The 142,741-nt window shown below is 50.3% G+C and overlaps 1 protein-coding gene and 1 pseudogene across 2 annotated transcripts; one reads left to right on the top strand and one right to left on the bottom strand.

The window, feature by feature from the left end:
• Positions 1-56,218: 56,218 nt before the first annotated feature.
• On the bottom strand, positions 56,219-120,362 carry SBK1 (SH3 domain binding kinase 1). Of its 2 annotated transcripts, none has more exons than XM_054454391.2 (4): positions 86,819-87,659; positions 62,452-62,684; positions 60,874-61,076; positions 56,219-59,988 (listed from the first exon to the last, which is right to left on the bottom strand). In XM_054454391.2, the coding sequence occupies exons 2-4, from the start codon at positions 62,675-62,677 to the stop codon at positions 59,137-59,139; spliced, it is 1,281 nt and encodes a 426-aa protein (XP_054310366.1). In that variant the 5' UTR covers positions 62,678-62,684; positions 86,819-87,659; the 3' UTR covers positions 56,219-59,136. The 2 variants fall into 2 exon arrangements, with proteins under 2 accessions (XP_054310366.1, XP_054310365.1); XM_054454390.2 differs by lacking the exon at positions 86,819-87,659 and adding an exon at positions 120,311-120,362 and having other exon boundaries at positions 56,232-59,988.
• LOC129015553 (glyceraldehyde-3-phosphate dehydrogenase-like) lies at positions 115,295-140,863 on the top strand (annotated as a pseudogene).
• The last annotated feature ends 1,878 nt before the right edge of the window (positions 140,864-142,741 follow it).

Genomic DNA, 142,741 nt, shown 5'->3' with positions numbered 1-142,741 from the left:
AGAATTGCTTGAACCTGGGAGGCGGAGGTTGTAGTGAGCCAAGACTCTGCCTTTGCACTCCAGCCTGGGTGACAAGAGGGAAACTCCATCTCAAAAAAAAAAAAAAAAAAAAAAAAATCGCAGTGCAGTCAGATGACAGCTGCTCAGCAGCCGATAAAATGAGGGAACTGCGGGCCAGGCACAGTGGCTCATGCCTGTAATCCCAGCACTTTGGGAGGCCGAGGCAGGCGGATCACCTGAGGTCATGAGTTCAAGACCAGCCTGGCTAACATGGCGAAACCCCGTCTCTACTAAAATTACAAAAATTAGCTGGACGTGATGGTGCACGCCTGTAATCCTAGCCACTTGGGTGACTGAGGCCGAAGAATCGCTTAAACCTGGGAGGCGAAGGTTGCAGTGAGCTGAGATTGTGCCACTGCACTCCAGCCTGGGTGACAGAGACTCTGTCTCAAAAAAAAAAAAAGAAAAAGAAAATGAAGGAACTGCAGCCAGGCCCATCACCACTGATGGATATCACCAACAGATTGTGGTGATGTCACACACAGCAAACAAAACACACAAAGCAAGTCATGCATGTAAAGTTAAAAACATGTACATGAGGCTGGGCGTGGTGGCTCATGCCTGTAATCCCAGCACTTTGAGAGGCCAAGGTGAGAGGATCATTTGGGTCCAGTAGTTCAAGACCAGTCTGGGCAACATAGTGAAACCCTATATATATATATATATATATAAAAATATATATGGTTGAACCCAGGAGGCGGAGATTGCAGTAAGCCAAGATTGCACCACTGCACTCCAGCCTGGGCAACAGGGTGAGACTCCATCTCAAAAAAAAAAAAAATCCTGTTTATAAACCTTTACCAACTCCAGCACATGGGCCAAAGTGGCAGGTACAAGCAGACTCCGGCAGGGCAGCATTGTAATGACTGCAGCTGGAGACAGCTTAGACACCCACCACTTAAGAGAAGACAGAGAAGTCGCAGTGTGGCCAGGCACGGTGGCTCATGCCTGTAATCCCAGCACTTTGGGAGGCCGAGGTGGGCTGTATATATATGTGTGTATATATATGTATATGTATATGTGCATATATATGTATATATACGTGTGTGTGTGTGTATATATATATACACACACACTGCACTCCAGCCTGGGCTGGAGTGTATATATACATACACATATATACATGTATATATACATACACATATATATGTATATATACATACACATATATATGTATATATACACACACATATATACGTATATATCTACTTATAGATACACACACATATACGTACATATACGTATATATACACACATATATACGTACATATACGTATATATACACACACATATATACGTACATATACGTATATATACACACACATATATACGTACATATACGTATATATACACACACATATATACGTACATATACGTATATATACACACACATATATACGTACATATACGTATATATACACACACATATATACGTATATATACGTATATATACACATATATACACATATACGTATATACACATATATACACATACATATATACACACATACACATATACATATATACACATATACACATATACATATATACACATATATACACACACATATATACATATATACACATATATACATATATACGTATATATACATATATACACATATATACATATATACACATATACATATATACGCATATATACATATATACACATATATACATATATACATATATACACATATATACATATATACACATATATACACATATACATATATACACATATATACATATATACACATATATACACATATATACATATATACACATATATACATATATACATATATACACATATATACATATATACATATATACACACACACACATATACATATATATACACACACACACACATATATATATATACACACACACAACCATGTACATGATTATGCCACTGCAGTGCAGCCTGGGTGACCGAGACCTGTCTCAAAACAAAACAAAAAAAAACAAACCTCGTACAAATGCTGTATATTGGTCAGGCATGTGAATCTATGTAAAAGTATCAAGACAGTGCCAGGCGCAGTGGCTCACACCTGTAATCCTAGCACTTTGGGAGGCCGAGGCAGGTGGATCACCTAGGGTCGGGAGTTCGAGACCAGCCTGACCAACATGGAGAAACCCGTCTCTACTAAAAATACAAAATTAGCCAGGTGTGGTGGTGCACGCCTGTAATCCCAGCTACTCAGGAGGCCAAGGCAGGAGAATTGCTTGAACCCGGGAGGCAGAGGTTGCAGTGAGCTGAGATGGCGCCATTGCACTCCAGCCTGGGCAACAAGAGTGAAACTCTGTCTCAAAAAAAGAAAAAAGTATCAAGACAGGCGTAGGAGTGAGGAATTCCAAATTCAGGACAGTGGTCACCCTGGGTGGAGGCGGAGGCAGGAGACTGGGGAGGAGTTCAAGGAAGGCTTCAGTGAGGTGTGCAATGTCCTATTTTTTTTTTTTTGAGACAGAGTCTCACTCTGTCGTCCAGGCTGGAGTGCAGTGGTGCGATCTCGGCTCACTGCAACCTCTGCCTCCTGGGTTCAAACGATTCTCATGCCTCAGCCTCCCGAGTAGCTGGGATCACAGGTGTGCACCACCATGCCAGGTTAATTTTTGCATTTTTAGTAGAGATGAGGTTTTGCCATGTTGGCCATGCTGGTCTCGAACTCCTGGCCTCCAGTGATCCGCCAGCTTCAGCCTTCCAAAGTGCTGGGATTACAGGCATAAGCCACCGTGCCCGGTCGCATTATTATTATGATTATGATGATGATGATGATTATTATTATTATTTTGAGACAGGGTCTCACTCTGTAGCCCAGGCTGGAGTGCAGTGGCACAATCTCAGTTCACTGCAACCTCCACCTCAGCCCAAGTAACGGGGACTACAGGCATGCAACATCATGCCCACTTAATTGTTTGTATTTTCTGTACAAACAGTTTTCTGTGAAACCCCGTCTCTATTAAAAATACAAAAAGTAACCGGGCATGGTTTCACGGGCCTATAGTCCTAGCTACTTGGGAGGCTGAGGTAGAAGGATCGCTTGAACCTGGGAGGCAGAGGAACCTGAGATTGCGCCACTGCACTCCAGCCTGGGTGACACAGTGAGACTCAAAAAAAAAAAAACAAACAAAACAAAAACAAAAAAAAATTAGTCCAGGCACTGGCTCACGCCTGTAATCTCACCACTTTGGGAAACTGAGGCGGGAGGATCTCTTGAGCCTGAGAGTTGAAGGCTGCAGTGAGCTATGATTGTGCCATTGCACCCAAGCCTGGGTGAAAGAGTGACTCTGTCTCAAAAAAAACAAAAAACAAAAAACAAACTCTATCCCGAGTCCCATGAGCTGCCCTGGAGGCTTTGGAGCAAAGGATAACATGAGACTTGGGTCTAGTAAATATCCCTGGCTTGGTTCATGTGGAGGATGGATGGCAAGGGCGGTTAGACTACAGTCAGGGAGACTGTGGAATAATCCATGCTGGAATAATCTGAGTGAGACAAGGTGGTGGGCTGGCTAATGAAGGGGCAGGGGCCATGGAGAGGAGTGGGAGAATCAGGAGATGTTTGGGAGGTGGCGTCATCGGAGCATGGTGGCCTTGCCACAGGGGGAGGGCCCACGCGACTCTGATTGTTGCCTTGGTGGAGGGGTGTGGGGGCCTTCTTCGAGGTGCTAAGCAGCTTCCCAACTGTGTTTCTTGGACCCAGCCAGGGAATGTGGCTTTCATCAGCCAATGAACTAGGCGGGACAAACAGAGCAGCCACTGCAATGAGATCTCCGGGACTGGGGCTGGGATTTCTTGGCGCATTGGGGTGGTCAGTGGGGAGACTCCCTACAGATGGAAGCTGGAGAGCAGAAAGAGATCTCCCTTCCCTTCCCTTTTCCTTTCCCTTTCTCCCTTTCTCCCTTTTTTTCTCCCTTTCTTCTCTCTTTCTCCCTCCCTTCCTCCCTCCCTCCCTCCTTCCCTTCCTTCCTTCCTTCTTTTTTTTTTTTTTTTTTTTGAGACAGGGTCGTCCTCTGTCACCCAGGCTGGAGTGCAGTGGCAAGATCACAGTTTCCTGCAGCCTTGAACTCCTGAGCTCAAGTGATCTTCCCGCCTCAGCCTCCTGAGTAGCTGGGACTAGAGGTGAGCACCACCACACTTGGATAATTTTAAATGTTTTTAATAGAGACGGGTGCTCACTATGTTGCACAGGCTGGTCTTGAACTCTTGGGCTAGGTGATCCTCTTGCCTCAGTTTCCCAAAGTGCTGGGATTACAGGTGTGAGCCATTGTGCACAGCCCAGATATAGATTTTTCTTTAACTCTGGTGTTATATAGAAAATGTAGCTTTAGTGATGAGAGAGAAAGCGTTTTCCTGGAATTGCTTTGGGGAGACATCTGTATGCTGGTAAAAACTATTAAGCAGTAACAGCTATCTTGATTTGTCAGTCTCCCAGAAGCAGACCTTGAGATGAGGGTCCGAGTGCAAGTGGTTTATTTGGGAGGTGGTCCCAGAAAACACTGGTAGGGGGTGGGGAACTGAAACAGGAAATAGAAGGCCACCAACAAAGAGTGCATTATAAAGCCAGATATTACTGTGGGCAACTAGAGCCCAGGGCTGCAGGGAACACTGGGGGCTGGTGTGGAGTCCTCCTGCTTGGAGAAGGGAGCTGGGGTATTTATACTTCCTTTCCCAGAAGTCACTAGTTGAGGGCTGCTCCTGGGGTTGGGTGGGGGGTGTTAATTCTTCAAACTTCTGGCCTGCCACTCACATGGGCATAGTGGGCTCTAGTGGCCAGGGCAAGCTCTCAGGCAAAGGAAGGCAGAGGATGGCAGCTGGGGCTCTGACATGGTGAGGAGGGCAGCTGCCAACAAGGCGGCCACAGTGACTTCAATAGCTCTGGCTCACTGTAGTGTTGAGGGCAGTTTTTCCCAAAATGCATTGTGTGGCCCATGAGTCCCGTGGGAAGCTTCTCAAGAAAGCCTTCAGGGTCAGAAGAGTTTGAGAAAAGCAGCATTCTTTATTTATTTATTTTTAAATTTTTTATTCAGATGGGGTCTTGCTATGTTGCCCAGGCTGGTCTTTAATGCCTAGGCTCAAGCAATCTTCCTGTCTCAGCCTCCCAAAGTGCTGGGATTACAGATATGAGCCACTGCACCTGGGCATAATACTCCCTTGCAGAGTCAACAGCATTGAGGAATCCTGTGATGTATGTCTTTATTTCTTTTTGCCTAATCTGGTATTCCCCATATTTATCTGACTTCAGAATCTTTTTTTTAAGTTATTTTTTATTTTTTATTTTTTTGAGATGGAGTTTCACTCTTGTTGCCCAGGCTGGAGTCAATGGTGTGCTCTTGGCTCATGGCTCATGGCAACCTCCACCTCCCAGGTTCAATCGATTCTCCTGCCTCAGCCTCCCGAGTAGCTGGGACTACAGGGATGCGCCACCACGCCTGGCTAATTTTTGTAAAGTTTTTTTTTTTAGTAGAGATGGGGTTTCACCATATTGGCCAGGCTGGTCTTGAACTCTTGAGCTCGTGATCCGCCCGCCTCGGCCTCCCAAAGTGCTGGGATTACAGGTGAGAGCCACTGCACCTGGCCCACCAGGAGCCATTTCTCTTTGATGAAGCAATCAAAGGTCCCTCTCGGTGCCCAGACCAATTTCAGCCAGATTTTCTGTCACTTGTAGAAAAATATTCCTAAATGATAACCATAGATACTCTTATTTCCACCACATTCCAACCACTATCAGGGCATCTTGGGCTGCTGATGTAATCCCTGGGGGCCCAGGGATTCTAGTTAAAAAAAAAAATTTCAGGCCAGGCGCAGTGGCTCATGCCTGTCATCTCAGCACTTTGGGAGGCCAATGTGGGTGTATCATCTGAGGTCAGGAATTCGAGACCAGCCTGGCCAACATAGTGAAACCCCATCTTTACTAAAAATAAAAAAATCAGCTGCATGTGGCGGCGGGTGCCTGTAATCCCAGCTACTCAGGAGGCTGAGGCAGGAGAATTACTTGAACCCGGGAGGCAGAGGTTGCAGTGAGCCAAGATCGCGCCATTGCACTCCAGCCTGGGCGACAAGGGCAATATACTGTCTCAAAAAAAAAAAAAAAAAAAAAAGAAAGAAAGAAAGAAAAGAAAAGGAAAAAAGAAAAAAAAAAAAATTCAGTCCGGGCGTGGTGACTCACACCTGTAATCCCAGCACTTTGGGAGGCCGAGGTGGGCAGATCAGCTGAGGTCAGGAGTTCGAGACAAGCCTGGCAGACATGGTAAGACCCCATCTCTACTAAAAATACAAAAATTAGCTGGGTGTGGTGGCAGACGCCTGTAATTCCAGCTACTCAGGAGGCTGAGGCAAGAGAATCCCCGAACCCGGGAGCTGGAGGTTGCAGTGAGCTGAGATCACGCCTCTGCATTCCAGCCTGGGTGACAGATCGAGGCTCTGTCTCAAAATAAATAAATAAATAAATAAATAAATAAATAAATAAATAAATATAAATAAAATAAAGTAAAACAAAAAAATATATATATCGTCTTGCCCTGTCACCCAGGCTGGAGTGCAGTGGCATGATCATAGCTCACTGCAGCCTTGAACTCCTGGGCTCAAGCAATCCTCCCACCCCAGCTTCCCAAATAGCTGGACTACAGGTGTGTGCCACGATGCCCAGCTAATTTTTAATTTTTTTTTGTAGAGATGGGGACTCACTATGTTGCCCAGGCTGGTCTCAAACTCCTGGCCTCAATCGAGCCTCCTGTCTTGGCTTCCCAAAGTGCTGGGATTACAGGCATGAGCTACCGTGCCCAGCCTCACACTTACTGTTTCATTGAGTCTCACAACACCCTTGTCTATAAGGTGTGAGGAGCCCCATTATGTGGAAAATGAAACAGGCTCAGAGAGGTTAATTTTTTTTTTTTTTTTTTGAGACAGAGTCTCACTCTGTTGCCCAGGCTGGAGTGCAGTGGCATGATCTCAGCTTACTGCAACCTCCGCCTCCTGGGTTCAAGTGAGTAGCTGGGACTACAAGTGTGCTCCACCACACCCAGCTAATTTTTTGTATTTTTAGTAGAGACAGGGTTTCACCATGTTGGCCAGGCTGGTCTCGAAATCCTGCCTCAGGTCATCCACCTGCCTTGGCCTCCCAAACTGCTGGGATTACAGGTGTGAGCTACTGTCCCCAGCCTCACACTTATTATTTCATTGAGTCTCCCAACATCCTTGTCTATAAGGTATGAGGAGCCCCATCATGTGGAAAATGATTCAGGCTTACAGAGGTTAAATTACTTGCTTAAGGTCACACAGCCAATTCCAAAGTTACTTATAGAAGTGTAGCCTACCTTGGTAGAAGGAAGGATGCTGTCTGCTAGCTAGAAGTTGGTGGAAAAGGAGAGAACAAAAGGCAAACCAAAAGAGAAATTCCAGGCAGAATAACTTCTGCTTTTCACAGGAACTTTTGCTAGAACTCTTGGGAATGAGTCTCTCTTTTTCTGCGGGGACCACTCAGCAGGGAGGACACAGCCTGGAGCTGCCTGCCTGAGAGAGAAGGCTGTGTGGAGTCGGCAGCATCAAGACGGGAAGGGAGCCATGGTCCTAAGAATGCAGATTTATTTAATTTGTATAAGAAGAAAACTTCCAGATCGAGTAGACAAAAGACTAATTTGAATTATAAGAACAGAATCAGGCTGGGCGCTGTGGCTCACGCCTGTAATCACAGCATTTTGGGAGGCTGAGACAGGAGGATCGCCTGAGGCCAGGAGTTTGAGACCATCCTGGGTAACATAGTGAGACCCCCATCTCTACAAAAACATACAAAAATTAGCTGGGCATGGTGGTGGGTGCCTGTAATCCCAGCTACTTGGGAGGCTGAGGCATGAGAATCAGTTGAACCTCGGAGGCGGAGGTTGCAATGAGCCGAGATTGCACCACTGCACTCCAGCCTGGGATATGGAGCGAGACTCAGTCTCAAAAAAAAAAAAAAAAAAAAAAAGAGAGAGAGAGAATCACGGCCCCTCAGTCAATTTCCAGACTTGAGCCAGTTTACAGACCCAGAACCCCTTAATGAGGGGAGGCCGTGTCCGCTTGAGTAAGGACCCCACTACACTACCGACAATTTATGCTGTTAATCTTTCTCCCACCCTTCCGTAGAGAGACCTCCGGGCTCTTACCAGGGTAACTGATCTTTCAGGGACTACCGGACACTGGCTCTGAGCTGACATTGATTCCAGGGGTCCCAGAACATCTTTGTGAGCCTGCAGTTAAAGTAGGGTCTAATGGAGGTCAGGTAATTAATGGAGTTTTAGGTTAGGTCTGACTCACAGTGGGTCCAGGGATCCCTGGACTCATCCTGTGGTCATTTCCCCAGTGCCAGAATGCATAATTTGCGCAGACATTATACTTAGCATACTTGCCATACTTAGCAGCTGGCAGAATCACCACACTGGCTCTCTGACTGGTAAGGTAAGTACTATTATGGTGAGAAAGGCCAAAGGGAAGCCATTAGAGCTGCCTCTACCTAGAAAAATAGTAAATCAAAAACAATATCACATCCCTGGAGGGACTGCAGAGATTAGTACCACCATCAGGGACTTGAAAGACGCAGGGGTGGTGATTCCCACCACATCCCCGTTCAACTCTGCTATTTGGCCTGTGCAGAAGACGGATCTTGGAGAATGACAGTGGATCATCGTAAGCTTAAGCAAGTGGTCACTCCAGTTGCGGCTGCTGTACCAGATGTGGTTTCACTGCTTGAGCAAATTAACACATCTCCTGGTACCTGGTATGCAGCCATTGATTTGGCAAATGCCTTTTTCTCCATTCCTGTCCGTAAGGCCCACCAGAAGCAATTTGCCTTCAGCTGGCAAGGCCAGCAATACACCTTTACTGTCATACATCAGGGGTTATCAACTCTCTGGCTTTGTGTCTTAATCTTATTCGGAGAGAACTTGATCGCTTTTCCCTTCCACATTATATCACACTGCTCCATTATATTGATGACATTACGTTGATTGGATCCAGTGAGCAAGAAGTAGCAAACACACTGAACTTATTGGTGAGAATTTGTGTGCCAGGGGATGGAAAATAAATCTGACTAAAATTCACGGAACTTCTACCTCAGTAAAATATCTAAGGGTTCAGAGGTGTGGGGCCTGCCGAGATATTCCTTCTAAGGTGAAGGATAAGTTGCTGCATTTGGCCCCTCCTACAATCAAGAAAGAGGCGCAATGGCTAGTTGGCCTATTTGGATTTTGGAGGCGACACATTCCTCATCTGGGTGTGTTACTCTGGCCCATTTATCAAGTGACCTGAAAGGCTGCCACTTTTGAGTGGGGTCCAGAACAGGAGAAGGCTCTGCAACAGGTCCAGGTTGCTGTGCAAGCTGCTCTGCCACTTGGGCCATATGACCCAGCAGATCCAATGGTGCTTGAGGTGTCAGTGGCAGATAGGGATGCTGTTTGGAGCTTTTGGCAGGCCCCCATAGGTGAATCACAGCAGAGGCCTCTAGGATTTTGGAGCAAGGCCCTGCCATCTTCTGCAGATAACGACTCTCCTTTTGAGAGACAGCTCTTGGCCTGTTACAGAGTTCTGGTGGAAACTGAATGTTTGACTATGGGTCGTCAATTCACCACGCAGCCTGAACTGCCTGTCATGAACTGGGTGTTTTCTGACCCATCTAGCCATAAAATGGGTCATGCACAGCAGCATTCCTTCATCAAATGGAAGTGGGATTTACGTGATCGGGCTCGAGCCGGTCCTGAAGGCACAAGTAAGTTACATGAGGAAGTGGCTCAAATGCCCATGGTCTCCATTCCTGCCACTCTGCCTTCCCTTCCCCAGCCTGCACCGATGGCCTCATGAGGAGTTCCCTATGATCAGTTGACAGAGGAAGAGAAGACTAGGGCCTGGTTCACAGATGGTTCTGCATGATATGCAGGCACCACTCGAAAGTGGACAGCAGAAGCACTACAGCCCCTTTCGAGGACATCCCTGGAGGACAGCGGTGAAGGGAAATCTTCCCAGTGGGCAGAACTTTGAGCAGTGCACGCGGTTGTGCACTTTTCATGGAAGGAGAAATGGCCAGATGTGCAATTATATACTGATTCATGGGCTGTAGCCAGTGGTTTGACTGGATGGTCAGGGACTTGGAAGAAGCATAATTAGAAAGTTGGTAATAAAGAAATTTGGGGAAGAGGTATGTGGATGGACCTCTCTGAGGGGTCAAAAACTGTGAAGATATTTGTAACCCTCCTGCTCAGCAGGGGAGGATTTTAATAATCAGGTGAATAGGATGACTTGTTCTGTGAATACCACTCTGTGTCTTTCCCGAGCCACCCCTGTCATCTCCCAACGGGCGCATAAACAAAATGACCACGGTGGCAGGGATGGAGGTTACTCATGGGCTCAGCAACAGGGACTTCCACTCCCCAAGACTGACCTGGCTGCGGCCACTGCCCAGTGCCCAATTTGCCAGCAGCAGAGACCAACACTGAGCCCTCGATAGGCACCATTCCTCGGGGAGACCAGTCAGCTACTTGGTGGCAGGTTGATTATATTGGGGTTCTTCCATCATGGAAAAGGCAGAGGTTTGTCTTCACTGGAATAGACACTTACTCTGGATATTGGTTTGCCTATCCTGCATGTGATGCTTCTGCTAAGACTACCATCTGTGGACTCATGGAATGCCTCATCCACCATCATGCTATTCCACACAGCATTGCCTCAGACCAAGGCACTCACTTTAGGGCTAAAGAATTACAGCGGTGGGCTCCTGCTCATGGAATTCACTGGTCTTACCATGTTCCCCATTATCCTGAAGTAGCTGGATTGATAGAACTGTGGAATGGCCTTTGAAGTCACAATTACAATGCCAACTAAGTGACAATACTTTGCAGGCCTGGGGCAAATTTCTCCAGAAGGCCGCATATGCTCTGAATCAGCATCCAATATATGGTACTGTTTCTCCCATTGCCAGGATTCACCAGTCCAGGAATCCAGGGGTGGAAGTGGAAGTGGCACCACTCACCATCAAACCTAGTGATCCACGAGCAACATTTTTGCTTCCTGTTCCCACGACATTATGTTCTGCTGGCCTAGAGGTCTTAGTTCCAGAGGGAGGAACACTGCCACCAGGAGACACAACGATTCCATTAAACTGAAAGTTAAGATTGCCACCTGGACACTTCAGGCTTCTCCTACCTTTGAGTCAACATGCTAAGAAGAAGGGAGTTACAATATTGGCTGGGGTGATTGACTGGGCTATCAAGATGAAATCAGTCTACTACTCCACAATAGAGGTAAGGAAGAATATGCGTGGAATACAGGAGATCCCGTAGGGCGTCTCTTAACAGTACCATGATCTGTGATTAAATTCAGTGGGAAACTACAATAGCCCAATCCAGGCAGGACTACAAATAGTCCAGACCCTTCAGGAATGAAGGTTTGGGTCACTGCACCAGGTAAAAAAAACCACAACCTGTTGAGGTGCTTGTAAAAGGCAAAGGGAATACAGAATGGGTAGTAGAAGAAGGTAGTCATCAATACCAGCTATGACCACATGACCAGTCGCAGAAATGAGGACTGTAATTGTCACGAGTATTTCCTCGTTATTTTGTTAAGAATATGTTTGTGCATGTATACACTAAGAAAATATCTTCATTTTATTTCCTTTATCATGTGACATAAGATTTATTGACCTCATATCAGCATTTATATGCTGTTAACTTTATGTAATAGCATTTAGGTTAAGGATTGGTGTGCTTCCGGTTGTATGAAGGATAGCTGTATTATGTTAGGTATAATTATAAACTTTTTTTTTTTTGGAGACAGAGCCTCGTTCTATCCCCCAGGCTGGAGTGCAGTGGTGTGATCTCGGCTCACTGCAACCTCCGCCTTCTGGGTTCAAGCCATTCTCCTGCCTCAGCCTCCCGAGTAGCTGGGATTACAGGCACACGCCACCATGCCCAGGAAATTTTTGTATTTTTAGTAGAGACGGGATTTCGCCATGTTGGCCACGCTGGTCTAGAACTCCTGACCTCAGGTGATCTACCCGCCTCAACCTCCCAAAGTGCTGGGATTACAGGCCTGGGCCACTGCGCCCTGCCTATTATTGTCTTTATTTGAAAATTATGTATGATTTCAGGAGATGTATATGGATTCAAATTGACAAGGAGTGGACTTGTGATGGTTAATATTGAGTGTCAACTTGATTGGATTGAAGGATGCAAAGTATTGATCCTGGGTTTGTCTGTGAGGGTGTTGCCAAAGGAGATTAATATTTGAGTCAGTGGACTGAGAGAGACAGACCCACCCTCAATCTGGGTAGGCACCATCTAATTAGCTGCCAGTGTGGCTAGGATAAAGTAGGCAGGGCTGGGTGCATGCCTGCAATCCCAGCACTTTGGGAGGCAGAGGTGGGTGGGATCACCTGAGGTCAGGAGTTTGAGACCAGCCTGGCCAACATGGTGAAACCTGGTCTCTACTAACAAAAATCAGCTGGGTGTGGTGGTGGACGCCTGCAATCTCAGCTACTCGGGGGGCTGAGGCAGGATAATCACTTGAACCTGGGAGGCGGAGCCTAGATGGCGGCATTGCACTCCAGCCTGGGTGACAGGGAGAGACTCTGTCTCAAAATAAATAAATAAATAAATAAATAAATAAAAGCAGGCAGAAGAAGTTGGAAAGAGCAGACTTGCTGAGTCTTTTGGCCTTCGTCTTTCCCCTGTGCTTCCTGCCCCCAAATATCTAACTCCAAGTTCTTCTGCTTTTGGACTCTTGGACTTACACCAGTAGTTTGCCAGGGGTTCTTGGGCCTTCAGCCACAGACTGAAGGCTGCACTGTCAGCTTCCCTAATTTTGAGGTTTTGGGGCTTGGACTGGCTTCCCGGCTCCTCAGCTTGCAGATGGCCTATTGTGGGACTTCACTTGTTATTGTGTGAGTCAATTCTCCTAATAAACTCCCCGTCAAATATTTATCTATCCTATTAGTCCTGTCTTGCTAGTGAACTCTAATACAGAGGTCCTGGATCCACTTGTTCCTGAAGCTGGATCCACCCATGAAATGTTCAGCTGCAGGAGTTAATGAGCATGCTTCTTTGGCTTGGCTCAGCTTCATCTGGGTTTCTGTCGTTTGCAGATGAAAGCATCCTGACTCATCTAGACAGGATGCTGTGGGAGCACCAGCCTTCATCAACAAGGCCCCATCTCCAGGCACCTACCATCTGCTGGGCAAGGTGCCATTGCTGTAGAGACACTCGGTTCTTACTGTGACCCTTGTGGGAGTTCTTCTCCTTATCACCCTTTCATAAACAAGGAGCGTGGTGGGCAGCGGCAGCCCTTCTGAGCACACCCTGCTGCTGGGATTTTCCCTGGGGCTGTGGGCTCTGGGGCTGTCGGGGGGCTCCAGGGCTGGGCCTAAGCCAAGGGTTATATAAGCCTGATGGGTGGACGCTTGGAGTATCTGTGGCCCTGAGAGGGCTGGGAGGGTCCTTGGATCCCTGAGAAAGACAGGGAGGGAGGCCGGGCGTGGGTGGCTCACGCCTGTAATCCCAGCACTTTGAGAGGCCTAGGTGGGCAGAACACCTGAGGTCAAGAGTTTGAGACCAGCCTGGCCAACATGGTGAAACCCTGTCTCTGCTAAAAATACAAAAATTAGCCGGGTTTGGTGGCTGGCACTCGGGCCACCCCGAGTAATCCCAGCTACTCGGGAGGCTGAGGCAGAAGAATCACTTGAACCTGGCAGGCGGAGGTTGCAGTGAGCCCAGATCGCGCCATTGCACTCCAGCCTGGGTGACAGAGCGAGACTCCATCTCAAAAAAAAAAAGAAACAAAGACAGGGATGGGGTCTCTGGCCTCCTACCTACATGCTGGGGGTCTCTGTCCCTGCCTCCCTCCCTCTCGCCCCCCCTCGTGTACCTGGGAGGCCCCTGTGCATGTCTCCCTGTCACCCGTCTGGCTCTCGAGCTCACCAACCTACTTTCTGTTTCCGGGTCCCCCCAACATCTCTCACCCCAAGCCTCCCCTCTCCCTATTCCATCTCCACTTTTGTGTCTCCCTGGGCCTCAGTCTCTCCACCTCTGCCCCTGTCTCCCTGTGTCTTTGTCGCTGTGTGTCTCGGGGTCACCGCGCCTCTTTGGCTCTGACTCTGTCTCTAGTCTGTTCATGTCTCTCCAGCTCTCTTCCTCTGTCTGTCTCTCTCTCTCTCTTTTTCTCGCTCTTTGGGAACTGCTCTGTCTCTCTCATCTGTCTCTGCGTCTCTGCCCTAGTTTTGGTCTCTGTCTTGGAGATTCTCCTTCTGGTCTCTGTGTGACTCACTGTCTCTTGCTGCAATCTCTCTTCTCTGTCTCCCTCCTCCTCTCCCTGCCCCTCCCTCCCCACATCCTGAGTTGTCTTTGGGGAACCGGAAATTTGGGGGATCAGAGAGATATTGGGAGGCTCAGTGGCTGCTGCTGAGAGATAACACGGGGGTGTGGGGGCTGGGGGTGGGGGTGGGAGCCCAGAATCCACTGCGCCCTCCTCCTGGCCCTGGGACATACAAAGGCAGTGGCGTGGGGGAGGTTCTGTCCCCTCTGTGGGCCTCAGATGTGAACCCGCCTCCCTCACAGGCTTGGGGTGAGGGGCAAATCCAGCAGCCAGGGCAGAGGTGGGGCTTGGGCTAACAAGGGGCGGAGGGAGAGCGCCCTCCAGCAGGTGTCTGAAGGTGAGGCCAGTGGGGGCTGGCAAGGGGCTGAGAGGAGGAGAGGCTCTGGCCTGGCATCAGGGGTCTTCCAAGGACTCTTGAGCCCGTCCCTTCCCTTCCCAGCATCTCAGTGGTTCTATCTGTACTTTGGCGGGCTTATTTATTTAACAGACGCTCTGAGACAGTCTTTAATCTTCACAACAACCCTATGAGTTCGTACTAACTCCATTTTACAGATAGGGAGACTGAGGCACGGAAAGGTTGAGTGACCTGCCCAAGGTCACACAGCTAGGAACCCTCAAAATGACAGAACTCTGATCAAATTAGGTTGGTCATTGTCAAAGTCTGAGCTGGCTGTATGCATGCCCATTTTAAACAGAAGCAGAGGTAATTCACCTTAAATCCTGGAGAGATGCTGGGATTACAGGCAGTGGCTCGGTCCTATAATCCCAGCACTCTCAGAGGCTGAGGCAGGAAGATTGCTTGAGGCTTGGAGTTCTAGACCATCCTGGGCAACATAGTGAGACTCTGTCTCTACAAAAAAAAAAAAAGAAAAAAAATTAAGATGAAAATAACAATAGGCCGGATGTGGTAGCTCATGCCTATAATTCCAGCACTTTGGGAGGCTGAGGCAGGCGGATCTCTTGAGACCAGGAGTTTGAGACCAGCCTGGCCAACATGGTGAAACCCCATCTCTACTAAAAAATACAAAAATTAGCCAGGTGTGATGGCGCATACCTGTAATCCCAACTACTGGGGAGGCTGAGGCAGGAGAATTGCTTGAACCTGGGAGGTGGAAGTTTCAGTGAGCTGAGGTCGTGCCGCTGTACTCCAGCCTAGGCAACAGAGAAAGACTCCTCTCAAAAAAAAAAAAATCATAATAAAATAAAAATTTTAAAAATTAGCTGGGTGTAGTGACTCCAGCCTGTAGTCCCAGCTACTTGGAAAGCTGAGGCAGGAGGGTTTCTTGAGACCAGGAGTTCGAGGCTGCAGTGAGCTATGTTCACGCCACTGCACTCCAGCCTGGGCAATAGAGAGAGATGCTGACTCTAAAAAAATTAAATATAAAAAAATCCTGGGGGCCAGGCGCAGTGGCTCACACCTGTAATCCCAGCACTTTGGGAGGCTGAGGTGGGCAGATCACTTGAGGTCAGGAGTTTGAGACAAGCCTGGTCAACATGGTGAAACCCCATCTCTACTAAAAATACAAAAATTAGCCAGGGGTGGTGGCACGCACTGGTAGTCCCAGCTACTGGGGAGGCTGAGGCGGGAGAATCACTTGAACTTGGGAGGCAGAGGTTGCAGTGAGGCAAGATCTCACCACTGCACTCCAGCCTGGGTGATAGAGTGAGACTCTGTTTCAAAAAAAAAAAAAAAAAAAGTAGAAAACTAATAAGAAAGTGGGAACAGACAGTTATGGATATAGTAAAAGTCACAAATGGTGAATGTAGATTCAGAAGAATGAAATTTTAGGAAACCCAAAGCCCACTGGTAGCTGACAACCCTTTTCTGGCTCTACCATCTCTTAATCACAGCCTGGCAGCACCGTCGATCACCCATCCGAGACCACAAGGCCACTGGGTGGCAGGGCTGGGATCCCAGCAGACGTGGCAGGCTCTGCAGAGGCACCAGAGCCTGAGAGGCACTCTGCATCCTTCAGAGCTCATGGTGGCAAGCAACAGAAACCAACCGGAGCTGTTAAATGCTGGAGATTAATGGGAGGGCCAGCCAGGCACAGGGGATCATTGGAGAGGGGAAGCCGTCCTGGAAAACCAATGGGACGTGGGGGACAGTCGTGCATAGCAGGGACTACTGTTGCACTGCCCAGACACCCCAGCCCTGTGTCGGGCCACTGGCTTGGCCCTAACTGTCCCTCCCTCTCTGTTCACCAGCACCTGTGATTGGCCTAGTCCAGGCTGCACATCCAGGTCCAGGCTGCCTGGAGGTTGGGGAGAGAGTTCTCCCCATAAATGAAGTGGGGCACAGGTCCCTCCAGAATCCACAATTGAGGATTCTCCAATGTAATTAAGGACCATGGTGATGGAACTCTTCTCCCAGGCCTCCTCGCCCTACCTCTAGGCCTGACTCCTGCTCCACCAGCCTTGCTTGGAGCTCCTCCCACCCACCAGCTGCGTGGGGGTGAAGGGAGTTAGATCAAATCCATGGCTTGTAAACCACTCCAAGAAGCTGATTCAGGGATTCAGCAGACATTGAATGTATCGAGGCAAATATGAGGCTTTGAGGGGTTTCTGTTGACCTAGCCTTTCTCTAGGACAAATCAATTTGTTGTTATTATTTATTGATTGATCAATATTTTTAGAGATGGGATCTTGCTCTGTTGCCCAGGCTGGAGTGCAGTGGTGTGATGATGGCTCACTGCAGCCTCAACCTCTTGGGCTCAAGTGATCCTCCTGCCTTGGCCTCCCAAAGTGCTGGATTACAGGTGTGAGGCACCACACCTGGCCATAATTTATTATTTTTTCCATAGAAAATAATGATCCATTTGAATTTGCAAAACAAGTCTATGCTGGTAAAGGTGGCCTTTTTTCCATTTCATGTATATTGGGGCTGCTGGCAGTATTTCAACCACCCACCTCCCCCACTTGCTCCCTGAGTCAGTCATGTGGGCCTTTTTCTTCCTCGACACCCCAAAACCACCAGGCTCTTTTCTTCCTCTGGGTTTTTTGCACTTGCTGTTCCCTCTGCCTGGAGCTCTGCCCCCATGGTCTCATGTGGCCTCCTCTTTCCATCATGTAGATCTGGCTGAAGTTTCCTCTCCTAGGAGGAGCCTTCACCCTCCACCCCATGTAACTGTGTGTGTTCCCATCTCAGTCCCCCTGCATCCCATTACCCTGTTGAATTGGCTTCCTAATGCTGAGCTTTCTTTTTTTTTTTTTGAGATGGAGTCTGTCTGGCCCTGTTGCCCAGGCTGGAGTGCAATGGCATGATATCGGCTCACTGCATGCAACCTCCACCTCCTGGGTTCAAGCAATCAATCCTTCTGCCCTAGCCTCCCAAGTAACTGGGACTACTGGCATGTGCCACCATGCCTGGCTAATTTTTGTATTTTTAGTAGAGATGGGGTTTCACCATGTTGGCCAGGCTGGTCTTGAACTCCTGTCCTCATGTGATCCACCAGCCTTGGCCTCCCAAAGTGCTGGGATTACAGGCTTGAGCCACCACGCCTGGCTATAACGCTGATCTCTTTATACATTTGGTGTTTTTGTCTATCCTCCTTGGGACTGTGAGCTCTCTGTTCATCTCTGTCACTCCAGGGCCCAGCAAAGAGCTTGGCACAGAGTAGCTGTTCGACAATCATGTTGAGCAAATGAGTTAAAAAAGAGCTTAAGACAAACACGTGAGGCCCTTAACAACAAGTTCCTTCCAGCCCTAACACGTGGTACGTTCCCAGCCTTAGAGAAAGCACTGTCTAAAGGAGAGACTGCAAACTGATTGCTCACCGTGTTTAATTTTTTTAGACGCTATGGTTAAAAAAAACCCCACCACATAAGATAACATTTACCATCTTAACCATTTGTAAGTGTGCAGTTCAGTAGTGTTAAGTATATTCACATCGTTGTGCAACAGATCTCTAGAACTTTTTCATCTTGCAAAAGTTTTTTCATCTTTGCAAAACTAAAACTCCCTACCCATTAAACAACAACTCCTGGCAACTGCCAGTCTACTTTCTGTTTCTTGTTTTCGCATGTGTGTGTGACTGGCTTATTTCATTAGCATAATGTCCTCCAGGTTTATCCATGCCATAGCGTGCGATAGGATTTCCTTCCTTTTGAAGGTTGAATAATATTCCATTGCACAGTGCTACAATTAAAAGTCCTCTCCCAAACTCATGTTTAATTGCCATCGTGATGGTATTAAGAGGTGGAATGACTGGGCACAGTGGCTCACGCCTGTAATCCCAACATTTGGGAGGCCAAGATGGGAGGATGGCTTGGGCCCAGAAGTTTGAGACCAGCTTGACTAACATAGAGAGACCCTGTCTCTACAAAAAATTAAAAAATTAGTCAGGTGTGGTGGCACATGCCTATGGTCCCAGCTACTTGGGAGGCTGAGGTGGGAGGATGGCTTGAGCCCAGGAGGTCAAGACTGCAGTGAGCTGACATTGAGCCACTGCCCTCTGGCCAGGGCCACAGAGCAAGACCCTGTCTAAAAAAAAAAAAAAAAAAAAAAAATAGATCATGTTACCAAAGTCCCAGGTTCTTGGTGCTATGAACAAAAAATCGGAGGAAACACAGAGCAAGAAGCCAAAGTTTACTAAGCACAGTAACACACTCTCAGAGAGGGGAGAGCAGACTGACCTCTGCAAAATGAGATCAGCACCAGTTTGGTGTATTTTGAGTCTTTCGATATGTTTTCTTTCCTGAGTTGCCTAATCTTTAGCAAGTAGATGCCTTTTGCCTTTTGATTGATAGATGGGGTTGTTTAATTTCTCGATCTTTGTGAGCTTGTGTGTTTCCTCCATCCCATAATTTTAAGTACATGCACGATATACAGTCCATATGTGTGAGCTTTAATGACCTGATTATCATATGGGGTCCGTGGTTTTTTTTTTTTTTTTTTTTTTTTCTGAAACGGAATCTCGCTCTGTCACCCAGGCAGGAGTGCAGTGGCACAATTTCAGCTCACTGCAACCTCCACCTCCCGAGTTCAAGCAATTCTCCTGCCTCAGCCTCCCGAGTAGCTAGGATTACAGGCGTGCGCCACCACACCCAACTAATTTCTGTATTTTTAGTAGAGACAGGGTTTCACCATGTTGGCCAGGCTGGTCTTAAACTCCTGACCTTGTGATCTGCCTATCTTGGCCTCCCAAAGTGCTGGGATTACAGGTGTGAGCCATCACTCCTGGCCCATATGGGGTCCTTTTAAGGGTACCTTTTCTCTCTTATGCAAATCCCTGAGGGGACTGGTTTGGTCTGGGTCTTGCCAACCAAGGGCTCCTTACTTCTTGATCTCACTTTTGTTTTGGCTCAACTTCTGCTTCTTGCTCACTCACCTCTTTATCCTGCTTCTGCTCCTACTCATTCCACCCTCTATCCAACCTCCAATTCCCCCTGCTATTCTCCAGCCTCAGTTGGACTGTTAAGGTGATTAGGCCCTGAGGACTCTGCCCTCATGCATGGATTAATGTCATTATTGCCGGAGCGGGTTGTTATAACAGCAAGTTCAGCTCTCTCTCTTGCTGTCTCCTGCAAATGCTTTCTTGCCCTTCCGCCTTCCACCATGGGCTGACACAGCAAGAAGGCCCTTGCCAGATGCAGGCCCCCAAGCTTGGACTTCCCAGGCTCCAGAAGTGTATTTTTATCAATTTCTTTTTCTGGCCAGGGACAGTGGCTCATGCCTGTAATCCCAGTACTTTGGGAGCCTGAGGCCGGCAGATCACTTGAGGTCAGGAGTTTGAGACCTGCCTGGACAACATGTTGAAACACTGTCTCTACTGAAAACACGGTGGGCACCTGAAATCCCAGCTACTTAGGAGGCTGAGGCAGGAGAATTGCTTGAAACCAGGAGGTGGAGGTTGCAGTGAGCCAAGCTCACACCACTGCCCTCCAGCCTGGGTGACAGAGCGAGACTCCATCCCCCGCCCTCCAAGTGATCTGCTGGCCTCCATCTAAAAAATAATAATAATAAAATTATCTTTCTTATTAATTACCCAGTCTGTGGAGTTCTGTTATACTGGTACAAGACAGACTAAGACATATGGATATACCATATTTTGTTTATCCCCTCATCCTTCAATGGCCAGTTGGGTTGCTTCCACCCCAGCTACTGTGAGCAATGCTGCTATGAGCATGGGAGTGCAGCTATGGCTTCAAGATCTAGCTTTTAGGCCAGGCACGGTGGCTCACGCGTGTAATCCCAGCACTTTGGGAAGCCAAGGTGGGTGGATCACCTGAGGTCAGGAGTTCAAGACCAGCCTGGCCAACATGGTGAAAACCCGTCTCTACTAAAAATACAAAAATTAGCTGGGTGTGGTGGTGTGCACCTATAATCCCAGCTACTTGGGAGGCTGAGGTAGGAGAATCGCTTGAATCTGGGAGGAGGAAGACTGAGCTCCAGCCTGCTGGCCTGGGCGACAGAGCAAGACTTTGTAAAAAAAAAAAAAATCTAGCTTTTAATTCTTTTAAATATATGCCAGATCATATGGTAGTTCTGTTTTTAACATTTTGGGGAACTGCCATCTTATTTTTCATAGAGGTTGCACCATTTTGCATTCCCACCAACAGAGCACAAGAGCTCAAATTTCTCTATGTCCTTCCCAACACTTGTTATTTTCTGTTTTTTTTTTTTTTTACAGAGTCTCACTCTGTTGTCCAGGCTGGAGTGCAATGATGTGATCTCGGCTCACTGCAACCTCTGCCTCCCGGGTTCAAACAATTCTCCTGCCTCAGCCTCCCAAGTAGCTGAGATTATAGGCACATGCCATCACGCCCAGCTAATTTTTTTTTTCTTGGTATTTTTAGTAGAGATGGGGTTTCACCATGTTGGCCAGGCTGGTCTCGAACTCCTGACTTCAGGTGATCCTCCTGCCTTGGCCTCCCAAAGTGTTGAGATTACAGGCGTGAGTCACTGTACCCAGCCCTATTTTTTGATCATAACCATTCTAGTGGGTATAGAGTGGTATCTCGTGGGTTTGATTTGCATTTTCTTAAGGATTTGTGGTGTTGAGCATCTTTTCATACATTTGTTGGCCATTTGTATATCATCTTTGGAGAAATGCCTATTCAAGTATTTTGCGCATTAAAAATTTATTTTTATTTATTTTTTTAGAGACTAGAGTCTTGCTATGTTGCCCAGGCTGGCCTCAAACTCCTGGGCTCAAGCAATCCTTCTGCTTCTGCCTCCCTAAGTACTGGCATTATGGGCATGAGGCACCATGCCCAGCCTGCCCATTTTTTAAATTGAGTTGTTTTGTTGTTGTTGAGTTGTAGGAGTTTTTTAAAAAAATATTTAGGATATTAACCCCTTATCAGATATATGATTTGCAAATATTTTCTCCCATTCCATAGGTTGCTTTTCACTGGGTTGATTGTGTCCTTTGGTGCACAGAAGTTTTGTTTTGTTTTGTTTTGTTTTTGAGATGGAGTTTCACTCTTGTTGCCCAGGCTGGAGTACAATGGTGCAATCTCAGCTCACTGCAACCTCCGCCTCCCAGGTTCAAGCGATTCTCCTACCTCAGCCCCCCAAGTAGTTGGGACTACAGGCTCTCACCACAATACTCGGCTAATTTTTGTATTATTAGTAGAGACAGGATTTTGTCATGTTGGCCAGGCTGGCCTTGAACTCCTGACCTCAGGTGATCCACCTGCCTCAGCCTCCCCAAATGCTAGGATTACAGGCGTGAGCCACCGCGCTTAGCTGATGCACAGAGGTTTTTAATTTTGAGGTAGTCCTATTTTACCTTTTTGTTGTTGTTTTTGTTGCCTGTGCCTTTCTTTTCTTTCTTTCTTTCTTTTTTTTTTTTTTGAGACAGAGTTTCACTCTTGTTGCCCAGGTTGGATTGCAGTGGCTTGATCTTGGCTCACTGCAACCTCCGCCTCCTGGGTTCAAGTGATCCTTCTGCCTCAGCCTCCCGAGTATCTGGGATTACAGGCATGTGCCACCACGCTCAGCTAATTTTTGTATTTTTAGTGCAGACAGGGTTTTGCCATGTTGGCCAGGCTGGTCTTGGACTCCTCACCTCAAGTGATCTGCCCACCTCGGCTCCTAAAGTGCTGGGAATACAGGCATGAGCCACTGCGCCCGGCTGCCTGTGCCTTTCTTGGTGTCATATCTAATAAATCATTGTCAAGTTCAGTGACACGAAGCTTCTTCCCTGTATTTTTTTCCTAGGCGTTTTATAGTTTTAGGTCTTATATTTAAGTCTTTAAATTTTGAATTAATTTTTGTATATGGCCAGGCATGGTGGCTCATGCCTGTAATCTCAGTACTTTGGGAGGCCGAGGCAGGCAGATCACCTGAGGTCGGGAGTTCGAGACCGGCCTGACCAACATGGAGAAACCCCGTCTCTACTAAAAATACAAAATTAGCCAGGAGTGGTGGTGCGCGCCTGTAATCCCAGCTGCTCAGGAGGCTGAGGCAGGAGAATCACTGGAGCCCAGGAGGTGGAGGTTGTGGTGAGCTGAGATCACACCATTGCACTCCAGCCTGGGCAACAAGAGCAAAATTCCGTCTCAAAAAAATTTTTTTTGTGTGTGTACGGTGTATGATAAGGGTCTAACTGCATTATTTTGTATGTGAATAGCCAGTTTTCCCAACACCATTTGTTGAAGATACTGTTTTTTCTGCCACTGAATGGTCTTGGCACCCTTGCCAAAGATTATTTAACCATAAATGTGAGGGTGGGCCAGGCATGGTGCCTCACGCCTGTAATCCCAGCACTTTGGGAGGCAGAGGTGAGAGGATCCTTTGAGGCCAGGAGTTTGAGACCAGCCTGGGCAATGTAGTGAAACTAGGTCTCTGCCAAAAAAAAAAAAAAAAAAAAAAAAAACCAGACATGGTGACACCCACATCTAGTCTTAGGTACTTGGGAGACTGAGGTGGGAGGATAGCTTGATCACAGGAGTTTGAGGTTTCAGTGAGCTACAATCACACCACTGTGTGCCAGCCTGGGCAACAGAGTGAGATCTTGTAATAAAAAAAAAAAATAATAATAATAATAAATTTAAAAATGTAAAGATGTATTTCCGGGCTCTCTATTCTATTCCATTAGTCTATATCTCTGTCTTTATGCTAAGTACCACATTGTTTTGATTATTGTAGCTTTGTAATACATATTGAAATCAGGAAGTAGTCTTCTTACTTCTTAAGATTTTTTAATCTTAATTTTTATTTCTTGAGACAGGGTCTCACTCTGTCACCCAGGCTAGAGTGCAGTGGTTTGATCTTGGCTCACTGCAACCTCTGCCTCCCGGGTCCAAGCAATTCTCCTGCCTCAGCCTCCTGAGTACCTGGGACTACAGGTGCTCGCCACCACGCCTGGCTAATTTTTGTATTTTTAGTAGTGACGGGGTTTCACCATGTTAGCCAGGCTAGTCTCAAACTCCTGACCTCAAGTGATCCACAAGCCTTGGCTTCCCTAAGTACTGGGGTTACAGGCATGAGCCACCTCACCTGGCCTACGATTTATTTATTTATTTATTTATTTAATTTTTATTTTTTGACACAAAGTTCCTCTCTTGTCCCCCAGGCTGGAGTGTGATGGTGCGATCTCGGCTCACTGCAACCTCTGCCTCCCAGGTTCAAGTGATTCTCCTGCCTCAGCCCCCTGAGTATCTAGGATTACAGGCACCTGCCACCACGCCCGGCTAATTTTTGTATTTTTAGTAGAGACAGAGTTTTACCATGTTGGCCAGGCTGGTCTAGAACTCCTGACCTCAGATAATCCACTCTCCTCGGCTTCCCAAAGCGCTGGGATTACAGGTGTGAGCCACTGTGCTCGGCCTTTTTAATTTATTTTTTAAAAATTTGGTGCAATATCAGAATTAAAAAATTTTTAATTAATATTATTTTGATTGACAAATCATAATTGTTTACATTTATAAGATACAAGGTGATTTTAAATTTTTTTTTAATAGAGATTGGATCTAGCTACGTTACCCAGGCTGGTTTCAAACTCCTGGCCTCAAGGGATCCACCCGGCTCCACTTCTCAAAGTGCTGAGATTACAGGCATGAGCCACTGTGCCCAGCTACACACACACACACACACACACACACACACACACACACTTATATATATTTTTTAATAGGCAGTACTCTGTAATCCCAGCTATTCGGTAGGCTAAGGCAGAAGGATCCCTTCAGCCCAGGAGTTTGAGACCAGCCTAAAAAAAAAAAAAGGCAGTATACTCCTGTGGTTCAAAATTCCAAAGGTACTAAAGATTTTAACAGAAAAATCTCCCTCCCACCTGTTCCCTAACCACCAAGTTCCTGTCCAAAGTCACAGTCATTCTTATCAGTTACCCAAAGATTTTCCACACGTCTATAAGCAAATGCACGTTTAAGCAAATTTGCAGCCACTTTGTTTTTATATAAATGGTCTAATTCCACGCACTGTTTGTATTTTGCTTTTTTGTGTAATGCCATATCTTGGAGATTGTTTGACATCATTACCCTAAAACTTACAACCTTGTGCATTGTTTTTTTTTTTTTTTTTTTTTGAGACAGAGTCTTACTCTGTCACCCAGGCTGGAGTGCATTGGCACAATCTTGGCTCACTGCAACCTCTGCCTCCCGGGTTCAAACCATTCTGCTGCCTCAGCCTTCTGAGTAACTGGGATTACAGGTGCCTGCCACCACACCCAGCTAATTTTTGTATTTTTAGTAGAGGTGGGGTTTTCCTATGTTGGCCAGGCTGGTCTTGAACTCCGTTTCACTCTGTTGCCCAGGCTGGAGTGCAATGGCACGATCTTGGCCTACTACAACCTCCACTGCGGGCTCAGGTGATCCTCCCACCTTAGCCTCTTGAGTAGCTGGGATTACAGGCACCTGCCACCATGCCTGGCTAATTTTTGTATCTTTTGTAGAGGCAGGAGTCTCGCCATGTTTCTCAGGCTGGTCTCGAACTTCTGAGCTCAAGCCATCCTCCTGCCTCAGCCTTCCAAAGTGCTGGAATTACAGGTGTTAGACATCACACCCGGCCAGTGCATTCTTTTTTTATTTTTTGAGATGGAGTCTCACTCTGTTGCCCAGGCTGGAGTGCAGTGGCAGTGATCTTGGCTCACTGCAATCTCCGCCTCTCGGGTTCAAGAGATTTTCTTGCCTCAGCCTCCCAAGTAGCTAGGACGACAGGCACGTGCCACCATGCCCAGCTAATTTTTGTATTTTTTAGTAGAGACGGGACTTCACCATATTGGACAGGTTGGTCTCGAACTCCTGACCTCCTGATCCGCCCGCCTTGGCCTCCCAAAGTGCTGGGATTACAGGCAGGACCACCGCGCCCGGCCCAGTGCATTCTTTTTTAATAGCTGCATGGTTATGCTGTTGTGTGGATGGACTTTGAATAGCTACCTCGTGATGGACATTTAGATTGTTTTAATAATTTACCCCCCAAAAGCTGCAATGAATAATCTTATGTGTAAGTCATTTAGCCCGCGTGGGAGGACTTCTGTATAATGAATCCCTTGAAGAAGAGTCATTTGGTCAAAGTGAATATGCATGTGTGATTTTGCTAGATACTGCCAAATTCCCCTTCGGGGGAAGGGATCTGTTGACACTCCCACAAAAGTGGCCCACAGTGCCTGTTTCCCCACACCCTTGCCAGCTCAGAGTGCTATCAAACTCCTTAATCTTTTGCCAAACTGTTAGGTAAAGATGAGTCTTTTTTTTTTTTTTTTTAATGGAGTCTTGCTCTGTCGCCCAGGCTGGAGTGCAGTGGCACGATCTCGGCTCACTGCAACCTCCATCTCCTGGGTTCAAGCAATTCTCCTGCCTTAGCCTCCCAAGTAGCTGGGATTACAGGTGTGTGCCACCACACCCAGCTAATTTTTGTATTTTTAGTAGAGATGGGGTTTTGTCCTGTTGGCCAGGCTGGTCTTGAACTCCTGACATCAGGTGATCTGCCTGCCTCGGCCTCCCAAAGTGCTGGTATTACAGGCGTGAGCCACCGCACCCAGCCAAGGTTAGAGTCTTATTGTAGTCGTAATTTGCATTTCTTTTATTATGAAAAATAGCGGAGCATCTTTTCATATGTTTGCATTGTTTCTATTTACTCTTCTGTGATCTATCTGTTCACGTCCATTGACATATTTTTGAGTAGTCTTTTTCTTATTTATTTCATGAGAAGCAGCTACATTTTTCCTGTTTGTCACTGATCTTTTTAAAAAACATGTTTCTGAAGTATAACATGCTCCACACAGTGTGAAATCAGAAGCGTGCAGCTTGATGGATCTTCAAAAAGTGGAGCTTCCTGTGACACTTGGCATTTAATATCGTTTATACTCATCAGGGCTTTTGACACGAGACGTTTCTTATTACAGAGTTGAGTTTATCAATCTTTTTTTTTTTTTTTTTTTTGAGACAGAGTTTCGCACTCTTGCCTAGGCTGGAGTGCAGCAGTGGCGTGATCTCGGCACGCTACAACTTCTGCCTCCTGGGTTCAAGTGATTCTCCTGCCTCAGCCTCCCGAGTAGCTGGGACTACAAGCACCCACGACCACGCTCGGCTAAATTTTGTATTTTTAGTAGAGATGGGGTTTCGCCATGTTGGCCAGGCTGGTCTGGAACTCCTGACCTCAGGTGATCTGCCCACCTTGGTCTCCCAAAGTGCTGGGATTACAGGCATGAGCCACTGCATCCGACCGAGTTGATCAATCTTTTGTTTTGTGACATATTGGTTTTGTGTTAGGTTTTCCCATTCTGAGATTAAAAAAAAAATCTGACATGGTTTATTTTGGTATTGTTGCTATTTTATTGCTAATGTTTAAATCTTTTTTTTTTTTTTTTGAGACAGGATCTTGTTCTATCACCCAGGTTGGAGTGCAGTGGCACTATCACAGCTCACTGTAGCCTTGACCTCCCTGGCTTAAGTGATCCTCTCACCTCAGCCTCCCTAGTAGCTGGGACTGCAGTGACACCATGCTCAGCTAATTTAAATTATTTTTTGTAGAAGTGGGGTCTTGATATGTTGCCCAGGCTGGCCTCAAACTCCTGGGCTCAAGTGATCCTCCTGCCTCAGCCTCCTAAAGTGCTGTGGTTACAGGCGTGAGCTACCATGCCTGGCCTCATTTAAACCATGAATGTAATTTATCCTGGTGTAAGGTGTGAACTATGAACCTGCATTATTATTTTTTTCAGATGCCTAAACTTTGTCTCAAAGCCAATTTATTGCATAATCCATATTTTCCCCACTCACCTGAAAAGGTGCCTTATCCTATGCTAAATTCTCTTGGGCTGTTTCTGGCTTTGCTGGTCTATTCTGCTAACTGCTGTCTATTCATGGGGACATTTTAGTTGGCGCCATCAATTTATTGAGCAATTCTGTGCTGTGTGTTCTATATATAAGCTGTGGTAGTTAACACAATTAGAATACTGGGCTGGGCTCCGTGGCTCACGCCGGTAATCCCAGCACTTTGGGAGGCTGAGGCAGGCAGATCACTAGCAGTCAGGAGTTCAAGATCAGCCTGGCCAACATGGAGAAACCCCGTCTCTACTAAAAATACAAAACTTAGCCGGGCATGGTGGTGGGTGCCTGTAACCCCAGCTACTCGGGAAACTGGGGCATGAGAATTGCTTAAGTCGGGATGCGGAGGTTGCAATGAGCCAAGATCGCACCCCTGCACTCCAGTCTGGGTGACAGAGCAAGACTCTGTCTCAAAAAAAAAAAAAAAAAAATTAAAATACTGACTCAGTGGCTGCGTGAACTTTAGCAAGTGACTTCATCCCTCTGCCTCAGTTTCTTCAGTAATAAAGTAGAAATGACAATAGTGCCCACGTCATAGGCTTGTTGGAAAGATTGCATAAAATTTTTTTTTCCAGACAGAGTCTTGTTCACCCTATCCCCCAGGCTGGAGTGCAGTGGTGCAATCTCAGCTCACTGCAACATCTACCTCCTGGGTTCAAGCAATTTTCCTGCCTCAGCCTCCTGAGAAGCTGGGACCACAGTGTGTGCCACCACACCTGGCTAATTTTTGTATTTTTGCCATGTTGGTCAAGCTGGTTTCAAACTCCTAGCTTAAAGTGACTCACCCACCTTGGCCTCCCAAAGTGCTGGGATTACAGGCACGAGTCACCATGCCCAGCCCGGATTCAAGAATTTAATGTACTATGCAAAGTGCCTAGAGCAGTGTCTGACATATAATATACACTAAATAAATGTTAGTCATTTATTTTTATTATTTAGGGTCCTTTTTTTTTTTTTTTTTTTTTTTTTTAATAGAGACGGGGGTCTTGCTATGTTGCCCAGGCTGGTCTTGAACTCCTGGCCTAAAATGGTTCTAGTGCTCTGGCCTCCCAAAGTGCTGGGATTACAGGTGTGGGCCATCACACCTGGCTGTAAGGCCATTTTTAATACTTCCTTCAGCCCTGTGACTGTTGACCCAATTCTTTGGATGAGGAAATTGGGGCTTGAGGCCCTGAGATGAGTTGCCCAGGACCTTGGTGAGTGGCGGCACTGGTTCGGAGAGAGGCTTCCCTTGTTCTTGAGACCTGTGTGCATAAGCCTGGCCACTTTGAGCTGTCAGATCTCTCTGAATTCTCGTGGGGGAGATGGGGCCTTTTCTTCCTTCCTTTCTGTCACCCCAGCACTGCGGTGGCTGATTCCCGAAGAGGAAATGTCACATGAGGCCCCCCCAGTTGAGGGTGGGATGAGGCTTCACCAGGTGGCTGCAGCTCCAGCTTGCATGTTGAAAGATGTCCCGGGTTCAGGCAGCTGGAGCCTCAGTAGCTCAGCCCTTCCCTGCTAGGCCTACAGGGACCCCAAGTCTCTGAAAAGGCGGTGGCCTGCCTGGGGAGCCCTGGGGCCTTGGAAAGAGACCCCCATAGCCCATCCCTCACCAGCAGTGGGACCTGGGACAAAAGCCTTCATCCGTCTGAGGGTCAGTGTCCTCCTCTGTGAAATGGGCAGGTTGTAACAGGGCTCAAAGAAGGTGATGGGTGCCTCGAGGGCTGGTGTGGAGATCTGCAGCGGGCTAGTGATTTAAAATGGCAAACAATGTGCTCTGTTTCCTACCGTCCCCACCCTACAAAAGCAGCTGGGTATGGAGACAGAGGGCCCAAACTGCCAGTTCAAAGGCCTGTGTGCCAGGTATGAGGCAGAGGACCCAGGAGGGGCCAAGCAGGAGAATGAGGTTTCTCCTGCCAGCGAGAGGGAAGATGTAGTGAGCTGGAAAGGGAACCTGAGGGAGGGTCTGGTCGTGGGGGCAGGTGGAACTTTTCCTCCCTATCCCTCCTTGGCGCCAGTCCAGGGGGAAAGAAGGTGGGGTGGGGGAAGGGGTAGATGGAAGGGAAGGAAATACAGGGGAAGGGTGCCCCCGGGGAGTTTGGGGTATTTGAGGGAGAGGCAGATTGGCATCCTCCTCCCTAACTGGAGTTGCTGGGTTGCGTCTTTACAGACAAATCCAGCTCCATGGGTTGGGCAGCCCGATTTGGCAGATAAAAATGCAGGATGCAATTTCTGGGACACACTTATACTAAAACAACATCATTATTACTATTATTATTATTACTATTATTTTAGAGATGGGGTCTTGCTCTGTTGTCCAGGCTGGAGTGAAGTGGCATGAATGTGACTCATTGCAGCCTTGACCTCTTGGGCTTTAGCAATTCTCTTGCCTCAGCCTCTCAAGTAGCTGGGACTACAGATGTGCGCCACCACACCCAGTTACTTTTTAAATTTTTATAGGGACGGTGACGGAGGTCTCACTATGTTGCCCTGGCCGGTCTTGAATACCTGGCCTCAAGGGATCATCCACCTTGGTCTCCCAAAGTGTTGGGGCTACAGGCGTGAGCCACCATGTCCAGTCACTAAAATATTATTTGTTGGTTATCTGAAATTCAAATTTAACTGAATGCCCTGTGTTTTATCTGTCTTACCTACCCAGGGGGCCTGAGGAAGACAGGGCCGGAGGGTGCTGATGAGGTATTGCATGGCCTGTGTATGGTGCAGAAGTGTTCCAGGAGTTTCTGCAGGCTCTGATAGGGATACAGAAGGTAGCTGGGAGGACATGACCTTGTAGCTGACGGCTGGTCCCAAGCAGGCGTCAAGCGGGAGGCTTGAGAAGCCTTAGCAACAGCAAAAACGAAGAGGAAAGCCTCCAAGCTGCAAGAGAAACCGCAGTGCTCCTGCAGGTGGGAGGTGGGGGGAGCAACCCATCAGCCACCCAGCTTTGTCCAAACTCTCTCCCCTCCCCCCGTCACCCAGCCACATTCGCGGGCTCCCACCATGTGGCCTGGGGGCTGAGGCTCTCCCAGGGGCAAGTGAAGCAGAAGAAAGAACACCATGATGGTCCTCAGAGAATGGCTGGGGCTTAGAATCTTCAATGCAACTGAAAAAAAAAAAATCACCAATTTGGACTGAATTTACCCAAATATATCTCAATGAGATTGTCAGAGGTGGTGAAGGTTGGAGTCAAGAAAATGATATCTGGGCTGGGTGCAGTAGCTCACAGCTGTAATCTCAGCACTTTGGAAGGTCAAGCCAGGAAGATCACTTGAGCCCAGGAGTTCAAGACCAGCCTGGGCAACATAGCGAGACCCCATCTCTACAAAAAATAAAGAGATTAGCCGGGTGTGGTGGTGCACACCTGTAGTCCCAGCTACTTGGGGGGCTGAGGTGGGAGGATCGCTTGAGTCTAGGAGGTTGAGGAGGCTACAGTGAACTATGATAGCATCACAGAACTCCAGCCTGGGTGACAGAGGGAGACCCTATCTCAAAAAACAAAAGAAAAGCCTTGGTATGGTGGCTCACGCTTGTAATCTCAGCACTTTGGGAGGCCAAGGCGGGCGGATCACCTGAGGTCAGAAGTTTGAGACCAGCCTGGCCAACATGGTGAAACCCTGTCTCTACTAAAAATATAAACATTAGCTGGGCATGGTGGCGGGCCCCTGTAGTCCCAGCTACTCAGGAGGCTGAGGCAGGAGAATCGCTTGAACCCGGGAGGTGGAGGTTGCAGTGAGCCGAGATTGTGCCACTGCACTCCAGCCTGGGCGACAAGATTGAAACTCCATCTCAAAATAAATAAATAAATAAAAAATAAAATAAAATATAAAATAAGGTTATGCTGTTTTCTTCCACGCCGGTGCCCTGTGCCCCGTCCTATTTGCTCCATGTTGAGTGCCTGGCATGGCTCCTGACACCCAGTCCCTGGACACTGGGGCATGAGCAGGGCATTGAGGAGGACCTGAACACCCGGGGCAGGTACCCAGAAAAGTGCTCCTTGTGATGCAGACTCTGGAGTCACTGTCAGCGGGAGGTGAGAGCTGCTTAAGCGTGGAAAGAAGTGCTGGCACTCAAAGGGGCCACAGTCACGTGTTCCTATTTACCCAACACTTCTCCAGCATTAACTGTGGCCCAGCCCTGTCTCAACTGCTTTATAAATATCACTTTATTTATTTTTTTCCTTTATTTTAAAATTTGTTTTTAAGAGACACAGTCTTACTTCGTCACCCAAGCTGGAGTGCAGTGGTGTGATCATGGCTCACTGCTGCCTTGAACTCTTGGGCTCAAGGGATCCACCTGCCTAAGCCTCTAGAGTAGCTAGGACTACAAGCACGCGCCACCACACCTGGCTAATTTTTTTTTTTTTTGAAACGGAATCTTGCTCTCTTGCCCAGGCTGGAGTGCAGCGGCGTGATCTTGGCTCACTGCAACCTCTGCCTCCCGGGTTCAAGAGATTCTTCTGTCTCAGCCTCCCGAGTAGCTGGGACTACAGGCACACGCCACCACACCTGGATAACTTTTTTTTTTTGAGACAGAATCTCGCTGTCTTGCCCAAGCTGGAGTGCAGTGGCGCCATCTCGGCTCAGTGCAACCTCTGCCTCCTGGGTTCAAGTGATTCTCCTGTCTCAGCCTCCCGAGTAGCTGGGACTACAGGTGTGTGCCACCACGCCCAGCTAATTTTCTGTATTTTTAGTAGGGATGGGGTCTCACTGTGTTAGCAAGGATGGTCTCAATCTCCTGACCTCGAGATCTGCCCGCCTTGGCCTCCCAAAGTGCTGGGATTACAGGCGTGAGGCACTGCGCCCGGCCTACCTGGCTAATTTTTAAAAATTGTTTTGCAGAGATGGGATCTCACTTTCTTGCCAAGGCTTGTCTTGAACTCCTGGGCTCAAGTGATTCTCCTTTCTCAGACTCCCAAAGTGCTAAAATTACAAGTGTGAGCTACTGCGCCTGGCCCTTTTCTTTTGTTTTCATTAAAAAATTATTATTTAGATGGAGTCTCGCTCTGTGGCCTAGGCTGGAGTGCAGTGGTGCGATCTTGGCTTACTGCAACCTCTGCCTCCCGGGTTCAAGCAATTCTCCTGCCTCAGCCTCCCGAGTAGCTGAGATTACAGGCACGCTCCACTACGCTCGGCTAATTTTTTTGTATTTTTAGTAGAGATGGGGTTTCACCATATTGGCCAGGCTGGTCTCGAACTCCTGACCTTGTGATCCGCCCACCTCAGCCTCCCAAAGTGCTGGGATTACAGGCGTGAGCCACCGTGCTCAGCAAAAAATTATTTTTTAGAGACAAGATCTTGCTATGCTGCCCAGGCTGGAGTGCAGTTGCTATTCACAGGTGCAATCCCACTACTGATCAGCACGGGAGTTTTTGTTTGTTTGTGTGTTTGTTTGTTTGAGATGGAGTCTTGCTCTGTCACCCAGGCTGGAGGGCAGTGTCATGATCATGGCTCACTGTAGCCTCAAGCTCCTAGGCTCCAGCCATCCTCCTGCCTCAGCCTCCTTAGTAGGCTGGGACCACAGGTGCATGGCACCACGCTCGGCTCATTTTTAAAACTTTTGTAGAGATGGGGGTCTCGCTCTGTTGCCCAGGCTGGTCTTGAACTTCTGGTTTCAAAGGATCCTCCCACCTCAGCATCCCAAAGAGCTGGGATTACAGGCATGAGCCGCTGCACTCAGCCCCAGGTCTTTCATTCAATGAACAGGATGCATATTGAGTTGGTCTTTGGGGCAGGCCCTGTGGCTGGGTTCTGAGGACAAGCATGGAAATGAGATGCTGGACGGACACTAATAATTACAATCCAACGTGATCAATGGTATAAAGAGCCGAGTTTACTGAGCGTTTACTGTGGGCCAGCCCGTGTTATAAGCACGTTGCCCTGCTCATTTCTTTGTCCTCACAGCAACCCCCTGAGATATTATTGGCCTCATTTTGTAGATCAGTAAACAGAGGCTCAGACAAGTTCAGTCATTTGCCTATGGTCACAGCAAGCAAATGGCAAATTTGGGATTCACACCTGGGAGCTCTAAGTGTAGGTCTATGGGGGCACATCCCAGAGGGCTTCCTGGAGGAGGTGACACTGCCCCCTGGAGTAGTACACAAGGGGTAGTTGAGAGAAGGGGAAGGTGTCCTAAGCAGAGGGAACTGCTGATAAAGTCCGGGAGGTGACCAGCCTGGCACCCTGGAGGGGTTGCAGGTAGTTGCGGGGCTGGAGCTGGTGCAGTGCCTGGTCTAGGCTCCTCGGTGGTGGGTGGAGCTGGTGCCCACCCACTCCTTCCTCAGAGGGTGGTCCCTGCTTACCATTCTCAGGGGCTCTGGCTGGGCTGGGCAGAAGGGGCAGGACAGGACTCAGGGCAGGCAGGAGTCCGAGGCTGTGGAGGAGCCACGAAGACGCCATTGCACTCCAGCCTGGGTCACACAGCAAGAACCCATCTTAAAAAAAAAAAAAGCCCCAGGGCAGGACCCCACCTTGCCTGGCCCTTGGGACAGCATTGAGGCAGGAGCACCAGTCATGGAGGGGCAGGATTGCATGATGAGTCTGTACAGGCTGCCTGAGTTTGCCACCTGCCCTGTCCTTTGCTGGCTCTGTGACCTTGGGCAAGTCACTCTCCCTCTCTGAGTCTCAGTTGCCCCATCTATAAAACAGACAAGAGCAGCTCCTGGGCTTTTGTGAAGATCAGATTTCTTAGCAGATGCAGAGGGCTTAGAGCAGGGCCTGGAAGTAAGTATCTGTGGTGTCAGCTGTTATTAGCACCGAGACAGTGACCGTCAGCAAGTTCTCTGCTTTCCTTAGGGGGAGGGGAGCCCGTGGCAGTTGCAGGGCTAGTGTACCCCCCGGCCACCCTGCAACTCCTTGGGATCAGGCCTCAGCCCTTCCCTAGGGCCCAGCCCCGCCACACACTTGGGTCTGAGCCTACTGGGGGTGTCGCAGGCAGCTCCCTGCAGCCGGGGGAGGGGTGGGAACCAAGAGAAGTGGTGACTAAGACGGGAACCTGAAATGCACTCACGTGGAGGCCTCCCGCAGGGAGGTGGGTTTTCACTCTGCTCTGGTGAGTGACTCATGCGGGGGCAGGTACGGAAGGTGCCAGGACACAGGGGTGATGCGCATCCCTCCCAAGAAGCTGGTGGTGCAGTGGGCTGTGGAGGGCTGGTGGTGTCTCCCAGATTCTGGGGGCGGAGGGATAGACTCTGTGACTGGGAGGCCTGGAGTCAGAAAGATCTGGGTTCCAGTTCCAGCCCTGTTAGCTTTGTGACCTTGGGCAAGCAACTTCCCTTCTCTGTGCCTCAGTTTTCCCATCTGTAACATCAGGTTCATCTCACATCCACATCCCAGCACTGAGTCCATCCTATTGTGCTTTATTAGCTCTTGGCCACTCCCCTCCTCAAGAACCTGCACTGGCTCCACATTGCCCAACAAAATGCAGCCCTTCTTTGTTAGGGGTGGTGAGAAGGGCCAAGGAGGGAACACGTTTATGGAATATCTGCTCTGGGGCCTTGGGCTTATTTATTTATTTTATTTTATTTTTTAGAGTAGACTCTCGCTATGTTGCCCAGGCTGGAGTAGAATGGTGCAATCTCAGCTCACTGCAATCTCCACCCCCTGGGTTCAAGTGATTCTCCTGCCTCAGCCTCCTGAGTATCTGGGATTACAGGTGCCTGCCATCATGCCCGGCTTATTTTTATATTTTTAGTAGAGACAGTGTTTCACCGTGTTGGTCAGGCTGGTCTGGAACTCCTGACCTCAAGTGATGCACACACCTCGGCCTCCCAAGGGAGGGGATTACGGATGTGGGCCACCGCACCTGGCCCTGGGCTTATTTGAACCCCACACAAACCTATTTTACTGCTGAGAAAGCCAGCTCCCTGCAGGTGTCCAAGTCACCCAGGGCCACGCTGGGGGCAAAGCTGGGCTTCAAACCCTTGTCCGTCCCTCTCCATCCCCCAGAGTCCATCTCTTTCCTGCCCACACAGCTTCAAATCCAGTCAATAAAATGGCAGGAGTTTAAATGTGAGCATGTTTTTATTACAAAGAAGAATAAAAGAGAAAAGCAGAGAAAACTACCAATTGCTCTTCAGGGTCTCACCTCCTCGCAGGTAACATATGGTGACGATGTCTGGCCTACTCCTGAGTGCTGACACCAGAAGACAGCTGTTAAGAAGAGGCAGTGGGTGTCCCCTCCCCCTTGCCCTTTTAGCCAAGCTGAACCTTGGTGACACTATGAGTAAGTTATAAATGTGCCTTAACTCGGCTCTGGGGTCTTCATTCTGTGCCTCCTAACTTACATGTATGTTACATGTCATTTTGTATGCACAAAATTGTTTGTAAAGACACCAACCCCTGATGGTTTCAAAGATGAGTCTAGCGGATCATCAGATAAAATGAAATGAATAATGGGAATTCCAATGTTAGCTAAACTATTCTACGTTATAGAAAAAGATAGAAACTATTGGATTTTTTTTATGAAGACAGCATGACCTTCCTAGGAAAATCTCATAAACATAGTAGGCCGGGCACGGTGGCTCATGCTTGTAATCCTAGCCTATGGAAGGCCGAGGCGGATGGATCACCTGAGGTCAGGAGTTCGAGACCAGCCTGGCCAACATGGTGAAACCCTGTCTCTACTAAAAATACAAAAATTAGCCGGGCATGGTGGCAGGTGCCTGTAATTGCAGCTACTTGCTATTCAGGAGGCTAAGGCAGGAGAATCATTTGATCCCGGGAGGTGGAGGTTGCAGTGAGCCAAGGTCGCACCATTGCACTCCAGCCTGGGTGAGAGAGTGAGACTCTCTCTCAAAAAAAAAAAAAAAAAAAGAAAATCTCATAAACATAGTAAACCAACAAGCAAATTACAACAGGAACAAAAAACCAAAAACAAGCCAAGAAGAGGAGGTTGAAGGTTTATTATTTGGGTGTAAAAATTCTAAATAAATTGTTAATAAAATGCAATTATATATCCAAGGAGTAACATATCTTGAGCAGTTTACTTCAGGAATGATCAAGCACAGTAATTGATCAATATAATTGCATAGGGAAAGTACAATGTGATCACATCAATTGGTGTTGAGAAGTCAGCTGGAAAATTCAACAGCTTTTTCTAAAAAAAGAAAAACAAGGCCAGGCGCAGTGGCTCGCGCCTGTAATTCCAGCACTTTGGGAGGCCAAGGTGGGTGGATCACAAGGTCAGGAGATTGAGACCTCAATCTGGCTAGCACGGTGAAACCCCGTCTCTACTAAAAATGCAAAAAATTAGCCGGGTGTGGTGGCGGGCGCCTGTAGTCCCAGCTACTCAGGAGGCTGAGGCAGGAGAACGGTGTGAACCTGGGAGGTGGAGCTTGCAGTGAGCCAAGATAGCACTACTGCACTCCAGCCTGGGCGACAGAACAAGACTCTGTCTCAAAAAAATAAAATAAAATAAAATAAAAAGAAAAACAAAACCCCAAAAACTCAAAAAAGGGAATAAAAATTAACTACCTAGGCTGGGTGAGGCAGCTCATGCCTGTAATCCCAGCATTTTGGGATGATCGTTTGAGCCCAAGAGTTTGAGACCAGCCTGGGAAACATAACGAGTCCCTGTCATTACAAAAAAAAAAAATTAGCTTGGCAGGTGGTGCATGCCTGTGGTCTCAGCTACTCGGGATGCTGAGGTGGGAGGATCACTTGAGCCTGGGTGGTTGGGGCTGCAGCAAGCTGTGATCATGCCACTGTACCACTCCTACCTGGGTGACAGAGCAAGATCCTGTCTTAAAATAAAATAAAAATAAAAACATAAACTACCTAAATAGCATGAAGTTTCTTTGCTAAAACTTAACAGAAAAAATCACTCTAAATACTAAAGCCATTTCCTTTAAAATCACAACAAAATGGTGTTTTGGAGGCTCTATTACATATGCCAGAACAAGAACAAAAAGAAATACTATTGAAATAAAAGAGATAATTTGTGTGTGTGTCTGTGTATGTGTGTGTGTGTTTTGAGATGGAGTCTCACTCTGTCCCCCAGGCTGGAGTGCAGTGGTGCAATTTCGGGTCATTGCAGCCTCCACCTCCTGGGTTCAAGCGATTCTCCTGCCTCAGCTTCCCAAGTAGCTGGGATTACAGGCATGCGCCACCATGGCTGGCTAATTTTTGTATTTTTAGTAGAGATGAGGTTTCACCATGTTGGCCAGGCTGGTCTCAAACTCCTGACCTCAAGTTATCTGTCCGCCTCAGCCTCCAAAGTGCTGCGATTACAGGCATGAGCCACTGCACCCAACTGAAAAGAGATAATTTGATATTGTAAGAATTCATTGGCTAGAAGTAGAAAAAGGAACATATTTCATTCACATATTGCTTAGGGGATGCTTCGAAGTGGGAAGGTGCAGGGCCTCTATGAAGAAAAACATGTCAAGGACAAAGAGTTAGAGACTAACATAAGAAAATGGGAGATTTGCCGGGAGTAGTAGCTCACACCTGTAATCCCAGCACTTTGGGAAGCTAAGGAGGTTGGATCACCTGAGGTCAGGAGTTCGAGACCTGCCTGGACAACATGGTGAAATTCTGTCTCTGCTAAAAGTACAAAAAGTAGCCAGACGTGGTGGGAGGCTGGGGCAGGAGAATCACTTGATCCTGGGAGGTGGAGGCTGCAGTGAGCCGAGACTGCACCACTGCATTCCGGCCTGGGCATGAGAGTGAGACTCCGTCTGAAAAAAAAAAATTCTCAGAAGAAAATTTAAGAAACTATATATATAATGTGGAAATTGTGGAAAACATTTGTTATTTTTGTTTATGAGACAGAGTCTCACCCTGTTGCCCAGGCTGGAGTGCAGTGGCATGATCTTGGCTCGCTGCAACCTCCACCTCCTGGGTTCAAGAGACTCTCCGGCCTCAGCCTCCCGAGTAGCTGGGATTACAGGCATGCGCCACCACGCCTGGCTAATTTTTGTATTTTTAGTAGAGACGGGGTTTTACCATGTTGGCCAGGCTGGTCTTGAACTGGTGACCTCAGGCAGTCTGCCCACCTCGGCCTCCCAGAGTGCTGGGATTACTGGCGTGAGCCACCATGCCCAGCCGGGAAATTTTTAAACCAATAAAAGAAGCCCAGAAATCACCAAGAATCTTTTAGATGAATCTTTGTTAAAATTGGAGGAAAAAATTATGGGAAAATATCATAAGCAAAGTTAAAGGGTGACTTGGATTTGCCAATATGGCAAATGAACAGCCTATATCTGTGGTGCATAGACAGGCCTTGCAGACTGTCAGCAAAAAGACAAACAGTACGAAAGAAAAACGGCCAAGAGGAGGAAGCGCTGGCGATTCACAGAGGAGCAAATTTAAATAGCAAATAAATAAGCAAAAAATGTTCAGCCTCATTAGTAACCAGGGAAACACAAATTGAAGGACCAATGAGGTAGCACTTTATGCCCATCAGGTAAGCAAAAATTAAAGAGCTAATGGAGTTTTAGGGGAAGCATAGTCATATATTGCTGGTGAAAATGCAAACCCCAGTGGGCATTTTAGAAATGAGTCTGATAAGATCCAACAACAAAATTTTTTTTTGCAAGGTCTCAGAAGATACTCCATTTAATTAATTAATTAATTAATTAATTAATTTATAGAGATGGAGTCTCGCCCTGCCACCCAGGCTAAAGTGCAGTGGCATGATCTTGGTTCACTGCAACCTCTGCCTCCCAGGTTCAAGCGATTCTTCTGCCTCAGCCTCCCGAGTAGCTGGGAATACAGGTATGTGCCAACGCACCTGGCTAATTTTTGTATTTTTAATAGAGACGGGGTCTTACCATGCTGACCAGTCTGGTCTTGAACTCCTGACCTCAAGTGATCTGCCTGCCTTGGCCTCCCAAAGTGCTTCGATGACAGGTGTTTTTTTTTTTTTTTTGAAAGCAAGTTTATTAAGAAAGTAAAGAAATAAAAGAATGGCTGCTCCATAGGCAGAGCAGCCAAAAGTTACTTCTGATGCATTCTTTAACCGGGTAACTGTAGGAGAATGCACTCGACCAAAACAAGAAAACAAGCCAAGTAAGAGGAACATAATGGCATCTAGGAACAGGAGATTCAACATACGGAAAAGGGGAAGGGAGGTGGGGCGGGGTGGCTCACGCCTGTAATCCCAGCACTTTGGGAGGCCAAGGTAGGCGGATCACCTGAAGTCAGGGGTTTGGGACCAGCCTGGCCCACGTGGTGTAACCCCGTCTCTACCAAAAATACAAAAATTAGCTGGGCGTGGTGGCACACGCCTGTGATCCCAGCTACTCGGGAGGCTGAGGAAGAATCGCTTGAACCCGGGAGGTGGAGGTGGCAATGAGCCAAGACTGCCCCACTGCACTCCAGCCTGGGTGACAGATTGAGACTCTGTCTCAAAAAAGAGAAAGAAAAAAAAAAAAAAGAGGGGAAGGGTCTCCTTGGGGAAAGGATGAGATGAGAAAGACCCCGCGGTGACACCGTGCAGCAGGCCTGGGCAGGAGTGCGTTCATATTGGAGCATGGCAGGAGGCACCAGCAGAGATTTTTTTCCAAGAAAATGAAACTCACAAACCACTTAATCTAAGTGAACATCTTGAGAAATGATATAAACAACTGATGGAGAGATTTGGGTTGAGTTAATAAGCACATCGAATATGCTAAGCAAATGAAAAAAACAAAAATGACTAACCCTTGGAAAACAAAAATTGTGCAGAAAGGAAAAGTAATAATAATTTTTTACACAGCTTAGCTCTGAGTTGAGTTTACATGTCATAATAATATTTGCTAAGATTTTTGGATGGGTAGTTTAATGTTTTTCATCAAATTTAGGATGCTTTCAGTCATTATGTATTTATTTATTATTATTTTTTGAGACAGAGTCTTGCTCTGTTGCCCAGGCTGGAGTGCAGTGGCACGATCTCGGCTCACTGCAACCTCTGTCTCCCGGGTTCAAGTGATTCTCCTGCCTCAGCCTCCCGACTAGCTGGGATTACAGGTGTGCATACCACCATGCCCTGCTGAATTTTTTCAATTTTTTGTAGAGATGGAATCTCACTATGTTGCCCAGGCTGGTCTCAAACTCCTGGCCTCAAGAGGTCCTCCCACCTCAGCCTCCCAAACTGTTGGGATTACAGGGATGAGCCATGGTGTCTGGCCCCATCAGCTGGGACCAGCTGGGACGGGAGGCTGAGGTGGGAAGATTGTTTGAGCTTGGGAGGTCAAGGCTGCAGTGAGCAGTGATCATGCCACTGCACTCCAGCAGGGGTGACAGAGCAAGACCCTGTCCCAAAACAAAAACAAACAAAAGAAAACAAATAAACAAAAAAGAATAAGCTTGACAGAATGGATTTTTTGTGGCAATAAGATACCAAATTATAACATGCTGAGTAAAGGTTAAGTCATGCAGTTCCACACTTAAAGAATAAACTGGCTGGTCATGGTGGCTCCAACCTGTAATCCCAGCACTTTGGGAGGCTGAGGTGGGTGGATCATGAGGTCAGGAGTTTGAGACCAGCCTGACCAACATGGTGAAACCCCATCTCTACTAAAAATACAAAAATTAGCCGGGCATGGTGGCACACGCCTGTAGTCCCAGCTGCTCGAGAGGCTGAAGCAGGAGAATGGCTTGAACCCAGGAGGCGGAGGTTGCAGTGAGCTGAGATCGTGCCACTGCACTCCAGCCTGGGTGATAGAGCGAAACTCCATCTCAAAAAAAAAAAAAAAGAATAAACTATGCTCTAACTGCCACAAGGGTTTTCTTTTTGTCTAGTAGCTAAACAAGCAGTGGCCTTCTTGCAACTGGACCACCAGACGGTGACTAATAGACACCTTTCCCCATTCCATAAGCCATAGCCACAGCATTGCCTGGACAACAGACTGATTTCAGTAAATTTTTTTTTTTTTGATACAGAGTCTCACTCTGTTGCCCAGGCTGGAGTGCAGCGGCGCGTTCTTGGCTCACTGCAACCTCCATCTCCCGGGTTCAAGAGATTCTCCTGCCTCAGCCTCTTGAATAGCTGGGATTACAGGCGCCAGCCACCATGCCCAGTTAGTTTTTGTAGTTTTAGTAGAGATAGGGTTTCATATTGGCCAGGCTGGTCTCGAAGTCCTGACCTCAGCCTTCCAAAGTGCTGGGATTACAGGTGTGAGCCACCGCACCCAGTCTGATTTCAGTAACTTTCTCCTGACAAGAGGCCACTAACGTGGACTGGTCCTGGAGGGTTTACAGAGGCTGCGTGCTGAATGCTTTTGTGCCCTCTGCTTTACCTACTGTCTGACATCCAGGGCCTCACTGTAATGCACTTACATGTTAAGTCTCCAGCCCAAAGTGAAGGTGGGATGCATGTTTGTTTACTGAGTATGTGTGCGCCCTCTCGTTCATGAATATTTGTAGCTCCTCCTGTAACCTCTTAAATATCTGCTATAGTTTGGATATTTGTCCCTGCCCTAATCTCCTATGGAAATGTAATCCCCAGTGTTGGAGGTGGGGACTGGTGGGAGGTGTTTGGGACATGGGGGTGAATCTGTCATGATGGCTGAGTGCTGTCCTCGGGGTGGTGGGTGAGTTCACACGAGGTCTGGTTGTCGGAAGGTGTGTGGCGCCTTCCCCGCCCCCTTGCTCCTGCTTTCACGATGTGATGTGTCTGCTCCCCCTCTGCCTCCCTTCATGAGTAAAAGCTCTCTGAAGCCTCCCCAGAAGCTAAGCAGATGCCTGCACTGTGCTTGTACAGCCTGCTGAACCGCGAGCCAATTAAACCTCTTTTTTATTTTTATTTTTTATTTTTTTGAGATGGAGTCTCATTCTGTTGCCCAGACCGGAGCACAGTGGTGCGATGTCTGCTCACTGCAACCTCCGCCTCCCGGTTTCAAGTGATTCTCCTGCCTCAGCCTCTAGAGTAGCTGGGATTACAGACACCCACCACCATGCTTGGTTAATTTTTTTTTTTTTTGTATTTTTTTAGTAGAGCCTGGGTATTACCATGTTGGGCCAGGCTGGTCTTGAACTCCTGAGCTCAGGCAATCTGCCCACCTCGGCCTCCCAAAGTGCTGGGATTACAGGCATGAGCCACTGCACCCAGCCTGACCTCTTTTTTTAAAATAAATTACCCAGTCTCAGATATTTCTTTATAGCAATGCAAGAACAGACCAATACAATATGTATATTTAGCCAATCTGTTTGGCATACATTTCTCCTCCAATCTTCCCTCCCTTGAAGTGCCTGCTTTTGGTCTCTACTGGAGGCTATGCTTCCCAGCCTACAGGCTGCAACCTTTTATAAGAAGGAAAATCTCTCAAATGGAGGAAGACTGTATTATTTTTCAGTTGACACTAGGGAAGGATGCAATGGGGGAGAGGGAGGGTGACAAGTAAGTCAAGAGTAGGAAGAAGGCTGCCTGTGATGAATGATGCTCATGTGTATGGCCCGCTTACATACATATCCGTGTGTGTTTGTGGGTGTTTGTTTTCATAAGGAAATGCTTGAAGGGTGGTCATTGAATGAAACAGGGGCTTTTTCAGGGCAATGGGATTCTAGTGACTTTTACTTACCTTCTTGTTTTTTTGTTTTCTTTTTTGAGACGGAGTCTCACTCTGTCACCCAGGCTAAAGTGCAGTGGCAGGATCTCAGCTCACTGCAACCTCCGTGTCCTGGGTTCAAGTGATTCTTCTGCTTCCTCCCGAGTAGCTGGGATTACAGGCGTGTGCCACCATGCCCAGCTAATTTTTGTATTTTTAGTAGAGACTGGGTTTCACCATGTTGCCAGGCTGGTCTCAAACTCCTGACCTCAGGTGATCCACCCACTTTGGCCTCCCAAAGTGCTGGGATTACAGGCGTGAGCCACCGTAACTGGCCTATTTACTTTCTTTCCTGTACTTTTTAAAAAATACTTTTTTTTGGAGGCAGGGTCTCACTGTGTCACTCAGTTTGGAATGCAGTGGCCCGATCACGGCTCACTGCAGCCTCAAACTCCTGGGCTCAAGTGATTCTCCCACCCCAGCCTCCTGAGTAGCTGGGACTACAGGTGCGTGCCACCATGCCTCCTGTTTTGTTTTGTTTTGAGATAGAGTGTTGCTCTGTGGCCCAGGCTGGAGTGCAGTGACGTGATGTCTGTTCACTGCAATCTCTGCATCCCAGACTCAAGCGATCCTCCCACCTCTGCCTCCCAAGTAGCTGGGACTACAGGCATGAGCCACCATGCCCAGCCTAATTTTTTATTTCAGTAGAGACAGGGTCTTGCTATGTTGCCCAGGCTGGTCTTGAACTTCCTGACCTCAAGCAGTCCTCCTGCATCAGCCTCCCAGAGTGTTGGGATTACAAGTATGAGCCACTGTACCAGGCCACTTTTTTTTTTTTTTTTTTTTTGAGACAGAGTTTCACTCTTGTCGCCCAGACTGGAGTGCAATGGCGTGATCTCGGCTCACTGCAGCCTCCACCTCCCAGGTTCAAGCGATTCTCCTGCCTCAGCCTCCTGAGTAGCTGGGATTACAGGCATGTGCCACCACGCCTGGCTAATTTTGTATTTTTAGCAGAGACAAGGTTTCTCCATGTTGGTCAGGCTGGTCTCAAACTCCCAACCTCAAGTGATCCACCTGCCTCAGCCTTCCAAAGTGCTGGGATTACAGGCATGAGTCACCGCGCCTGGCCAACCAGGCCACTTTTATTTTAATTCTTTCCTATGCATATGGATCATTGATATCATCAGAGAAGTCAATTTGTCAAAAGAAAAGGAATAAGAGATCCCCAAGCCTCAAGAGGGCAGGTTTCTTTGACCTGGGTCCTCCAGAGCCAGGGTCTGTCTGTACTCATAAGAGGTCCAGAGTGGGACAACATGGCCTTGCAACCTTGTGCTCAGGGACCCTGGAGCCAGTCCTTCATAGGTCTGCTGGAACTTGCCACCCTGGGACTGCAGGCTCTACCTGGCTGCAATCAAGAATCCCCTGGGGCCAGGTGTGGTGGCTCACGCCTGTAATCCCAGCACTTAGGGAGGCTGAGGTGGGCAGATCACCTGAGACCAGGAGTTCGAGATTAGCCTAGCCAACATGGTAAAACCCCGTCTCTACTAGAAATACAGAATTAGCCGGGCGTGGTGGCGGGTGCCTGTAATCCCAGCTACTCAGGAGGCTGAGGCAGGAGAACTGCTTGAACCCGGAAGCGGAGGTTGCAGTGAGCTGAGATTGCATCACTGCACTCCAGCCTGGGTGACAGAGCAGAATCCGTCTCAAAATAAATAAATAAATAAATAAAGAATCCCCTGGGGATCTTGGATTTGATCCTGGTGCCAAGGGAATTGGGTTTCTTTGGTCTGGGCAGTGCCTTGGCATCTGTATTACGATTATCATTTGCCAATGATTATGAATTTTTAAATTTCACACAGCTTTGGGGAAGCAAAGAATCTGGACTTGTTCAGAACAATCAGCTATTGACACCAGAGGCTGCCTCTGGGTTATAATTGGATAATTATCCCTTCCTGGTGCAGGCATTAGTGGCTCTCTTGTGCTTGGCCATGAACCATTTGCCATGTCCTCCATGTGGCCAAGCATCAAGAGGATAATGTTTTAATTTTTTAATTTTTAATTTTTGTGGGTAGATAGTAGGTGTATATATGTATGGGGTGCATGAGATGTTTTAATACAGGCATGCAATGCATAATAATCACATCAGGGTAAATGTGGATCCATTACATCAAGCATTTATCCTTTGTGTTACAAACAATTCAATTACACTCTTTGAGTTCTTTAAAAATGTACAGTTGGCTGGGCACAGTGGCTCTCACCTGTAATCCCAGCACTTTGGGAAGCTGAGGCGAGCGAATCACTTGAGGTCGGGAGTTTGAGACCAGTCTGGCCAACATGGTGAAACCCCGTCTCTACTAAAAATACAAAAATTAGCTGGGCGTGGTGGCACTTATCTGTAATCTCAGCTACTCGGGAGGCTGGGGCAGGAGAATCACTTGAGCCCAGGAGTTCAAGACTAGCCTGAGCAACTTAGAAAAACCACATCTCAAAAACAAAGCTACAGATTAAAAGAAAATCAGACCATGTCACTCCTGCTTAAGGCCTTCAAGGGTTTCCTCATGCATTCAGGATACACTCCAAAGTCCTTAGAATGACCCAGAGGGACTGACACAGTTGGGTCTGGCCTCATCGCATGGCAGCCTCCTGCTCGTTCAATTAGGCTGCGATGCACTAGTCCCTCCTCCACGCCCTCCCCAGATTTATTTCATTTTATTTTATATTTTTTTGAGACAGGGTCTTGCTTTGCTGCCCAGCCTGGAGTGCAGTGGTGTGATCATAGCTCACTGCAGCCTCGAACTCCTGGTCTCAAGCTATGCTTCCACCTCAGCCCCTCAAAATACTATGATTACAAGCGTGAGCTACTGCACCCAGCCCCTAGCTTTAAATATTTAAAACATCTAAACATAGAAGAGTTGAAGAAGTGGTATGATGGTCACTCATACACCTATCCTGAAATTAAATAATTACCATTTTGTCATATTTTCTTTGTCTGTGTGCATGTGTGTATTTTGCTGAAATGTTAATTAATTTATTTATTTGAGATGGAGTCTCGCTCTAAGCTCAGGCTGGAGTGCAGTGGCGCGATCTCGGCCCACTGCAACCTCCGCCTCCTGGGTTCAAGCGATCCTCCTGCCTCAGCCTCTTGAGTAGCTGGAATTATAGGCACCTGCCACCATGCCCAGCTAATTTTTTGTATTTTTTGTAGAGATGGGGTTTCATCATGTTGGCGAGGCTGGTCTTGAACTCCTGACCTCAAGTGATCCACCTGCCTTGGCCTCCCAAAGTGCTTGGATTTCAGGCATGAGCCACTGCGCCTGGCCAACATTTAAAAGTTAGTTGTAAGCCAAGCATGGTGGTGTGGGCCTGTAGTCCCAGCTACTGGAGAGGTTGAGGCAGGAGGATCGCTTGATCTCAGGAGTTTGAGGCTGCAGTGAGCTACGATGATGCCACTGCACTCCAGCCTGGGTGACAGAGCAAGACCCTGTCTCTAAAATAATAATAATAATAGTAATAATAATAAATAAATGAAATAAAAGTTAGCTGTAGATATCATGCCACTTGACTCCTATAATGACTTCAATGTGAATCTCCTAAAAATAAAGACATCTTCCCTTATAGCCAGCCACATGTCACCACCCTACCCAAGAAAATTAATAGAAATTTTCTAATATTGAGTCCACATTCAAATGAACCCAATTATTCCCTGAATGCATTTTAAAGATGTTTAATTTCCAAATCAGGACCCAATCAGGTTTGTACATTGTGGTTGGCTCCAGTGTCTCTTTGAAGTCTCCTAGTCTGGAATTGGCACTTCACAGCGTGGTTTGGGACCAGCGGCATGAGCATCACCTGGGTATTTGCTAGAAATGCAACATCACAGGCCTCACTCCCGACCTGAATCAAATTCTGGGGTGGGGTCCAGGAATCTATTTTAACAAGCCAGGTAATTTTTTTTTTTCGAGACAGGTTGTCGCTCTGTCACCCAGGCTGGAGTGCAGTGGCATGATCTCAGCTCACTGCATCCTCCGCCTCCCAGGTTCAAGTGATTCTCCTGCCTCAGCTTCCCGAGTAGCTGGGACTACAGGTGCCTGCCACCATGCCCAGCTAATTTTTGTGTTTTTAGTACAGATGGGGTTTTGCTATGTTGGTCAGTCTGGTCTGGAACTTCTGACCTCAAGCAATCTATCCACCTCAACCTCCCAAAGTGTTGGGATTATAGGCATGAACCACTGTACCTGGCCTCAGCTAGTTATCTTTATGGCTGTCTCTTCCTTTTATTTTATTTAGTAATAATAATATTATTATTTTTGTAGAGATAGGGTCCCACTATGTTGCCTAGGCTGCCCTTGAACTCATGGCCTCAAGTAATTCTCCTGTCTTGCCTCCCAAGGCCCTAGAATTACTGATGTGAGCCACTGTGCCTGGGTTTTCTTAGTTCTGTGCTCATTAGTTCTTCTCTCTTTCTCTCCCTCCCTCTCTCTATTTTCCGCCTTTCCCTCTCTTCTGTTCCCTCTCTCCTCTGCAAAGAAACTGATTCCTCCCTTCTTGGGCACGTATTTCCCAGCCTTCATTGCTGTTAGATGTGGTCATGTGACTGGTTCTTGCTGATGGAAGGTGGGTGGAAACGACGCGGTCCCCTGTCTGGGGCTGAGATGGTTAAGATCATGGATCTGTCTTCTTCTGTCTGCATTGTTTGCTATCTACCAGCCGAGGCCCCGAGAGAGAGCAGAGCCACAGGGTAGCGGTCCCTGAATGGCCATGTGGCAGATCTGCCTTAGACTGTTATCTGAGCAGGTAATAAACTTCTGTGACGTTAAGCCACAGAGATTTCGGGGCTTATCTGTTCCAGCAGCCAGCATTACCGTAAGTAACAAACACATGGACTCTCTCTGCTTCTCTAGGCTTTCAACTAAACACAGCTGCCCCACGACTCCTAAGTTCTCATATTTTTAATTATAGCGGATATTGATTGGCTTCTCATCTCAACTGTAACCCTCCAGGAGAGCCTGTAATGGGCCCAGCTTGGGACTCCTTGGAACCACTCCTAAAATGATCAGCTATGGCTGGTGGGGACAGTCCTATGATTTGGAGATGACAGGAGGGCCCTCCACCCTTCCCTGCCGGTGAAAGGTAGGGCCATTCTTTTTTTTTTAATTATTATTATTTTTAATAGAACTGAAATCTCTTTATGTGGCCCAGGCTGGTCTTGAACTCCCTGGCTCAAGAGGCAGGGCCGGGCGTGGTGGCTCATGCCTGTAATCCCAGCACTTTGGGAAGCAAGGCAGGCGAGGAGGATCACCTGAGGTTGCAGTTCAAGACCAGCCTGGCCAACATGGTGAAACACTTTCTCTACTAAAAATACAAAAATTAGCTGGCCCTGGTGGTGCACGCCTGTAGTCCCAGCTACTCAGGAGGCTGAGGCAGGAGAATCGCTTGAACCCAGGAGGCGGAGGTTGCAGTGAGCCGAGATTGCGCCACTGCACTCCAGCCTGGGTGACAGTGCGAGACTCTGTCTCGGAAAAAAAAAAATTTTTTTTTTTTTTTTTTTTTTTGTAGAGACAGGGTTTTGCTATGTTGCCCAGGTTGGTCTCGAACTCCTGGGCTCAAGCAATCTGTCCACCTCAGCCTCCCAAAGTGCTGGAACTACAGGCATGAGCCACTGTGCCTGGCCGACTTTTCCTTTCCAAATGAACCAGTTTGGGTTGGGTTTTCCGTCACTGAGACCAAACTGGTCCCAATGAATACACCAGTAATCTTAGCCTCAGAGGTGTGCATCTAGTCACAGAAGGGCTCAGTGGCTTCCAGTGTTCAAGGCTACCGGATTGCACAGGAGCTGTTATAGGGCAAGCCCCGTGGATACTGGTGGCTCAGGGGTCTTACAGATGAGGTTTCACTGGGAACCAATCAGAACTCCTTTATTTGCAAGTAACAGACACCAAACTCGAATGGACTTGTGAGAATATGTTGGCTCATGTAATTGAAAAAGCCACTTGGGGCCGGGCGCAGTGGTTCACACCTGTAATCCAGCACTTTGGGAGGCCAAGGTGGGGCAGATCACGTGAGGTCAGGAGTGCAAGACCAGCCTGGCCAACATGGTGAAACCCTGTCTTTACTAAAAATACAAAAATTAGTCGGGTGTGTTGGTGCGCGCCTGTAATCTCAGCTACACGGGAGGCTGAGGCAGTAGAATCACTTGAACCCGGGAGGCAGAGGTTGTAGTGAGCTGAGATCGTGCCATCGCACTCCAGCCTGGATGACAGAGTGAGACTCCGTTTGGAAAAAGAAAGAAAAGAAAAGAAAAGAAAAAGCCATTTGGATTTCAGACACAGATCCTAGTACTCATATAACGCAATCAGAATCCATCTCTCCTCATCTCCTGGCCCTGCTTCATTTGCTCTGTGCGGGCTTCATGCCTGGCCAGAATCTCCCTAAGCGGTGGCAAAGGCAGCCACCAGCAAGTCCAGGCTTACATCCCACATGCTTAGCAAGTCCAATGAAAAGAGAACACATTTTCCCCTAATAGGTGCAGAAGGCCAGGAGCAGCCTAGCTTGGGCTAGGGACACACAGCTGCGGCTCAGGGATGGAATGTGCTGATTGGCTAGACCTGGGTCATGTGGCCACCCCACAGAGCGAAGGGGTGGGGTCGGCCTCCGCTGAAGGAAGGGCTCGTTCAAAGGAAGCTTGGGGTGCTATCACACAAAGCAGAACGAGTAGATGCTGAACAGGCAAAAATAGCAGACGTCCGCTACATCTCATTACTCTTAGCATCTTGTGGTCCTTATTACAATTGTAATGAACTATCACTGCAAATCCTCTACCTTCTACAATCACCTCCCATTTTCCTTTTTTAAAAAAAGTATTATTATTATTTTTTGTCTCTGTCAAAAAAAAAATTATTATTATTATATTGTCGCCCAGGCTGGAGTGCAGTGGCGCTATCTTGGCTCACTACAACCTCCGCCTCACGGGTTCAAGCGATTTTCCTGTCTCAGCCTCCTGAGTAGCTGGGATTACAGGCAGCCACCACTGTGCCCGGCTAATTTTTGTAGTTTTAGTACATGTTAGCCAGGCTGGTCTCAAACCCCTGACCTCAAGTGATCCACCCAGCTCGGCCTCCCAAAGTGCTGGGATGACTGGCATGAGCCAACGTGTTCAGCTAATTTTTGTATTTTTAGCAGAGATGGGGTTTTGACATGTTGGCCAAGCTGGTCTTGAATTCCTGACCTCAGGTGATCCGCCCCCCTGGGCCTCCCAAAGTGCTAGGATTACAGGTGTGAGCCATGGTGCCCGGCCCCATTTTCCTTTAACATCAACATTGAATGACTTGAGCCCACGTACTAAGAAAAATCAAGGCCTGGCGTGGTGGTTCATGCCTGTAATCCCAGCACTCTGCGAGGCTGTAGTGGGAAGATGGCTTGAGGCCAGGAGTTTGAGACTAGTCTGGGCAACATAGCAAGACCCTGTCCCTACAAAATAAAAATTAAGACATTAGCCAGGCCTGATGGTGTGTGCCTATAGTCCCAGCTGTCTGAAAGGCTGAGGCAGGAGTGTCAGAGGCATTTGAACCTGAGCGACTCCATCTTGAATAGGGGCTAGGTAAAATAAGGCTGAGACCTGCTTGGCTGCATTCCCAGGAGGTTAAGGCATTCTAAGTCACAGGATGAGACAGGAGGTTGGCACAAGATACAGGTCATAAAGACCTTGCTGATAGAACAGTTTGTAGGCCGGGCACGGTGGCTCACCCCTGTAATCCAAGCACTTTGGGAGGCTGAGGCGGGCAGATCACCTGAGGTCAGGAGTTCGAGACCAGCCTGACAAACATGGAGAAATCCGTCTCTACTACAAAAATACAAAATTAGCCGGGCATGGTGGCACATGCCTGTAATTCCAGCTACTCAAGAGGCTGAGGCAGGAGAATCGCTTGAACCCAAGAGGTGGAGGTTGCGGTGAGCTGAGATTGCGCCATTGCACTCCAACCTGGGCAACAAGAGCGAAACTCTGTCTCAAAGAAAAAAAAAAAGGCCGGGTGTGGTGGCTCATGCCTGTATTCCCAGCACTTTGAGAGGCCGAGGCAAGTGGATCACGAGGTCAGGAGTTCAAGACCGGCCTGGCCAATATGGTGAAACCCCGTCTCTACTAAAAATACAAAAATTAGCTGGGCGTGGTGACGTGCATCTGTAGTCCCAGCTACTCAGGAGGCTGAGGCAGAAGAATCGCTTGAACCTGGGAGTCGGAGGTTGCAGTGAGCCAAGATCACGCCACTGCACTCCAGCCTGGATGACAGAGTGAGACTCCATCTCAAAAAATAATAATAATAAAAATAAAAAATAAATAAATTAATAAATTAATAATAATAATAAAATAAAAATATTTTCAAAAAGGAAAACCAGGCCCCCTCCACGATGTCTCTGAGGCATCCCAAGATGAGGCTCCCCATCTCCTGAATCCACCACGCTCAGCCCACTTCCTGGCTGTCCTTCTCTGCTCTTGGCCTCTGGAGCCACTGTCCCCTTTCTTCGCCTCCAAATCAAAACCTCTGTTTTTGTCCATTGCACCGAAGCTCCACTAAACCAAGGCTGGGTGAGGAACAGTCTCCTCCCCTCAGCTGCCAGTAATTACCTCTAAATTACTTTTCTTACACCCACATTTCCACCCTAAACCAGACACTAGATGGGTGTATAGATGTTGACATTTCTGAGAGAGAGATGCTGTTTGGTGACTGTCCTATGGTGACGTGACCGTTAAGTTGAGTAGTCATCTATGGCTTTGTGTGAAGGGTGTCATGGGGTCTGCAATCACTCCTTCCACTAGCCCTTGCTTTGGCCCGCTTAGCTGTGACTGCTGAGGAGTTGGGAAAATTTGCATAGGCCTCAAGGAGTGTCTTGGGAAAAAAGGAATCAAGGCTACAACTCCCTTTCCTTCTGAAGTTTAATGTATTTTATTATTTTATTTTATTTTATTTTATTTTATTTTTTTGAGATGGAGCTTTGCTCTATCACCCAGGCTGGAATGCAATGGTGTGATCTCGGCTCACTGCAACCTCCACCTCCTGGGTTCAAGTGATTCTCCTGCTTCAGCCTCCCCAGTAGCTGGGATTACAGGTGCCTGCCACTATGCCCGGCTAATTTTGTAGTTTTAGTAGAGATGGGGTTTCACCATGTTGGCCAGGCTGGTCTCAAACTCCTGACCTCAAGTGATCTACCCGCCTCAGCTTCCCGAAGTGCTGGGATTACAGGTGTGAGCCACTGCGCCTGGACTTGAAGTTTAATGTTTTTTTTATTTTTTATTTTTGAGACGGAGTTTCACTCTTGTTGCCCAGGCTGGAGTGCAATGGTGCCATCTCAGCTCACCACAATCTCTGCCTCCCGGGTTCAAGGGATTCTCTTGCCCCAGCCTCCAGAGTAGCTGGGATTACAGGCATGCGCCACCATGCCGGGCTAATTTTGTATTTTTAGTAGAGACGGGGTTTCACCATGTTGGCCAGGCTGCTCTTGAACTCCTGACCTCAAGTGATCTGCCCGCCTTGGCCTCCTGAAGTGCTGGGATGACAGGCGTGAGCCACCGCACCCGGCCGGAAGTTTAATGTTATTGGAACCTTTTTGATGGACTGATTAGTCTGGATGGAAGACTATGGACAGGATACCAGCACCCTCAAGAAGGAATGTGCCATGATCAGGGGAGGCGACCAAGGCTAAATTAAAGGACAGAAGGGGCTACAGGGACAGGGCTAGTTCTCTTGCAGCGTGTGGGTGCGATTAGAAGCCCTTTCAGTCAAGCCATGGGCATGGCAGGGCAAAAGCTTTGTAGCCTGGAGGATGCCTGATATTGCCCAAGTGAATTCAGCAGTGACATGAGTGAATGGCGGAGACAGAAGCCGTGGCTGCTGAAAGCCCGGGCCCCCTAGTGGCGAGTCCCGCCACTCTCTGGCTCAGTGGGGAATCTGAAGAGGTGATGTTTGTCCACCAAGCTGGGGAACCAGTGATGCTCTTTTGCGTTTGTAGATTTCTCCTCTGTCCCTTAACAATCCATTAACGTGGATGACACCCTTATCATGGCAGAGAAGCGGCAGATGTTTTGAAATGACAGAGCTTTTCTTTAACATATACCAAATCAAATACTTGGGTAGGAGTCCTTTGTGCCCGGTAGGGCTTTTTTCTGTTCTTTTTGCCCTCCCTCTCTTTTTCTTTCTGCCCCTACCCCATCATTTCATATATAATTATGTAACTTACAGAATGTCTGTTTTGCTCTTTAGAACAGCAGTCCCCAACCTTTTTGGCACTAGGGACTGGTTTTGTGGAAGACCATTTTTTCACGGACCAGGGGTGGGGTGGGGTGGGGTGAAGCGAGGATGGGGGTGGAGGGATGGTTTCGGGATGATTCAAGCAGGTTACATTTATTGTACACTGTATCTCTTTCTTTTTCTTTCTTTTTTTCTGAGACGGAGTTTCGCTCTTGTAGCCCAGGCTGGAGTGCAATGGCACGATCTTGGCTCACCGCAACCTCCGCCTCCTCGGGTTCAAGCAATTCTTCTGTCTCAGCCTCCTGAGTATCTGGGACTACAGGCTCATGCCACCATGCCTGACTAATTTTTGTATTTTTAGTAGAGATAGGGTTTAGTAGAGATGCCTGTAATCCCAGCTCCTCAGGAGGCTGAGGCAGGAGAATGGCTTGAACCTGGAGGTGGAGGTTACAGTGAGCTGAGATCGCACCACTGCACTCCAGCCTGGGTGACAGAGTGAGACTCCATCTCAAAAAAAAAAAAAAAAAAAGACTGGGCGCGGTGGCTCAAGCCTGTAATCCCAGCACTTTGGGAGGCTGAGGCGGGTGGATCACTTGAGGTCAGGAGTTCAAGACCAGCCTGCCAACATGGTGAAACCTCATCTTTACTAAAAATACAAAAAAATTAGCCGGGCATTGTGGCGTGTGCCTGTAATCCCAGCTACTCAGGAGGTTGAGGCAGGAGAATTGCTTGAACCTGGGAGGTGGAGGTTGCAGTAAGCCAAGATTGCGCCACTGTACGCTATCCTGGGCAACAGAGCAAGACTCCATCTCAAAAAAAAAAAAAGAAAAAAGAAAGAAAGAAAAAAAAAGGAAAAAAAGTAAGTCTCAGGGGATGTGATAGGGATTGTGTGTCTTGTTTATTGCTGTTTCCTTGGCCCCCAAAATAGTAGCGGGCATGCATTCATTCATTTGACAACTTGTTACGGAGTTCCCATCACCGTACCAGGCCCTGTCCCAGGCGTGGGGGCTGGAGGGAAGTAGCAGTTTGCCAAACACTGCCTCTGCTCTTATGGAACTTCCATTCTAGGGGGGAGAGATGGGTAACAAACAAATACATGGTCCTGCAGGTGGTGACGAATGCTCAGTGTGCAGCGAAGCAGGCTAAGGAGGGCTTCTCTCCACCTACGCTGCTCAGGAAGTTTGCTCTGACCCTGAAGGAAGGGCGGGAGGGATCCCTGGGAGAGTACAAGGCAAAGGTGAAGGCTTCCAGGTGAGCATATGCTTGGCAGGCAGTACAGGGGATGGTAGGGATGAGGCTGGAATGTGCTGGGCTTGAAACTTGACCTTGACATAGGCTCTAGACCTCTTGTGACCTCTCAGAGCTCGTGGGACCTTGGAGACCACTCTAAGGACTTCAGCTTTGATTTTGGGTGGAACAGGAAGCCATTGTAGGGTTCTGAACATAGTGACAGATCTTATCAAAAGGATCTGTCTGGCCGGGCATAGTGGCTCATACCTGTAGTTCTAGCACTTTGGGAGGCCAAAGCAGGAGGATCACTTGAGCCCAGGAGTTGGAGATCAGCTTGGGCAACATAGTGAGACCCCGTCTCTGCAAAAAGTAACAATAAAAATAAAATAGCCCAGAGCAATGGCATGTGCCTGTAGTCCTAGCTACTTGGGAAGCTGAGGTGGGAGGATTGTTTGAGCCCAGGAGATCGAGGCTGCAAGTGAGCTATGATTATGCCATTGTACTCCAGCCTGGCCAACAGAGTGAGACCCCAACTCTTGGGAAAAAAAAAAAAAAAGAAGAGCCTGCAGAGGCTCAGGAGAAGAGGCTCCTGCCTTAGGCCAGGGAGGGAGGCTGTGTCCAGAGGCAGCAATGCAGGCGATGGGCAGTTGCTGCTTTGGGATGTGCCCGTATTTGAAGGCAGAGCCAACAGAGCTGCTCTGTTGACATGAGTAGGTAATTAGCAAATATTTGTTTGAATGAGTGTTGAATCATGAAACTCCCTACAGTCCACTGAAGCTCCCCCTCCTTCAGAACATCCACCTTGCCTGTTGCTGGAGTCCACACCCACAACTGGCCCTTTCAGCTTTCTCCTGTCCCCTGCTTTGGCCTCATCTTCAGGGAGAGTCTGCGGGCTCCTCCAAACTCGATGAGTCTCCCAGTTTCATGCTCTCACTGAGCCCAGCCTGCTGTTTGGGCAATGTCTGCCTTCATCATTAGATCACCAGCTGCCTAAGGGCAGGGGCCCTGTCTGTCCTGCTCAGTGTTGTGTCCCCAGCCCCTAGGAGGAATCCTGGTACTCAAAAGGTGCTTGGTAAAAAGGCACTGAGTGGTGAACTGGTCTGTCCTGTCCCTCTGGGCTTTTGCCTCTTTTCTGGCCAGGCTGAAGGGCTACAAGCTGAACTCCAGGCAAGGGACAACTGCCTACCCCTTGTCCCAGAATCTGGGTCCTGTTCCCCTCACGCTCAAGTTCTGAGAGGTCATAGGAGGACTAAAGCCTATGTCAAGGTCAAGTTTTCTTTTTTTTTTTTTTTTTTTGAGATGGAGCTTTGCTCTTGTTGTCCAGGCTGGAGTACAATGGCGCGATCTTGGCTCACTGCAACCTCCACCTACCGGGTTCAAGCAATTCTTCTGCCTCAGCCTCCCAAGTAGCTGGGAGTACAGGCATGCGCCATCGCGCCCAGCTAATTTCGTATTTTTAGTAGAGATGGGGTTTCACCATGTTGGCCAGGCTAGTCTTGAACTCCTGACCTCAGGTGATCTGCCCGCCTCGGCCTCCCAAAGTGCTGGGATTATAGATGTGAGCCACTCCGCCCAGCCCAAGTTTTCTGTTTCTAGAGTACCTGTGTGCCCCCACCCCCACCACCCTCTCCACCCCAAACCTGAGAAAAGACAGCCACCCAGTGGTCATTTTTCTAAACTTTTGTTTATTTTTATAGCAATCGTCATGTTTAGAGAAGTAAATAACACATTTAAAAACCTTCTCAGGGCCAAAGGATGCCAGAGTATTTACAAACACATGGGGGAAGGGCGGCAAGACATGAGGGGCTGGGGCTCTGGGGCTAGGACTCTACCCAGGACCCTGCCCCAGGTCCTGAGCCAAGCATGGACGCTGATGTCAGCCACCAGGACTGTCCCACCGGCCACAGTGTGGGCTCAGGGAACATTTTGGCAGCCGTGGGGTTCTGTTCAGTGGGCCTGGTGGAGACCCTCTAGCCGACCTGAGGCCCCGCCTCCCACCCTGGGGGCTCCCCGCACCCCACAGACCAGCTCAGAGGGGTCTCTGGGAAGCACCGAAGGACGGGGGGCAGTGTGGGGGACACGGGGTCTGGGACAGAGGCCGGGATGCCCTGGCCTGCCCGGCGTGGGACAGAGACACGCACACACACATACACACTGTACCTTCACAGAAGAATCGCAACAGGGGAGATTTTTTTGTGTGTGATTTTTTTTTTTTTTTTGTCTTCTAAGTCTTCATGTCTACAGTGTTATTTTTTGCTATTATTTTTTGTTTCTTCGACAGTGACATAAACTGAGGTAAACATCTGTGACCAACACCTCTCCTAAGGGGCAAAGGGTCCCAGCCCGACCAGCAGAGGTGGCAGCACCAGGGCCCCAACCTGGTGTTCTGGTTCTGCTCTGGGGTGAGGCTGGTGGCTGGCCCTCTGGGTGCCTCTGGGAATGAGGGGGCTGGGCTACATAACTACGATCCCCTCCCAACTCTAACATACTAGATACTACAACGGCTGGGGAAACTCCCGAACAGGATCTTAACAGAGGGGCGGGGGGGGAGAGAGAGAGAGAGAGAGAGAGAGAGAGAGAGAGAGGGAGAGAGAGAGAGAGCACGGCAAGGGACGTCTACTGTGGAATCTCGATTCCTAGTTATTGCAGGAGAGATCAGGATGTCGCGAGGCCTAAGGCAAAAGGAGAAGTCGCGGCTGGGAGAGGCAGCCCCGATGGGCTCCAGGTGGGCCGGGGGCAGTGACCAGGGCCTTCTCTGAGACCTGGTCCTTGGAAGGAGTGGGGGGTTTGCTACTTACCTGGCATGTGGAGGGCCCATACCCACTGGGGAGGTGGAGTCTGGAGAGGAGTGGGCACAGCGGGGAGAGTGGGGCCAGGCCCTGGGGCCACCCCACACTGTTTGTAAACTGGACCCGGGCAGGGCAGGGGACCTATAGCCCTTTTTCAAGGTGGGAATGAGTGGGGAGTGGAGAGGTTGGGGCACCAGCCAGAAAGTGCTCGGAGTTCACTCTGGCCAGCCTGGCCCATCAAAGAGCCCCTCAAATGGCCCAGAACCCCAGGAGGGACCCTGGCAGGGGTGACCTGGGGCGGAGGGCCAGGCACAGGGACAGCCTCACCCATGTGGAGCTTATTGCGGGGGTCCCAGGCCTCCACAGAGAGGGGCAGGGGGTCAGGCGGGGGTCTTGTTGTCTGTTTTGCTGCCTGGGGGCCTGAACCAACCTGCAGGGGCCTCCTTGCCAGATTCCCTGAGGGGTGTGGTGCAAGGCAGGCCTGGGCACCCTGGGACAGCTGCCTGGGAGGACCAGGGTGTGGTGGGGGGGGGCGCTGCTGAGGTGTCTGGACACACAGTCACTGAATGCATAGGATGGCACCCACGCGTCTGCACCCTACGCATGTGCACACACACCTAGTCACACACTCGCCCCCTTGCGTCCACTGCCCCTATTCTCACACCCACACATGCAGGTCCTACGCCCTGCACGTTCCAGTGCCAGAAACGTGGGAGACGTGAGGATGGGGTCTTGGAGGTTGGCATGTTTGACCCCAAGAAACCCAGGAGAAATTTCCAGCACGAACCAGCTCGCCACCTGCTGGAAGCCCAGGCTACTACGTCTAGGCTGTGTGGCAAGGGCTGGGAGGACCTGGCAGAGGTCCCTGGGCCTGGGACAGTGCAGCTGGCAGGGGGAGCTGGGCCCTGCTCTCGGCTCCACACTCACTCCCCTGCCCTAAGGATGCGGGAGCAGCTGAGAGCCCTGCCCTGTGAGCCCTTCTATCCCCACAAGTTGTCAGGACAATCCCTTGTGGTTAGGGGGAGGGGCGGGGAGAGAGCTCTACTTCTCAGCCAGTGCCAAGCTGCCCTCCCTCCTGGGCTGTGATTTCATCTGTGCAATGGGGGTGTGCAGGAGTCACTAGCTTCTCAGGGCCTGTCCCGCACATACACGCACTTATGCGACATCCAGACATTTGCTACATTTTCCAAGGACTTGGCCTCTCCCCTCCAGCCTCCAGAAGGGAGGGCAGGACACAGCTGCCCTCCGCTCACTGCCCTGATCCCAGCCTGTGCCCAGGGGCCTTAAGCCCCCTCTCTGCCCAACACTTCAGTCCCTTTCTGTACCCAGGGTGGGGAGGGGGCAGAGTAGGATGGCGAGGAGGAGGGGATCTGGGGTGGAACCGCAGGGTGATCTGCCAGGGGGTATGGAGGGCCAGGAGCAACGAGTCCGGGTTCCAGGGCTCAGGGAGGCGTCTGGGAGTGTGGCCCGAAAGCTCCCTTGCTCCTGGCGTGTGTGTGTGTGTGTGTGTGTGTGTGTGTGTGTGTGTGTGTGTTGGGGGGGCCTCCGAATTCTCGGGTCTGTGGGGCTTGGCTCCTCTGGGCCAAGCCCCCGGTCACCAGGCCGCACTAGGGGTCTTTGGTGGCCCCCTCACCAGCCCGCCGGGGACGGACCAGGTGCCGGTCCGCGTCCTGCCTAGTCTACCGCTGCGCCCCCTGCCCCGCGGCGAGGTGGCTCCATTCCCCACCGCCGCACCGGGCACCGGCTCGGGGCGGGCCCCGGGCGGCTCCCGGGTCCGAGGGCGGCGGAGGCGACTCAGACGCAGATCTCGATGGCCGTGGCCAGCACCACCTGCCCTTTGCTCTTGTCCGCGCGGCCGTCGGTCCGGCCGGGGGGCCCCGGGGGAGCTAAGCCGGGCTCGGGCACAGGCACCGGCACGGGCACGGGCACCGGCACCGGCACCGGCACGGGCACGGGCACCGACCCGACGGCAGGGGGCGCGGGCCGGGAGCCGCTGCCGCTCTCGGTCAGCACCGTCCGCTTGAGCGGCCCGGGCGCCTCGAGGCGCAGTGGCCCGGCGGCGGGCGGGCGGTCCCCCGGGGGCTTGCGCGCGCGGTGCGAGGGCCGGCGGCGCAGCTCGGACGTGAGCTCGTGCTTGAGGAAGCGGAACACCTCCTTGGCCGGGCCGCGGCGCTCGGGCTCCAGGGCCAGTAGGCGCTGGAACATGCGCAGCGCGGGCTCGGTGAAGCGGCGCCACTGCGAAGGCAGCCCCGGCAGGCGGCCCCGCTGCCAGCGCACGAACTCCTCGAAGAAGGCGTCGGCGCCCGACGCCGCCTCCCACGGGAAGTTGCCGGTGAGCACGCAGAAGATGAGCACGCCGAAGGCCCACACGTCCACGCCCGTGTCCACCGCCAACCCGTCGGCGCGGCCCGCCTGGCACACCTCAGGCGCCGTGTAAGGGATGGTGCCGCTCACGCGCTTGACGCGGCAGCCCACGCGGCGCGTCATGCCGAAGTCGGCCAGCTTTACGCGGCGGCACTCGCGGTCGAACAGCAGCACGTTCTCGGGCTTGATGTCGCGGTGCACCAACTGCCGCCCGTGCATGAAGTCCAGCGCCAGGCCCAGCTGCTGCACGCAGCGCTTCACCGTGTCCTCAGGGAGCCCCACCTGCGGGCGGCCAGGGTAAGCCAAGCTCGGTTTCCAGCTCTCCCGCGCCCGCCCCGCCGCCCTCCCCTCCGGCTCCCTCTCTAGCAAGGCGGTTTTCGCCTCCCACCCTGTCCCCAGTAACTGGGGCGACTGCGCAGACGCGGCCCGGGTGCTGCTGAGCGCCCTTTCCCTCGCTGTCTCATCCAATCCTCATAGTGGCTACCATGCCTGCTTCTCCTATGGGGACATCGGGGCTCCAGGAGGGACACGCGGCTCTCCAGGAGGAGGTTGACGAGGGGGTCCGCGGCGCCCTCCACCTGCTGTCATTTTGCCCTGCCCGCTAGATACTTATCTCGTCGGTCTTCCCCAACTAGACCGGGGCTCCCTGAGCTTCCTGTCTTGTTCCCTGCTGTGTCCGTGCATCTGTGTCTCCAGATTCTGGCATGTAGTAGGTGCTCAGCAAAGAAGCAGGACCTGCTCCGAAGGTCTCATCACTCAGCCAGCAAGTGGCAGAGCAGATTTAAAGCTAGTGCCTGGAACCCTCCCCCACCGTCCCGGTTCCAGGGTCGCTTCCTCTGAGGGCCCCTTCCCAGGTGGATCTGACACCTCTCCTCTTGTGCAGCCCCAGGGGAGGGCGCAGTAAGACTTCATCCCATCATTCTCACTGTCTCCTTTCAGGCGCTCATCTCCATCTGTTATTATCTGGCCCGCTGTGGAGTGTCAGTTTCCCACTAGAACAGGGACGTTTGTCTTCTTTACTGCACATCCCCAGCTCCCCGAATGGTAACTGACATACAGCAGGCGCCCAGTAAATACTTGCTAATTAAATGGTCTGACTCCACTCCCACTCTCACACTCTGGGACCCTGAAGACCCTCTCCCCGCCCTACGCCACCATCCCGAGTACCTGGGGAGGGATGATGTCAAACAGGTCCCCAGCAGGTGCGTACTCCTGGGCAAAGACGTAGCAGTCCTCTGTCTCAAAGACCACGTCAAAGACCTTGATGATGAAGGGGCTGGAGGAGAGGCTGTTGGTGATGCTCACCTCCCGCAGGAAGTTCTTCAGCTTGGTTTTGCTCTTGTTCACAAACTTCAGTGCCATTTTTGTGCCTGATGGGAGCAACAGCAACAGGGTTGAAGCCCCCTCTCCCAGTGCCTCCGCGCTGGATGCACCCATGCCTGTCTCTGGACCCTGGTGCAACAGGGTCCCCAGCAGGCATGACTGTCCTCATCTCACGGATGGGAACAGACCCAGAGAGAGGAAAGGACTTGCCCAAGGCCATGCAGGCAGGGTCAACCTGGGCCTTCTACACCCAGTCTGCAGCCCTCCAGGAGGAGGGGGCGAGGGGGCCTGTGATGCTCTCCACCTCTCTCATTTTGTCCTGCCAGCCATATGCTTATTTATCTTGTCAGCCTACCCCAGCTAGAACGGGTCTCCCTAAGCTTCCTTTCTTGCTAAATGGATGAATGAATAAGAAATGAGACACTGCAAGGCATGTGTCCACAACTCTGTGCCTGGGCAAGCATCTGTGCCCATCTGGTACATAGCTGGGTGGAGCACACATGTGTGTCCACGGAGCATTTACACATCGCAGGCCCTGCCTTCAGCACTGCACATTCACAACTCACACTTCATTATGATCGTATGAGTTGTGCACTAATGTTACCCTATTTTACAGAGAAGCACTCTGAAGCACAGAGAGGTGAAGTCACTTGCTCAAGGTCACACAGCAAGCAAGTAACAAAGCTCAGGCGACCCCATGTTAGGTGCTCCTCCTGCTGCCCTCAGTTAGCACAAAGCCCCTGGACCCAAGCGCGTGCAGCTGTGGGAGCTCACGCAGCCCCAGCCCCTGGCTGGCTGGGTGGCACGGCTGTGACTTACAGTGTGGGGGAGTTATCAAACTCAGTGACGAAGCGACAAGGCTCTGGAGATGACTCCTGGGGTCTCGTTTTGGTTCACAGCCTCTGTAGCTGCAGGGTGTTGGCTATGTGGCTGAATTGGCCTAGGTCTCCCTGTCCTCACCTGAGAGATGGTGATTGCCATACTGACCTCACAGGTCCTTCCACCACCCATTAAGTGTGGCACCCTGTTCCCGAGGAACCGCCCTCACTCTCCGTCCACCTTCCTGGGGTCAGACATCCCTGAGATGCTGGTGATACTCAGACACAGCCAGCAACCCTGCCCTCTCCAGATGCTCCTGGCACAGCCCCTTGGCTGTCTCAGTCACCCCAGATGGCCCCACAGCAGCCCATCCTGTACCCTGGCCACTCTGCCCCGGATTCCTCCCTTGCCCCATCTGCCCAGTTTCCTTCCCTCTGGGTTGCCTCAGGCCTCATCCTCTCCACCTGGCCCCTGACCCTGCCTCCTGGCTTCCACAGAGCACCAGAGAGCCCCGGCCCAGCTGGAAGGTCATGTCCCCCGACCCCGACCTCCCAGCCCTGCCCCACCCCAACCTCTCAGCCCTGCCACCCTGCATTTGGTCACCTGTGCCCTTGTAGACCACCAGGTCAACCTTCCCATAGGTGCCTTTGCCCAGCTCCCGGACTAGTTCGTAGTGCTTGGTGACGTCGCTGGCGGCCAGTGTGCGGAGAGTCAGGGCCTGCATGTCTTCAGTGAGAAGGGGCACACCGGCACCAGGCCCAGGGGCAGTCCCCGGCCCACAGCAGGTCAGGGAGCGGGGCGGCTCAGGCTCTGGGCAGCCCATGCTCATCTTCTCCCTGTTGGGTGGGGGTGGTGAGCATGAAGTGTGACATCAGGCAAGGATCCCCTCCTCCAGCCCCTCCGCCCTCCCCAGAACCCAGAAAACTTGAGGATGGGCCCAGATGCCAGGCCCAAGATAACCACAAGGGGGCGACAAGCATCTTGGTCGCGTCGCCTTCCCCAAAGCCTCAGGGGCCAGGCCTGAGTCAGCTCCCCCAAGACCAGTCACTGCCAGACCCTGCGCTTGGTGGCACCAGCCCCTCTGCCTCATGCTGCCACCCGCACACAGTGTCAGGCAAGGCCCCTGTTTATGTCACACAGACACAGCCAGATACCGAGTTCACACGGGTACTCCCATTCACAAGTGTTAGTTTTGTTTATTTGGATTGTAGAGAGGGGGGTCCCACTATGTGGCCCAGGCTGGTCTCGAAATCCTGGACTCAAGTGATCCCTCTGCCTGGCCCTCCCAAAGCGCTGGGATTACAGGCATGAGCTACTGCACCCAGCTTGTTTTTATTTTTATTTCTGAGACAGGGTCTTGCTCTGTCACCCAGGCTGGAGTGCAGTGGCACAATCACAGCTCACTGCAGCCTCGACCTCCCAGGCTTAAGCTATCCTCCCATCTCAGCCTCCTGAGTAGATTGGATTACAGGCATGCGCCACCACACCTGGCTAATTTTTATTTATTTTAATTTTTAATTTTTAGTTCTGGGGTACATGTGCAAGATGTGCAGGTTTGTTACACAGGTAAATGTGTGCCATGGTAGTTTGCTGCACCTATCATGCCTAATTTTTAATTTTTTTTTGTAGAGTTGGCATCTCACTATGTTGCCCAGGCTGGTCTAGAACTCCTGGCCTCAAGTGATCCTTCCACCTCAGCCTCCCAAAGCACTAGGATTACCAGCATGAGCCACCGTGCCCAGCTTATTCACAAGTACTGACGAAGCACCTGCTGTTCCCCAGGGCTCTCCAAAGCCCGGAGGACACAGCATGGAACAAACACGTAAGATTCCCTGCCCCCATGGGGCTTACACCCCAGGGGGAGAAGGGCAGTAGACACAGTGATCACACCAGTTGTATATTATGATTGAAAGTGGTATGGCTGTCCATAAGGTAGGGGGTGGGGAAGAGGGCTGAAGGCCATGATTGCAGCATCACATAGCTTGGCCACATGGTCTCAGGCCAAACCGGCAGGATGGTATAGATGTGGCCACACCATCCCACCACACACGGCCACACATCAGCACAGCCTGGCAGTGCCTCCCCCACTGCAGATGACCTCACCACCCGACTAATGAACACTGCGCCTGGCCAACCTGACTTTTTAAAAAATTGTATTTAGGCTGGGCACGGTGGCTCACACCTGTAATCCCAGCACTTTGGGAGGCTGAGGCAGGCGGATCACTTGAGGTCAGGAGTTCAAGACCAGACTGGTCAATGTGGCGGAACCCTGTCTCTATTAAAAATACAAAAATTAGCTGGGCATGGTGGTGCACGCCTGTAATCCGAGCTAACGAAAATTAGCTGGGCATGGTGGTGCACACCTGTAATCCTAGCTACTTGGGCGGCTGAGGTAGGAGAACTGCTTGAACCCTGGAGGTGGAGGCTGCAGTGAGCAGAGATCGTGCCACTGCATTCCAGCCTGGGCGACAGAACGAGACTCTGTCTTAAAAAAAAAAACTGTATTTGTATTGAGACAGGGTCTTGCTCTATTGCCCAGGCTGGAGGGCAGTAGGGTGATCATATCTCACTGCAGCCTCGAACTCCTGGGCTCAAGGGATCCTCCTGCCTCAGCCTCCTGAGTAGCTGGGACTGCAAGCATGCACCACCACATCTGGCTGATGTTTAAATTTTTTGGAGAGATGGGGTCTTGCTATGTTTTCCAGGCTGGTCTCGAACTCCTGAGATCAAGCGATCCTTCCACCTTAGCCTCCCAAAGTGCTGGGACCACAGCGTGAGCCACCACGTGGGCTGAGACCTGACTTGTCACGTGGGTGACAGTGAACTAACTCTCCATCCGTGGCCTTCATTTCTTTATTTCCCCTTATTTTCCCTTACCTCATGTCATTTTTCTAGTTTTATTGAGGTATATTTGGTGTTCAAAAAACTACATATATTTGAAGTGTACAGTGTGATGATTCTGACATATGTATACATCCCTGCCGTTGAGACCACGAACACATCCATTACCCCAAAGTTTCCTTTTGCCCCTTTCTAAAACCCCATCCCTCCCCACCCCTGCCTTCCAGGCAACCATTCTGGGCGTTCACTTCTCATCTGTAAATGGAGAGGGGTAGACTAGGGGAGACGAGCCTTTCCCAGGCGCAGGCACACATGGATATGTGTCTGTGTGTGCACCGGCAAGAGAGGCCAGGGCTGCCTCCTTTAGAAGCTGCCACCAGCCTCCAGCCCCTGAGCACCTGCTTCCCAGTGCAGCCTCCCTCTATCCTCCCTGCACTCCCTTCTCCCTCTCTTTCTCCCCCACTTTTTTTTTGAGACGGAGTTTCTCTCTTGTCGCCTGGGCTGGAGTGCAGTGGTATGATCTTGGCTTACTGCAACCTCCGCCTCCTGGGTTCAAACGATTCTCCCGCCTCAGCCTCCCAAGTAGCTGGGATTACAGGTGTGCGCCACCACGTCTGGCTAATTTTTGCACGTTTAGTAGAGATGGGGTTTCACCATGTTGGCCAGGCTGATCTCGAACTCCTGACCTCAGGTGATCCATCTGCCTCAGCTTCCCAAAGTGCTGGGATTACAGGCGTGAGCCACTGCACCCGGCCCCTTCTCCCTCTAATCCCAGACATGTCACTCCAGCATCCCTAGCCTGCCCCTAAGCACCCCTGCACCCTGAAGAACAATGACCACAGCTCCATCTGGGAGAAGGCGCAGATGTAGAGCCAGACAGCCTGGGTCTGATTCCCAGCTCTGTCACTTGCTAGCTGGATGTCCTTGGGCAAGTTACTTCCTCTTTCTGTGCCTTAGTTTCCTCATCTATACAAAGGATATAATAATAGTGCGTTGGGCCAGGCAAGGTAGCTCACGTCTGTGATCCCAGCAATCTGGGAGGCCAAGGCGAGAGGATTGCTTGAGGCCAGGAGTGTGAGACTGGCCTCAGCAAGACCCTGTCTCCACAAACATTAAAAAAAAAAAAAAAAAAAAAAAGTTAGCTGGGTGTGGTGGCGCACACCTGTGGTCCCAGCTACGCAGGAGGCTGAAGCAGGAGGATCACTTGAACCCAGGAATTTGAGGCTGCAGTGAGCTATGATCACTTCACTGCACTCCAGCCTGGATGACAGAGTGAGACCCTATCTAAATATTATAATAATAATAATAATAATAATAATAACAACAACAACGACAGTGCCTTCTCCCGATGCGTTCTTGCGAGGGTTAAGTAAGTTAACAGGCATGAAGCCCTGGCATGTGACAGGCAATAAGTGCTCCATAGGTGCCCAGGCTTGCTGTGTTGTTCTTGTCATCATCACCGGCTTTCTCTCCGGCTGAGCAAGGGCGGGCAGGCATGGCTGGAGGCTGGGAGGGGGTGAGCACTCCATGAGCCCCGCATCCTCTCCCAGCCCAGCGGCTCCCTTCCAGGCCCCAAGCCTCTCCTCCTCCTCTGCCTTCCCCTTCACTCTCAGCACGACCCAGCCTCCCACTTCACACGGAGAGGAGGAACATCAGGAGAGAACTTCCTGGCCTCCCACCCAGCCCCAAACGGAGCTCCATCTGCACCGTCCTCTCAGCTGGCTTGGGAGGAAGGAGCCCTCCCCTTCCCGCCCTGCAGCCTGCTCCCATCCCTGTCTCCCCAGCCTCCTGCCTCCCTCCATTCATGAACCAGCTCATCTCCCCTGTCAGTATTTTTTTTTTAAAGACAGGGTCTCGCTCTGTCACCTAGGCTGGAGTGCAGTGGCGTGATCTCAGTTCACTGCAACTTCTGCATCCCGGACTCTGGCAATCTTCCCATCTCAGCCTCCTGAGTAGCTGGGACCACAAGGTGTGTGCCACCACACCTGGCTAATTTTTGTATTTTTTGTAGAGATGGGGTTTCACCATGTTGCCCAGGCTGGTCTTGAACTCCTGACCTCAAGCAATCCTCCAAAGTGCTGGGATTACAGGTGTGAGCCACCGCACCCAGCCTCCTGTCGTTTTTTAAATTAAATTAAATTATTTTTAAACAGGGTCTCGCTCTGTTGCCCAGGCTGGAGTGCAGTGGTGCCCCCATGGCTCACTGAAGCCTCCAGCTCCTGGGTTCAAGCAATCCTTCCACTTCAGCCTCCTGAGAAGGTGGGGCCACAGGCGTGTGCCACCACACCCAGATAATTTTTTTCATGTTTTATTTATTTTATTTTGAGACAGAGTTTCCCTCTTGTTGCCTGGCACAATCTTGGCTCGCCACAACCTCTGCCTTCTGGGTTCAAGCGATTCTCCTGCCTTAGCCTCTCAAGTAGCTGCAATTACAGGCATGTGCCACCACGCCCAGCTAATTTTTGTATTTTTAGTAGAGACAAGGTTTCTTCATGTTGGTCAGGCTGTTCTCGAACTCCTGACCTCAGGTGATCCGCCCGCCTCGGCCTCCCAAAGTGCTGGGGTTACAGGCGTGAGCCACCGCGTCCGGCCCATATTTTATTTTTTGTAGAGATGGGGTCTCACATTGTTGCCCAGGCTGGTCTTGAACTCCTGGGCTCAAGCAATCCTCCTGCCTCGGCCTCCTAAAGTGCTGGGATTACAGGCCTGAGCCACTGTACTTGGCCTCCTTGCCCCTGTTCCAACAGGACCTTCCTCTCCAGCAACTGTCTTTTCTTTCCTAGCTCATTTCCACCTAAACATGTGCCCTGGCCTCGCTCATTCCACAGTCCCCTCCACCAGAGGTAGGAACAGTGCCAGGCCCAGAGAACCCGGTCCCGCATGCCCTTCCTCTCTACTCTAGCGTGCTGACCCAAATGCAGACATGCCACTTGCCACCATGTCTCCACGCAGTCCCAGCTCTGGGATGGACAGCACTGGGTCTTTCCCGCAGCCACCAGCTGGGCTTACATGGGGCGACATCTCCGCGTGATCGTCTTTCCCTGGTCTCAGGCTTGGAAAAATCTCTTCCAACCCCTGTGAAATGTCCACCCACCACCTGGGTGATGAGGCTTCCGAGTTAGAAAACTGAGGCGACCGCGGCAACACCAGCAGGGCGAGGCAAGGCTGCTTCTGTGCAGGCCTCCCCGGGGCCTGCGCGTCCTTGGGCCCTTTCTGTGTGGACTGTGGGGCTGTCCCCCAGGGGCTCTGATGAGCACGCAGCCCTCTTTGCCTCAAACTCCTCCCCACGCCCACCAGGGAGACGCTGGGCTGCTCCCCTGACCTACTTTTCCTGATGCGTGTGGAGTCCCCAAGGGCTGCCGAGGTGGGCGGTCCACGTGCATACAGCACACACATCCACACGTGTGCAATCCTCCCGCCTTGGGCTTTGGCCCTGCAAGGCCACCTCAGGCTGTTCTGTGTCCCCTGGGAGCTTAATTGGTGGCCACCAGTGGCTACAAGCCCTCCCTGCCTCCCACACCCAGGGACGGGATGCTTGGCTTATCTCTGCCCTTTGGCGTGTCTGCCTCAGAGTTGCCCTGGGAAGGGCTGGGCTGGATCAGGGACACAGCCCAGTGGGCTCAGTTTGGGCCCCATGTGTACCCCCCACTGTCAGGTTCAGCCCATGCTCTGACCACTACCCCACACTGCCTCTCTATGGCTTTATTTAATGCACTTATTTACTTTAATTTTTTTTTTTTTTTTTTTTTTAGAAACAGGATCTTGCTCTGTTGCCCAGGCTGGAGTGCAGATCATGGCTCACTGTAGCCTTGAACTCCTGGGCTCAAGCAGTCTTCCCATCTCAGCCTTCTTGTGAGTAGCTAGGACTGCAGGTGTGCGTCATGGTACACAGCTAATTTTTTATTTTTTTGTGTTTAGAGATGGGGTCTCGCTATGTTGCCCAGGCTGCTTTTAAACTCCTAGCCTCAAGTGATGATCCTGCCAAGCCACTGCCGCTGGCCTCTCTAAGGCTTTAGTGTCCTCTATTCTACCTCCTCAATTCCTGAAGAGTCTCTCCTGCCTGTTCCACCTCCCTGCCGTGCCTCCTCATCACCAGGTCTCACTCCTCCAGGAAGACTTCCCTGCTGCCCTCACACGTGTTGACTCCTGCCTCTGCTGAACAGCAAGATTCACAGGGGCTGCCTGTCCCTCTCTCAGGGCCCTTGTTGAATACCTCAGCTGTGTCCCTGTCTGCCCATCAACAAACCAAGAGCTCCCCAGGAGCAGGGGCTGGATTAGATTCACCGCTCTCCTGCATCCCTTTCCTGGTTCCCAGGTCTCAGCTTTGGGGGTCCCCCTACTGTCCCCTCCCTCCTTCTTCTCCTTCCACACCTCCCTCTCCCTTCAGGCCTTTTCTCCGCAAGGTGTCAGCAGGAGACAAGGAATTAATCCACGCGCCCATCCCTGCCTCTGCGTCATCCACCAGGTACATGCTGCCTCTGACCCAGTTCCGACGCACGTGGCGTCGGAGGCACAGGGGGAGCAGTGGGCCTTGAGGCTTGGCCTTGATCCTAATGTGCGCCACTTTTTTGCTGGGTGACCTTGAGCAAGTCACACCACTGCTCTGGGCCTCTGCTTCCCCATCCCTACAATGAAGAAATAAAGTAACAACAATAATAATGGCACCAACATTCACACAGGACTTACCACCTGCCTGGCCGTTCTCAGGACTAATGCACTTAATCCTCACAAATACAAGGTAGGCATTATTGTTAGCTCCACTTAAAAAAAATAGAGACAGGGTCTTGCTATGCTGTCCTGACTGGTCTCCAATTCTTGGCCTCAAGCAGTCCTTCTGCCTTGGCCTCTCAAAGTGCTGGGATTACAGGTGTGAGCTGCAGCACCGGCTTTTGAGATGAGGAAACAGGCACAGAGACTAGATAACTTGCCCAAGGTCACACAGCTAGCATTGGTATTGGCTCCAAAGCTGGTACCTTTCACTCTCGTGCTTTCCCAAGGCAGGATGTTGGGAACATCGCACCCAGATTCTCCAGCCAGGTGGGGAAACTGAGGCCCAGAAGACGGCCGAGTCTCAGTGGGAACTCGACCCTCAAAGTATTTCGTCATTGGTCGTCCCTGCCTCCACTTGCAGGAGCAGCTGTGGATGTGATGGCTGTGAACTTGCCAGCACCAGGCAGCGGAGGCCTCTCTGACCTCTGTTCATGCCGGGCAGTCAGCGCCGCATCTACCCACACTCAGAAGGGTGGAGGAAGGGCGCACACACCTCACGCCTCAAGGGTGTGTCCTCACTGGCCCCAAGGGAGGCCTCCATCTGCCATCTGTGTTGCTGAGGGTGGGTGGGGGTCCCCCCTGACTTCATGGCAGTAGTCACGGCTCTGCCACATGCTGGGAGGGCCACCGTGGTGGGGGAGGGTTTCCCAAGCAAGAAGCAAGACTGAGCCGCCCACCACTTCCTGCTGGCGGTCGGCAAGCGTTGGCACCACCCTTATGAAACGACACCCAACTCATCGTCTGGCTCAGGCCTACTTTGGAGTCCTTGTTGCTCTCCCCACCAACACACACACGGATGCACAAGCATCCACACAGACACACATGCACACATGCGCACACACACAGACACACATGTATACACAGACCTACATGGTGTGGCCAACTTGGAAAAATTTCATTCATTGAGTCCTCACAAAACCCCTGAGAATGGGGGGTGCTTCCTGTTATTTTATTTTTTAAAGCATTTGCATTTGCTTGAGACGAGGTTTCCCCATTTTGCCCAGGCTGGTCTTGAACCCCCAGGCTCAAATGATCCTCTTGCCTCAGCCTCCCAAGTAGCTAGGACCACAGGGATGTGCCACCACGTCCAGCTTGAATTCCTATGTTGAAAAAACAGCTTAATTGAGGTAGAACTTATATACCACCTAACTCCCATGGAGTGCACAATTGAATGATTTGAGTAAACGTAAAGGGCTGTGCAGTCATCGCCACACCGAGTGATGCCTTCTATTTAACAGACAACAAAAGAGGCCCAAGAGGTGAATGATTTGCCCATAGTTATGACACAGACAGCCAACTGTCCCTCAGCAACACATGTGTCCTCTCCTATACTACAAAGTCGGGCTGGAGAGCGGCCATCCAGCAGGGAACCACACAGGCCAGCCATGTGACTGGCTCCCCACTGGAATGTGCACAGAAGTGGTATGTGTGTCGCCGTCAGCCTGGGGCTTCAAAGGATCAGGGAAGGTTTATCTGTGCTCTCTTCTTCTGCGGCTGGTTTGATGCAGAGGACTCCAAAACCCCAGAAGATGGTGGAGCCACAAGAGAAGAGGCACCTGGGTCCCCAGGTCACTGTGTGGAAAGCCTCCTGCTGTGGAGGATTGCCCGTCTGCATTGTTGTGGGAGCCACTGGGAAACTTCGATCATGTTTGGCTGCTGGGATATGGGGGCTTGTTTGTTACAGCAGCTGGCACTACCCCAATTCAAGGGTTATGCAGCAAGTAAGCAGAAGAGCTCAGATCTGGGGCTGCATGTGATGGCACCTGTAGTCCCACCACTTTGGGAGGCCGAGGTGGGAGGACTGCTTGGGGTCAGGAATTCGAGGCTGCAGTGAGACCTGATCACACCACTGTATTCCAGCCTGGACAACAGAGTGAGGACCCCATCTCTATCAATTAAAAACAAAACAGAACACACACACACACACACACACACACACACACACACACACACACACACACACACACACACACACACACACACACACACACACACACACACACACACACACACACACACACACACACACACACACACACACACACACACACACACACACACACACACCCCAAAGAACGCCAGGCACGATAGCTTATGCCTGTAATCCCACAGTTGGATTGGGAGGCCAAGGCAGGTGGGTTGCTTGAGCCCAGGAGTTCAAGACCATCTGGGTAACATAGCAAAACCTCCATCTCTATCTACAAAGAAACAAAAAAATTAGCTGGGCATGGTGGCACATGCCTATAGTCCCAGATACTCGGGAGGCTGAGGTGAAAGGATCGCTTAAGCCTGGGAGGTCTCAACAGAGTGAGACCCTGTCTCAAAAAAAAAAAAAAAAAGCCCAAGCATGGTGGCTCACACATGTAATCCCAGCAATTTGGGAGGCTGAGGCAGGCAGATCACTTGAGATCAGGAGTTTGAGACCAGCCTGGACAACATGGTGAAACCCCGTCTCTACTAAAAATGCAAAAATTAGCCAGGCGTGGTGGTGGGCGCCTGTAATCCCAGATATTTAGAGGGCTGAGGCAGGAGAATTGCTTGAACCTGGGAGGCAGAGCTGGCAGTGAGCCAAGATCATGCCATTGCACTCCAGCTTGGGTGACAGTGAGACTCCGTCTCAAAACCAACCAACCAACCAGAGAGATTAGATTTGAACCTCAGCGTGTTCAACTCCCTGGAATGTGGCCAGAGGAGGTTAACCAGGACAGTGACAATACTGGGCACCAAGTGACAAGGACCCAGTTACAGAAGTGGGTGGAGAGTGACCAGCCTGTAAAGAGAAGACGGCTTGTTCCTATTCTGCTCTGTGGGAGAATAATTATGCTGGCAAATATTTCTTGAGCATTTACTATATGCCAGGCACTGTGCTAACCACTGTGGATTAAATCTATTAGATAATAAGCACAGCAACCCTGGGAGGTGGGTGCTACCATCACTATCCCCATTTTACAGGAAGAGATATTGCTATGGTTTTAATGTCCCCTCCAAAACTCATCTTGAAATTTATTTATTTATTTTTTCTTTTCTTTCTTTCTTCTTCTTCTTTTTTTTTTTGTTTTTTTTTTGTTTTGAGACTGAGTCTCACTCTGTTGCCCAGGCTGGAGTGCAGTGGCATAATCTCTGCTCACTGCAACCTCCGTCTCCCGGGTTCAAGCGATTCTCCTGCCTCAGCCTCCCGAGTAGCTTGGATTACAGGCGTGAGCCACCATGCCCAGCTAATTTTTGTATTTTTAGTAGAGATGAGGTTTCACCATCCTGGCCAGGCTGGTCTCTAACTCCTGACCTCAAGTGATCCACCCGTCTTGGCCTCCCAAAGTGCTGGGATTTCAGGTGTGAGCCACCATGTCCAGCCAATAAATGGTAATTTTTACTCTGTCATTCTAGAGACAGTGAAGCATAGTGGTTAAGCTTTTGGATACTGGAATGATGGTGCCTGAATTTGAATCTTGGCTCTGCCACCTACTGGATGGATGATCTTGAACAAGTGACATGACCACTCTGTGCCTCAGTTTCCACATCTGTGTATTGGGGTTAATAAGTCTCTGTGTCATAGGACATTGTGGGGATTAGATGAGTTCATTTACATGAGGCACTTGGTACATGACAGGGGTTCCCTGAGTGTCAGCTATTTATCATCACTTGCCTCCCCGTTGGCATCATCAACCTATTCTAGCACCCCCAGCCTCTCTGTTCACAGCGGCCGCTGTTACTCACAGCCACCCCCATCTGTACTGCACTGTGCTGGGGCTGGGGCTGGGGCTGGGGCTGCTGGAGGGAGACAGCACCTTGCCCTGCAGATGCCCTGGCTTCTAGCCCAGCCCTGCCACTGACTTCCTATGTAACTTTCAGCAAATCACTGTTCCCCTCTGGCCATCAGTCTCTGTGCCTGTAAAATGGGGCTAATGATACTTTGCGCAGGCCCTTGGGAAAATAGCTATGTGCCTACAGGGTCACATTCAAGAAAGTCAAGATATAAAAAGTTACAATTTCCCAAACACGTAGAGAATTATTCACCCAGCGTTTGTCACACCCTGGCTAAGTGCTGGGAATAGTGAGATGAGGAAGGCACAGGGCTTGCTTTCAAGGAGCTCTTCGGTTTCTCGCTGGGTTGTTAATCCCCTTCAAGGCCTATTCAGGTGCCACCTCCTGATTTAGGAAGCCACCCTGATCCCTATTGCCAGGGCCCTCCTTGGAAATGTTGGAGCCCTGACCATTGCCCTGGCCTCATGGTTATCTGTGTCCACATTTTATCTGCCTCTCTGATTTGTGGGCTCATTCCCACTTGTCTGTTGCATTGCTCTAACATAGGCACCCCATGCCAACACCCCGCACAGTGCCTGAGCCCGAATAGCTTGCAAGTTACATAAACTCAACTCAAACCAGCTGAATTAAGCCAAAAAGGAAGTATATTGATTCATGAAACAAATGTTCAAGAGTATAATTGGCTTTAGGCATGCTTGGCCCCAGAACTCAAAGTCATCGGAAATCTCTCCACCTTTCTCTCCTCTCTGCTTATGTCCTTACTGCTTTATTTTCAAGCGGGATCTCCCCTTCCCCCATGATGGAAAAGCCAGCCCACAGCAGCGGCACAGCTGTGTCCTGCAGCTTTGCAGCCCAGGGTGAGAGGGTCCCTCTTCCCTGACGGCTGCAGCAACAGTCCTGGGGCCGGATCTCGGTGGGTCACCTGGGGCCGGATCTCGGTGGGTCACCTGGGGCCGGATCTCGGTGGGTCACCTGGGGCCGGATCTCGGTGGGTCACCTGGGGCCGGATCTCGGTGGGTCACCTGGGGCCGGATCTCGGTGGGTCACCTGGGGCCGGATCTCGGTGGGTCACCTGGGGCCGGATCTCGGTGGGTCACCTGGGGCTGGATCTCGGTGGGTCACCTTTGGTTGCTTGTTCATCTCTGAACAAGTCACAGTGACCTAGCAGATGGGATCGATCTGCTGATTGGCCAAGCCCTCCCTGCAAAACCATGGTGGAGACATCCCTTCCAAACTTCACGGGCAGAGAGAGGGCCATTACTGCAAGGATGAGAAACTGATGTGGAACAGAAAACCACATGCCCATTCAAGAATCCACTGAAAATATGTAAGCAAGGCAAGGATTGGGTCAAATCTGGTTTTAAGACAGTTTATCTGACTACGTATATAAGAAAGATCAGGGCTGGGTGCGGTAGCTCACGCCTGTAATCCCAGCACTTTGGGAGGCTGAGGCGGGTGGATCACTTGAGGTCAGGAATTCAAGGCCAGTCTGGCCAACATGGTGGAACATGTTGAAACATGGTCTCTACTAAAATACAAAAATTAGCCAGGTGTGGTGGCAGGCACCTGTAATCCCAGCTACTCAGGAGGCTGAGGCAGGAGAATCGCTTGAACCCAGGAGGCAGAGGTTGCAGCAAGCCAAGATTGCACCAGTGCACTCCAGCCTGGACGACAGAGAAAGACTCTCTAAAAAAAAAAAAAAAGAAAGAAAGAGAGAGAGATCGGGGCCAGGTGTGGTGGCTCACACCTGTAATCCCAGCACTTTGGGAGGCTGAGGCAGGCGGATCACCTGAGGTCAGGAGTTTGAGACCAGCCTGACCAACACGGTGAAACCCTGTCTCTACTAAAAATACAAAATTAGCCAGGTATGGTAGCACACACCTGTAATCCCAGCTACTTGGGAAGCTGAGGTACAAGAAACACTTGAACCTGGGAGGTGGAGGTTGCAGTGAGCTGAGATGCACCATTGGACTCCAGCCTGGGCAACAAGAGCAAAACTCCATCTCTAAAAAAAGAAAAGAAAGAAAGAAAGAAAGATCTGGCGGGGAGAAACCTCGAGGTGAGGGGTCATATGGAGGTGCAGAGAGTGGGCTTGGTCCTGCAGGCTAAGGGAATTCAGTTCTGGTCCCCTTGCCTTACAGAGAAGTAAAGTGAAGCAGGTGAGAGAGGTCAGAGGTGCTCAGGGCCTGAAGTTCCACCATATGGCTGCTGAGGTGGGAGGATCACTTGAACCCGGGAGGTGGAGATTGTAGTGAGCTGGGATGGTGCCACTGCACCCCAGCCTGGGTAACAGAGTGAGACTCCGTCTCAAGAAAAAAAAAAATTACCATTTATTTTCTCAGTGTGCTGAGACTTTACATTGCTGCTGTCAATCAATCTTCACAGCAGCCCCATTTTACAGATAAGGACACTGAGGATCAAAGGGGTTAAGCAACTTGCCCAAAGTCACTCAGCTCCTGAGTGGCAGAGCCAGAGACTGAACCCTGAACGTCCCACTGCTCTATCTCCCCTTCTCTATTCTCGGTCTCTGGTTCGCAGCGCCAGGCCTCTCTCCAGCTCCACTGTCTTCAGCACCACAGGCGTGGACAGCACCAAGGCCTGTCCAGCATTAAGTGCGAGGCTGGGGGAGGTTCCAGGAGGATAGGGAGCCAGGCATGGAGGAAATGCCGCAGAACTGGAACCCAGGCCCCCAGGGCTGGAAAGGCATATATGGATGTACTGCCATTCATTTGACCAAACTGTGAATGACAGACACTTGGGTAGTGGCTAACCTTTTGCTATTACTATAAACAATGAGTAGCCTTGTACAGAAGTCATTTTGCACGTGCAGGTGAGGTGAGTCCGTATGATAAAATAGCCTTGCTAGGTTAAAGGGTGAGTGAGTTTGGAATTTCTGGAGAGTGCCCAACACCCCCCATCCCACCCCACAGAGCTGTGGCACTGAACCTCTCCCAGCCACGTAGGAAGGGGCTGCTTCTTGGTGAAACACAGCAGCTGTCACTAGCTCCCTCGCCCTCCCTGGGCCTCAATGTCACTTATGGGACATGGCCAGACAGTCCCAGGTAGTTAATATGCTACCTTGCAATGGGGGAAAATAGTGGGTGTGGTAGCTCATGCCTATAATCCCAGCACTTTGGGAGGCCAACAAGGGAGGATCACTTGAGCCCAGGAGTTCGAGACCAGCCTGGGCAACATGGTGAAATCCCATCTCTACGAAATTTTTTTTGAAAAGCAGGCAGGAGTGGTGGCATATGCCTGTAGTTCCAGCTACTCAGGAGACTGAAGTGGGAGGATTTCTTGAACTCAGGAATTCGAGGCTGCAGTGAGCTATGATTGCACCACTGCACTCCAGTCTGGGTAACAGAGCAAGACCCTGTCTCAAAAAAAAAAAAAAAAAAAAGAAAGAAAGAAAGAAAAGAAAAGAAAAAGAAAAAAGAAATAGAAGTAAGAACAGGTTTCTCATTTGTATTTGCATAAAATAACTCTAGAATCAACACTAGACATTAGCAAGGTGCTTAGCCACCTCAGCACCCAACCTGGTCACTCTCCACTCACTCCCACCTCTCTGGGCCATCATCAGTCACCTCTCAGCTACCACATAACCTACAAACTGGTCCCTGCCTCCAAGCTCTCTCAACACAGCTGCCAAGGAGCATTCCCTTACTTCCAGGCTCAGCAGCCTCTACTGGCTCTCATTGTGTTCCAAATCCGTTACCATGGCCCTCCATTTACCCTTTGGACCATCTCCTCCTCATCTTCTCCCTCCCTCTGCTCAACACGCTGGTCCCCCCAACTGTTCCCTGAACATGCCAGCCCCCTGTCTGGGGGCAAGTCCCTCTGCCTTCCCCTAGATATCCACAGCACAGCTCATTCCCTACAAGTTCTGTTCAAATGACAAAATGACACCTTCTCAACCAGGGTTGCCCTACTGCACTCCCGACCCCCCATCCCCTGCTCTATTTTTTTTCCTGGTAGGATGTATCACTTTCTCATGTATTATATAATGTAACAACTTCTGACATCTATTATGACTGTCTCTTTTCCTCACTAGAACTTAAGCAGCTGGAGGGCAGGGATTTTGCTGTCTGGTCTTGTTCACTGCTGTATCCTCCAGCTGCTAACATGTGCCTGGAGTATAGTAGAAGGAACTTAGTAAATGTTAGTTGAATAAATGAATTAACCTCTGAGGAGAATGGCAGGAACTGGGTGAAAAGGGGTAGGGTAGGCATGAAAATTCCTACTGGGTACAATCCAGTTGGGTCTGGGGAGTAAAAGGAACCAGGAGACCAGACAGTGCCAGAGGAAAGTGCCAGGGAGGGGTTGCACCTGCCCGCCCACCTGCCTGCACCCCCAGAGAAGGGCCAGAAGAGAACAACTGCCCCCTGAATTCCCACAGCAGGCCAGTCTGTGCTCAAGAAGGGGGGGAGGAATCTGGGAGCCCCCTTCATACCCTGCCCACCTCCCTCTGTGTCCTGAGGTGGGGGTACCAGCCTGGCTCTCTGCCTTGTAACACCTTCCCTGAAGGATGTCCCCGACCTTCACCTTTGTTTACTCCAGTGCAGAAATCTGTTCACTTGTGGAATCTCCTATTCACTGCCAGAGGGTGGGGGCCACCAAGCCAGGCTAGTGAGGTGCTTGGAAAGACTCTGGCCTCTGCTGTTGGTCCCAAGGAGCCCTGGTCAGCCCCGGCCAGCCCCTCCTTCTCCAGTTTTCCAGGAGGTGAAATGAGCTAAGCTACTAGTTCTGCCTTCACGGGGCACCATGAGGCTCAGGACCTTCTTCCCTGAAAAATGTCCCATGTAGCACATGCATACTTCTACACACAACAGCAGAGACAGGGCTCCTGGGAGCCCACAAGCCTCTAGATAAGGCCTCTCCCTCCCCTTGGTCCTCAACACAAATACAGACCCCAGCAAGCATTCTATTTTGGCTCACAAAGAGGAGGAGGAGAATATTCTCAAATCCCCTCCTTGTCTTCCCTTCGGGGTATAAATCCTGGCTCCATCCCTTCTTAGCTGTGTGACCTTGGGCAGTTTGTGCCACCTGCCTAAGCCTCAGTTTGCCCATCAGTAAAATGGGGCTGAGAATGCTCATTTAACAGGATGGGGCACAAAGTGGGTGTCACTAAGAAGTTGCTGGTCAGAGGGGCCTGGACCTTGGATCTGTGGTTGACTCTGCAGGTGAGCCTGGGGAAGGCCTTCCACTCACTGTGCCTTGGTTTTCTGTTCTGTAGATGGAGGCCATTTGGCTCTGCTGAATCTCACCCCTGAACCCACTTGAGCCAGAAGGCACTGTAGGGATCACCTGACCCCGCTCCTCCACTTCCCACATGAGGAGCCTGGAAGGAAGAGTCCAGACTTTTCCGAGATCAAGCTGCAGACACTTGGACATTCTTCCTCACTGCCCTCCCCACCAGGGGCAGCCTGGGGTTCCCGGGGCTGTGAACTCCTGTTTGGCTCCAGCCTCTGCCTCAGCCTCCCCTCCCAGCTGGTGCACAGTCCACCCCTTCTCGGGGCACATCTTTGGTGGCTATTAATAGCTTGTGACGCTGCCTTCCTGCAGCTGGTGCCCAGAGCTGGAACAGGCTCTCTAGCCTCTCCTGCCCTCCCCAGTGAGGCACTGTGGGAGGCAGGGGCCCTGGGTCCTATCCTCCTGGCTACTGGAGGGTGCAGGGCCCGGCGCAGCCCCCGGGGGTGTGGGATAAGCTGGGGAGGTCTTCCCAGCCTGGCTGCCTGGGTGAGGCGGGTGGCCCAGCACTCAGGGGTATCAACAGGAGTGGAGGACGCTGGGCACAGTAGGTGCCCACCACTGGCTGAGAGGCAAGGGGACTGGGCTGAATGTCTACCAGTGGACAAGTGGTGGTCTCTGGCGAGATGGCTGGGTGAGCAGGGGCCCCAGAAGAAATGGGCCCTTCTCCAGCTGCATCCTTCACCTCCTTCGCCTCCCTGAGCTCCTACACTGGGACGGACTGAAGACAGCCCAGCCTAGGAGCCTGCGGTCCAGGTTCAGGCTTTCACCACCATTTCTAGCCTGGAAGCTTTGGATCTGCCACTTACCGTCTCCATGGCCCCATTTCCCCATCCTCAGTAAAGTGAAATAATAAAGTAACAGTGCAGGTTAGGGTATTATTAGTAATAGCCAACATTTATGAGCCACTGAAAGTATAAGCACTGTATACATATTGACTCATTTCAACTTCATGACAATCTCAGGAGAAGCTATTATTACTCCCCTTACATCTTTTACAGCTCAGGAAACTGAGACTCTGAGATAGAAAACTTGGCCGGGCACAGTGGCTCACACCTGCAATCCAAGCACTTTGGGAGGCTAACGCGGGCAGACGGCTTGAGCCTAGGAATTCAAGATGAGCCTGGGCAACATAGCAAGACCCCATTTCTATAAAAAATTAAAAAAAAAAAAATGAGCCGGGCATGGTGGCATGCGCCTGTGGTCCTAGCTAGTTGGGAGGCTGAAGCAGGAGGATCACTTGAGCCTGGAAGGTCAAAAGTGCCATGAGCTGTGATGACGCCACTGCACTCCAGCCTAGGCAACAAAGTGAGATCCCATCTCAAACAAACAAACAAACAAACAAACAAAAAAAAAGAGAGATAGGAAGCTTAAGTGATGTGTCCTGTGTCACACAGCTAAGAAGTCATGTAGAGATTATCTATCTGGCTCCAAAATATTCAATAAGTATTTGTTGAGCACCTACTATGTACTTGGTACTATTTTTGGGTCTGGAATACATTCGTGAACCAAACAAACTGTCCTGCCCTCAAAGAGCTCATATTCTAGTTTGGAGGCACACAATGACAAAGATGAGCAGGAGATGTGTGTCACGCAGTGAGAAGTCCTCATGGAACAGCAGAGCAGGGAAAGAGGCAAGGAATTGTGGGTGGGAGGCCAGCCCATGGAGAAGGCTGCATGCACATGGGCATTGTGGCGGGCGGGCTCTCCTGGCAGAGGGCACTGTGTGGAGGCCTAGAGGTGGGACTTGCTGTGTGCACAGGGATAAGGGAGTGAAGGGCAGGAGATGAGAGCAGAGGTGAGAAGGGATGGCTGTTGTCATTCAGGGCCTCCAAGGCCATGGCGGGGACCTGGCTTCCACTCCCAGTGGGATGCGCTCCAAACCCCAGACCTGAACAAACCCTTCTTGAAGCCAACCTGGCCTGGAGAAGTGAAAAGTGACAGTGTCAACCTGACCCGACCAGACTCAGAAACTCCGAGGCCAGCTGTGGCAGCGTCGCACACTGTTCTTGGAGTGGAGCTGAGGAGTGGGTGGGGGAAGCTTAGAGGTTTCTTGGGGAGGCCTGGGGCCAGAGCTGCAGATTCCTCCCTGGCACAGTTCTCACTGCCATGGCCCCGTGGAAGCGGAATCGCGGGGCGTGAGATCTAGGCCTGGAGGTCAGGCGAGATCCCATCAGGTCCATTTGATTGGCCTTGGCTTGTGGACCATGTGTGAATGGCATCAAGGGAGGCAGACTCTTCCCTAAATCCCAGCTACGGAATCTTGAGGAAACAGCTTCACCCATACACCTCCAGTTTTTCCATCTGTAAAGATGGGGCTAACTTTCCCTTTCTGCTCAGGGCTTTGAGGACTCATATGAACAACAAACCCTTAATGGGTACCGGGTGCCATTCACGGCACTTTACATTCATTCTCTTACTCCTCACAATGACCCTAAGAGGCAAGTACTAATATCATCCCCCTTTTTTATAGATGAGGGACCTGAGGCACAGAGAGATTAAGCACCTTGTCCAAGGTCACACAGCTGAATCTAGGGATTGTGTTTTTTACCATTAAGCTGTGTATCTGCTGGCCCCATTGCGCCTCCTGGAGACACCGAGGGTCAGGGCTGGCAGGCACCTGAGCTCCCAAGGTGGAAAAGTCTCCTCTTTGCAAAGCCTTGAGCCCTGGCTCAGAAAGTCACAAATTATGCTCATGGATAGGTAAACCCCTTCCAGCTATGGTGGGGGACCCTAACAAACCCAGAAAAGCTGCCCTGGAGGCAGTGGGGGCCCAGCGCTGTGCAGCCTCTCTGGGCCCAGATCAGGCGGAAGAGGGTGGTCCCCTCCAGCCCCACCCCTGCCCGGTCTCCCAGCCCCTTGGGGCCATCCCAAAGCCCAGAGGCAGTTGGAACATCCTCGGCCCCTCTGGTGGTTGCTGAAAGCCATGCGGAAGGAGTGCTAGTGCAGTGGGAGGTCACAGCAGTTCCCTGGGCCTGGATCGGCTCATTTGCATACCCCGGCAGGGAAAGCCAGAGCAAACACTTAAGCAGCAGGCCCTGCTCAAGCACTTCATCTGCAACAGATCCACTTAATCCTCACAATGACTTTAGGAAGTGGCAGCTATTATTGTCTCCATTCTACGTCAGAGGAAACTGAGGCCCAGGAGACAACTGACCTGCCCAAGGTCACGCAGCCAGAGAATGGTGGAGGTGGGCTTCAAACCCGGGCACTCAGACACTGGCTTCACACAAACCTTTGGTGGCCCACAGAGCTGGGTGCAAATCCTGACTCTGGGGTTAACGTGGTGCTGTCCTCAGGGCTAAATGAGAAAACGCCATCCAGTACTGAGCACTTGACACTAAGAGATATTCCACTGCTTCCTCTCCAATCCTGACATCACATGGTTTCCCAAGGTGGGGCTGAGCTGGACCTGTCCTCTCTCCAGGTGTGGCCAAGCAATGATGGGGCGGTGGGAGGGTGGCTGGGGAGGAGAGGGGACTTTAACTGGCCTTTCCAGGCCTAGCTGCCACCCCTTCCTGAGATCTGAAAGGGGGAGCAGGAGGCGAGCCAGGGGAGGGGTGGTTTGGGGAAGACTTTGGCCTGGGGCCCATCCTTCTGGGGCAGAAAGTCTCCAGGAAACTCTCCAGCAGAAGGCAGCAGGCGCCTCACGTGGAAAGCATAGGCTGGGAAGGAGGAGGGCTTTACCCACAAAACCACGGTCCCAGCCCTCAGGCAGAGTGCTAGGAGAGGCTCAGGAAGGGCCTCCACCCTCACCCACACCTGGGGCAGGGGCAAGCTCCACTTCACAATGCTATCCTGCCTCCCAGAGGCCCCTTCCCTTTCTTGAGGACAGAACCAGAAGCCTCTGCCTCCCTAGACCAGCTCCCAAGGAAGCATAACTGTGGAGGCTCAGTCACCCACCTGCCGACGCCCCATTTAATAAGGGCCAATAGTTAGTGTGAGCATTTTTGATATGGGATACCCTGTCCTAGGTCCCTTTCATTCTTTAGCCTGCTTAATCCCCCTGATGATGCTACAAGACAGTATTATCCCTCTTTTATAGACAAGGGCACTGAGGCCCAGAAAGGGTAAGTGCCTTGCTGAAGGTCACACAGCAGCTCAGTGAGCTTCAAGTCCAGGCAGAGTCCAGAGCCTGAGCTCTCCACCATGGTGCTCTGGTACCTCCTTTGACCTCAGGTTGCTGGAGACCTGTGTTCAGAAAAAGGGTGCACTCCCTTCTAGAGCTGTGCCCAGTGACAGGGGCCTGCTGCTGGCCCCTGGCCCAGCTACTCCACAATGCCCATCAGTTTCATTTCTGTTCAGGAAATGTCAACTTTTGTTTCTTTTTTATTGAGACAGATTCTTAGTTTGTCACCCAGGCTGGAGTGCAGTGGCACAATCTCGGCTCACTGCAACCTCTGTCACCTGGGTTCAAGCAATTCTCCTGCCTCAGCCTCCCTAGTAGCAGGGATTACAGGAATATGCCACCACACCTGGCTAATTTTTTGTATTTTTAGTAGACACAGGGTTTCACCATGTTGGCCAGGCTGGTCTCAAACTCCTGACCTCAAATGATCCGCCTGTCTCAGCCTCCCAAAGTGGTGGGATTACAGGTGTGAGCCACTGCACCCGACCAATATTTTTTAGTAACTCCTATAATTAGGCCCCCAGCTCTCCTGCCTGACCAAAACTTAGACCAGCTTGGACTTAGTCCTAGAAAGTTAGAAGGAAGAAACTTACAGCTGCCAAGAAGCTTTCATCCAGTTCTTCTGTGGACAGAGGGGTGAATGGAACCCTGGACAGCAGCCCTGCCCCAAGAGTCTTGAGAAAGACCTGCACCTAGAACCAGGTCAGGAGGGGAAGGGAAGGACTCGGGTTTGCTGTCCCTGGGACACATGGGGCAAGTGGGACAGAGAAAACAGGTTTTTGGTTGCTGGATGTCAGTAGTTCAGGGGTAAGGGTGCAAGATGGGATCAAGAGCGGAAAGTGGAACCAGGCTGGAGAAGTTCAGGCTCACTTCACCACATAGCCCTTAAGACCCTGGATGGACACTATTCTGTGCACGTTCTAACTTGACCATGGGGGTGGCAGGGAACACCCATGAGTGCAGAACACACAGAGACAAAGGTTGCCCACTGAACAAAGATTTTTTGGGCTGTGGATGGTGGCTGATGCCTGTAAACCCAGCATTTTGGGAGGCCGAGGCTGGTGGATCACCTGAGGTCAGGTGTTCGAGACCAGTCTGGCCAACATGGTGAAACCTCGTCTCTACCAAAAATACAAAAATTAGTTGGGTGTGGCCGGGTGTGGTGGCTTACGCTTGTAATCTCAGCACTTTGGGAGGCCGAGGTGGGTGGATCACGAGGTCAGGAGTTCAAGACCAGCCTGGCCAAGATGGTGAAACCCTGTCTCTACTAAAAATACAAAAAATTAGCCAGGCATGGTGGCGGGTGCCTGTAATCCCAGCTACTCGGGAGGCTGAGGCAGAGAATTGCTTGAACCTGGGAGGTGGAGGTTGCAGTGAGCCGAGATTGTGCCACGACACTCCAGCCTGGGTGACAGAGCGAGACTCTGTCTAAAAAAAAAAAAAAAAAATTAGTTGGATGTGGTGGTGGGTGTCTGTAATCTCAGCTACTCAGGAGACTGAATCAGGAGAATCACTTGAACCCAGGGGGCTGGAGGTTGCAGTGAGCCGAGATCTTGCCATTGCACTCCAGCCCGGGCGACAAGAGCAAAACTCTCTTTCAAAAAAAAAAAAAAAAGATTTTTCTGGGCCTGCAAACCCAGATGCCAGCATCGGGGGCCAGGAGGTGACCTAAGGGAGCGAATGGGCTGCCTGGGGGTGGACTGGAAGGCATGGGCCCTGTCTAAAGAAGGTGGTCATTCTTCTGCTGTGGCCTGGGGTTGCCACATCATCCGATTTTTCAAGAAGATCCAAAAATCAGCTTTTGCATGTGAAATTGCCTCCCCACTGACAAAGGCAAACATGTAAACTGCACTGGACCAACAAAAATCGTCTATAGGCTGTATTTTACAGCACGTGCCCTACCATACGCTGGGCTCTGAATTAGACAACGCTGATGCAGTGTGGACAAGACAAACCTGGTTCCCGTCTCCTGTAGCTGAGTCTAGATGTGGAGACAAACTCTCACTGCACATGTAGACACACGCCACTACCTCCAAGCCACCAAGCCACCAACCAATCAAATTCAGCTCTCTACTATGTGCCAGCTCAGGTCAGCTCAAAAAGGGAGGTGGAGGCAGAAAACTGCTCTGGAGCCATCCTAGAGTGGGGCTTTTCAGGTCAGAGGAAGAGCACGTGACGGAGGGAGAGAATTAGAGGACACGGAGGAGATGGGCTAGGAGAGGTGGTTTAGGGCCAGGCTGCAGTCCAGAGACTGTCTGGACTCAGCGACTTGATTCTGGACTCAATAGAGAGCCACTGCAGGTTAGTGAGGAGGGGAGGTCTTGCTCCTTGTCCTCCTCTGGCCTCCTCACAGTTTGCCCTGGTCACGGTGACTCAAATTTCTGCTCTTCAGCCTCTGGTTCCACTGCCTTGCCTGTGGGGTGTGTGACAAAGCCCTGGGCTTCTGGGAACCCCCACTGGGGGGAAATGAACTCCTTCAGCAATGGGTAGAGCAAACCTGGATGCTTGTCCTGCCCAATTTCGATCTCCATCCGTCCTTCAAGCTGCAGAGAGGCTCACTCTCTGTCATTTTCTCTGGGAAGTGCCACACGCTTGCCCAAGGTCACTCAGTCTTCAGGGCACCTGATTCCCCCACAGCCTGTGCTGAAAGTGGCTGCCTCAATTGTCCTGAAATTGGCAGGAGGGGCTGCCAGAGTTCTGCCCGCATCAAGTGCCCCCCACCCTCTTCTCCTGCTGGTCACATCCTCACCCTTGGGTCAGTGCCAGCAGCAGGTGGGGTGGGGGCACTTGCTGCTGGGAAGGTGGGAGATGAGGAGTCAGCCACCCAGACTCAGGGCTCCCAAGGCTGTAGCAGCACAGGCCTGGATCAGGTGCTTCAGGTGTAGGGTCAAGAATCTGTCAGCTGGACCTGGCCAGGTCCACCTCAACAAGCCCAATGGGACGTGCCCAGGGGTCTGATGATCAGGAGACATCAAGAAAGGAGATAGGAATGAAGTGGGGAAAAGGACCCTGACTCTAGCACATGGTCCATCACAGACATTGGTGAAAGGTTTGTTGAATGAATAAGTGAAGGAGCTACTGGCAGGGCTAGCTGTACCCTGGGTCCTGCCTTCCCGAGCCTCAGTTTGCGCACCTATCAAATGGGTCCAGCATCACTGCTTGTCTGCAGAAGGCTCAGAGAGAAGAGATTAGGGGAACTCCCAGCAGCCGAGAGTGTGTTCCTTCCATGCAGTGCAACCCCTTCTCAGGATCTCTGATTCAGGATTTCAGGGTACAATGTCCCCTAGGGCCTCTCGGCTTCCCCATATGTGGTAGAGCCTGGGGTTCATGACCTCACTGAGGGCCAGGCTGGGGTACAGCCGTGTATACTACCTGGAAAGCCACAGCGAGACCCTGGAATTGGCCCTTGTTGTCTGGGATACATTGAGCCAACCCTTGGTTTAACCTGGGTGTTCTCCAGGTTAGGAGGGGAAGGGAAGGACTTGGGTTGCTGTCCCTGGGACAAATGGGAACAGAACGGTGCCCTGACCTGAAATGGCTTCTTCATCTTGGCTACCTCTCCTCCCCAGAAACTAGCGCCTCACTTTGGGGGGTACTTACTCCCTCCCTGTCCCACAGGGAGTACAAAGTATGGTCTAGGTAAAGACCCCCAGTGTGGCCTGGGTCGGGCAGCAGAGTCACAGGGAAGATGCGATTCCCATTCATCCGCTCAAACACACCCCTTCCCCGCACTCTCACAGACAAAGACACACACCCAAAGCCCCCAGCCATCACCCAGGGCCACATAAGGCAGCCCCCCTCACCTGTAGGCACCCCCAAATTTTCCCCTCTCGGGGGGACTTCACTAGAAGCTCAGCTTGGCCGTGGGGGAGGGGTATTCACACTCCAAGGACCTGGGGTCCAACCTCCAGGCTCGCAGCTTTTGCGGGGGACTCTCCGCCCTCTTCCCCCCTCTCCATGGCACAACGGGCTCCACCACCACTCCCCCGTGGGGCCGGGGAGCTGCGCCCGAGCCTCAAAGCTAGGGAGTGGGGTGGGGGAAGGGAGAGGAGGAGGGGGCGGCTCCTCCAAGCGAGACACAAAGAGACGTCCTTCAGCCTCGGCTCCATGGCGACGCTGGGGAAGGGGGAGCGCGCAACCCGATACTTCCTTCCCCACCTGCAGGGGTATGGGGACCTCGGTGGCCACTCACCTGCCGCCCCTCACCTGGGCCCGGCTTACCTGGGCTGGGGCCGCGGGGACGCCGCGGCAGGGGGCCTGGGCGCCGTCGCGGTCTTCGTCTGCCCGGCCCCGGGGGCTCAGGGCGCCACGACCATGGACCGGGGTGCAAGCGGTGCCGCCAGGGGCTCAGTCGCCCCAGTCCTGGAGCTTTGGGGGGGGGATCCCCGAGGCTTCTTGCTGGTGAGAGTGTCTCTTGCTGTCCCCGGCTGCCTAGATTTGGGATTTCTGTGTACCGGAGTTGGGGGGAATTGGGATCCTCTGATCTAGGGGCGTTCTGAGCTGGGTCTTCTTGTCTTGAGGTGTGGAGTTGTAATGACCGGATCTTGGGAGGGGGTTCTCGCAATCCCGGACTGGGGCACTGCGTTCTAGGTCTTGGGGGGGCCCAGACTGAGGAGGGGGAGTCCTTGCGGTGCCGTAGGGGGCTCCCTGTCTTCTAAATACCGAGGAAGTCTCCGCTTTCCCCGCAGGGGAGACGCTCCGTGTCGGATCCGGGAGGGCCCCCCCTCTTCCCCGAGGCTCGCTGGATCCTGGATGTGGAAGGGGGCTCCCCGCGCTCCTTGGCTGCGGGGGCTTTACTGGGTCCCGGCCACCGGCGGGCGCTGGAAGCCCCTCAGCCGCTGGGGGGCTCGGTCGCCGCCGCTACGAGCAGCCCGGCCCTGCGCTCCCGGCCCCCGGCCTGGCCCGGGCTCCGGCTGCGGCTCCGGCTCGCGCTCCGCCTGGTGCTCGGGCCCCGGCCCCGGCGCCCGCCCGGGCTGCGCTCCATCGCGGCATCGCGGCTCCGCCCTCCAGCCGGCGCGCACCTGCCCGCCCGGCCCGCGGCTCCGCCCTCCGGCTCGCGCGCCGCCGCCCGCCCCTTTGTCCGTCCCGCTCGGCGCGCGCCCTCGCGCCAGCGCGCTCACCCGCCGCGCGCCTGCCCTCCCGCCGCGCGCCGCGGGGCGCAGATTCTCCCTGCGCGGCGCCCCCACCCCCTTCCGGCCGCGCTGGGTCCTAGCGCCGGTGGCTCCCGAGCTGGCTCCCACCCCCCACCCCCCACCCAACCCCTCCTTTTCTAGGTCATAGCCCACGAGGGGGCGAGAACGAGGTTACAGAGGACTCGGGGGAGTCTGAGAGGGTCACCTGGTCCAGCTTTCTGGGCCCTGCGGGACCAGACTGCCCCAGACTGTCCCAGTCTGTGCTTGTGGGGCGGAGCCTGTGTCTGTTTGAAGGAGGGAAAACAAATCCAGGTTCTGCATTCGGATATGCATTTCATTCATCCATGCGTCCGCCTGTTCCTCCGCCTGCCTGCCTGCGCTTCCATCCATCCATCCGTCCGTCCATCCATCCACCCATCCATGCATCCTATTTCCAGCGAGACCTCAGAGAACTCACAGTCTTCTTAAGGAAGAGGTCATAAACTTGGGCCTGTGTGGATGCCCTATCCAACCAACTGAGGTCGCCTTTGCGATCCCTGCTGCAAATAGGCAGTGACTAGTCCAGTAGTGCAGCTGGGAGGAACTGCTCGCCGGATAGAAGGGAAGAAAGGAGATTCTAGGCAGAGGTAGCAGCAGGTTGTAAGGGATGTTGCATTGTCTGTTTGATAACCGGAAATTGGTGGCCTGGATGAAGTGGGTGGATGAGGACAGAGATGAGATAGGGACAGCTCGTCCTTCCAGGCCCTGTTCTTTCTCTTCCCTGCAGCTCACTCTTTCCCTAGTGAAAGCCCCCATAGGACGCCTTTCCTATTTCTTTCTTTTTTTTTTTTAAGCTTCAAGCTTCAAAAGCATTTCTTTTTTATTCTTTTTATTATTATTATTATACTTTAAGTTTTAGGGTACATATGTACAACATGCAGGTTTGTTACATATGTATACATGTGCCATGTTGGTGTGCTGCACCCATCAACTTGTCATTTAGCATTAGGTATATCTCCTAATGCTATCCCTCCCCCTTCCCCCCACCCCACAACAGTCCCCGGTGTGTGATGTTCCCCTTCCTGTGTCCATGTGTTCTCTTTGTTCAATTCCCACCTATGAGTGAGAACATGAGGTGTTTGGTTTTTTGTCCTTGCGATAGTTTGCTGAGAATGATGGTTTCCAGCTTCATCCATGTCCCTACAAAGGACATGAACTCATCATTTTTTATGGCTGCCCCTATTTCTTCTAAGTTTTTGATCAGGCTGTTTTCTCAACCCAGCGTAATCCTCCCAGCCACTCCGACTGTTTCCAGAGCTTTAGGAGCCAGGGATTGCAAACTCAAGTATCTACAGGCGCAGACATGAACGACTGGGGTCGCGTGTAAAGTGATAGAGAGGGTGGAGAAGAGGGGAACTGGAGACATCGTGGGCTGTGCGTGGCTGGATGATATTCAAAGAGAAGCAGGAAATCCAGAAATCTTCCAACTTTTAAGTGTTTGAAACGAATTCCCAAAATTCAGAAATATTGAATGGGCCAAATGAAACACACTTTGCAGACAAATCTGGCCCCCAGGCCATAGGTTGGCAACCTCTACCATTGAGAATATTGTTTCAGTTCTTAACTGGTCAGCCTCCTGCCTCTGTCTAGATTGTCTTTTTTCTCTTTTCTTTTCTTCTCTTTTCTTCTCTTCTCCTTTCTTTCTCTTTCTCTTCCCGCCCTCCGTCCCTCCCTCCCTTCCTTCCTTCCTTCCTACCTTCCTTCTTTTTTTGACAGAGTCTTGCTCTGCTGCCCAGCCTGGAGTGCAATGGCACGATCTTGCCTCACCTCAACCTCTGCCTGTGGGGTTCAAGTGATTCTCCTGGCTCAGCCTCCCGAGTAACTGGGATTACAGGCGTGTGCCACTATGCCTGGCTAATTTTTGTATTTTTACTATAGACGGGGTTTCATCATGTTGGCCAGGCTGGTCTCAAACTCCTTTAAGTGATCCACCCGCCTCAGCCTCCCAAAGTGCTAGGATTACAGGCATGAGCCACCGTGCCTGGTGATTGTCTTTTTTCTAGAATCCAAATCCTTTGGGATCATCAGGTCTGTAAAATACAAATGGGGTTGGGTTGCTGTCTTACATAAAACTGCCAAGGACTTCCTGTGTACCATCAGGGTAAAGTCTAACCTTACTTATCCTGGCATTCAAAGCCCTTAACATTTAAAGCCTGCTCTCCATTCCCCTACAAACGACCTCTCTTCTCCATTCGGCCTTGACCTGAGCCATGCTATTCTAGGACATCTGCTTCTGTCTTTTTTTTGAGACAGGGTCTCACTTTGTCACCAAGGTTGGAGTGCAGTGGTGTGATCATGGCTCACTACAGCCTCGACCTCCTGGGATCAAGTGATCCCCCCGCCTCAGCCCCCTAAGTAACTAGGACTATAGGTGTGCACCACCATGCTCAGCTAATTTTTGTATTTTTTGTAGAGATGGGGTTTTGCCATGTTGCCCAGGGTGGTCTTGAACTCCTGAGCTTAAGCCTTCCATCCACCTCAGCCTCCCAAAGTGCTGGGATTGCGAGTGTGAGCCACCGTGCCCAGCCCTGACGTCTGTTTTTTTGTTTTTTTTTCTGAGATAGAGTTTCACTCTTATTGCCCAGGCTGGAGTGCAATGGCACAATCTTGGCTCGCTGCAGCCTCTGCCTCCTGGGTTCAAGTGATTCTTCTGCCTCAGCCTCCCAAGTAGTTGGGATTACAGGTGTGTACCACCACGCCTGGCTAATGTTTGTATTTTTAGTAGAGACGGGGCTTGGCCATTGTTGGCCAGGCTGGTCTTGAACTCCTGACCTCAGGTGATCTGCCCACCTCAGCCTCCCAAACTGCTGGGATTACAGGTGTGAACCACCTCACCCGGCCTGACATCTGCTTTTGATACCTCCACGCCTTTGTCCACTCGGTTTCCTCTGTCTGGAACACCTTTCCCTTCCTCCTTGTTTTCCAAACAAGTTCTCTTCTAAGAACTCTGTGTCTTCCCTTCCTCCCCCACACTCCTTGTCCTGCCAATGTAGAGGAGTTTCGGATTTCAGCCTAACTTTGTTCTAATCCTCTCCAAGGCCTTAGTGCCGTAAATAAACTAATAGAGGGATTATGAGTTATTGGGTGTGCAGAAGAGGGGGCTGGAGAGGGAGAAAGCAGGAAGAAAACATCTTCCTGTGTCTAAAAGCTGAGTCTCAGAATGTTAGCGCTTAGAGAGCACTTTCCTCTTTTTGCAGAGGAGGAAACAGACCTAGAGAGGGGAGGAGTCAAATCAAGCCTCGCAGTGCCCCTAGCCACAGTTATCAAGGGTTGCCCAGTTCAAGGCCACCTTCTGCGGAAACCTTCCCTGATTCCTCATCTGGGGCTTTGATTACCCATAGTGCAGTTAGTAAAGGTTTGCCGGCATGCATTGTGGGTAATCAAGTCCCCCTCCCGACTCCCTCTCAGTTCCACAGGGTGGGAAGTCCTGGTCCCCAAAGGGGGTGTACTCTAGCCAGGGGACACAGCATGGGTCCCATTAAATTTAAGCTATGGCCGGGGCTGGGAAACTTTGGACTCCGTGTGTTCTGGGACCAGCAGGTGAGAAGAGAGTGCACCATCATGGCTGCACTAACTGACCCTGGTCAGCAGAGAGGGCAGGGCTGCTTTTACAGTGGGAGGACAAGGAGGAGTATATGGGAATCCAGTGATCCATGGGTTACAATAACCAATAATTTAGGTCCCTCAGGACTGAAGAGTCGGGTCACATCACCAGGTAACCCACCAAGGCCTGCCAAGGCGACGGTGGAGAGTATGGATAATTTAGAATGGATAGTGAAGAAAGAAAGAACAAGCGCTGGTTATGGCCTCTCGATAACTGCAGCAAGGAGGCGGGGGCTCTAGCGTGTTCCACTAATCTGCTTCTTCAAAGTTTTCCCATAGAAAGAGAGGCTCACAGGATCCATGGTAGAGCTGAGTAGTGCAAGGGATGGAATGTGACAGCCCTGAAAATGTGCCACTCAGACCTCTGACTTCAGGAAAAGTCATTGACCAAGGGCAGCAGCTGTGAAACCCATCTGTGGTTCACACAGAAAGGCTCTGGTTTGCTTCCCACGAGCTGATCCCAGCCAAAGAACTAAGGCGCGTCTGTTCGTGGAGACACAGGACTCCTCGAACGGGCAGCTTTGGATCAAGGACTCCCCCTTGACTTTGTAGAAACTTTCTCACTGCACTGCAGTTGAAGACTCTTCCTGTCCCATCATCCTTCCCTCTGTGTCTCTTTTCCACATGTTAGATCTAGTACAGTCTGATGATCTTCCCAGCTTCCTCTTCCTCCCTCCTTCTTGGTCCCTCCCAAGGGTTTTCCTTAATAAATCGTTTGCACATCTGGCCCACCTTGCCTGCTTCTCAGAGGATGGAACCAACACAACACATCTGAAGAGAGGCACAGAAGTGATGACTTTGGGAGGCCAAAGTGGGCAGATCACTTGAGTTCGGGAGTTCAAGACCAGCCTGGGCCAACATGGCGAAACCCCATCTCTACTAAAAATACAAAAATTAGCTGAGCATGGTGGCACGCACCTGTAGTCCCAGCTACTTGGGAAGCTGAGGCACAAGAATCACTTGAACTGGAGAGGCAGAGGTTGCAATGAGCCAAGATTGCGCCATTGCACTCTGAGCGACGGAGTGAAACTCTCTCTTTCAAAACAAATAAAAACAAACAAACAAAAACAAAAAAAGAAGTAGCAGCCTGCAATGGTGCAGTCCTTTGTCCCTGACGCCTAGGGATAAGCCACTCTTGCCAGCTCAAAAGTGCCACCTCTCCAGAGAGGGTCTTGATGGGTATAATTTGGATAGCAGGACACAAAGAAAAAACTTAGCCATGATTTTATTTTCCTTCTTTCTTCTTTTTTTTTTTTTTGAGATGGAGTCTTGCTCTGTCACCCAGGCTGGAGAGCAATGGCACAATCTCGGCTCACTGCAGCCTCCACCTCCCAGGTTCAAGCAGTTCTCTTGCCTTAGCCTCCCAAGTAGCTGGGATTACAGGCATGTGCCACCATGCCCAGCTAATTTTTTTTTTTTTTTTTTTTTGTATTTTTAGTAGAGACGGGGTTTCACCATATTGGTCAGGCTGGTCTCAAACTCCTGACTTTGGGTGATCTGCCCACCTCGGCCTCCCAAAGTGCTGGGATGACAGGCGTGAACTACCAAGTCCAGTCTCTTTTCTTTTGTTTTTTTAATTTAATTTTTATTTATTTAGTTAGTTTTATTTATTTATTTCTTGAGATGTAGTCTCACTCTTCTCCCCCAGGCTGGAGTGCAATGGTGCGATCTCGGCTTACTGCAACCTCCACCTCTCAGCTTCAAGCAATTCTCCTGCCTCAGCCTCCCAGGTAGCTGGTACTACAGGCTCCTGCCACCACGCCCAGCAATTTTTGTATTTTTGGTAGCAGCAGGGTTGCACCATGTTGGCCATCCTGACCTCAGGTGATCCGCCTGCCTCGGCCTCCCAAAGTGCTGGGATTACAGGCGTGAGCCACTGTGTTTAGTTGGCCATACTAATATACTCCATGCGCTGGGAAACTGATGGCATTTGGGGATTTCCCCAGCATGTCCTGTGATGCTCTTGATTCCTTGTGTCTCCAGTCATGACAGAGAGAAGGCATTCCTGGCTTGTTGGTCCACATTTATGATTTGTTGTTGTTGTTGTTGAGATGGAGTCTCACCTTGTCGCCCAGGCTGGAGTACAGTGGTGTGATCTTGGCAACCTCCATCTCCTGGGTTCAGGTGATTCCTCTGCCTCAGCCTCCCAAGTAGCTGGGATTAAAGGTGCGTGCCACCATGCCTGGCTAATTTTCATATTTTTAGTAGAGATGGGGTTTCACCGTGTTGGCCAGGCTGGTCTCAAACTCCTGACCTCAGGTGATCCACCAGCCTTGGCCTCCCAAAGTGCTGCTATTACAGGCATGAGCCACTGTGCCTGGCCTGTGAATTTTTTTTTTTTTTGAGAAGGGATCTCGCTATATTGCCCAGGTTGGTTTTGAACTCCTGGGCTCAAGAGATCCTCCCCGCTCAGCATCCTGAGTAGCTGGGACTACAAGTGTGAGCCACTGTGCCAGGCACAATGGTCCTTTGTAGTGGAGAACCTCTTCCCTGGGACCACTGGAAGACACAGGCCAAGTTATTCCTGATAGGAAAACTAAGAGGTCCAACAGAACCCAAGATGGATCAGATGGAAGATGGCACAGGTGCCCGGGACGTGCAGCACTGGAGTGGGTGATGGATCCTGGAATCTCTCCATCCCTTTTTGGAGTGTACATTCTGCAGTGAGAGACAGTGCTCCAGCACAAGTACTCATGAGCTCTCCACCGCCGAAATACAACTCTGTGACCATGGCCAGCAGGAAGCCACTGATGAGAGGAAACACAGTGTGACTGTGCCCAGGGAAAGAACCTGCTTCTTTGTGACATCACGGAGCTGCTGAGCTGCTTGAACTTGAAGCCACTTTGAGTTGGGAATTCTGGCTTTTTTGCAGCTGAAAGTGTGCCAACCCCATATAAGAAGAACAGCTGCAGGTCTGCGTGCGGCGGCTTGCGCCAACACTTTGGGAGGCTGAGACAGGAGGATCTGCTTGAGCCCAGGAGTTCGATACCAGCCTGGGCAACATAGTGGGATCCTGTCTCTACAAAAAATAAAAGTAATGAGAAGAATAGCCCTAAAATCATGAGAGTGGTTGCCCCTTGGGATGGCACCCAGGAAATAGGACTGGTGGGGGGAGTATAATAGGAATTCATCTTTATCTGTTATACTTTGTCTTTTTCTTTTGAGACGGAGTCTCATTCTGTCACCCAGGCTGGAGTGCAGTGGTGTAATCTCGGCTCACTGCAATCTCTGCCTCCTGGGTTCAAGTGATTCTCCTGCCTCAGCCTCCCGAGTAGCTGGGATTACAGGTGCACGCCACCATGCCTCGCTAATTTTTTGTGTTTTTAGTAGAGACGAGGTTTCACCATGCTGGCCAAGCTGGTCTTGAACTGCTGACTTCGTGATCTGCCTGCCTTGGTCTCCCAAAGTGCTGGGATCACAGGCGTGAGCTACCCAGCCCGGCCCTATCTTTTTTAAAATTAAAAATATCTGACACACGAGCCAGGTGCTGTGGCTCACACCTGTAATCCCAGCACTTTGGGAGGCTGAGGAGGGAGAATCACTTGAGGCCAGGAATTCCAGATCAGCCTGGGCAACATGGTAAGACCTCCGCCTCTACAAATATAGCCAGATGTCGTGGCACACACCTGTAGTTCCAGCTACTTGGTAGGCTGAGGCAGAAGGATTGCTGGGGCCCACACAGTCAAGGCTGCAGTGAGCTGTGATCATGGCACTGCACTCCAGCCTGGGCAGCAGAGTGAGACCCTATCTCTGAAAAGAAAAACTCTGACATAAATGTGATAAAATGTTGACACTGTTTCTATTATAGCTGTAGGTGTGCACAGTTTACAGTTTTGTGTAAATTCTTTCACTGTTTCCAAAATAATTAAAAACTATTCCGTGGAAGTGTTTTAAAATGGGATCTTAAAAAGAAGGAGGAGGAGAAAAAGAAGAAGGAAAAAGAAAGAACTTTTTCACTATGTGATTCTGTTTTCTCAAACTCCTGACCTTAAGTGATTCACCCGCCATGGCCTCCCAAAGTGCTGGGATTACAGGCAGGAGCCACTGCGCCCGGCCTGATTATTTGTGTTTTCTAAAGCCTGGTCTGAGAACGACTGGAAATGCCCTCCTCTCTCACACTCTGGGAAGCACTAGGATTAGGTAGCAAGTTTGGCTCCCTGGCCCCCGCCACCCTGACCTCCTGCTCACGATGGCTCTGGGTGCTGGGCTCCTTAGGACTGGGACGAGGCCATGGCCCCTGGAAGCTATGCAACAAGGATCTGATGGGTCCTGACCCCGCCCATGCCCATGGGGGTGTGTGCTGGGGGAGCAGGGGGCATCCCCTGGAATTCCCAGAAGGAGAAAGGATTCTCAGAGCTGGCTCCGTCCCAGCTCCTTCACAGGCATGGGTCAACAAAGCCAGCCCCAGGAATTGTAGACATTTGGCAGGAAACAAGTGCTGTCTGGAACACATCCCTAGGGGGCTGGCTTTAATGATGTCCTAGTTTGGGTTTCCCAGACACAGACCCTGAGACAAGGATTCTAGAGCAAGTAGTTTCTTTGGTAGGTGATCCCAGGTAGCGGAGTGGTGGGTCGGGTGGGTGAGACAGGAAGACAGCGACAAGCATTGTGTTACCAACTCAGTCACCACTGTGGGCAACGGGAGGTGAACCCCACTGAGGAACTCACAGAGACAGTGTACAACACACTGCTCAGGGTTACCACATCCAAAGGCAAAGGAGCTGGGGTATTGATACTCTGCCTGTCAGTCACTGGGGAGAGCTGCTGGGGCAGTGGGGAGGAGGGGAGGCAGCACTCTGGATGCCAGCAGAGCAGGCTGGGGCCAGAGAAGGCCCTGGGAAAAAGAGATGAGGATGCTGGCAGGTTGGAGTGGGGAAGCGGTGGGGAAATGACATGTCTGCCACCAATTTCTAGCACTTAGAACAGTGACCAGCTGGGTCTGGCATGATGCCCACATATTCCTCTGTTACACAGCCTCTGTCCTCTACCTGGTAACAGAACCCCCGTTTCCTCTGGGAACCCACATTCCCTGATACATCCTTCCCCACCCATTAGGGGTTCCGATGGTGGGGTTCGCTTGTTCGACTGTAGGGGAGGACTTGTGACCCAGCCCCCACTGATCAGTGTATAACACCCCCATGGCCTTAGCAATCGTTTCTGAGATTGTTGTTTCCTGAGCCAGGCTGGTAGGATAGAAGCTGTCTTTCTATGGCGCTGAAAAGCAGTAGGATGTAAGCCCGGAGTTGCCGCAAGCAGGAAGAACCCCTCAGAGGAGGAGGCCAACAAAGCAGACGGCAGAGCCAAGAGAGGTAAAGAGAGAATCCTTGTCATCGTTTGATCCCCTTGAACCAGCTATGCTTGAAACTCTGAACTTTTCAGTTACGTGACCCACTCAAGTCCTTTTTGTGCTTAAGTCAGTTGGACTTTGGTTTGTGTCACTTACAACCCCCCAGAAATAAAGTGTTTAGAACTGTGGGAGTATGGCCAGGCGTGGTGGCTCATACTTATAATCCCAGCACTTTGGGAGGCCGAGGCGGACAGATCACGAAGTCAAGAGATCAAGACCATCCTGGCCAACATGGTGAAACCCCGTCTCTACTAAAAATACAAAAATTAGCTGGGTGTGGTGGCGCACACCTGTAATCTCAGCTACTTGGGAGGCTGAGGCAGGAGAATCGCTTGAACCCGGGAGGCAGAGATTGCAGTGAGCTGAGATCACGCCACTACACTCCAGCCTGGCAATGGAGCGAGACTCCGTCTCTAAACAAACAAACAAACAAATAAATAAATAAATAAAATGTAGAGTAATTAAACACCGTCTCCTCTGTCCCACACAGTCACTATGTTTCCTCAGCACCCCAGAGTATGCTGGGGATTCTCAGAGGAAGCTCAGCCTCCCCCAAGCAGGGGTTTGGGTCCTTGGAGTTTAGCCCCTGCCCTCGAAGAATGGTTATTCTTGGAGCCATGTGGGGGGCTGGCTGGGTTCATAGCTGCCTGGGCTGCCATATGGGGCCCCTTTCCCTCCAAGCTCCAGGAACCTCTGGGCCAAGGCACTCCATTCATTCATTCATTCATTCACACTCGTTCCCAGGCCCCCAAAATGTGAAGGCTCTGGGATAAAAGGGCTGGCTAAAAATCACAGTCCGTGCCTTCAGGAGCTCCTAGACTATTGAGGGAGACACTGCACTAATCATGCCAACAAATGTAAAATTCCTACTGAGACGGGTACAGAGGAGACACAAAGGTCGGGGGCTTCCCGGAGGAAGGCATGGCCGCCCTGAGATCTGAGGGGTGACAGGAGCTAAGTGAGCTGAGAGCCGGCTGGTGCTCAGGCTCCTTCTCCCCTTCCCCTCAGTGTGAGTGCCCACTCATCTCTCCCCAGAGCCCACCCGGCAGCTCAGACACCTCTTCCTCCTTTCCGCAGCCGAGATCTTGCACTCCTCAACTCCAGTAAGTCCCACCTGATGTCTAACCTGCATCCAGCCTGCTGCCTACACAGCGCACTTTCCTCGCTTGGGTCCCAGGGGAGGTGTAGGTCACTTTCACTAAGCCCCTCCCTCCAAATGCTTTTTGGGTCACTTCCCATCTCAGGGATGAGTCTAGATTTTGATTAGGCATCCGGGATATGCCAGGTACTTTCACAAGGCTAGGGTCTTCCCCCAGATGGGGAAACTGAGGCACAGAGGACATAGGTAATGAACCAACAAGGTCAGCTTCTTCCACCCTCAGAGGAGGAACAGGATACCGAGGCCTGAATCCTTCCAGCCCAAATTTTACCCCTTTAACCTCTCCCAGGCCATGGCTCTTCCCAGCCTGGTCCATTTGTGTCACCCCCCAGAGCCTGCCTGGGATCCCCACCTGGCTATTCCCTCCCTTTCTCCAGCTTCTCACCCTCAGGGCGCCTCTGTTCATGCCCACCCACTTATTTAACAAGCACAGATTTGTGCCAGGCTGAGTTCTAAGCCTTTTACACAAATGAGCTCATTTAAACCTCGCTACCATCCCAAGGGTGTGGACGCTATCATCATCTATCAGGGACACAGACAGGCTGAGGCGTTTGCTGAAGTGCACACCCTAGCTGGGACTTGAACCCACGCAGGCTCCTGAGTGCAGGCCCTAACCATCCTGCCACCCAGCCTGTCCGTCAGCTGCCAGCCTCACCTCTTCCTCCCACCCAATTCCATTTTATCCCGATTCCATCCCTCTCTCCATCCACCTCCTGTCCCCATTTCCATCCTGCCTCTGGGTTGCTGCCTGGGAGGGGCACTGTCCTGGTGTCCCGGGACTTGGGGAGGGACACAGGGTGGAGGTCTGGGTGCTGGAGGGGCCCGGTTCACACCTGGCTCCAATCCCAGGCTGAGGGAGGCTTGTCTGAGCCGGCCCAGAGGAGGCAGGCTGGGGTGGAGCAGGAGGGGCCTGGGAGGAGCTGGGCCTGCAAGCCCTAATTAAGTCAGTTAATTAGGAGGGGAGGAGAAGTCTTGTGGGAGTTAATGAGCTCGGCTAATTAAGTGGATCCAGGGGAATGGCTCAAATCCTAGTGGCTGGGGAGAGACGGAGGCTCAGCCAGGATGGAAGGAGGGGAATGAGATGCCAAGTGCCTCCCTGCTGTTACCAGGGTCTGTCTGAGGACACCACCAAGGTCTGAGGTCACCAAGGTCGCCACTGGGTCTGAGGCCACTGAGATCACTACCAAGACGTGTAGCTACCCCCAGAGTCCGGTTTGAACTTGTTGTCAGGAGCCAGGCGCGGGTGGCTCATGCCTGTAATCCCAGCACTTTGGGAGGCTGAGGCAGGGGGATCACTTGAGGTCAGGAGTTCGAGACCAGCCTGGCCAACATGGCAAAACCCCATCTCTACCAAAAATACAAAAATTAGCTGGATGTGGTGGCATGCGCCTATAATCCCAGTTACTCAGGAGGCTGAGCCAGGAGAATCGCTTGAATCCGGGAGGCGGAGGTTGCAGTGAGCCGAGATTATGCCACTGCACTCCAGCCTGGGTAACAGATAAAATGAAATAAAGTAAATGAAGTTACTGTCAGGGTCTCACAGTAGGGCCATAGAGGATATCCACACCTGGGCCTGAAGTCACCACTGGGGCCCCATCCCTTGTTAGCCATCCTTAGGGGGTTAAAGCTGGATCCTCTTTGAACATTTCAAGGAATGGGGCTAGAAATTGAGTCCTGGGCTGGGCGTGGTGGCTCATGCCTGTAATTCTAGCATTTTGAGAGGCCAAGTCAGGAAGACTGCCTGAGGCCAGGAGTTCAAGACCAGGCTGGGCAACATAGTGAGATCCCATCTCTGAAACAAACAAACAAATATATATATATATATATATGTACACACACATATATATGTACACACATATATATGTACACACATATATATGTACACACATATATATATGTGTATATATATATATATATATATATTTTTTCAAATTAGGGAGGCATGGTGGCCAGGTTGAGCCAGGAGTTTGAGGTTTCAGTGAGCTATGTTTGTGCCACTGCACTCCAGCCTGGGCAATAGAGCAAGACTCTGCTCAAAATAAATAAATAAACCTAGCAATTGAGCCCGTGACCCTGGGACCCTTCAGAGCAACCATGGCAATCTTTGGCAGGTCAAGAACCATCGCTGCTGCCCACATGTCCCCCCATGCTTCAGTTTACAAAGACGTCCTCACCCGCTGTCCCTGCTGGAAGCCAGCCGCCTCCCCGTGCACAGTGGGACAACTGAGGTCCAGGGAGGAAGGGGCTCATCCCCAGCCTGCTGCCCTCAGTGCCGACCCTGGACTCAGGACCCTGGGGAGGGCAGGGGAATGTGGTCTCCAGGCCTGGCACCAGTCACCTCGAAGGCCACCAGCTGTCCCTGGGGCCCCTGGGATTTGTCTTGCTTGCCCTGTTTCTCTCTAACCACAGGATCCTAAATAACCACAGCTCCCATGATGGAGCACTGACAGTTTTTGAGGTGAAAGTACTTGACCCTGTGCCCGCGACAGAATGTGGGACCCAGAGAAATTTAAACGTGGGGCCCCTTATTTCCGAGAGCAGAAACTAAAGCTTCTTCCTTTCTCCCTTAGTCTCTTTCTCCCAGCCTGTGATGGTGTTTTTTTTTTTGTTGTTTTTTTGTTTTTTGTTTTTTTTAGTTTGGTTTTTTAGAGACCAGGTCTCGCTCTGTTGTCCCAGGCTGGAGTGCAGTGGTGCAATCATACCTCACTGCAGCCTCGAACTTTGGGGCTCAAGTGATCCTCCCACCTCAGACTCCCAAAGTGCTGGGACCACAGGCATGAGCCATCGCGCCCAGCTGTGTGATGGTGTTTTTTATTTCCTTTCCTTTTTTTTTTTTTTTTTTTGATGGAGTCTCTCTCTGTCACCCAGCAGGCTGGAGTGCAATGGTGCCATCTTGGGGCACTGTAACCTCTGCTTCTCAGGTTCAAGTGATTCTCCTGCCTCAGCCTCCTGCATAGCTGGGATTGCAGGTGCACACCACCACGTCTGGTAGAGACCGGGTTTCACCATGTTGGTCAGGCTAGTCTTGAACTCCTGACCTCAAGTGATCCACCCGCCTTGGCCTCCCAAAGTGCTGAGATTACAGGCATGAGCCACCACGCCCGGCCCTTTTTTCCTTTCTAATGTCATGCTCCTTTGGGCACAGGGAGGTTGATGGGGCAAGTGCAGACCTCACAGGTGCCTGGGACCACGTCGCTGCACACCTGACACCGATCCTGCCCTCATCCAGGCCCTGGCTGGGGACAAACGGCAGCAGTGGTGACTGTTGTTGGGGTGAGTAGTTGGCTGAGAACCTGCCTACGGGAGGTGGTCAGAGTGTGATCATGCCTGGTATGAGGCAGGGGCTCCAAGGCCTGGGCACATGCTCCACCGGCCCATCAGACTCCCCTTACAAATTCAAAGATGAAATTATTAAGAATTTCAAACTGGGGCCAAGATCGCGCCATTGAACTCAGCCTGGGTGATGGATAAGACTCTGTCTCAAAATAAATAAATAAATAAAATAAAATAGAATAAAATAAAATAATAATTAAAAATTTCTCGGGCATGGCGGCACCTGCCTGTAGTCCCAGCTACTCAGAAGACTGAGGCAGGAGGATCGCTTGAGCCCGGGAGGTTGAGGATGCAGTGAGCCGGGATCAGGACACTGCACTCCAGCCCGGGCGACAGAGCAGGATCCTGCCTCTAAAACAAAGGCGGGGTGGGTGAGGTGGGGTGGGTCGGGGAGGTGGCTGCCTCCTCTCTTTCCCTGTCCTAGAGACCGCCTACCTCCCCCTGCTCTACCCCGCCCCAAAGTCGATCTCAGTCTCTCCCGGGACCGGATGTGGCCTGGGGAGGGCTGGGCGGAGGAGCTGCAGGAGAAGCGGAGAGAGACGGAGGCCACGGCGAAGCCTCCCCTTCTCGCGGGGCCATTCGTTCCTCACTGGACGCTGCTCTGCCTGCGTGGCCTCGTGCATCCTGCCACCACCTTAGAAGGTCGGACTTATAGCTGTGCCCATTTTATGGCTGACCAAACAGGGTCACAGAGCTTTTGTGTAACCTGGCCGAGGCCACACGACCCGGACGTAGCGGGCCTGGGGCCAAGCCCAGGGGTCTGTGGCTAAACAGAGACTTTGTCAGCGGAATCCGCCACTTGCCGGCCCGTCCGCATATGTGAGCACAGCGCGCCCTCTAGTGGCCGTTCCGCCGCAGTGCAGGACGATCCCAGGGACCGCGGCGCGCGCTGTCTCTGTCTGTGTTCTGTCTGCTTCTCTAGGGCAAGACCACGACATTTCCATCTTCTGCTCGCCCACAACCCAGGATATGAATCCCCTCCCCAGCTGGTCCACTCGAGGTCCTCGGTCTGTGCTAGCCCCAGAGTACCTTTTTAAATTTGTATTTTGGAGACAGGGTCTCACTGTCGCCCAGGCTGGAGTGCAGAGGTGTGATCACGGCTCACTGCAGCTTCCACCTCCTGGGCTCATGCGATCCTCTTACCATGCCTGGCTAATTTAATTTTTTGTAGAGACAGGGGTCTCACTGTATTGCTCAGGCTGGTCTCAAACTCCTGGTCTCAAGTGATCTTCCCGCCTGGGCCTCCCAAAGCACTGGGATTACAGGCGTGAGCCACCGTTTCCCACCTTAGGGTGCCTTCTTGTTACTCCCCTGTTGTCTTTTTTTTTCTCTCTGTCTCTATGTTTACACCGTGGTTCTCAAACTCCGGGGAGCTTTCAAAAGTCCCCACGCAGCCACACCCCAGAGCAAATGAATCCGTTTCCTCTCTCACCATCTTTAGGTTTGTGGGGTACAAACCTCAGAGAACAGAGGAGCTCTCAGCAGCCTCCAGCAGCCTCTCAGCTCCCTGACCTCCTCCCGTCCCCTTCGACCCTCTCCTCTGCAAGCCCCTTGGCCACTGCTCCCAGGCCCACACCCCAGCCTGCGTAATGACCCCACGCCTCACCCCCTCTGAGTTCTCTATTTCGGGCACTCCCCCGTCTGCTCCGCCCCTCTATCCTCTTCATCGCTTGCCCTAGTACCTGCAGGCATCAACTTCAATCCACTGGCCGGACGCAGTGGCTCACGTCTGTAATCCCAGCACTTTGGGAGGCCGAGGAGGGCGGATCACGAGGTCAGGAGATCGAGACCATCCTGGCTAACAGGGTGAAACCCCGTCTCTACTAAAAATACAAAAAATTAGCCGGGCGTGGTGGCGGGCGCCTGTAGTCCCAGCTGCTCGGGAGGCTGAGGCAGGAAAATCACTTGAACCTGGGAGGCGGAGGTTGCAGTGAGCCGAGATCGCACCACTGCACTCCAGCCTGGGCAACAGAGTGAGACTCCGTCTCTAAATAAATAAATAAAATAAAAACTTCAATCCACCACCTGTAGCACTTTCTCACTGCTCAGCAACCCCCTTCTGCCAGCACCACGATGGCCTCCTGGAAAACACGCCCAGTCCCATGCCCACCTGTCCTGCTATAGGACCAGCCTGGCACAGCGCTAGCCAGGCATCCGCTCTCTGCCTGCACCAAGCAAGCCAACTCTGCCTGGGAGGGTCACCCCGCAGCTGCCAGTGCCCCTTCTCATTCAGGGGTGCGGGTCTCGGAGAGGCACTCAGTACAGTGCCCCCAACCTCTGGCCTCACTATGCCTCCCAGTTGCTTTTTCCTGCCCTTTCTGAGCAGCTTCTGAAACTGTAGTTCGCCTGTGAGTCTCCTAGGGGTCTTGGTGAGGCCCGAGATTCCGCATTCCACCCCGCCAGCCCCCAGGGGTGCTGACGTTGCTGTCCGTGGAGCCCACTCTGTAGCAAGGTCTGGGATGACTTCCCACCTCCTCCTCTCTCCTCAAACAAACCGTGGCTCCCACTTCACTGAGAAAACAGATGGATGAGATACATTTCCACTGCCTCTGCCATCAAACCACAACCCCTCCTCCAGCCTCCCTCCTCCTCCACTTCTTCCATCCGCTTCAGTGGCAGAAGGGCCCTTCCCCATGAGGGGCTACATGGACCCTGTTTCTTCAGAGGTTCCCTTCTTCCCCACTCCATCCTCCTCATTCTTTCTTTGTCTTTTTCTTTTCCCTTTCCTTCCTTCCTTCCTTCCTTCCTTCCTTCCTTCCTTCCCTCCTTCCTTCCTTTTTTTTGAGACAGGGTCTTCCTCTGTCACCCAGGCCAGAGTGCTGGAGTGCAGTGGTGCAATCATAGCTCACTGCAGCCTCTAACTCCTGGACTTAAGCGATCCTCCCACCTCAGCCTCCTGAGTAGTGTTACTACAGGCATGCACCATGGTTGGCTAATTTTCTTATTTTTTGTAGACTCAGGGTTTCGTCACGTTGCCAAGGCTGGTCTTGAACTCCTGGGCTCAAACGATCCACCTGCCTTGGCCTCTCAAAGTGTTGGAATTACAGACGTGAGCCACTGCACCGGGACCCCCTCATTCTTTTTCACTTTCTCATGGGCACCGAGGCTCTGGCGTCTCCTCCTGACCCACGTCTTGAGCCATTTCTGGGCCCCTGAACAAAGCTTCTTGATGGAACTGGCTTCCTTCTCTCTGCTCTGCAACTTCCCAGTCTCTTTTGTTTGTTCTTATTATTTCTTCTCTTCTTATGTACATATAGAAAATATACTTTTAATTTTTATTCAAGTTAGATATGCCCATTGTTTAGAATCAACACACAGGTGCAGCCTCACCCCCATTTCTCATTTATTTTTTAAGAGATGGGGTCTCGCTTTGTCACCCAGGCTGGTGTGCATTGGTGTGATCACGGCTCACTGAAGCAATCCTCCCGCCTCAGGCTCCTGTGTAGCTGGGACCACAGGCAGAAGCCCCTGTGACTGGCTAATTTGCAATTTTTTGTAGAGATGGGGGAGAGTCTCACTATATTGCCCAGGCTGGTTTCGAACTTCAGTCCTCTAGAGATCCTCCTGCCTCGGCCTCCCAAAGTGCTGGGGTTACAGCGTGAGCCACCACGCCCGGTCCCTTTTCCCACTTCATAAGGACAACCATCTCAACTCTTTTAGCTCGTGATTAGTCATTTTTACCTCCACATTTCCTACATAACATGTTTACATTGCTTCTTTTCCAGTTTTAGGCATTCCTTACCAACCTCCCACTTTGGGAGAAGAGAATTTAGCTCCTTATGTCCATCCACTCCCTCTCCCACCCACTCCCACATCCTATTCCCCCTCACATTACAGTTGCATTATAACATTGGTAAGACTGGAAATGTTTACATATTGTGGAAACGTTATTTACAGCTCTGTGTGGAACACTATGATTCCTTTCTCTTTTTTCTTTTTCTTTTTTTTTTTAATAATAGGCTTTATATTTTAGAGTAGTTTTAGGCTTACAGAACAATTGAGCAGAACGTGTTTCTTTTTATTTTTTGAGACGGAGTCTCACTCTGTCACCCAGGCTGGAGTGCGGTGGCTCGATCTCAGCTCACTGCAACCTCCGCCTCCTGGGTTCAAGTGATTCTCCTGCCTCAGCCTCCCGAATAGCTGGGATTACAGGCGCCCACCACCATGCCTGGCTAATTTTTTTGTATTTTTAGTAGAGACGGGGTTTCACCATATTGGCCAGGTTGGTCTTGGACTCCAGACCTCGGGTGCTCTGCCTTCCTCGGCGTCCCAAAGTGCTGGGATTACATGCGTGAGCCATCGCACCTGGCCTGAGCAGAACGCATTTGAATCGACCGAGAGACTCAGTTTTGTAGTATACTTCCTCTCCTCCCAACAAATTTCTCCTACCATTAACATCTTGTATCAGTGTGGTGCACTTGTTAAAACTGATGAACCAAGATTGATACATAGTTACTAACTAAAGTTCATATGTTACATCATCGGGGCTCACTCTTTGTATTGTAGAGTCCCATGGGTTTTGACAAATATACGTTACAGGTCCACCCTCCCAGTATCATACAGAATAGTTTCACTGCCCTAAAAATCCACCATGCTCTACCTCTTCATCCCTCCCTCTCTCCCACCAGCCCCCTGGCAACCACTGATCTTTTTATTCTCTTTAGTTTTGGTTTTTCCAGAATGTCGTATCACTGGAGTCAGATAGTACTTTTCAGACTGGCTTCTTTCACGTAGCAATACACATTTAAGGTTCCTCTGTGTCTTTTGGGTGGCTTGATGGCTCATTTTATCACTGAATGTTCCATTGTATGGGTGTACCTATGGAAGGACATTGTCATTGTGGTTTCTTCCAAGTTTTGGCAATTATGAATAAAGCTGCCATAAATATTCATGTGCAGATATGGCACCAAAAACACAGGCAGCAAAAACAAGAATAGACAAGTGGGGCTGGGCGCAGGGACTCTCACTTGGAATCCCAGCACTGTGGGAGGCCGAGGTGGGTGGACTGCTTGAGCTCAGGAGTTCAAGACCAGCCTGGGCAACATGGCCTAACCCCATCTCTACAAAAAAATGAAATAGACAAGTGAGACTACATCAAACTAAAAAGCTTCTGCTTAGCAAAAGAAACAATCTACACAGTGAAAAGACAACCTATGGCCGGGCATGGTGGCTCATGCCTGTAATCCCAGCACTTTGGGAGGCCGAGGCAGGCAGATCACCTGAGGTCAGGAGTTTGTTGAGACCAGCCTGGCCAAAATGGTGAAACCCCGTCTCTACTAAAAATACAAAAATTAGCTGGGCATGGGGGCTCACTCCTGTAATCTCAGCTACTTGGGAGCCTGGGGCAGGAGAATTGCTTGAACCCAGGAGGTGGAATTTGCAGTGAGTCGAGACTGCGCCATTGCACTCCAGCCTGGTCAATAAGAAAGAAACTCTGTCTCAAAAGAAAAAAAAAAAAATCTGAAAGAGAGGCCAGGTGCGGTGGCTCACACCTTTAATCCAGCACTTTGGGAGTCCAAAGTGGAGGGACTGCTTGAGGCCATGAGTTCGAGACCAGCCTGGGCAATATAATGAGACCCTGTCTCTAAAAAAAGAAAAAAAAATTCTGAAAATGGTATTAGCACTCCTGTGTTCTTTACAACAATATTCACAACAGCCAAATGTAGAAATAACCCAAATGGGTTGAATGGATGAAAAAAATGTGATCTATACATGCAACAGACTACTACTATTAAGTCTTAAAAATATGCGATGACAGGCCAGGCATGGTGGCTCACGCCTGTAATCCCAGCACTTTGGGAGGCCGAGGTGGGTGGATCACAAGGTCAGGAGTTCGAGACCAGCCTGGCCAATATGGTGAAACCACATCTCTACTAAAAATACAAAAATTAGCCAGGCGTGGTGGTGCATGCCTGTAGTCCCAGCTACTCAGGGGGCTGAGGCAGAAGAATCGCTTGAACCTGGGAGGCAGAGGTTGCAGTGAGCCAAGATCACGCCACTGCACTCCAGCCTGGGTGACAGAGTGAGACTCTGTCTCAAAGGAAAAAAAAAAAAAAAAAAGAAAGAGAGAAAAAAATATGCGACAACATAGATGAAACTCAAGGACGTTATGCAAAGCAAAATAAGCCACAGAAGGACACATATCTCATAATTCCACTTATATGGGATATCTAAAAAGTCTAATTCCTAGATTTTGGTTCTATAGTTGTCAGAGTTGCAGAAGAAATTGGGGAATAGCTCATCAGTAGGCATAAAGATTCAATAAAGCAAGATGAATAAGCTCTAAAGAGCTGCTGTGTAACTCTGTACCAGGGGCTCACACCTGGAATCCCAGCACTTTGGGAGGCTGAGGCTGGAGGACCACTTGAGCCCAGGAGATCGAAACAAGCCTGGTCAACATAGCGAAACTCTGTCCCTATAAAAAATTTAAAAATTAACTGGACATGGTGGCATGCATCTGTAGTCCCAGCTACTCTGGAGGCCAAGGATGGAGGATTGCTTGAGCCCAGGAGATGGAGGCTGCAGTGAGCTGTGATTGTACTCCAGCCTGGGCAACAGAGTAAGACCATGTCTCAAATAAAACAACCATGTATTATACATGTATTGTACATTTAAAAATATGTTAGGAGGACAAATCTCATATTAAGTGTCCTTACCACAGTAAAACGAAACTAGCAAATATTCATGTGCAGGATTTTCTGTGGGCATAAATTTTCAGCTTATTTGGGTAAAATACCAAGGAGCACTTGATATTTTCTGCCACTCTATGGCTTCTCTTCACATTCTCTTGGCAGAGTCTTTTGCAGAAATTTTCATTTTAAATTTCTTTCCCTTTTCTGTTCAAAAGTTTTGCATTTCCTGGGTTTGATAACATTTTTTTGGAGAGGGGAGTACTGGTTTACCTACATGTTTGTATATCATTCAACCCATATTCTCCCCTACTTGTGTAAATGTCTCCAAAATTCAAAGACATTAGGTAGTCTATCAATTTCATCTCCTTGAAGAAATCTCCTCTTATTTGAGTGTGAACTGCGAGATTCCCTTCTCCTCTCTCTTACGTTCAATCCCTGTTTCCTGGAGTCCAGATGTTACTCTTTTTTTTGGGGGGGGGGACAGAGTCGCACTCTGTCACCCAGCCTGGAGTGCAGTGGTGTGATCTTGGCTCACTGCAACCTCTGCCTCCCAGGTTCAAGTGATTCTCCTGTCTCAGCCTCCCAAGTAGCTGGGATTACAGGCGCGTGCCACCATGCCCAGCTAATTTTTGCATTTTTAGTAGAAACGGGGTTTCACCATGTTGGCCAGGCTGGTCTTGAACTCCTGACCTCAGGTGATCTGCCTGCTTTGGCCTCCCAAAGTGCTAAGATTACAGATGTGAGCCCCTACTCCTGGCCCAGGTTTTACTCTTTATTGTTTTTCTTGTTTACTATTTCTTGTTTTACTTGGTTTACTCCCTTATTTTAGTGGAGTACATCCTCCAGTAGCTTTCTCAAGAAAGGGTGCGTAGGCTGGGTGCAGTGGCTCACGCCTGTAATCCCAACACTTTGGGAGGCTGAGGCGGGTGGATCACGAGGTCAGGAGATCAAGACCATCCTGGCTAACATGGTGAAACCCTGTCTCTACTAAAAATACAAAAAATTAGCTGGGCGTGGTGGCGGGCACCTGTAGTCCCAGCTACTCAGGAGGCTGAGGCAGGAGAATGGTGTGAACTCGGGAGGCGGAGCTTGCAGTAAGCGGAGATCACGCCACTGCACTCCAGCCTGGGCAACAGAGCAAGACTCCATCTCAAAAAAAAAAATAAATAAATAAATAAAAGAAAGGGTGCATAGGAGGTAAAATTTTTGAGCTCTTGCCAATCTGAAAATATTGTTTTTTCTACTCTCACTTTATTAGTAGTTTGGCTAAGTATTGAATTCTATGCTGAGGGCTGGGCATGGTGGCTCATGCCTGTAATCCCAGCACTTTGGGAGGCGGAAATGGGAGGAACACTTGAGCCAGGAGTTCAAGACCAGCCTGGGCAACATGGCGAAACCCTGTTTCTACAAAAATTAAAAAATTAGCTGGGTGTGGTGGCACTGCCTGTGGTCCCAGGTACCCAGCAAGCTCAGATAGGAGGATCATTTGGGCTCAGGAGGTTGAGACTGCAGTGAGACATGATTGTGCCACTGCACTGTAGCCTGGGTGACAGAGCAAAACCCTGTCTTTAGTAATAATCATAATAATAGTAATAGTAATAATTCTAGGCTGAAAATAATTTTCTTTTCTACTTTTGAAAACATAGTTCCAGCAGGGCGTGGTGGCTCACGCCTGTAATTCCGGCACTTTGGGAGGCCAAGGTGGGTGGATCACGATGTCAAGAGATCGAGACCATCCTGGCCAACATGATGAAACCTCATCTCTACTAAAAATACAAAAATTATCTGGGTGTGGGGGCATGCGCCTGTAGTCCCAGCTACTCTCGAGGCTGAGGCAGGAGAATCGCTTGAACCTGGGAGGCGGAGGTTGCAGTGAATGGAGATCACGCCACTGCACTCCAGCCTGGCGACAGAGCAAGACTCCATCTCAAAAAAACAAAAACAAAAACAGAAAAAACATAGTTCATTGTCTTCTTGTTTCCAGGATTGCTGTTGAGAAGTCCGATGCCATTATAATTCTTGATACTCTATACAATTTTGGAGAATTTTCTTCTTGTCCCTGTGTTTTGAAATTTATTGGCGATTGGCTTTGGCATGGGTCTATTTTTATCCTTTGTTTTTGTTTGTTTGTTTGAGACGGACTCTTGCTCTGTCACCCAGGCTGGAGTGCAGTGGTGCAATCTTGGCTCACTGCAACCTCTACCTCCTGAGTTCAAGCGATTCTCATGCCTCAGCCTCGAGAGTAGCTGGGACTACAGGTGCGTGCCACCACTCTCGGCTAATTTTTTTTTTTGTATTTTTAGTAGAGATGGGATTTTACTGTATAGGCCAGGCTGGTCTCAAACTCCTGACCTCAAGTGATCCTCCTGCCTCAGCCTCCCAAAGTGCTGGGATTACAGGCATGAGCCACTGCACTCAGCCTATTTTTATCCTTTGGATGGTCACTCCATGGGCTCTTTTAATCAGGAAACTCAGGCCCTTCAGTTCTAAGAAATATTGGAAACATTTTTTTGACTATTTCCTCTCCTCTCTACTGTCTTTCTGGAGCTCCTTTGTTCAGATGTGGGATGCCTGCACTGATCCTCTAATCTTCATACCCTTTCTTTCCTATTTCCCATCTGTAGTAGTCATGGAGGTGGCTGCTTGGTTCTCCTTTCAAGAAAGAACTTCCAGGCCGGGTGCGGTGGCTCACACCTGTAATCCCAGCACTTTGGGAGGCCGAGGCTGGTGAATCACCTGAGGTCGGGAGTTCGAGAGCAGCCTGACCAACATGGTGAAACCCCACCTCTACTAAAAAATACAAAAGTGAGCCAGGCATGGTGGCGGGCACTTTTAATCCCAGCTACTCAGGAGGCTGAGGCAGGAGAATTGCTTGAACCCAGGAGGCAGAGGTTGCAGTGAGCTGAGATCACACCCTTGCACTCCAGCCTGGGTGACAGAGCAAGACTCCATCTCAAAAAAAAAAAAAAAGAAAGAACTTGCTATTTGGCTTTGAGGATTGCAGTTGGCTGACAGCCTTTAACTACACTGTCTTTGAGATCTGCCACAGCATTTGAGCCAAGACTAAGGTCTTGTTGGGCAGCTCCAGCCAATGACTGAGGACAGTGGGGACAGTGGGGACACTGGGGCTCCTCTCCTGGACAGTGTTTGCTCTTGAGCTCCTCTATAGGCTGGCCAAGACTGCTGGATCAACAACAAAGTTGCTGCCTAGCTCTTCTTCCCTTCTTTCCTTTTTTTTTTTTTTTTTTTTTGAGACAGAGTCTCACTCTGTCACCCAGACTGGAGTGCAGTGGTGCAATCTCTGCTCACTGCAACCTCCACCTCCCAGGTTCAAGCAATTCTTGTGTCTCAGCCTTCCGAGTAGCTGGGACTACAGGCATGTGCCACCATGCCTGGTTAATTTTTGTATTTTTAGTAGAAACAGGGTTTTGCCATTTTGGCCATGCTGGTCTCGAACTCCTGACCTCAGGTGATCCACCCACCTCAGCCTCCCAAAGTGCTGGGATTACAGGTATGAGCCACCGAGCCTGGCCAATAGTTTTGATTTCTGGGCAACATAGTGAGACCCATCTTTAAAAAAAACCCCATTTTTAAAAATTAGCCAGGTGTGGTGGCACACACCTATGATCTCAGCTACTCAGGAGGCTGAGGTAGGAGGATTGCTTGAACCCCAGAGGTGGAGGCTGCAGTGAGCCCTGATCCCACCACTGCACTCCGGCCTAGTTGACAGGGTGAGACTCTATCTTTAAACAAAAACAAAAACCAAAAAACCCCCAGAACTATTACTACTATATTTAGATATTTAAGAAAATATACTATAACTATGAAACAAAAACTAGATGCTATTTGACAGGGAGAGGGACCTCCAGGAATGAACAAAACTGTTTTGTAAAGATGGGGTCTCACTATGTTGCCCAGGCTGGTCTCAAACTCCTAGGATCAAGCAATCCTCCCACCTCAGCCCCCCAAGTAGCTGGGACTACAGGTGCACACCACCACGCCTGGTTAATTTTTACCTTTTTTTAGAGACAAGGGCTTGCTATGTGGCTCAGGCTGGTCTTGAACTCCTGGCCTCAAGCAATCCTCCCAGTTCAGCCTCCCAAAGTGCTGGGATTACAGGCATGAGCCACTGCACCTGGCCACAAGGACATTTGAGGATTTAAGCCCTTCTTACCCTAGTCCTCCTGGGGTTCATGCCCAGCTTTACTCTCATTTCCAGAGGTACTTAGGGTATTAATGCCAGCACCTTTGGGGGATTTGGCAGGATAAATTATACTCCTTGGCCTGTCCTAACCCCAGTTTAGGGTTCACTTAAAGTGCAAATTCCTCAGCCTGCTAAGTCAGTTATTACCATGTGTTCATTTATCTTCCAGACTCCAAAATGGTGTTGCTATTTTCTCCATTTTCAATTGATTAGTTCTCACTGCTTCATGCTATGTTAGGCAGAACAATGGCCCCCTGCAAACGTCCATGTCTTAATCTCCAGAAGCCGTGAACATGTTACCTTCCATGGCAAAAGGGACTTTGCAAATGTGATTAAGGTTAAGAAGCTTGAGAAGGGGAGATCAGTCTGGATAATTCAGGTGAGCCCAATCTAATCACATGAATTGTGAAAACCTTTCCCAGGTGTGGTCAGAGAAAGTGATACGGCCACAAATAGTGGCTCATGCCTGTAATCCCAGCACTTTGGGAAACTGAGGCGGGAGGCTAACGTGAGCTCAGAAGTTCGAGACCAGCCTGGGCCACATAGTGAGACGCCTCCGCCTCCCTCGACCCCATCTTTATAAAAAATTAAAAATTAGGCTGGGTGCAGTGGCTCGAGCCTGCAATCCCAGCACTTTGGGAGGCTGAGGTGGGTGGATCACCTGAGGTCAGGAGTTTGAGACCAGCCTGGCCAACATGACGAAACGGTGTCTCTACTAAAAATAAAAAAATTAGCCAGGTGTGGTGGTGCACGCCTGTAATCCCAGCTACTCAGGAGGCTGAGGCAGGAGAATCGATTGAACCCCAGAGGTTAAAGTGAGCTGAGATCGTGCCACTGCACTCCAGCCTGGGCGACAGAACGAGACTCTGTCTGAAAAAAAAAATTAAAAATTAGCTGTGGTGTAGTGGCGCATGTCTGTAGTCCCAGCTACTTGGGGGACTAATGAGGGAGGACCACTTGAGCCCAGGAGGTCAAAGCCTGATTGGGCCATTGCACTTTTGCCTGGGCTACAGAGCAAGATTCTGTTTTTTGTTTTTTGTTTTTTGTTTTTTTTTTTAAAAAAGAAAGTGATGTGACGAGAAATCAGAGAGCTGCTACCTTGCTGGAGGGAGGCGGTCACGGGCCAAGGCATGCAGGTACCTTTTGGAAGATGGAAAAGTCAAAGAAATGGGTTTTTGCCTGTAGCATCCAGAAAGCCCTTCCAGGAAGAGCTTCCTAGAGCCGTCCTGTCAACACTTTGATTTCAGCTCAGTGAGATCTGTGTCAGTTTTGATATATAAAACCATAAGAATTAATTTGTTTAGTTTAAGGCAACTAAGTTTATGGCAATTTGTTATGGAAGCAATAAAAGACTGATGCACACACCTTAAACAATCCACTCACTATCCTTTTTCTTTTCTTTTCTTTTCTTTTTGTAAGAGACAGGGTCTCCCTTTGTCACCTAGGGTGGAGTGCAGTGGTGCGATCATAGCTCACTGCAGCCTTGAACTCCTGGGCTCAAGCGATCCTCCCACCTCAGCCTCTCCAGGAGCTGGGAATACCGATACGTGCCACTACGCCCAGGTAATTTAAAAAATTTTTTTGTAGAGACAGGGTCTTGCCCGGGCTGGTCTTGAACTCCTGGGCTCTAGTGATCCTTCTGCCTCGGCCTTCCAAGGTGTTGGGTTACAGTTGTGAGCCACTGCACTCAGCCTCACTGTCCTTTCAATGGGGCTTTAGGATACAGAGAAGTTACATGTGTGTGTTCAATCTTCCTTCTTTAACCACATCAAACCTGGTTTTGTTTCCACTGCTTCATGATTGCATTCTTTTTTTTTTTTTTAATTGAGACAGAGTCTCGCTCTGTGCAGTGGTACAATCTCGGCTCACTGCAACCTCTACTTCCCAGGTTCAAACTATTCTCCTGCCTTAGCCTCCCAAGTAGCTCAGATTACAGGTGCGTGCCACCACGCAGGGCTAATTTTTGTATTTTTGGTAGAGACAGCGTTTCACCACGTTGGCCAGGCTGGTCTTGAACTCCTGACCTCAAGTGATCCGCCTGCCTCAACCTCCCAAAATGCTGGGATTACAGGAGTGAGCCACCGTGTCAGGCTTCATGATGCATTCTTATCAAAGTCACTCTCGACTTCTACATCACTAAATCTAATCTTTTTTCTTTTTTAAAAAATTATGTTTTTAATTTTAATTTTTATATTTTTTAGAGATAGGGTCTTCCTCTGTTGCCCAGGCTGGAGTGCAGTGATACAATCACTGTAACCTTGAACTACTGGGCTCAAGCAATCCTCCCGCCTTAGCCTCCTCCCGAGTAGCTAGGACTACAGGTGCATACCACCATGCCCGGCTAGTATTTATTTATTTATTTATGAGACAGAGTCTTGCTCTGTCTCCCAGACTGGACTATAGTGGCGCCATCATGGCTCGGTGTAGCCTCGACCTCCCAAGCTCAAGCAACCCTCCCACCTCAACCTCCTGAGTAGCTGGAACTACAGACACGTGCCACGATGCCCGGCTTTTTTTTCTTTTTTATTTTCTTTTATAGAGATGGGGTCTCATGTTGCCTAGGCTAGTTTCAAACTCCTGGCCTTAAGTGATCCTCCTGCCTCTGCCTCCTCAAGTGCTGGGATTACAGCTGTGAGCCATCGCGCAAGCCCTATTTTTTCTTTTTCTCTCACTTTTTGTAGAGATGGGGGTCTCCCTATGTTTCCCTGGCTGGTTTTGAATCCTGGGTTCAAGCAATCCTCCTGCCTCGGCCTCCCGAAGTGCTGGGATTGCAGGTGTGTTCCAATGCGCCTGGCAACTGAATCTAATCTCGTTTCCCTGGACTGTTCACATCTTTGAAGCAGGTGGACCACGCCCCCTCTCCTCGCGACACTTCCTTGGTTTCCGTGACTGCCCAGGCTCTCAGTTTCCCTCCCACTTTCCCAGCTGCTCCTTCTCTGCCTCCCTCGCTGGCTTCTCCTCCACATGATCTCAATACCGTGGAGTCCTCAAGGCCCTGTCCTGGAGCCTCTTCTCTCCCCTCCCTCACATGTGATCTCATGGCTTGCAACACCATCTTTTTACCAATGACCCTGAAGTTCCACCGTCAGCCAAGAGGCTCCTCTTCTGAACTCCAGACTCTCATTATGATGTCCTCTCTTGACATCTTCACTTGGACACCTCACCTACTTCTCAAGTGGAAAATATCTGTGGCAGGATTTTTTTTTTTTTTTTTGAGACGGAGTCTCGCTCTGTTGCCCAGGCTGGAGTGCAATAGTGCAATCTCCTTTCTGCAACCTCCGCCTCCCAGGTTCAAGCTATTTTCCTGCCTCAGCCTCCTGAGTAGCTGGGACTACAGGTGTGTGCCTCCACGCCTGGCCAATTTTTGTATTGTTAGTAGAGATGGGGTTTCACTGTGTTGGCCAGACTGGTCTTGAACTCCTGACCTCAAGTGATCCGCCCGCCTCGGCCTCCCAAAGTGCTGGGATTACAGGCGTGAGCCTGTATTCTTGATGTTCTCACCAAGTCTTTTCCTCCCTCGAATCTGCCCATCATCCATGCACCTCTGCAATCCCCAAAGCCCAGATCACCCCAGATTCCCTTCCTCCTCTGACCCATCAGAAAATTCTGTGGATTTGTCTCCAATGTTTGTTTGTTTTTATTTTATTTGTAGTTTTAGAGACAGGGTCTTGCTGTGTCACCTAGGCTGAAGTGTGGTGACACAATCACAGCTCACTGCAGCCTCAAACTCCTGGGTTCAAGCAACCCTCCTACCTCAGCCTCCTGAGTAGCTGGGACTACAGGCCCATGATACCATGCCTGGCTAATTTTAGAATTTTTCTTTTTCAGGGATAGGATCTCATTATGTTGCCCAGGCTGGTCTGGAGCTCCTGGGTTCAGGCAATCCTCCTGTTTCGATCTCCTAAAGTGCTGGGATTATAGGCATGAACCACTGTGCCCAGCCTCCTAAATATGTTCAGAAAGCACTTTCTTACCTCCCCATCTCCAAAGCCACCCACCACTGTGACCTCCATGTTGGCGTCCTCTATTCATTCTGGCCCATCACCATTGATTCTCCCAAGCATAGCCTGAAATATCCTTTAAAATGTCAATCAGATTATACAACTTCCCCCATGTAAGAGCTCTCAAAGTCTTCCCAATTCCATCTGGAACAAAATCCATCTCCTCACCATGGGTGCCAAGGCCTGCATGGCCTGGCTGTTTCTGTCCCTCCTGCCCTGCCTCTTGTCACTGTCCCTGTCATTTGCTCTGCCTTGGCCACACTGAGCCCTCCCTGTGCTCCTGCCTACCTGTTGCTCTCAATTTGCTTTGCCTGAGCTGCTGTTACTACCCCTCGCCCCACTGCTGGCTACTTCTCATTCTCTAGGTCTTAGATGAAATATCCTCATCTCCCTGTTTACCGTATGCAAAGCAGCTGTCTCCACCATCCCTGGTAATTTCCTTCACAGTGGGCTTTGAACCTTGACGATTTGTTTATTTGTTCACTTGTGTTTTGTTTGACTCCCTCATTAGATATAAACCCCATGAGAGCAGGGATGGTATTTTCAGTCCAGTTTCTGGTGCTAGCCCACAAAAGCTATGCAACGAAATTTGTTGAGTGAATGAATGAATGAGCACATTGGGCATCTATTATGTACTGGATGCTTTCGTGTAGACTGGACTATATTTCCCAGCTTTTCTTGCAATGAGCTGTTCTGGCCAATGCATGTGGGCAGAAGTAAAGGAGGCCATTTCCAGCTTTGGTTCATAAAAACCTCATGTGTGGTCTCCACTCTTGTTCTTCATCTGCAAGCTGGATGCAGAAGATACAGCAGTGGCCGTGGGTGATGACAGAGTTACAAGATGAGAGGAGCCTGGATCCCTGAAAGATCACGTGGAGCAGAGTCTCCTCCATCACCACCCCCACCCCAAAACACACACATACCCAGAACATAAGGCTCTTCTGTGTTGAGCCATTACAATTGCCAAGCTTATTTATTCCAACAGCTTGCCGCACCTTAATTAATACATCAAAACACCAGATGTAGGTGGCTGGTGAACATTACTGTGGGTGACGCGTTTGCTGACAAATTTTCATCAAATGCAGATGTGTTCTCTGTGGTGCTGTCTCTTGCATCTTCCCACAACAGAAGCCGAGGGCACAGTGCTCACACCTCTATTATAGCACATTGCGCTGTCTGTTCGAGCGTGTGTTGTTTTTGTCTTCACTAGGCTGTGAGCCCCTCCAGGGACATGGCTGTGTCACATTCATCGCAGTGGCCTCAGCATCCAGTCCCCAGGAAGCCTCAGGGGAAATGTACTGAATCCACAAAGGAGTGAACTGGTCACCTGCCCCCCTTCATTGCCTTTCTTTCCCTACAAATGCCTGAGAAAGTCCAACTCTTTAATTTTGCAGAGACCCAAAGAGAAGTGACTTCCCCAGGATCACACAGAAGCGGGATGCACCAGAATTAGCCTGCCCAGGGCTGCTAAACAGGGCTGCCCAGTCCCTGCTATTCTAGGACTGAATCCTGGAGCCTACCAGGGGCTGGACCAAGGCTGGGAGAGGCGAGGCGGGGTTGGCTGGGGGCAGCCACAGATTTCTCTAAGCCCCCAAGGTGACCCCACCCAGCCTCATTGCCCCACTGCCCCTCCTCCAGCAGCAAAGAAACACTCCAGAGCCTTCCGTCCCACCCTCCCTAGCCAGCACTGGCTCCTGCAGCCTGGGCGGACACATCACTCAGTATTTTTAGCTTCACCACCTGGCACCTGTGGTCACTGTCTCTGCCCAGCCTGGCCCTGTCCCCTCCCAGGTCTTAAAGGGCCAGAACCCGCCAGCTAGAAAGGAGACCAGCTCCTGCAAACATAGGCTACCATACTCCCAGGGCAGGAGGCGGAGAGACATCCCCTACAGAGAGTCCCCAGAATCAGAGGTGGGAGATGAAAGGATGAGGGAGGAAGGGGCACGAGTTCACGGCTGCCAACCCTAAGGCCTATGCCTGTCTCTTTCTGGGGCTTCCCAAATGCTGGTTTGCTTAAGTTGTTCACCTGGAGGAAACTGATCAACATTACACATCCATCCTAAGACCTGAAGCTGCAAAATCTCTGAGGCGGGGTCTGGGAGTGTAGTACTTTTTAACAATTCAACTCAGATTATTCCCATGCTCTCTCTCTCTCTTTCTCTTTTTTGAGACAGGGTCTCACTCTGTCACCTAGGCTGGAGTGCAGGGGCGTGTTCATAGCTCAGTGCAGCCTTGAACTTCTGGGCTCAAGGGATCCTCTTGCTTCAGCCCCTGGAATAGCTGGGACTACAGGTGCATGCCACCATGCCTGGCTAATTGTGTGTGTGTGTGTGTGTGTGTGTGTGTGTGTGTGTGTGTAGACGGGGGTCTCACTGTGTTGCCTAGGCTGGTCTCCAACTCCTGAGCTCAAGCAATTTACCCGCCTTGGCCTCCCAAAGTTCTGGGGTTACAGGTGTGAACCACCACACCCCGCCTGATGCCCTATCTTTCAAAGTCACATTCGTTCGTTCATTCATTCATTTATTCATTCAACAAGCATTTTGAGTGTTCACTATGAACATGGGGTTCTATCATGAGACCATTGCTTAGGAGTTCAAGAAGCCCTTCTGCACCTATTATTTTCCTTGCCTGTCCTCACTAGCCCCTGTTTTGCCTCGAGTCTTCCCCATTGCTTGCTCCAGTGCCTATGGGTCAGGCCCCTGGCTCAGCGTCCAGGCCCTCTGTGATCTGGCCCTGTTCTGCCAGCCTCATCCTCACCATCCACACTTTGTTTCTTATTTGCACCGAGCCTTCCCTCTTGCCGTTCCCACTGCCTGCGATGCCCTTTCCTCAGCCTCTCTCGCCCCTGGGAGGGCACTTGCACGTTAAGACAGACCTGGTGGGCCTCCGATGGCTCCTGCGGGCAGAGGTGGTCCGTCTTGCCTCCTGACTTCCTAGGCACTGTGCACCCACGCCCATCAAGATGCCCACGACTCTGTGCAGAACTGACCTGTCTTCTCTTTTGTCTCTCCTAGCAGGCTGTGACCCTGTGAGCCAGGTTCCAGTCCCCAGCCCAGGCCCTGGCAGTCTGTGGGTGGCCAGTCACTGTGTTGAATGTTAAGCTGACAACCATAGCAGGGAACATCCTCCCATTTTGCAGATGAGGAGACAGAGGCCCACGGAGCGGTAACTGTGGACCCAGAGTCCAAAAGAGAAAGTCAGGGAGGAACCCAGCCTAGGCTGCAGGAGCCCATGCCTGGCCCGCTTGTCCTGGAAGGGTCCTGGAGGGGGAAACTGGCTTGGCCCATGCCTGCCTTTCTCCCCACCCAGGGCAGGGCAGTGCTGACTCAGACAGTGACGGAGGCGCAGGCAGGCTGGGCTGGAGCAGAGGTGACCCCTGTCTCCCCTGCAGATCACTCCCAGAGCCTGTGGTCACAGCTTGGATAATGTACTTGGCTGGAGCCTGGGTTTCCCTGCAGGTGGGGGTGGGGAGAGCTGGCTAAAGGAACAACGATCTCTAGGGCATGAACTCCCACTGGGCCCCAGGCACAGCCCTTCCCTCCACATAGGTATGCAGAACTCATACCTGCTCCCGCAAACATGTACACAGGCTCACAGTCACACACGGTCACCCCCAATACTCAGTCACGCAGCCACACAAACCACTCTCTTTCTCCGTCTCTCTTTCACACACACACACAAGCAAATACACATGCACGCATTTTCGCTTATGAATTCAACAAAGATGAAACACCTGTTAGGTGCTACTGCAGTGCAGGATGGAAAGGTGGCTCTCAGGTTAGGGTGGGACAGGGACATCCAGGAGGGCTTCCTGAAGGAGGAAGCATTGCAGCTGGGCCTGGATGGAGGAGAACGGGGGAAGAGAAGTCTGGGCAGAGTTTCACTGGAGGTGAATACAGGGGAACAGGGTGAGATGAGGTGGGGAGTGTCGGCCCCAATCACGCAGGCCTTGAATGCTCAACCAAGTGTTAACTTCATCCCACGGGAGCTGGGAGCCATGGAGGGCTCTGAGCAGGGGAGGGACATGCTCACTGTGGGAGAGGATGTGAAAGCCACTCTGGGGCTAGGGTGGGGGAGATTGGAAGGAGGCTGTGGCAACAACCAGGTAAGAGATCTGAGATCTGAAGCAGGAAGTGGCAGTGGGTGGTAAGCAGTGGACAGAGAGAGATTGACTTGAAGCAAGACTGCCAGGCCCACAGGCACCCTGGGTCGAGCGCTGTGCCCACCTGGCTGCCCACCCACTGGCCACCCACGGGCACTGACCTCCGCAATGGGACTTCTTCCAGCAGCTCCTCCTCCTCCTCCCTGTGGAAGCAGACGAAGCAGAAGGCCGGCACATCATCGACTCCGCAGCCCGTGGGCCAGGCCGGAGGCAGCTCCAGGACAGAGCAGGGGTGGCCGGGGGTGGCCTCCGCAGCATCGTCGCCAGCCTGGGCAGGAGTCCCCGAGCCAGGGTGCTCCAGGGTCAGCAGCCCGTCGGCTTCAGGGCTCCGCACTTGCCCGCCCACCACCTGTGCCTTCTCACTCAGGTTGCCCGTCGCCTCGGTGGGTGGAGGAGCCGGGGGCTCTGTCTGATGGGGGCTCCTGTCTTGACCCGTGGGGGTTCCAGCCACGGGGCTGGGCCCTGGGAAGCAGTGTCCAGCCACCTGGACTCCGAGGTGGCTAGTGGGCGGACGGAGGTCTGGGAGTGCCCCCCCAACTGCCCCTGTGGAGCCCTAGGCCCCCCGGCTGCCCACTCTGTGGCTGTCTGTCAGAGGCAGGACTAGGAGGGCAGGCTTGCAGGTATCCTGTGCCCCAGTCCCCCTGTCTGTCCAGCCGTCCGCTCCTCCCAGTCCAGCCAGCACGGCCGCAGAGGTGCCTTCCCTAAGAAAGTTTGTTCTCCTCGGCTGGGGTGGGTGGCACGGGTGGCCTCCAGGAGAGAGGGTTGGGACCTGCAGCTGAAAGATGGGCAAGGGCCAGGTGAGGCTGGCACGGTGCCCACGCTGTCCTCGAGAAAAGTTCTGACCCCTGGAGTCCCGGTCCCGGCTCGGCTGCAACTGGCGGCTCTCCTGGCTCCCTGCTCTCCCCAGCTCCAGTGGCTTCTCTGGCAGACTGGCTGGGCTGTGGGTATTAATAGCTCCACATTCACGCTGAGAAGCCTGGAGGTTAACTCCTTCTCTGCCAGAGCTGGGGAGGCCGGCAGGGCGGGCGGGTGTGGCCAGGCAGCGTGGCGAAGTGGCCTCGGGGAGCAGAGGGAAGGGCGGTGCCTTGGTCCTGCCCCCTCTGTGAGCCTGGCTGCTGCAGCAGGACCCTCAGTGCCACCTCCTGCCCACAAGTCTCTGTGCCGCACTGGTCTCCCGGGGCTTGGGAGTGTGTGGGCCACCTGACCCCTCCACACGTACCTCCAGGAAGCTGGGGGGCCCTGGGAGGGGGCACTGGGGGCTCAGGGCAGCCCCTCTGGGATAGAAGGGGCTCAGGGCTTCAGGGAGCATCCCCACTCACACACTCACCCCTCAACTTCCTGGGTCCTCCTATGTTCCCTTAACAGTCACCTTTGCCAACCCTGGCCCAGTTCTGGGGCTGGCTTCAGTGAGACCCAGCGACGAAGCAGGCACACTGCCTAGCGTATTTTATTGAGGAGTATGGGAAGAGGGTGGGAGTGGGGGAATCATAAGAGAATTTGTTTGCCTGAATTTATTTATTTATCTATTTATTTATTTATTTATTTATTTATTTATTTACTTGAGACAGGGTTTTTCTATGCTGCCCAGGCTGGTCTCAAACTCCTGGGCTCAAGCGATCTTCCCATCTCAGCCTCCCAAGTAGCTGGGATTACAGCTACTGCACCAGGCTTGGAAATGTTTATTGAGCACCTTTTTGGTGCCAGGCACCGTGCTGGACATGGGCACGCAGCAGTGAAGTGGGCAGGTGCCATTCCTCTTTGGTGGGTTTGGGTGTCACTGCAGGAGGTGACACCAGTGGAGCTGCAGCATGCCTGCATAGCGCCATCATGTGAATTAGGAAAAGGTGCTTCCCGCCAAGCAGGTACAGCCCCAGCACCAGCTTGTAGTGTGGACCCAGGCTGGCTTTCGGCCCCACTCACCTCCTCTGCAATTGACAACATGTACCACCATTCATAATGGCTCTGGAAGCACCCGTAAACAAAGGAAAAATAAATTCAGATTGTCCAAAGTGCTACGAAAGAAATAAAACAGGGACATGTGACAGGCTGATGGGGAGGTAGTTAGATGGGGTGTTCAGGGAACACCTCCCAAGAAGGGAACACTGGAGCTGAAACCTGCAGGAGGAGGAGGAGGAGGAGGAAGGAGGAACCAGCCAGATCTGGAGGCAGAACATTCTAGGAAGAGGTGCAAAAGCCCAGAGGCAAGAACTGGCTTGGCATTTGAGGAGGAGAGTGAGAGGCAGAGATCTTTAAGCCGGGCCTTGAAGAGTGAGTAGAGTTTTCCAGGGGGCTCAAGAGAGGAGGTATCGCCAGCAGAGAGAATAGAGTATGCGAAGGCTCAGATGCATGGAAGGCAGGGACGGTGCGCTGCAAGGCACCAAGAAGGCAGAGGTGATGCAGTTGGAGATGCGTGAGGGATTGGTTCTGGAGCTGCCCACCCAGGGCTTTGAGGAGGAAGGGTGGGTGGGAGGAAGATGGAAGTGGGAACTCAGGTCAGCTAAGGGGCTGAGGAGTTTGGAGGTGGGGAAGCAGAGAGGCTTGGAAGGAACCATCGATATATGTGGAACTGAGTTCCACTGGCTGGAAGAATAGGTCTGGGACTCCTTGGCCCAGAGAAGGTGGAGGCTTGGAACAGAGCAGCCATGTACAGTTGTTTAGGCTGTGCACAATGCACAAGGACACCCTGGCAGATAAGAGCCGGTTGGGGATCAGGGAGAGGGGAGGGGAGGGGAGGATGGATGGGGGGTGGTATCCAGCCCTACCTCTGCTCTGCCAAGACTTGCACTTTTCAACTGTGACAGCGTGGGGAGTTGCCTTTTTCTTATTGGCCCACCCAAAATGGTGCTTCTTTCTTATTGGTTAGTCTGAAGGGTGCCTTTAAAAAATTAGTCCCCCTAGGCTGAATGCAGTGGCTCAGGCCTGTAATCCCAGCACTTGGAGAGGCTGAGGAGGGTGGATTGCCTGAGGTCAGGAGTTCGAGATCAGCCTGGCCAGCATGGTGAAACCCCATCTCTACTAAATATGCAAAAATTAGCCAGTCATGGTGGCGCACACCTGTAATCCCAGCTACTCAGGAGGCTGAGATGGGAGAACCGCTTGAACCCAGGAGACAGAGGTTGCAGTGAGCCGAGATCGTGCCATTGCACTCCAGCTTGGGAGACAGTGTGAGACCCTGTCTCAAAAAAAAAAAAAAAAAAAGAAAAAATTAGTCCCCCTCGAAGGGTGCCTTTTTCTAATTGATCTATTCAGAGGGCATGCATTCATTTTCAAATTGGTCCGCTCAAAGGGGTGGCCTCTTCCAATTGCTTTATCCAAAGGGGGTGCTTTTTTCCGATTGGCACAAAGGGGTCCCATAGACTGGGCTGCGGGAGAGGCCCCAGTGGCCCAGGCTCTGCTACGGACCTGCTGTGTGACTCTGGGAGTCACTGTCCCTCTCTAGAACCACAGACTGAGCAAGAGGCCAGCTGGGCCAATCGCTGCACTGTGCAGAGGTGGAGAATGAGCCCAGAAAGGGGCAGCAACTTCGCTGAGGTCACACAGTGACACACAGCAGAGCTGCCAGCCCTGACTCTTGCCTCCGTGCTCTATCCTCCCTGCTCCAGCATCGGCTTAGGTCGCTGGCTGCGCCGTGGACTTGGTGTTTCTTTAAGGAGAGGACAGGGAATGAGAGGGGACAAGAGACAGGGAGGGGAGGGCAGCCTAAACTATGGCTCCCTGGCGTGGGGGTCAGAAGGGGTCAGGGTGCCCCAGGCCTCTAGAAGCCCTTTCCCGCCTCTCCCCAGCCCCATGGGGTTGTCATTTGCAGATGTTAATTATTCACGATGCTGCTGCTTTGCCTGGTTTTAATGCACTTTGATGGTGTTCTCTAGCTAATGGGGAAAATCAATAGGTCTTAATTCTTAGTGGCTGTGAAGCTCTGTCTGTCTCCTGTTTGGGTGGCTGGGCCTGGCTCTTCTGCTGGAGGTAGTGGGTGGAGGCTCCGACACAGTTCACAAGAGCCTGAGACTCCACCTTTCCCTCTCCCATCCCCGACCCTCTTCTGATGACAGCCTAGGGAAGGAGGATTAGAGTCACCATGCAGCTCCAAACTCTGCCCCTAACATCTTGGAGGGTCTGACCCCTTCAATCTCAGCCATTTGCCACCCCTCCCAGAGGGATAGTGGTTCCCTCTGCCTCCCCCGAGTCCCTCCTGGCCCCTGAGCCAGACCTATGGGCCATACCATGGGACAGCAGGGGCCATGTCACAAACTTCTGGGGCCAGAGCCAGGCCTGTAGCCCTCGGCTCTGTTGCTTTGGGATGTGGGAGAGTTTTCCTCTCACCACTCAGGGTCAGCCCTCGTCACCCTCCTGGGTGCAGGCCTGGCTTACAGACCTGTCTTGAGGAGTTGAAGGAATCTGGCCTGGGCCCCACATTAAGAACCTTAAACGTAGACTTACTTGGCTGGTTTACAGTGAGCCTAGATCAAGCCGCTGTACTCCATCCTGGGTGACAAAGCGATACTTCACCTCAAAAAAAGAAAAAGAAAAACAGAAAAACAAAACATAGACCTGTGGTATTATCTTTGCATGCCGTCATACACTCAGGCATGACAGTTTCTCTGATGGGATTGAAAGCTAAGACATTCATGGGACGTCATCCGGGAAACCTTCCTTCTCAGACCACACCCTCCTCCGCTACCCCGTGGTGGTCAATGTCCTGTATGAGTCCTGTAATTATCTTGTGAATGGAACAGCTATCTGGCACTGTATTTGTGTGTTTGTATTAAGAGTGTTCATTACAGCTGGGCGCGGTGGCTCACTCCTGTAATCCCAGCACTTTGGGAGGCCGAGGCCTGTGGATCACCTGAGGTCAGGAGTTCAAGACCAGCCTGACCAACGTGGTGAAACCCCGTCTCTACTAAAAATACAAAAATTAGCTGGGCGTGGTGGCAGGCGCCTATAATCCCAGCTACTCAGGAGGCTGAGGCAGGAGAATCACTTGAACCCAGGAGGCGGAGGTTGCAGTGAGCCAAGGTCACGCCACTGCACTCCAGCCTGGGCGACAGAGTGAGACTCCGTCTCAAACAAACTAACAAACAAAACCAAGACAAAACAGGAGTGTTCATTAGGCAGATGTAAACATTTAAGATACACCGTGGTTTTCATAATGCTGTTTTTGGTATTTTTTAATGTTTCCAAAACACAATGAGCCTCCAAAAAAGGAAGAGGCCTGAGGTAGCTCGGCCTTGGGGAGGCCCTGCCCGCTTCCTGGTGGACCCAGGCCCTTCCTGATGGAGCTGAGGCCCACCCTTGGCTGGCTGGAAATGCTCGGGCCATTTAGAGGATCTGTCCTCTGGGGCCCTCACCTATCACTGTAGCTGTCTGGAACCCAGGACCCAGGGCTCGGAGAATGGCATCTGCCAAGTTTCATCTGTTCCATCTGCCCAGGCCCCACCTAGGCATGATCATAGCTCACTGCAGCCTTGATCTGGGCTCAAGCAATCCTTCCACCTCAGCCTCTTGAGTAGCTGGGACTGCAAGCATGTGTCACCATTCCCAGCTAATTTTTTTAATTTTTAATTTTTGTAAAGATGGGGGTCTCATTATATTACCCAGGCTAGTCTTGAACTCCTGGCCTCAAGCAATTTTCCCACCTCAGCCTCCCAAAGTGCTAGGATTACAAAGCATGAGCCACCTCGCTGGGCCCCTGGTTTCCTAGTAGAAGTCTTACTTGAATTAAAGTTTATCAGCATGTTGTGGCCGGGGAAGGTGGCTTATGCCTGTAATCCCAGCACTTTGGGAGGCGAAGGCAGGTGGATCACCTGAGGTCAGAAATTCAAGACCAGCCTGACCAATGTGGTGAAACCCTGTCTCTAAATATAAAAAATTAGCCAGGCGTGGTGGCGCATGCTTGTAATCCCAGCTACTTGGGAAGCTGAGGCAGGAGATTCACTTGAACCTGGGAGGTGGAGGTTGTAGTGAGCCGAGATTGTGCCATTGCACTCCAGCCTGGGCAAAAAGAGTGAAACTCGGTCTCAAAAAAAAAAAAAAAGTTGCTTCTTCATTTTGTCAAGGATGCCAATGTCTTCCCAGAAGGAGGTTGTGAATTGCATCACATTGAAAAAAGTTATATCCTGAGCCAGGTTTGGGCCAAGTTTTCTTTATCACAAGGTAGAATTTTGTTTTTCAGGTAGCAGTCCAGGGGTTGGTAGTCTTCTCAGTCGAAAATGGCTTATAGGCATCATGCTCACATTTTGGTCCTCAAGAAGGAAGAAAGATGGAGTGATGCCTAAGTGACACTCCTTACTCCTACTCATTTTCTGTTAGTGAATAGTTGGTTCCTCGCTGCAAGGGAGACTGGGAAATTCAGTCTCTAGCTGCATGGCCATATGCATTGCTAAAGGTGCAAAGGTGGATTACTATTGAAAAGAGGAAGGGAGAATAGGATACAATTAACAGTCATAATCTAATTCATAGCGGAGGTTCCAAATCTTCCTCTCTGCCTCAAACTCTGTTTAGTAACCCATTTCTTGCGCTTTTTTTTTTTTTTAGAGTCTCACTCTGTCAGAGGAAATACATGGAGCAACCAACCTATATTGGATCGGGGGACAGGGCCTCCAAGACCTAGATTATGCAATGTGTTTGAATATACTAAGAAGAGCCTTTCAGTTTTGTCAGGAAGGTTTGTGAATGCACTGATAAAGCCAAAATGAAAATATTAAGCAATGGTTAACTCCGGGGAAAACAAAAAGTTGCACAAAAATGGAAATGCCATCATGGTATACTGTGTGGCTGAGCTGTTAATATTATCTACAAAGGTATAATAATATAAATACCAAAACTTATTTTAACCAAAAAGGTTATATAATCATATTTAACCAAAAAGGTTATGTAACCATATTTAACCAAAAAGGTTATATAACCATATTGGGAGGATGAAGACAGTATGCATGTGTGTGGAAGAGGAGGGATAGGATATTAGAGAATTGCATTTTCTTTTTCTACAGTAGGAAGTAAGATCAAAACCAGAAAGATCAAGAAATAGCTGTGTTCACAGATTCTTTAGAATCTTGCCATTCAGAGAATAATCCATGGACCAGTAGCATCAGCATCACCTGGGAGCTTATTAGAAATGCACAATCTTGGAACCTGCCCCAGACCTGCTGAATCAGAACCTGTATTTTAACAAGATCCCTGGGTGATTTTCATGTTGCTTAGAGTTTGAATGACCTTGACTTCCAAAGACAACAGCAAACAGCAGGATCAGCTAAAAGAGTTGAATGCATTGCCTAATTTAGAAAGAGAAGAGTTGGAGTGCAGAGCAGCAGGATAAGGGGCTGCTAATTTTTGAGATACCTCCTGTAGCTTTGAGTTTTAAACTATGTGGAAGATTTATGTTGCTGAAAAAAAGTAAATCGTGTGCATGAATTCAAATCCCAATGCTGGCTGGGTGTGGTGGCTCATGCTTGTAATCCCAGCACTTTGGGAGGCTGAGGTGGGAGGATCACTTGAGGCCAGGAGTTCGAGACTAGCCTGACCAACATGGCAAAACCCTGTCTCTACAAAATACAAAATACAAAATATTAGCCAGGTGTGGTAGTGGGCACCTGTAATCCCAGCTATTCAGAAGGCTGAGGCAGGAGAATTGCTTGAACCTGGGAGGCAGAGGTTGCAGTGAGCCAAGGTCGTGCTACTGCACTTGAACCTCGGTGACACAGCAAGATTCCATAAACAAACAAACAAACACACAAACAACAACAACAAAAACCAATCTCAGTGCTACAAAAAGGAATACAAAGGCTTCCTCCTACTAGAGGCCCCCAGGCTGTCCTTTGCCTTGTCAACAGTTTCTAGAGCATCCTTCCAGAACATTTCTCTGCACATCCAGGCTTTGTGTGTGTGATTATCCTGTTTGTCATTTATTTTTATTTTATTTTTTGAAATGGGGTCTTACTCTGTCACCCAGGCTGGAGTGCACTGGTGTAATCATAGCTCACTGCAGCCTCAACTTCCCAGGTTCAAGCAATCCTCCCACCTCAGCCTCCCAAGTACCTGGGACTACAGGCATTGCCACCACGTAATTTTTTAATTTTTTGTGGAGACAAGGTCTATCTGTGTTGCCCAGACTGGTCTCGAACCTGTGGGCTCAAGTGGTCCTCCCACCTTGGCCTCACAAAGTGCTGAGATTACAGGCGTGAGCCACCGCGGCTGGCCCTGTTTATTATCATTATCATTACTATTATTATTTCACACATGACAGCACATGCAATGCACTGTTGGGCACTGTGCTATCTTCACTTAACAATAGCTTGAAGATTGTTCCATATATGTGCATATTGATCTGCTTAATTCATTTACAGATTGCTTTTATACGCTATTACAGGATGCGTGGTATTGTAATTTGTTTAACTGCTCCCCTACTGATGGGAAATCAGGTTGTTTACAGCCTTCTTCTATTACACACAGTGCTACAATGAGCATTTTCTAACCACAATGTAGTGTAGGGTTAAGGGGACAGAATGTCTGGGGTCGGAAACCTAGGGGTGCCGTGAAAGCCAGTTATTTGTCCTCTATGAACCTCAGTTTCTATAGCTGTGAAATGAGAATGAAGATGATATTTACAGTGCCTACTATGTGCACTTATATTCTAGAAACAGCGGGTTTGGGAATGAACAAAACTAATATAAGTCCCTGCCTTTGTGGAGTTATATTCTTGTGGCAGGAGATAGATAACAAATAAGATAAATTAATAAAAATAGGCCAGGTGCAGTGGCTCACGCCACTAATCCCAGCTCTTTGGGAGGCCGAGGCGGGAGGATTACTTGAGGTTGGGAGTTCAAGACCAGCCTGGCCAACGTGGTGAAACTCCGTCTCTACTAATACAAAAAATTAGCTGGGTGTGGTAGCACGCATCTGTAATCCCAGCTACTCGGGAGGCTGAGGCAGGAGAATCACTTGAACCCGGGAAACAGAGGTTGCAGTGAGCTGAGATCGCGCCACTGCACTCCAGCCTGGGCGACAGAGTGAGATTCCATCTAAAAAAAAAAAAGAAAAATAAATTAATAAAAATGGATGATGATAATAAGTGATGAAGAAAGTGGAGCAAGAAGAGGATGGAGTGGGAGGTCTGCAATGTTAGGTAGGTGGCTGCAGATGGCCTTACTGATAAAGTGACACTCGAGTGGCATGGACCTCAAGGGGCTGAGTAGAAAGCTCTGCAAATCCTTGTGGGAAGAGCATTCCAGGGAAAGGAACACGGATAGGAAACTCACTACCTCCCATAGAGCTGCAGGCAATTAAAAGGGCTCTTTATTAGTCAGAGTTCTCTAAAGGGACAGAACTGATAGGATAGATGAATATTTGAAGGGGAGTTTATTAGGAGAATTGACTCACACGATAACAAATGAAGTCCTACAATAGGCCGTCTGCAAGCTGAGGAGCCATGAAGCCAGTCCAAGTCCCAAAACCTCAAAATTAGAGAAGCTGACAGTGCAGCCTTTAGTCTGTGGCTGAAGGCCCGAGAGCCCCTGGCAAATTACTGGTGTAAGTCCAAGAGTCCAAAAGCTGAAAAACTTGGAGTCTGATGTTCGAGGGCAGGAAGCATCCAGCACGGGAGAAAGATGGAGGCCAGAAGACTCAGCCAGCCTAGTGCTTCCACATTCTGCTGCCTGCTTTTATTCTAGCCACACTTGCAGCTGATTAGATGGTGCCCACCCAGATGGAGGGTGGGTCTGTCTCTCCCAGGCCACTGACTCAAATGTTAATCTCCTTTGGCAACACCCTCACAGACACACCCAGGATCAATACTTTGCATCCTTCAATCCAATGAAGTTGACACTCAATATTAACCATCACAGCCTCCCTCCCTGTACCTTCCACCTCCTGGCCCTTAGTCTGTCCTTGGGGATCTATACACAATAAGAAGAATCCCTCTCCTGCATGCTGCAGCTGTTCCATCAAATGCCAGCAAGAGAGCTGGCCCTGCCACGTGGCCTTGTGTTGAGATGGAGCTGTCCAAAGAACTATGGTGGCTCCCTGGTGGCCTCAGATGCCCAGCCCAACGGGGTCAGTCCCTAGCCACAGGGGACTCTGCCCCCTGGTCTGGATCCTTCTTCTGGACAGTTGTGTGGTGGGGAGGAGGAACCAGGAGAGAGTGGGGGCTGGGAGTGCCATCTTAGGGTGAGCACACTTGGCTCACAGAGAAGTTTGGCAGCGTGGGCAAGCTGTGTGCAGACCTCAGCAAGGTGGGATATGTGAGAACAGCCCTCTTAGGCAGTTGTCAGCTCTCCTTCTATTTATTTATTTATTATTTATTTATTTGTAAATAATTTTATTATTTATTTATTTATAAATATAAATTATTTATTATAATACTAAATAAATATTATTTATTTATTTATAAATATAAATTATTTATTATAATACTAAATAAATATTATTTATTTATTTATAAATATAAATTATTTATTATAATACTAAATAAATATTATTTATTTATTTATAAATATAAATTATTTATTATAATAATAATATTATTTATTTATTTATAAATATAAATTATTTATTATAATAATAAATATTATTTATTTATTTATTATTTATTTATGATGGAGTCTCGCTGTGTCGCCAGGCTGGAGTGCAGTGGCACCATCTTGCTTCACTGCAACTCCACCTCCTGAGTTCAACGGAATCTCCTGCCTCAGCCTCCTGAGTAGCTGGGATTACAGGCATACGCCACCATGCTTGGCTAATTTTTGTATCTTTAGTAGAGACAGGGTTTCACCATGTTGGCCAGGATGGTCTCGATCTCCTGACCTCGTGATCCGCTCGCCTTGGCTTCCCAAAGTGCTCGGATTACAGGCATGAGCCACCACACCCAGCCTTCTTTATTTTTTTATCTTTTATTTTATTTTACTTTTTAAAATAGAGATGGGGGTCTCCCTATGTTGCCCAGGCTGGTCTGGAACTCCTAGGCTCAAGCGATCTTCCTGCCTCAGCCTCCCAGAGTGCTGAGATTAAAGGCGTGAGCCCCTGTGCCTGGCTTCAGCTCTCACTTCAGAGAGTAAGATCCGTTTCAGAATTTCTCTGCAGACATCTTTAGGACGGCAATCTGGTTGGAAGAGGAAGAGAAGTGCTGGGGAGTTTGTTTCAAGGCAGCATTGGAAGACAGACGTGCTGTTTAACTCAGAGTATGTTTATTTTATTATTATTATTATTATTTTCTTGAGATGGAGTCTTGCTCTGTCGCCCAGGCTGGAGTGCAGTGGTGCGATCTCAGCTCACTGCAACCTCTGCCTCCCTGGTTCAAGTGATTCTCCTACCTCAGCCTCCCCAGTAACTGGGATTACAGGCACCTGCCACCACGCCCGGCTAATTTTTGTATTTTTAGTAGAGACGGGGTTTCACCATGTTGGCCAGGCTGGTCTTAAACTCCTGACCTCAGGTGATCCACCAGCCTTGGCGTCCCAAAATGCTGGGATTACAGGCGTGAGCCACCGTGCCTGACTTAGAGTATGTTTATTTGGGAGGACTTGGTGGGGGGACAGAAGAGCAAGTGGTGGGAGGGCTAAAGTGCCCCAGGCCACCCAGTAGCATCACCATTGCCCCAGGGTCACGGGAACAGGAAGGACTCTGGTGTCCTCACTCCCCGAGCCTCGCAGTCTGCCTCCAGCACGGAGTCTAGCAGAGAGCGGCTAAGGTGGTTTGCACAGTTGCAGCCTCAGCATTGCAAAGATGACTATGAAAGGGGTAGGTTTGAACTTAATATCTGACACATGGGCGTTTCAGGTCATGAGGAAGGGCCAGGTGTGGTGCTCACGCCTGTAATCCCAGCACTTTCGGGGGCCAAGACAAGAGGATCAGTTGAGCCCAGGAGTTTGAGACCAGCCTGGGTAACATGGTAAAATCTGGTCTCTAAAAAAATAAAAAATTAGCTGGGCGTGGTGGCACATACCTGTAGTCCCAGCTATTCCAGAGGCTGAGGCCGGAGGATCGCCTGAGCCCAGGAGTTTGAGGCTGCAGTGAGCTTCCAGTGCCAGTGCACTCCAGCCTGGATGACAGAGCAAGACCCTGTCTCTAAAACAAGACAAAAACAAAGCAAATTAGTGAGGAAAAGATGGGCTACTTGATGGTCTTTGGAGAAATATAAAGCTGTATTCACAGTTACTAGATACCTTACTCTTTAAACCCTAGGAAACAACAGATGGATCAGAGATTTCAAAGTTAAAAATAAAGCTATAAAAGAATTAGAATAAAATGTAAATGGTTAAAAAAGATCTCGATGCAAAAGGCTTTTCCAGGTGAGAACGAAGTTCAGAAATCATAAATTTGACTAGAAAAGGCCGGGCGCTGTGGCCCACGCCTGTAATCCCAGCACTTTGGGAGGCCAAGGCGGGCAGATCACTTGAGGTCAGGAGTTTGAGACCAGCTTGGCCAACATGGGGAAACCCCATCTCTACTAAAATACAAAAATTAGCCGGGCATGGTGGCAGGCACCTGTAATCCCAGCTACTTGGGAGGCTGAGGGAGGAGAATCGTTTGAACCTGGGAGGCAGACATTGCAGTGGGCTGAGATCACACCATTGCACTCCAGCCTGGGCAACAGAGACTCCGTCTCAAAAAAAAAAAAAAAGGAAAATTGTCTATGCAGCAAAAGCTACCATATGCAAAATAAACACAAATAGCAAATGATTTTAAAAGTGCGTAATGCAAAGGACAGATAAGGGGTAATATCCATAAACCAAAATTAGCTCTCACAAATCAGAAAGAAATGGACTGTGAATCCAATAGGAAAAAGAGCAGCCTGGGCTCACATCTTCACATCCTTAGTCCCAGCACTCTGAGAGGCTGAGGTGGGAGGATTGCTTGAGCCCAGGAGTTTGAGACCAACCTGGCAACATGGTGAGAATCCATCTCTACAAAAAATACAAAAAAAATTAGCTGGGCATGGTGGTGGTTGCCTATAGTCCCAGCTACTTCAGAGGCTGAAGTGGGAGGATCACTTGAGCCCAAGAGTTTGAGGCTGCAGTGAGCTGTGATTGCGCCACTGCACTCCAGCCTGTTTCAAAAAACAAAAACAAAAATGAAAACAAACATTACGCCTGTAATCCCAGCATTTTGGGAGGCCAAGGTGGGTGGATCACCTGAGGTCAGGTGTTTGAGACCAGCCTGACCAATACGGTGAAACCCCGTCTCTACTAAAAATACAAAAAAACTAGCCAGGCGTGGTGGCATGCGCCTGTAGTCCCAGCAACTCGGGAGGCTGAGACAGGAGAATTGCTTGAATCTGGGAGCCAGAGGCTGCAGTGTGCCGAGATCCTGCCACTGCGCTCCAGCCTGGGCAACAGACGGGGACTGTATCTTTAAAAAAAAAAAAAAATGAAAGAAAAGAAAAGAAAACAAACAACAACAACAAGAAACAAAACAAAACAAAACAAAAAAAACCAAGAAAAGAGGAAAAAAAGGAAAAAGCAGAGAATGTAAACTGGTAAATGGAAATAAAGAAATATAAATAGCCAGTAAGTATGTGGGGAACGATACTCATCTTCTCTCGTTACTGAAGGGTCTTTGCACTTTCTATGCCTTTGCCTGCGACCCTCCTTCCCCAGGTAGCAACAGCAGCTTGCATTCAATTCCTTCAGTTCTGTGTCAATCAAAAATCTAAGGGCTATTATGGCTGAGAGCGGTGGCTCATGAAAATCAAAATTTGTATGTGTGTGTGTGTGTGTGTGTGTGTGTGTGTTTGAGATGGAGTCTCACTCTGTTGCCCAGGCTGGAGTGCAGTGGCATGATCTTGACTCACTGCAACCTCTGCCTCCTGAGTTCAAGTGACTCTCCTTCCTCAGCCTCCGGAGTAGCTGGGATTACAGGTGCCCGCTACCACGCCTGGCTAATATTTTTGTATTTTTAGTAGAGACAGGGTTTCACCATGTTGGTCAGGCTGGTCACGAACTCCTGGCCTCAAGTAATCCACCTGCCTTGGCCTCCCAAAGTGCTGGGATTACAGGTGTGAGCCACGGTGCCCGGTGGACTTCTAGGCTTCTTGCTTGTGGATCTAAATAGATGGTTTTGCTAGTCACTGAAATAGGGACACCAAAAGAGGATTGGGTATGGAGGACCCTGAAGGCAAGCTTGTCCTCCTGATGAGCCCCAGGGATCTTGGAAACATCTAGGCGAGGTTGTGGAGCAGGAAGTTAGATGTATGGAATTGACTCCAAGATGAGGTTTGGGCTCTGTATAATTGCGGGACTCATTGGTGTAGAGATGGTAACCAAGCCTGGGTGCAGTCGCTCACGCATGTAATCCCAGCACTTTGGGAGGCCTAGGCGGGCGGATCATGAGGTCAGGAGATTGAGACCATCCTGGCTAACACAGTGAAACCCCGTCTCTACTAAAAATACAAAAAATTAGCCAGGCGTGGTGGCACGCGCCTGTAGTCCCAGCTACCCGGGAGGCTGAGGCAGGAGAATTGCTTGACCCCGAGAGGCAGAGATTGCAGTGAGCCGAGATTGCACCACTGTACTTCAGCCTGGGGTACAAAGCGAGACTCCGTCTCGAAAAAAAAAAAAAAAGAAAAGAAAAGATGGTAACCAAAGTCCAAGGTGTGGCTGGGTCAGTGCCTCACACTTGTAATCCCAGCACTTTGGGAGGCCGAGGCTGGAGGATTGCTTGAGGCCAGGAGTTTGAGACCAGCCTGGGCAACATGGTGAAAACCCATCTCCATTGAAACAAACCAAAAACAAAGTCAAAGTGAGTGGGATCAATGAGGGTCAGTGTGGGTTGAGACAAAAAGAGGGCTTAGGACTTGCCTCCAGGAACCCCGATATCTAATTGCCACGTAGGAGGATGAGCCCCCAAAGGGAATGGAGGAAGGGAAGCCAGGATCATCGCAGAAGTCACAGGATTCAGCTTTGCATGAAGGAGGGAGAGTCAATGATCCTGAATACTCTTTCAGAGGCCAAGATAGATAAAGACTTAGAAACAAAAGTCCACTGGATTTAACTTTGATGTCAGAGAAAATGCTAATCCAGGGTTTCTTCACTTTGTCACTGTTGACATTTGGGCTGGATGATTCTGGGTCGCAGGGGGCTGTCCTGTGTGTTAGCAGCCTTCCTAGCTTTTATTCACTAGATGCTAGTAGCACCCCATCCCTAGGTTTTTTTTTTTTTTTTTTGACAGAGTCTCACTTTGTCACCCAGGCTGGAGTGCAGTGCAGTTCAGTGGTACAGCCTCAGCTCACCGCAACCTCCGCCTCCTGGGTTCAAGCGATTCTCCTGCCTCAGCCTCCCGAGTAGCTGGGACTACAGGCACACGCCAACATACCCAGCTAATTTTTGTATTTTTAGTAGAGACGGGTTTTCTCCATGTTGGTCAGGCTGGTCTCAAACTCCTGACCTTAGGTGATCCGCTTGCCTCGGCCTCCCAAAGTGTTGGGATTACAGGCATGAGCCACCATGCCTGGCTCCATCCCTAGTTGTAAACATTGCTTCCAGATGTTGCATAACATCTCTTGTTGGGAAAATCGCCCTGGTTGCAAAGCCCTGCGTTGGCGTTGTGTCTTGGGTAGGCATCCAAATGTGGCATTACATAGTTCTTTCTTTTTTTGAGGCAGGGTCTTGGGGCACTCAGGCTGGAGTGCAGTGGTGCAATCGTGGCTTACTGCAGCCTCAACTTCCTGGGCTCAAGTGATCCTCTCACCTGAAGCCTCCTGATTAGCTGGGACTAATTTTTTGTATTTTTGTATTTTTTGCAGAGACGAGGTTTTACCATGTTACCTGGGCTGGTCTGAAACTCCTGGGCTTAAGCGATCTGCCTACTTCGGCCTCCCGAAGTGCTGGGATTACAGGCGCGAGTCACCGTGCCCAGCCTCTTATTGCTTTTTTCACTTAACGGTATATCCTAGAGCTCTTTTCATTACTAGAAGCGTTTTCTTTTCATTACTAGAAGCCTTCTTCATTATTTTATGGCAACAAAATATTCTGTTTTGTGGATTTACCATAGTTTATTTCATCACTTCCCTATTGATGATTTTGATGATTCCCTAGGCTGTTTCCAATCTTCTAACAAGAAAGTCAACAGTACCAAGCCACACACACACACAGACACACACACACACACACACACACAATTTTCATTTATGTCAAGTAGCTCTTTAGCACAAATTCCCAGGAGTGTTCAGAAAAAATAAATAAAGGAAAGAAAAAAGAAAATCTGAGCTATCTGATCAGGAAAAAACATCCCCAGAAATGAGACTGCTGAGTCAAAGGATAAATGCATTCGGAATTTTGCTAGATAATGCCAAATTGTCAATCACAGGAGTGGCAGCAATCTGCACAAGCCATTAGAAACGTACTCAAGAGCCTATGTCTCCTTCACCTCAATAGAGTCAAAAGGAAAATGACAAACTAGGAAAAAATATTTGCAACTCGTATCACAAATGAATGGCTATTCTGTCTAAGAATTATTGGCTGGGCGCAGTGGCTCACACCTATAATCCCAGCACTTTGGGAGGCCGAAGTGGGCAGATCGCTTGAGTCCAGGAGTTTGAGACCAGCCTGGGCAACATAGGGAGACCCCCATCTCTACAAATAAGTAAATAAATAAAACATTAATGAGATGGATTCAATTGAAAGTGATTGAAATACAGAAGTGAGAAGTTCCTGAGAAGGTGGAAGTGGGTGAGATTCAAGGCCAGGTGTAAGTGTAAGTGTTTGCCCCAGTTTCTTTTCTTTCTTTCTTTCTTTTTTTTTTTTTGAGACAGAGTCTTGCTCTGTCGCCAGGCTGGAGTACAGTGGCGGGATCTCAGCTCACCGCAACATCCGACTCCCTGGTTCAGGTGATTCTCCTGCCTCAGCCTCCCGAGTAGCTAGGATTAAAGGCACGCGCCACCACGCCCAGCTAATTTTTGTATTTTTAAGTAGAGATGGGGTTTCAGCATGTTGGCCAGGATGGTCTCGATCTCCTGACCTCATGATCCTCCCACCTCGGCCTCCCAAAGTGCTGGGATTACAGGCGTGAGCCACCGCGTCTGGCCCCCAGTTTCTTTTGTTTTTGTTGTGTTTTTGTTTTTTTGAGATAGAGTCTCACTCTGTCTCCCAGGCTGGAGTGCAGTGGCATGATCTCAGTTCACTGCAACCTCCGCCTCCCAGGTTCAAGCGATTCTCCTGCCTCAGACTCCTGAGTAGCTGGGATTACAGGTGTCTACCACCACACCCAGCTAATTTTTGTATTTTTAGTAGAGACGGGGTTTCGCCATATTGGCCAGGCTGGTCTCAAACTTGTGACCTCAAGTGATCTGCCTGCCTCGGCCTCCAAAACTGCTGGAATTACATGTGTGAGCCACCGTGCCCGACCCTGCCTCAGTTTCTCCGTTCATAAAATGGGGGTTCTCGAGCTAACCATGAAAGGCACCTAGCACTGTTCTTTGCCAAATGTAACTCATCCCTTTGCTGAGATCCAGGGCAGACTGGGCTTGGGGCCACCGGGCAGAGGCTGGCCTTGGGAACAGGCCTTGTGCACAGGTCCTCCGAGTGCAGCCTGGAGGATGGTCGGTGTTCAGTGGAGGGCCTGAGCCACTCCTGGAGCCTCACCATAGAACAGGAAGGGAGACCTTTAGCAAAGCCGGAGGAGGGGAACCTGCGGGCCTGGAGCCATCTCTTTGTAAGTCCACCCACACCCTTCTTCAGCTCCACCAAGCCCACGATGGGGACAGATTGGCCCTAAATTTAGCTAAACATCAGGCCCAGACGGAGCTTTTAAGAAGCACAGTGCACAACAGCAGCCATGAGCTCCGTCAGTGGAAGCCCCTGGTTTACAAAAGAAGAAACAGGCTGAGAAAGGGCAGGGGGCTATTTCCAGAGCTACACTGCAAGTAGGCCTGACTACTGATAACAAGTGTGTATTATGGGCTGGAATGTGTCCCCCTCCAAATGCATATGTTGAAGTCCTAACTCCCAGTGCCTCAGAATGTGACCGTATCTGGAGATAGCACCTTTAAAGAGGTAATTAAGTGAAAATGAAGTCATTGTGGGGAGGGGGTCCCAATCCAATATGACTGGTGTCCGTATAAGAAAAGGAGATTAGGGCTGGGTACAGTGGCTCATGCCCATAATCCCAGCACTTTGGGAGGCCGAGGTGGGTGGATTACCTGAGGTCAGGAGTTCGAGACCAGCCTGATCAATATGGTGAAACCCTGTCTCTACTAAAAATACAAAAATTATTTTTAGTATAATTTAGGGCGTGGTGGCCTGTGCCTGTAGTCCCAGCTACTTGGGAGGCTGAGACAGGACAATTGCTTGAACCGGGGAGGTGGTGGTTGCAGTGAGCCGAGATCACGCGCCTGCACTCCAGCCTGGACGACAGAGCGAGACACTGTCTCAAGAAAAAAATTAGCTGGGCATGGTGGTGAGTGCCTGTAATCCCAGCTACTTGGGAGGCTGAGGCAGGAGAATTGCTTGAATCCAGGAGGCAGAGGTTGCAGTGAGCTGAGATCGCGCCACTGCACTCCAGCCTGGGTGACAGAGCAAGGCTCAGTCTCAAAAAAAAGAAAAAAAGGAAGAGGAGATTAGGACACAGACATACAGAGGGAAGACCACTTGAAGATACAGGAGGAAAATGACCATTTAAGGCCCACTCTGGTGGCTTAAATCTATAATCCCAACGCTTTGGGAGGCCAAGGCAGGAGGATTGCTTGAGGCCAGGAGTTTGAGGCCAGCCTCAGCAACACAGTGAGAGCCCATCTGTCTTTTTTTTTTTTTTTTTTGAGACCAAGTCTCACTCTGTTGCCCAGGCTGAAGTGCAGTGGTGCGATCTCAGCTCACTGCAACCTCCACCTCCCGGGTTCAAGCGATTCTCCTGCATCAGCCTCCCGGCTAACTGGGACTACAGGCGTGAGCCACCACGCTCGGCTAGTTTTTTGTATTTTTAGTAGATACAGGGTTTCACCATGTTGGCCAGGCTGGTCTTGAACTCCTGACCTCAGGTGATCCGCCCGCCTCCGTCTCGCAAAGTGCTGGGATTATAGGCATTAGACATCATGCCTGGCTGAGCCTGTTTCTTAAACAAAATTGGCTCTCTGCTCCTCCCATTTGACAGACAGCTGCATCTTCTCTCACATCCCTGAGATAGCATGGTGAACGTGAAGGTTGGAACCAATGGATTTGGTCGTATTGGGTGCCTGGTCTCCAGGGCTGCTTTTAACTCTGGTAAAGTGGATATTGTCGCCATCAATGACCCTTCATTGACCTCGACTACATGATCTACATGTTCCAGTATGATTCCATCCGTAGCAAATTCCATGGCACTGTCAAGGCTGAGAACGGGGAAATCCCATCATCATCTTCCAGGAGCGAGATCCCTCCAAAATCAAATGTGGAGATGCTGGTGCTGAATACGTCGTAGAGTTCACCAGCACCTTCACCACCATGGAGAAGGCTGGGGCGCACTTGCAGGGGGGAGCCAAAAGGGTCATCATCTCTGCCCCTCTGCTGTCACCCCCATGTTTGTGATGGGCATGAACCATGAGAAGTATGACAACGGCCTCAAGATCGTCAGCAATGCCTCCTGCACCACCAACTGCTTAGCACACCGTCCAAGGTCATCCATGACAACTCTGGTATTGTGGAAGGACTCATGACCACAGTCCATGCCATCACTGCCACTCAGAAGACTGTGGATGGCCCCTCCAGGAAACAGTGATGTGACAGCCACGGGGCTCTCCAGAACATCATCCCTGCCTTTACTGGTGCTGCCAAGGCTGCGGGTAAGGTCATCCCTGAGCTGAATGGGAAGCTCACTTGCATGGCCTTCAGTGTCCCCGCTGCCAACGTGTCGGTCGTGGACCTGACCTGCCACCTGGAAAAACCTGTCAAATATGACGACATCAAGAAGGTGGTGAAGCAGGCATCTGATGCCCCCTTAAGGGCATCTGGGGCTATACTGAACACCAGGTTGTCTCCTCTGACTTCAACCGTGACACTCATTCTTCCACCTTCGACGCTGGGGCTGGCATTGCCCTCAACGACCACTTTGTCAAGCTCGTTTCCTGGCATGACAATGAATTCGGCTACAGCAACAGGGTGGCAGACCCCATGGCTCACATGGCCTCCAAGGAGTAAGACCCCCGGACCACCAGCCCCAGCAAGAGGACGAGAGGAAGAGAGAGGCCCTCACTGCTGGGGAATCCCTGCCACACTTAGTCCCCCACCCACCACACTGAGAATCTCCCTTCCTCACAGTTTCCATGCAGACCCCCTGAAGAGGGAGGGGCCTAGGGAGCCCCGCCTTATTTTGTACCATCAATAAAGTCCCCTGCACTCAGCCAATCAATCAATCAATTTTAAAAAGATGATCATCTACAAGCCAAGGAGAGAGGCCTCAGAAGAAACCAACCCGGCCGACACCTTGATCTTGGTCGTCTAGTCTCCACAATTGTGAGAAAATAAATTTTTCTTGTTTAAACCTCCTAGTCTGAGGTACAGTTGTCCCTTGGTGTCCCTGGGGATTGGTTCCAGGACCTCCCACATATCAAAATCGGCAGATGTTCAAGTCTTCATATAAAATGTTATATTATTTGAAAATAATCTATGCGACATACTTTAAAACATCTCTAGGTTACTTAGAATACTTAATACAATGCAAATGCTATGTAAATAGTGGTTATACTGTATTTTTTATTGTATTTTATTGTATTGTATTTCATTGTTTTTAGAGACAGGGTCTCTCTCTGTTGCCCAGGCTGGAGTGCAGTGGCGCAATCAGAGCTCACTGCAGCCTTGAACTCCTGGGCTCAACTGATCGTTCCACCTCCGCCTCCAGAGTAGCTGGGACTACAGGTGTGTGCTACCATGCACAGCCAATTTTTACAAATTTTTCTGAAGAGACGGAGGTCTCATTTCGTTGCTCAAGCTGGTCTCAAACTCCTGGCCTCAAGTGATTTGCCTGCCTTGGCCTCCCAAAGTGCTGGGATTACAGGTGTGAGCTACTGAACTCAGCCTAGTATTGCTCTTTTTTTTCTTTTTTTGAGATGGAGTCTCACTCTGTGGCCCAGGCTGGAGTGCTGCAGGACAATCTTGGCTCACTGCAACCTCTGCCATCTGGGTTCAAGTGATTCTCGTGCCCCAGCTTCCCGAGTAGCTGGGATTACAGGCATGCACCACCATACCCAGCTAATTTTTGTATTTTTAGTAGAGATGGGGTTTCACCATGTTGGCCAGGCTGGCCTCGAACTCCTGACCTCAGGCCATCTCCAGCCTTGGCCTCCCAAAGTGCTGGGATTACAGGCATGGGCCACTGCACCCAGCCTATTACAGTTTTTTTTTTTTTTTTCCAGATATTTTTGACCTGTGGTTGGTTGAATCTGTGGTTGAAGAACCTGAGGATGTGGAGAGCTGGCTGTTTTTTGTCATGGCAGCTCTCACAAACTAATGCAGTACATTTCCCATTCATGTCAAATACATCTGAAGGCGAGTGGTCCAAGACGCTATGGCCACAACACAGAGTCTCACGCTCCACTTTCTCATCCACCTTCTATTTTCAAGGTCACCTCTTGGGCCGACATGGCTGCTGGAACTGCCTTACTCCAAGCAACAAGGAAGTGGGAGAAAGCTTGTGTTCCTTCCTTTTAAGGCAACTTCCTACAAGTCCCATAGAGCCATTTTGCTTACATCTTATTGGCTACTGCTTAGTCACATGATGACACCTAGCTGCAAGGGAGGCTGGGAAATGTGCCCAGCTAGAAGTAAAAGTTTATTCCTAAGGAGAAGGGGGAGAATGGATGCTGAGAGAGGTACCCAGTGGTCTCTGCCACAGACTATGATCGCAGACCACATACTCAAGAAGGCATGAAGAACTTTCTTACTTTTTCCATAAGTCAGCACAATTTCTCTTCCTTTCCTTTCCTTTCCTTTTTCTTTTTTTTTTTGAGACAGAGTCTCACTCTGTTGCCCAGGCTGGAGTGCAGTGGTGTAATCTCAGCTCACTGCAGCCTCTGCCTCCCTGGTTCAAGTGATTCTCCCACCTCAGCCTCCTGAGTAGCTGTGATTACAGGTGCACACCACCATGCCTGGCTAATTTTTATATTTTTAGTAGAGATGGGGTTTCACCATGTTGGCCAGGCTGGTCTCAAACTCCTGACCTCAGGTGATCCACCTGCCTTGGCCTCCCAAAGTGATCCACCTGCCTTGGCCTCCCAAAGTGCTGGGATTACAGGCGTGAGCCACCATGCTTGGCCACTCAGCATAATTTCTATTGCACGCTAGGATGGCATTTTCACCTTTCTATGTGAATGTGTATATTTCTTGGTAACTTTTGAAATGTCAAACTATGGTGGGCAGTGTTTGTACTGAAGTCCTCTGCCCATGCAGGTGTGCCTGAGACATCACCCCTCAGCCATCGACCCCCTGGCTTTCAGCTTACACAGGCTGCTTGTTTCTGTCTGTGCAGCTCCTTCCGCCTCTCAGGACCATGCTCAAGGCTCAGAGAATGTTCCACTACTCTCATGCCCACTGAGAACTAGGGCATTGTGTGAAGCATTCTCCCCTCTGCTCTTTTTCTTT

Source organism: Pongo pygmaeus, chromosome 18 (genome assembly GCF_028885625.2).
Source record: "Pongo pygmaeus isolate AG05252 chromosome 18, NHGRI_mPonPyg2-v2.0_pri, whole genome shotgun sequence".
Classification (NCBI taxonomy): domain Eukaryota; kingdom Metazoa; phylum Chordata; class Mammalia; order Primates; family Hominidae; genus Pongo; species Pongo pygmaeus.
This window is presented reverse-complemented; position numbering and strand designations above follow the sequence as displayed.

Excerpts from the sequence above, each read along its gene's own strand:
- SBK1 (XM_054454390.2), bottom strand. The coding sequence starts at position 62,677 with ATGAGCATGGGCTGCCCAGAGCCTGAGCCGCCCCGCTCCCTGACCTGC. Across the intron at positions 61,077-62,451 it reads GGTGGTCTACAAGGGCACAG|GCACAAAAATGGCACTGAAG; the intron begins GTGACCAAATGC and ends TGCTCCCATCAG. Across the intron at positions 59,989-60,873 it reads TTGACATCATCCCTCCCCAG|GTGGGGCTCCCTGAGGACAC; the intron begins GTACTCGGGATG and ends GGCCGCCCGCAG.